Here is a 144,179-nt window from a genome sequence, read left to right on the forward strand (position 1 = left end):
TGTCTAGGCGCAAAAATCCTACCGCGGACCAGATTTAGCTCAGTCCAGGTGGTTATATGACTTGTATACCCAGGGAATGCAATATGTTTGCGCCACTGATGATGTCTGGGGAGAAGACTGCCGTTATTGGGGATCAGTGGGATGGAACACAGGAACAGACTGGTCCTATAAACCGCGAAGTGCCCTAACCCCTTGAGTGGCGGGTTTCCTAGCACCCTGTCGTGCCCACCAGGGCAGGTTTTTTAAAATGGTCTAATCATTGAATTTCAACAAATTTTGCAGTTGCGTCTCAAGAGCCATAACATTTTCATTTTTCCATTGACATGGCCATATAAGGGCTTGTTTTTTGTGGGACAAGTTGTGATTTTTTTAAACAGGAGGGAAGAAAAAAAGAAATGGGGAAAAAAGAAAAAAAGGGGCCATGTCATTAAGGGGTTAAATAATGTATTAACTTCCTTCTCTGGGTCATTACGACGCACGGATACCACATGTGTGATTGTATTTTTGATTTTTTACAAAGTAAAGGGAGACAAGTGTTTTTATAATTTTTTTTTTAATAATTTTTTAACTTTTTTTTTTTAAACTTTTTTTTTTTTTGTCCCTTTAGGGGACTTCCACAGGGACCCATCAGGACCCCCTGATCACATTCCGGGGGTCTGATGGTGACAGCCCTTTACATGCTGCAGTCACATAGACTGCAGCATGTAAAGGGTTAACACAGCAGAGATCGGAGGTTTTCTCTGATCTCTGCTGTAAGAGCTAGTACCTAGCTGTCCTCTGACAGCTAACAACCAGCTCTCCCTGTCACAGAGACCATCGGCTTGCTTCTGACAAGCCGATGGTCTCTATGGCAACCTGTAAACAAAGCAGGACATTGCCGATATGCCGGCAATATCTTCTGCTGGTTTTTCAAAGCCCTTGCTTTGTTCTCTGTGGGTTTGTGCAGGCAGAGCACACTGTCACAGCTTGTGGCATTGTGCTCTGCAGCTCCCATAGTGATACATAGCCCGGAAATCTTCCGGGCAGTATCGCTATAGGCAGTGGAGCTCATCCCGGAAAATTTCCGGGCGTGCCACTCAAGGGGTTAAATAAGAAAGATAAGAGCGGGAAATCCGTAATTAGCCGTATAACCCTCCTTGAGAATAAGGACAGCAGGTATTGGAAGGCTGAACTTAGTATGTTGCTTGGTTTTAATATGGTTCTTATACTAACCATGGAAAATCCAAGCCCAGGGGACAAGGGGACTTACTGTTTGGGGACATACCGGTACGGGAGGACAGATCCCTTAGAGAAGTTTAAAATAAGGGATATGGTAGATGCTCCTGAATGGAGGCCTTCACTTAGTCCCGTGCCCATAATTAACCCCCTCCACCGTAAGATTAAAACCTTAAAGAACATGATGATCATAGCCGACCCTACCTTCGAGGACACCTTGACAGTAGAGACTGGCTACTCTGACCAGAATTCCTGGTTGGAGTTGATGAGGTACAATGCTAACAAGAGCAACAAGTCTAACTGTTGCGTGTGTGGTAGTGCACGACCACACTCGGGGATCGTCCCCCTTAATCTCCCTGTAGATGCTGAAGAGTGGTTCCTTAGTCTCTTCATGAACATTTCCACTAATTACACTGCTTGTGAGAATTGGAAAAAGGAATACTCTATAACTACTTAAGTGTTTTGCACCGGAGAGAGTATTACTGACTACCCTGGAAACTACACCTGCCATGTAAACTGGCAGGGTGGAGGGAGATTTTTGGGGAACTCACTAACGGGTATTGCTCCTCCTACGGTACGATAGGAGGGGAATGGATGCAGAATCAGGTCTAGTCCTTAGGAGACGTTTACTGGCTTTGTGAGAACATGAGGCGGAGGACCCGCCTGGAAGGTAATTGGACAGGGGCGTGTGCCTTAGTAAAGCCCTTATGCTCCTCCACATCCTGTCAGACAGCATTGAGGATAATGAGGTTACACCCAATAGTTACTTTATCTCGATCCAACTCTGTCTGTGTTTTGTGGTTTTCTTGTCATGTTGGTCTATCCTTGTTTTCTGCATAGGTACGGCGGTTCCTTCCAGTCTTGTCACTAGGCAGTGTAGGGTCAGTGTTACATAGTAACATAATTCGTAAGGCTGAATGAAGACAATGTCCATCTTGTCCAGTCTGTCTAGCCTCCTGTTTTGTTGATCCAGAGGAAGGCAAAAAACCCCAAGAGCAGAAGCCAATAGCCCTTTTGGGGAAAAAATTCCTTCCCGACTCCCTAATGGCAATCAGACTGTTCCCTGGACCTGTCCACCTTCAGGGCTATCTCCAGGAAGGGACATTGGTGTGGGTGAAGGTCAGGGAGTCCCGTGCGTACCTGTGCACACTACTAGTATTGTAACATTACACCAGAGCGAGAAGAGAGACTCCTGGTGGTAGTTGTGATCTACACGTGTACATTGACGTCATAGGACAGCCAAGGGGGGTACCTGACGAGTTTTTTTAAAAACTAGAGACCAAGTTAAAGCTGGATTCGAGTCCATTTTTCTGATCATTATGGTAACTAAAATGTTGACTGGATTAATTATGTTTATTATAGTTAGCAGTGGATTATAAATTACACTAGAGATGCCTTATAGGGACTAGTCGACCAATAGGGCCTACCTCGACTATGACTTTTCAAAATAGAATGGCCTTAGATATGATTTTAGCTGAAAAAGGGGGGTGTCTGTAAGATGATAGGGGAGACTTGTTGTACCTACATCCCAGACAACACGTGACCCGCGGGTAAAGACGCAGTTGCCATTAAGAAGCTGACCGCACTAACTGAAAGAGCTAACCTGTGGGATCAGTACTTTGCCACCTGCTAATCCATGGAAAGGATCCTGGCTCAGATGGGCGTCGCTGTTGTATGTGAACTGATTATCTTTTCCGTTCTAGTCTGCTGTGTTATCCTGTGTCAGTGAAACCTGTGAAACTGCCGCTGGAAAAAAAGCCGCTCCCACAATGAGTTTGCTGGATGTATCTCCAGAAGGAGTGGACAAGTCCTACACCCCCTTAAAGACCCTAAATCGAACCTTCAACGCGCTCCAGTTATAGGCTCCCGCGCAGAGAACTGTATAAATTTGACAGGGAGAGTTAGAGAATAGACATTTTAACCCTTTCCAATCCATTTATTTTTTTTCACCCATTCTCCATGGAAAATGGGTGAGAAAAAATACATTTTCCCTGCACCCTCCTGAACTGACAGAGTTCAGGAGGGTGCAGGTGCTCACTGCACCATGGAGGGACCTGCTTACCTGTCAGGCGTCTTCCACATTCTCCTTCTGCCTCCCGACTCGGCGATCATGTGACCGCTGGGGTCAGGTGGCACATGGCGGTCACATGATCGCCGGGCCGGGAGACAGAAGGAGAATGCGCAAGACGCCGGTCAGGTAAGCAGGTCCTCCCACAGTGCAGGCTCCCGGCTCGGAGTTCATGTGACCGCCGGGGGTCAGGTAACACCGGCGGTCACATGATCGCCGGCCGGCCGGAATCTCTATGCATTGCATAGCGCTAATTGAGCGCTATGTAATGTGTAAAGGAGAAGGCAGAAAGGGTTAAAAACCCTTTCTGCCTTCTCCTCGGGGGTCCTCGATGAGGACCAGTGCAGGAGTGTATCTGCACCCGATGTGTCTGCCGATCGGGTGCAGATGCACTCTTGCACTGCAGTGTCGGGCCTGCCCCGACATTGGAGCTGTGGAGGGAAATTATGATGTCGGGGCAGGCCCGACATTGGATTGGAAAGGGTTAAGGGGGAATTGTTGTAGACATGATAATTAGTTAGCATAAAATGTCTATTGATTTGTAATAAACTAGATGTATTACGCAGCTGTAGTGACTTTAACTCTATAGAGGCTAATGGCTGCATAATTTCATTATGCTAATTGCTGGACAATGGCATGGTGAAAGATGTGTGTTTTATAACTTCAGCCTAATATAAAGCTCTACTGCATAAGGAAAGAGTTAAATCACATTCCAATACTAAAGAAGTGTATCCAGCCCCTCCTCCACTCTCCAACTTCTCCAACAAAGAACTAGTTTAACTGACCACATGTTGATAGAACAAAGACTGGTTTATAAACTGGACTTGAGAGAGAGGTGTGGGAAGAGGGCTAGGAATTCTATATGGCCCAGCGAATAAGAATATGTATACGTTACTGATGTAATCTGTTGCACGCCCATAAAGGGCAGGTAAATGTGTTTCAATAAAACCTGGGGCTCTGGAATTGTAACTCCAGAGAGCTGGTTGAGATTCAAGGCTGATGACTTGTGTCCGATTGGATTCTTTCATTATGTGTGCACACTATACAATTAGGAAGCTACAGAATACCCTGAAACCTGCTGGAGAAAAATATGATCCAGTTCACCATGACAGCCCTGGGGCCTTTCAGAAGGCCTCCAGCTGCCATGACACCCACACGGCTCCCCCGATCTCACTGCGGGGTGGCCGTACGGGACCCCCGAACATTGTTCGGGGGATTTAAATGACGCTGTCAGATTTGACAGCGCCATTTAAAGGGTTAACTGTCCTGATCCGCCGTGCGATGTATGGGGGGATGATAGCAGCGCTATCTCCCTCCATACACGACCTGCAACGGTAGGACGTAAAAACACAATAGGGTGGTCACTAAGGGGATAAACTATGTCTGAAGAAAGATTGCCATTTGCCATCACAATGTATGAACAAGTGAAGACTCTTACTTTTTATGGTCAGAACATAGTAAAAAAACAAGTTGCAATACTGTGGTTTCACTAATGAAACAGAAGGTAACATTTACTGTTAAAACCACATATGCCAAGATAAGATCAGTGAAGCATGAAGTTAAAAGAAAATACTTGCAGGAAAGCTGTGCAAGTCTAAACAACTTATACGCCGACCAGCCAGAACATTAAAGCCTAATATTGTAGACTATAGTGCCAGCTTGGATGTGCTTTGTGTCCCGACACCTTTCACTCATAGCCAGCATTAAAGGGAGTCAGTTTATCATACCAAACTTAAAGGGGTATTCCAACAAATTATCCTCTGTCCACGGGATAGGGGATAACTAGCTGATTCTTGGGGTTCTGACCGATGGGCCCCCATTGGTCACATATATGGGAGCCTGGTAGGTCCTTAAATAAAGTACAGATTGGACAGTGGAAGCAGCACAGGTCAGGCAGGCGCACTGCGCTCCTTTCATTTCCATGGGAGTGTCGAATATTCCCGAGTCAAGCACTGAATAGAGGGCAGTGTACCTGCCAGGCCTGTGCCTCCTTCATTTGGGAGACTGACTGAGTCCCTGTTCTCGTGATCAGTGGGTGATCCCAGCAGTTGGACCCCCACCAATTAATTAGTGGTCCCTTATCCCGTGTGTGACAACGTAGGAGTGATAGTCTGTGGGATGGCTGTCGGGCGCCGTCATCCCATGTAAAGGTACCTTTATCCTATCATGTGATATGGGATTAAAAGATAAATTTAATCTTACCTTTTTTCATCCTCAGTAACACCAACCCAAAAATATCCACTTTCCTGCAATCTGCATGCAGTATAGTTTTAAGTTGTCCAATGGGTGGTTCAAGTGCAAAACTTGTCTGGAGTCTCTCCCTTCTATTTGTGCAACCACACCCATCATGCTGATGATTGACTTCTACAACTCATGGAAGCTGGAGACACTGTGTGTTAGGCTTGTGTCACACGAATGTACTTCCATAGCATTTTGCGTGCACAATAGAACTGTTAGGACCGGAGCTCTCGGGGTCTCCGCGTCCGCACACCGGTCCTATCACCCAAGCTGATCAGGTGCGGCGCAGGGAAGCTCCGGTTTTGGTGACCTCCCCGGGTCGTAGGGGGCCCGGACACTGGCTCCGGGCGCGTGCTCCTGGGCTCAGGGCACGGCGCCTGGGTGGTCAGTTGCTGGAGATGCAGCGATGCAGTCCACATTGCCAGGACATCCTGACTAGCAGCATCTGCACTTGCTGCTCGATGTCTGGGATCTGCACTCGCTGCCTTTAGCCTGGGTCTGGCTGCTGGCAGGCTCCCCGCCCCAATCAGCTGCTAGGGGGGGGGAGTTCTGACAGCATTTAAACGTGCCTGTTTCTCTCCAGCATTGCCAGTGTGTTTGTCTCCAGGCTACACCTGCGTTATTCTTATCTGATTCCCCGTTCTGACCCTCTGCTTTTGGACCTGACTCTGACTTTGCCTGATCCCTGATACCACGTATTCTCCTGTTGCTGACCCGGACTTCCTGACTTGCCTCTGTGTCTGTTTGTCTCGGTATTTGTTTGTAAGTCTGACCCCCTGCCCCCGCTTCCCTAGTGAGTATAGGGACTGTCGTCCAGTTGTTGCCCTGGGGCCTGGGTAGGTAGGGACAGGGGTTGCAGGTAGCTTTTAGTGACTTCCAGTACCCGAACCCCTGTACCCTGACAAGAACCCATTGATTTCAATGCATATTTTGTGCGCAGATTTAGTTTGCGCAAAGAAATACCCATCATGCTCTATTGCGCACAAAAATAGCACATATTGAACCAATTATGCTAATTGCGCATTTCAATGAATGGGAACATGCTTGCGTGGTTTTTTTTTTGCACACGTAAGGGCTTATTCACACGTCAGTATTTTGTCAGCAAAAAAACAGGAGTAGAATGTACATAGAGAAAGTATAATGCAAAGCTTTGCATCTCTTCCATTTTTTCGACCAGCACCTTGGCTTTGGCTTACAAAATACTGATGAAAAATACTTATATGTGAATGAGCCCTGAAACATGCAAATGCACACGTAAATGTGCTTACGCCTGTGTGACACTGATCTTAAAAAAGACATTTGTAAATTCTAGTAGTGCAATGCAGTGAAATTATCAGCATAGCGGGTGTGATGGTTGCACAAATGGTAGGGAAGAGAGTCTGAAGAAGTTCCGCAGTTCAACTGCCCATCGGACGGTTTAACCCCTTCGTGACCCGCCTATTTTCTGCCATAGGATTTATTTACACTAGCATATATCAGCCACCATTTTTACGGCAGGCCGCTATACGCTACTATCTAATACATTGGATTCCAATGTATCAGATCAGACGGGTGTATTCTTGTGGCGTAAAAGCGCCCAGCTATCTTCCTGTCTGGAATACGTTGGCGGCTGCATAGACTCCTAGGGTAGCCTATGACAGCTGCAATGAGAGGGGGCGGGAACTTAGCAACTAGCCCCTTGCTGGCTGTTTGCAATGGGAGGGGCGGAGCTAGTTGCTAAGCTCCGCCCCCTCATTGCTTGCTGTTGACAAAGGGCAGAGAGGGGGTGGGAGCTTAGCACACTAGCTCCGCTCCGTCCTGCCTTCCTCCCTTACCAAGAACCAGGAGGGGGAGGGAAGGAGGAGACAGCTTAGCAGAGCTAAACTCTCCCCCCCCCACCCAACGGTATTGCGGGCTCAGTGTACATGTGCGGGGCTCAGGCCGTCTGAAAGGGTGCAAAAACGTTAGCCTTGTGCGCCCATTCACGCGTTTTAATGGTGTCAGCGGGCGAACGTAAAAATGCTGACACTTGTGTGAAAGAGCCTTTAAGGACCAAGGGATTTTCATAGTAGCATCGCAAGAGCTATTACTTCATGGCATAGCTGTATGAGGGGATTGTTTTTTTGCCATGAGTAGTACTTTTTAATGGCAGCACTCTGGGGTAGATATAATGTGTTGTAGAACTTTTATTACATTTTTTTGGAGGTGGATTGGATTGAAAAACGTCCAGAAAGTTCGCCTTTCTTTCTGGGTTTTGTTTTCACAGTGTTCACTAATTGGTAAAAATAACATGATGATTTATCTGGATCAGCATGATTACTGCAATGCCAAGTTTATATAGACTTTTTAATTTTTTTTACTACTTTTGCACAATAAAAATGTTTGAATCAAATCTGCATTACTTCATTCTAAGGCTGGATTCAGACTAACGTATATCGGCTGGGTTTTCACGCCCAGCCGATATACGTTGTCTCTCTCTGCAGGGGGGGAGGCTGGAAGAGCCAGGAGCAGTGCTCTGAGCTCCTGCCCCCTCTCTGCCTCCTCTCTGCCCCTCTGCACTATTTGCAATGAGGAGAGGCAGGACATGGGTGGGGCTAAATACCAGCACTTAGCCCCGCCCCTGTCCCACCTCCTTTCATTGCAAATAGTACAGAGGGGCAGAGAGCAGGCGGAGAGGGGGCGGGAGCTCAGTTCCTGCTCCTGGCTCTTACATCCTCCCCTCCCCCCTCCGCAGATGAGGACACCGTATATCGGCTCAGAGTGAAAACCGAGCCAATATACGGTCATCTGAATCCACCCTAAAACTCATAGCATTTTTATTTTTCTAACAGAGCGCTGTGAGGTCTTGTTTTTTTGTTATAGTTGGAGTTGCAATTTTTATTGGTACCATTTTAAGGTACCATGTGATTTCTGGATTGCTTTTTATTTTGTTATTTGGAAGACAAACAAAAGAAAAATAGCAATTCTGGCATTACATTTTAAAATTATTTTTATATTATGGTATTTTATCCATAATTTTTTTTTCTGTGGGAAAATTGCGTATTTTTTCCAACTGGATTTTGTTTCTTATGTTTTTTGTTTCCATTAAACCTTTTTGACACAGTTTTTTTCTCCTTGTAGGGGACTTAACATGCGATCGATAGAATAGCACACTGCATTGCTTCTGTAGTGCGTTCTACTGAGCCTATTATACTCTGTGGGAAGTGCCTTTACACAGCGATAAAATCGAGTTGTAAGATGTATAAATGTGAACCACATTCTTTTGAATGTGGACATACACATGAACGATATTCCCAGCTTCCTGATTAACTAAGGGCAAGATTCTCCATCTAAGATTGCTTTGCAACTGGGGTCAGCTGCCAGCCACACCAGGTCTGATCCAAAAGCCAGGCTAGTTGGTTAGCACAGTGAGACCACTTTTACTATCCGTAACACTTTAACTTGATAAAGCTCACCCATTATGTATAGGATGGTTCAAAGGTATGAAGGCACCTGAATAAATGGAAAACAATGGTTGGGAATGCCATTCTGTGTAGAGCATGTTGCTAAGGGGAAGGGAGCAAATCTGTGAGGTGCCGTGTCCAACATGGCATCCATAACAGAACTCCCACAGGCAAAGTAACAACAATGGCTGTCTTGGCATCCTTCTGCAAGAGTCCACATCACAGGAGAGCGGGGCGAGTCGAGCCACCATCGGGCTGATACTAGCTACGCAGACATGGCACCCATACAAGATCCAGTTGCTGCATAATCTCAGTGAGGATGATCCAGATCCAGTGATGTTGAATTTGCAGAATTGGTGTCACAGCAATTGTAACAGGACCCACATTTCACAAAAACGCACTGGACATATGGTAACTGGAACCGCTGACGGCGGGAAGCCTTCGGAGGAGGTGAGGGGGAGCGCTGCATAGTATGAAATCCGTTGCAGATACACTGCTAATTTCCAGTCTAAATCCACACCAATGGTACGGATTTTTACTGTTTACTCTTTATAACGACAGAGGTAAAAATCATATGTCATGATAAGTCCCGCCTCCTGACCACATCCCTTTGTCCTGCTTTGACCCTGGGAAAACTGATAAATCAGTTGATAGCCAGCAGAGGGGACTCTAAACACTTCTTCTTCCCTACCCAACATGCTGTTGTGCTGAGTCCTCCTGTATGCATTCTGACTGGACAGCTGGAGAATGTCCCATTCTAGAACACTCAGGAAGAAGACAGTGAGGGATGCCTTTATATAATGCAAGTGATGCTGTGCATCCTTCTCTTTTTTTAACTCATTGTCCTCCAGGTCTGGCAACCAGGCCCCCTAACACCATGGGCCCCATAGCTGCCACTATGCCTGCTATAGTGATACGAAACAAAGGCAGGGGAATAACTAAGTTACTACAGTAAAGCTGCTATTAAATGACAGCATTTCTTCCCTGCAAAATGTAGGCAGATGGCTGTTCTTCGAGCGCTGCCTTGATTGGTTCTTTGAGCGCTGTTCAGCCAATCACAGCCATCACTTTGAGGAGGCGGGATTTATGAATTGCCTAAGCCTCCGCAAAGTCAATTTATAAATACCGCCTCCATGACGTGATTGCTGTGATTGGCTGAGCAGTGGCGCTCAAAAAAACAATCAATGCAGTGCTAGAAGAACCAATCACAGCCATCGCTTTGTGGAGGAAGGATTTATAAATCCTGTAATAAGGAAGTGATTCTGTGTGGAACTGCGTCGGGCTCTGGAAAGCAGCGGGAAGGACCTAGACGGAGCCTGCTGAATATATATAATAAGACATTCCCTGAAAATAAGCCCTAGTGCCTCTTTTGGGGCAATAATTAATATAAAGACACTGTCTTGTTTTTTTGGGAAACGTGGTATTGGGTTTAGTGTTCACTGTGAAAAAGTAAGAGTTTAGGATTTTTTTAAATATAGATCATGACATAAAAAAACTAAAGAAAGAAGAATTTTTAAATGTTTAACATAAAAAATTGACTTATACAGTAGTTTATTTACTGATGACAGTCTCCATTTAGCCATTTTATAACGTTACTGAGACAAAGGGTGAGTCCAAGCCCAAATCATTTCTAGAAAGGAAAGAGTATTATTTTAATAGGAGAGTGAAGCTAAAGGAGATCCCATGCTGTAACAATCAGTATTAGTCTTGGCTTTTTGATCCCACCAATAGAATCTTCTGATATGTTTAAAGGCGCATATACCTCTGAAGACCTATTTGTGGCGTCCACTATTATGTTATAGCTACACAAATAATGGTACCCATGTATCACACAATAAGTAACAAAGCGTTCCCAGACACAGGAGTTCTCTAGGTTTATTCGACAATAAAAGTTCTGCAAAACATATATTGCATTTGAAGTAATGTTTCAATATAATGGACATATCTTTACTAGTAAGTGCTCTATCAGTTATTTCAGAGAATAAAAAAATATATGTTGATCCCTTAAATTGGAACTAAACTTATAAGAAAAGAATTGAAGAGGGAAGGGTTGTGAACACAGCTGGCATGTCGGTCATTAACTATAGGAAAAGCTCACGTCTACAGCTGCCCATGCAATACATCACAAGAATTTCCATTCAGTATTCCTATGCAGTACTTGCGTCCTGTTGACGGCGATATATGCTCTAAAATTAGCCTCTTTCATAGCTTTATACAGAAGGTCTTTGCTGTCCATAAGGGGTAAAGTCATGTTTTGTTCGGTTGGGTTTAGTTCCATTTTAAAGGGGTTGTCCCGCGCCGAAACGGGTTTTTTTTTTTTTTCAACCCCCCCCCCGTTCGGCGCGAGACAACCCCGATGCAGGGAGGTAAAGAAAGCTCACCGGAGCGCTTACCTGAATCCCCGCGCTCCGGTGACTTCTCTACTCACCGCTGAAGATGGCCTCTTCCTCCGTGGACCGCAGCTCTTCTGTGCGGTCCACTGCCGATTCCAGCCTCCTGATTGGCTGGAATCGGCACGTGACGGGGCGGAGCTACACGGAGCTACACGGAGCCCCATAGAAGACTGCAGAAGACCCGGACTGCGCAAGCGCGGCTAATTTGGCCATCGGAGGCCGAAAATTAGTCGGCACCATGGAGACGAGGACGCCAGCAACGGAACAGGTAAGTATAAAACTTTTTATAACTTCTGCATGGCTCATAATTAATGCACAATGTACATTACAAAGTGCATTATTATGGCCATGCAGAAGTGTACAGACCCACTTGCTGCCTCGGGACAACCCCTTTAAGTTCAATGGATAGGTGTGTACATGTACAACAAATATCTACCCAGGTCTAGTCAGTACAATGTAGTGGTATATCTAGGTCATTGATTGACATATGACTCCACCTGAGGGTTTCTCACCATATTTTACTCCACAGCAGCACCAGGAAATGTAAAAGCTGTTTTGTCAGAGTTTCTTAATAGCTGCTATTGAAAGACATTAGATGTGATACTGGAAATATGGCTTCTTGTTGATGTAAGGTTTCCAGATTTCTTGCGGTGGTATTAATGATATTCATTCGTTAAGCTGCTTTGTCTATGAAGCAATCATATTTTTAAAAAGAGCCCTATGCATAAACAGCATTAATATTTCCAGACATAAGTATGTATTCATAATGTTTAATATTGAAAACAAGATTGACACTTCTAAGTATGACACTATGCAAAGTCAAATGCTTCTTTGCAGATAATATTAAGAAGGCAGTTTGTTGTATACACGTCTGTGATCACAGTTTATGTGTAACAGTTTTTTTTAATATCAAGGTGATTATTAAAGAACATGCATACCAAATTGCATAATTGCATTTTAATATAAGAATTCCACATGTCAGTCCAGTCTTAAATGGGTTGTCCCGCGCCGAAACGGCTTTTTTTTTTCAACCCTCCCCCCCCCCCCCCCCCCCGTTTGGCACGAGACAACCCCGATGCAGGGACTTAAAAAAAAAAACAGCGCTTACCTGAATCCCCGCGCTCCGGTGACTTCTTACTTACCGGTTGAAGATGGCCGCCGGGATCTTCTCCCTCCGTGGACCGCAGCTCTTCTGTGCGGTCCATTGCCCATTCCAGCCTCCTGATTGGCTGGAATCGGCACGTGACGGGGCGGAGCTACACGGAGCCCCATTGAGAAGATAAGAAGACCCGGACTGCGCAAGCGCGTCTAATTTGGCCATTAGACGGCGAAAATTAGACGGCAACCATGGAGACGAGGACGCTAGCAACGGAGCAGGTAAGGGAAAAACTTTTTATAACTTCTGTATGGCTCATAATTAATGCACAATGTACATTACAAAGTGCATTATTATGGCCATACAGAAGTGTATAGACCCACTTGCTGCCGCGGGACAACCCCTTTAAGCTAGGCATCTGGCTATTCTAAAATTCTGACCATAAAACTACAAACTTAGGGCTCTTTCACACGAGCATATATCGGCCGCGTTTTCACGGCCGGCCGTTATATGCTACCCGTCTGATGCATTGGTTTCCAATGCATCAGTTTAGATGGGCATATTCCCAATACGTAAAAACGTCCGGCCAGCAAAGATAGAGCATTTGGTGTGCATTCTGGACAGACATTTTTATGCCGGTCAGCAAAGATAGTTCTGGAAGTACCTTCAGCTGGAATACGGTGGATGCTGCCATAGACTCCTATGGGAGCTTATGACAGCTGCGTGACTGCTAAACTCCCTCCCCCTTCTCTTCCCCTCTCCGCCCCTTGACGGCCATCTGTAATGGGAGGGGGCAGGAGCTAGTGTGCTAAGCTCCCGCCCCGTCCCGCTCTCTCCCACTGCAAACAGCCAGCAAGGGGCGGAAGTTTAGAAAACTAGCTCTCGCCCCCTCCCATTGCAGAAAACCGGCAAGGGGCAGAGAGGAGGAGGGAAAGGGGTGAGAGTTTAGCAGTGACGCTGCTAAACGCCCACCCACCTCCCTTCTCAGGCAGCTCTTATAGGCTCCCATAGGAGTCTATGGCAGCGGTGGTATCCGGCCTGACACAATCCCAGGCCGTCTGAACGGGCGTATAAACGGGAGATACAGCCGTGACCTGGTCAGCTCGTTCACACGATTTTCAGCCGTGCTGTGGCCGTGACATGGCCAACTGAAGATCGTTGCGCTGGTGTAAATGAAGCCTTAGGTGGACTGCCTGGTCAATGACTATGTTTATGTTGTCAGCATCATTATCCAAAAATGATATATATCAGCTGCCATGATTGATATCTGATATCAGCAGTTGATATAAATAGTTATCCTCACAACTAGTCTATAACAAACTGGATAATCTCTTTGGCCAATTTCACACAGCGGTATTTTGAATCAGTATTTGTGAGCCAAAGGCAGGAGTTAACCCCTTCACATCACACATGCGGCTGTATACATCCTAACAGCATATACCCCATGCAGTTAATATGTATATAGCCATCCACAGACTATGCTGGATATGGAGTGGACTTGGAAGCCGAACTTGCTCTATACACAGCAGGTATCGACTGTCTCTGAAAAGCCGACAATAGTTGTGATCAGAAAGAACTCTGATCGCAGCTGTTATCCGTTTAAATGCTACTGTCACTTCTGACAGTGTCATTTAAATGTCCTGATTGAGATGTAAATGTCCCGAAAAGCACTACCATGATAAGACTGTCTGGCTGTCATGGCAGCCTGGGGACTTCTTAAAATTATGGCAGGCTGTTAATGCAATACTATGGTATTGCATTATACTGTAGTATAATGCAATACCATAGTATTGGATTATACTGTATAAGCAATCAAATGATCGCAAATTCAAGTCCCATATGGGAACTAATAAAAATAAGTAAAATGAAGATTTAAAAAAAAAAAAATCTAATAATTAAAAATTAAAAACTCTCTTCCAAGTTGTGTCATCCAAAAATTTAAAAATATACATAAAATCTAAGAATTAATATCACTTCATCCGTAATGGTCCAATTTATTGAAATATCAAATTACTATTAGTGGTTTTTTTGCACTTTACCCCACTTAGAAAGTCTTCCAATACATTATAAGGTACATCAAATAGTATCATTGAAAAATACAACTCATCCCGCAAAAAACAAGTCCATGTACAAATATGTCACCTCAAAAATAATAAAAGTTATGATTTTTTGAATCGGGAAATAAATGCAGAATGTGACCTAGACACAGGCACAGCAATAACCCTTGGTCATGAAAGGGTGAAACATTTGCATGTGTTCCTTGTTTTGGAACCATTCCTGGTATTGACTTAATGCAAAATACTGCAGTGTGAAAGAGGCCTTACTTTGTATCTCTTGCTTTACTGATACTGTGGATGCTCTAGTGATATACACATTCAGAAGTAGTATCTCAGCTTCAGTCTAAGGCCCCCTGTCCACAGTAGTTTATTCGCCGGCAGTAAACCTCCGGTGAATCACGCCTGCCGACGCTTCCCATAGCATTGCTATGGAAAGCGCCGGCACCTGTCCACGAGCGAAGAATCATCGCAATTCTCCGCTTGCGGCGGGCAATTCGCACCATGCTGCGAATTGCCCTGATTCTCCATGGTCAGCCTATCTATTAGATAGGGCTGACCGGCGGAGATTCGCCGCCAGCTCCTGCTCCCGGGCGGCGGCTCCTGCGGCAGAGCTTCGCCGCAGAATACCGCATCGCCTGTGGACAGCCGGCCTTAGTATCTAGTAGAGTCCAAGCCTCTTGGTACTGAAGAATTCTTTCTCATTATGTTTTAAATAAAGAGCATAGAAATAATAATCAGAAGTAGAGATACGTCTATGCTCCAGCCTGGTCTTTCAAGTCCTTTAAGTGTTTGAGTACTTGTTTAGCTTTACAGTTAATGGGTCTTAGTGTATCTTGACGCCACCAGGAATTCCTGTTGGAGTCAAGATTGACAGGGGGTTGACGCCCCCTGTACCTGATTGGCTGCACTGCAGCCTGCCACATAGGTCCTGGAAGGGCACTACAAGTTGCTGGCAAATAGATGCAGCGGGGCCTCCTGAAACGCAGAGTAAGAGCTCCCACGATCTTCCTGGCCACTGAGGCACAAGGCGCAACCTGGCTTGAGGTAAAACCGTCCTGAACCCGATGTTCCTGCGCCGCTGGTGGCACTCCACTACAGGCACCCCCACCCCCAACTTCCACATACCGCCGGCTGCAGCGAGGCGGCAGGGTCGGGGGGAGAGACAGTGCTATCCGGCGGCTGGCAACAGCAGGAGCACATGCCGCGGGACTACCCTCAACCCCCCCAAGCTAATGCGGCTTTACTGGTGGCGGAGCTGAAGTGCAGGGAGCGGCAGCTGTCAGTAGGGGAGCAGGGGCACGGATGTAACAGTCCCGGCAGCTTAGAAGAAGCGGTGAGGGCGCTATGTGTCAGCAGGGGCACAGCGTCCACGGAGATGACAGTCCCGGCTTCAGAGCACACACGATGAGCGCGGCAGCTGTGAGTGAGGGAACGGGCGACACTGAGCTGGAGGCCGGCAGTTGTGAGCGGGGGACCTTAGGGTGAGGGTAATTTATCTTCTTAGGCTTACATTATTACATGTTAATACTGCAACGTTACAACGCTAACATGGCAGCATTTACAGCTAATAATGTAAGCCTAAGAACAATTTGGCACATCACGCACACATCTATCTACAGTCTCCTAGTAGGACCTGCGAGCCTTGGCCCTATCGGGAGCAGGGGGTGTGAGAGGGGAGTGCCTCCTGTCAAACCCCTAGCTTCCAGTGGCATTGAGGTACACTAATACCCAGTTAATGGCTATAAGCCTGTTTCTGTAAGTTAACTAGAGTAGTGTTCAGACATGCATATAGAAGCCCTTGATAGTATAGTCCATATATTGGCCTAACTTGTTGGTTTCTTTCACATGTTGCGGCAGATTTCGTTTCCTGGCACTGTCTGGGGTCAACAGTTTTCATCTACACTCATTGTCAAAAAAATCAAGCACTCAGAAAGAGTTGTCATTTTGTTGCGAAACTCAGCATGAAGTTCCATCTCAGGCAGATATGCAAATGATTAGAGTTGTGGTGTCATTATATGAACGGTCTTGTCACCTGAGGCCCTAAAAGTTGTTCCACCCTTGGCCTATAAAAAGGCTCTAAGAGGCTACTTGTGTGTAGCGGACCTCTTGTTCTGCTTATGTAGAGCATGTTGACCATTAGACATGACTCTACAATGCAGTTAACAGAGTTTGAGAGGGGGTGCATTATTAGAAGGCGAGAAGCTGGATAGTTGGTTGTATTGACAAATTGCCGCAACCTGGACCATTCTGACAGGACAGTTAAGAGATGTTAGGAACAGTGGATGCATGAGAGGAAACACATAAGGAGACCTTGTTCAGGACCTCCTGGACAGACCACCAATAAAGAGTATCGTCTGATAAGTATGAGCAGTTTCAACTGTTTTGTTGTCCACTATCCAGAGACATGTGGTACCATTGTTATAGGCCCCTGTGTCTGTCTGAACCATTTCCAGGCACTTGGCTGGAGGACATTTGGTCTCACGGCAGCCATTACATGTACTGCCTTTGACACCCACTGTCACCTCCGTTTGCAGTAGTGTTACGAAACTGGAGTGCTATGGATTGAAACCGGTTTGTCTGCATTGATGAATACAGGTTTAGTTTGGGCGCGGACAACGGCCATGTTTGTGTCTGGAGACCTAGGGTAGAGTGCCTTAATCCTGCCTTTGCTGTGGAGTGGCACACTACCCCACTGCTGGTATGATGGTTTTGGGGGTCCATTACATATGACAGTCGGTCACCTCTACTAGTGGTATGAGGGACAATAACAGCTCAGCAATGCTCAATACATCCTGCAGTCACATGTGTTCCTCTCATGGCGGCTTCCAAGAGGCATTTTCCACCAGGATAATGTTTGGCCGCACACACAAGGATGTCACAGGAATGCCTCCACAACATTGTCACACTTCCTTGGCCTGCCGGTCGCCAGATCACCAACAGAACATGAATAGGACAATCTGGGACACCAGTTTCTACAGCCTATGCCTCCATGCCCGCTCGTAGTGTGATAGACATGATGATTGCTATTATAAAATGTCTATCGATTAATATAACCCAAATGTATTTTGTTGTTGTAATGACTTTTAGCTCAAGAGTTTAAAGGACACACACACAATCTAATCATGGTATTTGCTAGCCAATGGATGGGTGATGTATTTGCTCTAAGTACATAGGGATTGCACAAGAGACCTCTAAGAGTTAAGGGCCATAGTGTCGTGTATATCCTGTGTTTAATACTGAGTGTTTACCTAGGCCCCCTTCCACTCTCATCCTGAAGCTAGGTAAACAATGATTCATCACTACACGGAGATGACTTCAGCTAGAGGACGAAGTCCATGCTGCCTCAACACTTGGAAGGGGGTGGGCAGAGAGGTGGGGGATTCTATATGATCCGACAAATGAGAATCTTATATGTTACTGATGTAATCTGTTGCACGCCCATTGAAGGGCGGTTGTCATGTGTTATAATAAAAAGCCTGAGCCTCTACACATTGTAGAGACTCTCCCGGTTTTAGACCAGCATTTGTGTCTGATTCTGGTCGATGTGTGCACACGATACTCAATTCGGAAAGCGACAAAATACCCCAAAGCCTGCTGGAGAAATCATAATCCAGATCAGTGGAGTCCCTGGGTGAGCGAGTGGATCTGTGAGGTCACAGCCTGGAACGTACAGAGATCGGCAGATGGCACGCAGAACTCAGGGGCCCGAAAATCTACAGAACACGGTAAGATTGCTTTATGTAAATCTACCGATGTGAGCTGGGTTCTGACTGCTTTTCTGCCTGTTCCTGATTCAGACTGGACCTTCACTGAAAGACAGGTCTGTCCACTCGGAAAAACCACCGTTTTTACCTGTCTAGGGGTATTTTGTACGCTGTGTATGCTGTTGTGTCTGAGACGGTTAAAAATTGTTTATGCAAGACCAAGAGATAAATTCTGTGAGGGTTAATGTGTCGGGAGGGCGGACTCGGCTGTTTAAGTCTGAGGGAACACGCCAGTGACACGTGCTCCTAGGTAAAACTAGTGTGAGGTTAGGAAGATTTATGATACGTATATTTACCTTTTATGATTGAGCGTGTTATGTTCTCATATGTGAAAAGGTATATATGCGGGGAATATAGCCGTGGTGTGACGGCTGATTTCTCCAGAATATTATTGAGGTTTTGGTCATTGAAAATAATCGTCAGTCTCTGTGTATAGCTAAATGTCCTGTCTAGATCGTGTACAAGGAGTGCTCTTGGGGATTACTAGTAGAGGTTGGTTGATATAAAGGTGGATGAGATATATATATACCTTGAGCCGTTGTGGGTAATCTCCAGTAATCCCGTCTGTCTGGTATTATAGAAAGAATGTGCAGTGTTTATTGTTGGGGGGAGGGCTGCTGGTAAGAGAGTGAACTGAAAGCTTTTTCAATTAACTCTTTCTGTTTCCTTTGTCTTTTCTGAGTGGGAAAGAGAGATTATATGGGAAGAATTTTAAGAAAGCAGATTTCACAAGAGAAACACTACTGTGTCTTCGAATAGAATAGAGTTGAGCAAAGTGAGCAAGGACAAAGGTCATAGAGCTTGTGATTTGGTTACTGAACAATGGGAAAGGACCAGGAAAAGTTGCAGAAAGAAATGCCAGGTTATAGACAGATAAGATAGACTGTAGAAAGTTTTCAGAAGATGAGCAGGAAGCCTAGCAGGAAGAAAGGTGTTTTTAGATTGCTAGGAGGAAGTATAATGTAGTTAAGAGATTGAAGAGGGGAAAGCATGTAGTGGGGTATGTGTATTGCTAATGAACAATGTAATGTCTTTGTGTTGACTACAGTCCCTCCCTGTAATGGCGGCCGTGCTTGCAATGTTTACAATCCAACATAGTGTGACTCTGCAGTAAATGTAGTGAGGCCTGCCCCCACCCTGAAGTTACTTCCCCCCATGTGCTCACTTTCAGGGTGTGTGATGTTACTTCCGGTCCCTCCCCATCCGGGACAGGACCTGGCCCCGCCCCTTCCTCCTCCAGCGGCCATCTTGCCTCACCTGGAAGTGCTGATGCCCCTGGCCCGCCCGGTCCTCCAGCGGCCATTTTGCCTCACCTGGGAGATTTGTAGCCCCGCCCCTTTCTGCCTCTGGCAGCCATTTTGCTGCACTTGGGAGGCCTATATTTCCCAATGCCACTGTATCCAGTGTTAACATCATGATTGTCTGAAGTAAGGTTTTGTTTGACCAGACTTTGTTACGCTCCAAGATGTGGCCACTTTGGATGTGTGATAAGTTCAGGGAAACAAACCTTTGTGGAGATGCAGCTTGGGACATAGTAGATGACTAAGCTGGTTTATAGTGCATGGAAGAATGGAGTTGATGCATGGGGGGCAGAGACCAGGAATACATGACAGGGGACGCTCTCTCATGTTCCCAGGGGCTCTGTTTTCCACTGCCCGCTTCTCCAATGGATACTCAGACCGATGATGTTATGGAAGGCTCCTACAGATGGAATAATTTCCCTATAGTCACCCAGCAAACTTTTTCATGCAATTTGGTGAAGTAATTTTACTTTTTATGTGAAGAGGGACTAAATTGCCCAGAGTAGGATGTTAATTCATCCGTATTCTTTAGTTTTTCTTTAAGTCTTTTGTATATTCTAGTGTCAGTCTACACTGAAGCTATAATTATATTCCGACAGGAGAGTAAAAGCTAAACGCTGGCCATACCCTGAAATACTATTACACTGGGTGACGTAAAATTTGAATTGTGTGGCGCCCCCTTGTGTTAAAAAATACTAACTGCGACCTGAAAGGAAAAAAAAACAAAAAAAAAAACATTTTTTTTGTAAGGAGATTTTCGCTCAGACTTCGCTGCATACAATGTCACCTTGACCTACAAAGTGTTTGTTTTTGTGCCTCTTGGTTTACTAGTTTGAACGCAATGACTCTTTTTCCATTGAGTATTCCGCTTCAAAAGGGGGGAGGCATAGGTGATCTGGGTCATAGATGATCTAGGTGTTGTAGATCAGCTATTGGGTTTGAAAAAAAAAATAAAATAAATAAATGGAATAAGATAACAAGATTCCGAGCCATGTGAAATAAAACATCAGCACGATTATTTAGTACTAATTCAGTAAGAAACTGCAGGTATGCAAACAGTTATCAGAACCTCTGTTGATAATGCATATGTTGAGCTTTTTGCAGATGGTACCAGGGTGAGGATTGATGACTCCACATCGGATATGCAGTGGTCACACAACAAGATGTCCTAGAAGCAGGAGTTCTGCCTCCGCATGTCACAGTACAAGAAGCGGAATTGAAGGCCATCACTGAGGCGTGTAGAGTGGCGAGAGGTAAGACGGCAACCCTTTACACTGACTCCTGGTATGCATTTGGCACAGCTCATGATTACGGCCCAATATGGAAGGCCAGACAGTTTTTTTACCTTAGCAGGACAACCAATTGAGAATGGTGCAGCGGTACAGAGTCGCATGGAGGCCCTACTTCTACCTGACAAAGTTGAGAGTTCGCACCGAGTCCTACACTGGAGAGGCGAGAGACAACACCCTCGCTGACAGCGCAGCAAAGGCAGCGGCCCTCAAGCCGTGGAAGAAAGAAGAAAGATACTGACAGCATGAGTCAGTGGTAAAAAACTTTGGACATTGACAAAAATTTGGACTTTGATATGCTAAAAGACTTTTACAGTTACAAGCCAGCAAGGAAGAAAAGAATAAATGGACTAATATGGGAGCAGCAGAAACAGGACAGCGTGTGGTGAAGGTCAACAGCACTTGCCCACCACAGTTCCTGTATCCCATGATGGCCCAGCTGATGGACGGAAAGACCCACCTAGTAAACCAGCAATGACGACGACGCTTGAAAGAGGTTGGGCGACTTCTAGGTTCTCTGTAGCTGCTGCATCATTTGTCCGGTTTAGCATGATCTATGCCATAGGTGAGTCAGGGCAGAAGTAAATTTGCCACATCCCACTTGCCGGGACCACTCTACCCATTTCAGGGATTGCAAATTGACTACGTTCAGCTCCCCACTTGTTGGGAAGTATGACTACGTGCTTGTTGTTGTTGATGTCTTTGCAGGTTGGAGGTCGACCCTGTTACCAAGGCAAACAAGTAGGTAACCGCAAAGAAGCTCATGAACGAGGTAAACTGTGAATATGGGGTACCAGAAGTGATTCAGAGTCAGACAGAGGTATAAACTTCACAGGTGAATGTAACATGTCATGTCTGCTCTGGGTGTATCCCAGGCCTTTTACATACTGTACCACCTTTAGTGTAGTGGAAAGGTGGAGAGACGTAGTGGCACGCTAAAAAGTAAGATACTTAAAAATGCCGCCACTTTGGAAAGACTGTCATCCAATAGCCTTATACAGTGTTAGATATGAACCTAGGGGGGATTATACATTATCTCCCTACGAGATTGTTTGGGCTAGCCCCAAGGCTAGGTTGTTACTATCCTCAGTGGTTACAATTACAATCTGATGTGTTGACTAAGTATGTGATTTCCGTTGTTAAAGAACTAACCAAAGCCTATGCACAGGTGTTCTCTTCCAGACTCAGAGGCAGACACTGGGACACATATCTTGCAGCCTGGGGATTGGGTGTGCGTCAAGAGGTTCCCCAGGAAGCACCCTCTTGAGCCCCGATTTGATGGCCCCTACCAGGTGCTTCTGACTACTGCCACAGCTGTGAAACTAGCCGAAAGACTTACATGGATCCATGCTTCATACTGTAAGAAAGCTTCAGATCCGGGAGACCAGTCTTAGTTGTGCCAAAGACGTTACTCTGGTTAGGGCTAGTGAGAGAGGAGGGTGGCAACTGGAATCCTTAGTCGGAAGAATATGAGGGTATGGTTACCTTCTAGTATAACTCGTCCAATGCTCAAGTAGCCGCATATTCCTTCGACTATTGTACTGTGGTCCCGTGTCTAGGCGCAAGATCCCACCGCAGGCCAGATTTAGCCCAGTCCGGCTGGTTATATGACTTATATACCCGGGGAATACAATATGTTTGCGCCACTGATAACGTCTGGGGAGAAGACTGCCGTTATTGGGGATTAGTGGGATGTAACGCAGGAACAGACTAGTCCTATAAACCGCGAAGTGCCTTAAATAAGAAAAATAAGAGCGGGAAATCTCTAATTAGTCGTATAACCCTCCTTGAGAATAATAAGGACAGCAGGTATTGGAAGGCTGAACTTAGTATGCTGCTTGGTTTTAATACGGTTTTTACATTAACCATGGGAGATCCAAGCCCGGGGGACGGGGAGACTTATAGTCTGGGGACATACCGGTACGGGAGGACAGATCCCTTAGGGAAGTTTAAAATAAGGGATATGGTAGATGCAGCCGAATGGAAGCCTTCACTTAGTCCCGTGCCCATAATTAACCCCCTCCGCCGTAAGATAAAGACCTTGACGAACATGATGATCATAGCCGACCCTACTTTTTGAGGACACCTTGACAGTAGCGACTGGCTACTCTGACCAGAATCTCTGGTTGGAGTTGATGAGGTACAATGCTAACAGGAGCAACAAGTCTAACTGTTGCGTGTGCGGTAGTGCCCGACTACACTCGGGGATGGTCCCCCTAAATCTCCCTGTAGATGCTGAAGAGTGGTTTATTAGTCTCTTCACGAACATTTCCGCTAATTACACTGTCCGTGAGAAATGGAAGAAGGAATACTCTATAACTACTTAAGTGTTTTGCACCGGAGAGAGTATTACTGACTACCCTGGAAACTACACCTGCCAGGCAAATAGGCAGGGTGGAGGGAGATTTTTGGGGAACTCACCAACGGGTATTGCTCCTCCTACAGTATGATAGGAGGGGAATAGATGCAGAATCAGGTCCAGTCCTTAGGAGACGTTTACTGGCTTTGTGGAGACATGAGGTAGAGGACCCGCCTGGAGGGTAATTGGACAGGGGAGTGTGCCTTAGTAAAGCCCTTATGCTCCTCCACATCCTGTCAGACACCAACGTTTCCCTTGTTTGAAAAAGATGAAGAGCCAGTTCCGATAATGCCAACCACATACGCTACCAAAGAAAAGGAGAAATGTACTAGTACTGTGCCTGCCCCGATCTCCTAAGATGGATTGTCAGTGGAATTCCCATTTGCCTAGGGATAGTGCAGAAGACCTTAGGTTCCGGCGAGGGCACACCCTGTGGGGTGTTAACTTGTACAGATAGAGGGTATGGATGCCCGGAAATGAGCCCAGGGAATCCATGGCCTCCCTCTGAGGTGAGGTAGGGATCCCCCCCTCCTAGTAGTAGGGACTTATGGGCAGTGGGAAAACCCTGACGCAAGGGTGAGGCGACTTGGACGTGTTCACCATTAGGACTATCTCCAGGAGGGACTTTGGTGTGGGTGAAGATTAGGGAGTCCCACGCCGTGCGTACCTGTTCACGCTACTAGTATTGTAACATTATGCTAGAGCGAGAAGAGAGACCCCTGGTGGTAGTTTTGATCTACACGTATAAATTGACGTCATAGGATAGCCAAGGGGGGTACCTGACAAGTTTTAAAAATTAGAGATCAAGTTAAAACTAGATTCGAGTCCATTTTCCTGATCATTAGAGTAAATAAATGTTGACTGGATTAATTATGTTTATTATAATTAGCAGTGGTTTATAAATTATACTAGAGACGCCTTATAGGGACTAGTCGACCAATAGGACCTACCTCGACTATGACTTTTTTTTTAAAATAGAGTGACCTTAGATATGACTTTAGCTAAAAAGGGGAGTGTCTGTAAGATGATAGGGGAGACTTGTTGTACCTACATCCTAGACGACACATGACCCGCGGGTAAAGACGCAGTTGTCATTAAGAAGCTGACCGCACTAACTAAAAAGAGCTAACTTTTGGGACCAGCACTCGCCATGGATGAGCGGGTGGTAAAGGATCCTGGCACAGACGGGCGTCGCTGTTGTATGTGAACTGATGGTTACCTTTTCTGTTCTAGTCTGCTGTGTTATCCCCTGTGTCAGAGAGACCTGTGAAACTGATGCTGGAAAAGCCGCTCCCACCATGAGTTTGCTGGATGCATCCCCAGAAGGAGTGGACAAGTCCTACACCCCCTTGAAGACTCTAAAACGAACCTTCAACGCGCTCCAGTTATAGGCTCACGCGCAGGGAACTGTGAAAATTAGATAGATAATTAGAAGATAGACATTTTAAGGGGGGATTGTGATAGACATGATGATTGCTATTATAAAATGTCTATCGAGGGAGCGGCAGCTGTCAGTAGGGGAGCAGGGGCACGGATGTAACAGTCCCGGCAGCTTAGAAGAAGCGGTGAGGGCGCTATGTGTCAGCAGGGGCACAGCGTCCACGGAGATGACAGTCCCGGCTTCAGAGCACACACGATGAGCGCGGCAGCTGTGAGTGAGGGAACGGGCGACACTGAGCTGGAGGCTGGCAGTTGTGAGCGGGGGACCTTAGGGTGAGGGTAATTTATCTTCTTAGGCTTACATTATTACATGTTAATACTGCAACGTTACAACGCTAACATGGCAGCATTTACAGCTAATAATGTAAGCCTAAGAACAATTTGGCACATCACGCACACATCTATCTACAGTCTCCTAGTAGGACCTGCGAGCCTTGGCCCTATCGGGAGCAGGGGGTGTGAGAGGGGAGTGCCTCCTGTCAAACCCCTAGCTTCCAGTGGCATTGAGGTACACTAATACCCAGTTAATGGCTATAAGCCTGTTTCTGTAAGTTAACTAGAGTAGTGTTCAGACATGCATATAGAAGCCCTTGATAGTATAGTCCATATATTGGCCTAACTTGTTGGTTTCTTTCACATGTTGCGGCAGATTTCGTTTCCTGGCACTGTCTGGGGTCAACAGTTTTCATCTACACTCATTGTCAAAAAAATCAAGCACTCAGAAAGAGTTGTCATTTTGTTGCGAAACTCAGCATGAAGTTCCATCTCAGGCAGATATGCAAATGATTAGAGTTGTGGTGTCATTATATGAACGGTCTTGTCACCTGAGGCCCTAAAAGTTGTTCCACCCTTGGCCTATAAAAAGGCTCTAAGAGGCTACTTGTGTGTAGCGGACCTCTTGTTCTGCTTATGTAGAGCATGTTGACCATTAGACATGACTCTACAATGCAGTTAACAGAGTTTGAGAGGGGGTGCATTATTAGAATGCGAGAAGCTGGATAGTTGGTTGTATTGACAAATTGCCGCAACCTGGACCATTCTGACAGGACAGTTAAGAGATGTTAGGAACAGTGGATGCATGAGAGGAAACACATAAGGAGACCTTGTTCAGGACCTCCTGGACAGACCACCAATAAAGAGTATCGTCTGATAAGTATGAGCAGTTTCAACTGTTTTGTTGTCCACTATCCAGAGACATGTGGTACCATTGTTATAGGCCCCTGTGTCTGTCTGAACCATTTCCAGGCACTTGGCTGGAGGACATTTGGTCTCACGGCAGCCATTACATGTACTGCCTTTGACACCCACTGTCACCTCCGTTTGCAGTAGTGTTACGAAACTGGAGTGCTATGGATTGAAACCGGTTTGTCTGCATTGATGAATACAGGTTTAGTTTGGGCGCGGACAACGGCCATGTTTGTGTCTGGAGACCTAGGGTAGAGTGCCTTAATCCTGCCTTTGCTGTGGAGTGGCACACTACCCCACTGCTGGTATGATGGTTTTGGGGGTCCATTACATATGACAGTCGGTCACCTCTACTAGTGGTATGAGGGACAATAACAGCTCAGCAATGCTCAATACATCCTGCAGTCACATGTGTTCCTCTCATGGCGGCTTCCAAGAGGCATTTTCCACCAGGATAATGTTTGGCCGCACACACAAGGATGTCACAGGAATGCCTCCACAACATTGTCACACTTCCTTGGCCTGCCGGTCGCCAGATCACCAACAGAACATGAATAGGACAATCTGGGACACCAGTTTCTACAGCCTATGCCTCCATGCCCGCTCGTAGTGTGATAGACATGATGATTGCTATTATAAAATGTCTATCGATTAATATAACCCAAATGTATTTTGTTGTTGTAATGACTTTTAGCTCAAGAGTTTAAAGGACACACACACAATCTAATCATGGTATTTGCTAGCCAATGGATGGGTGATGTATTTGCTCTAAGTACATAGGGATTGCACAAGAGACCTCTAAGAGTTAAGGGCCATAGTGTCGTGTATATCCTGTGTTTAATACTGAGTGTTTACCTAGGCCCCCTTCCACTCTCATCCTGAAGCTAGGTAAACAATGATTCATCACTACACGGAGATGACTTCAGCTAGAGGACGAAGTCCATGCTGCCTCAACACTTGGAAGGGGGTGGGCAGAGAGGTGGGGGATTCTATATGATCCGACAAATGAGAATCTTATATGTTACTGATGTAATCTGTTGCACGCCCATTGAAGGGCGGTTGTCATGTGTTATAATAAAAAGCCTGAGCCTCTACACATTGTAGAGACTCTCCCGGTTTTAGACCAGCATTTGTGTCTGATTCTGGTCGATGTGTGCACACGATACTCAATTCGGAAAGCGACAAAATACCCCAAAGCCTGCTGGAGAAATCATAATCCAGATCAGTAGTACATCTTCTATTCATCTAGAGGTGGCCCAACAGGGTACTGGAGCCTTCCTCCACGGGGTCAATTTCCTGCAATAAATTACCCTTGTGCTCTGATATTGTAATCACTTCTATCAATGTTACAATCACACAGAATAAGTTTCATTCGATTCTGACAACTCCTACGTACTTGAATTTTTTGGACAATGAGTGCATTTTTAATCCACATTCATTAGCCTAAAGTTTTCCAAATAGTGCTATACACATTAAAATATTTCTTCTATGTGCACTATCACCATGTATTACATTCCTTTTACTGGTTACCTGCATCTCGTGACCAAGCCAGACCACAAGAGAAATGTAGGATTTTATATTTCAAAATTCTCAACTCTCTCATGTTAGGTGTATGAACTGCATTAGATTAAGGCATACATTATTGAATCCTGTGCAAGCATCAAAATTGATGTGAAAATGCTGCCTTAGGTCTGAATTGTACATACATTAATATCGTTGACTGCAAATCAGAAACTAAATAGATAAAATTTCAACTTTTATGCTGTTTCTCATCTTTAAAAGAGTCTATTTCAGACACATACAGAACATGAAAATGTGTTTGCAGTGTCTGATTTACACTGATACCATATTTATGGGCAAAACATACGTCCTATACGTTAGATCTCATGTTTGGCTGCTTATTACACAAGCTAGGGTATCGGCAAGCATTCATGTAATGTACAATATCTTTAGTGGTTGAGTAGAAATTGAGGCATATTTAAATTAGGCACATTATACATATCAACCTCATCAGTGCAGTAAAGGGTGTGCAAAGTATAGTACAGCAGATTTCTTCTCCTCCGAAACTGCTTATGTAAAATACAATCAACTTGAATCACTAGAAGGCAAGAAAATAGATACATCACATTCCCTCTGTAAGCACACACGCAAAAACCAAAAATAAAATAGGTTTTGGCTGTTATAAATGGAACCGAAATGATATAACAAAGCTTTGCTTGAATGAAAGGAATGTGTGCACTTGTGACTTGGATCTTATCTGTCCTTGGATGTTAGCTTTTCAATTAGTTCCTGCAGAGGAGCTTGTTCTCTTCGGTCAATTAAATTGAACTCCTGTAAATTGTCAATGAAATTTACCATTAGAGCATCGCATTGTTTTGCAAGATATTTGCTATGGCAGGTAGTCAACTGTATTTGTGAAAGCCAATTGTGATGTATATTTAGGCTAGGTTCACACTGGGCGGATTTGCCACGGAAATTCCGTCTGGAATTTCGCCACGGAAAATCAGCCTGTGGACGCTAATCCCGGGATTGGCTAGCCATGTGGACGAAATTTCTCAGAAATCTCGTCCACATGGAACAGCGAATTCGTAACCGCAAAGCCGACCGCAGCATGTCCATTTTCACTGCAGCCAAACCGCGAGATTTCCGCTGGGAATCCGGCGTGTGAAAACCCAGCCTTAGAGGCCTAAATGTTTGCATAAGGTAACATGCTAACATAGTTTGCAGGGCTGAAAAAGACACACCGTATATACTCGAGTATTAGACAGACAGGAGATAGACAGATCGATATGAGATAGATAGATAGGCTGCCTGTCCACGGGCGTTGTGATATCGCGCGGCAGAGAGCAGGAGCCTGATGTTGGATCTCCTCGGTGAGCCTATCTGACAGATAGGCTTGCTGCGGCAATTCGCAGCATGCTGCAATTTGCCGTCCGCGAGCGGAGAATCACTATGATTCTCTGCTCGTGGACAGGGGGGCTGCGCTTTTCATAGCACTGCGTTCCCTGTGGCCGGATTATCGCCGCGGGGAACGCAATGCAAAAACGCCCGTGGACAGGCAGCCTTAGATAGATAATCATTAGAGAAATTAATTAAAATAACTAGGCCGGTCTTATGAACTGACAGCACACATACATAAACAAAATCACACCTAGGTAAACTGGGTAAGGATGCATAGGCCAGCCAGGTTATATGAAATATGTGACCTTTAGATATACCAGGTCAATAAAAAGATAGATCATACGGTAGTAATCACCATGCATATAGTGCAGTGGTGCTGATTAGTCACTATAAGAAATAGCCCAAAAAGAAAGACACCCAGTTCAGAAATTCCAAAACATAAACGATATAGGGTGTGGTCAATGGGTCTGGCGGCAGCAGCGGCGGCTCACTTGAGAACATACAGTGAAGAACACGATCCTCTGGCACAGGAGCAGGATGTTCTCCCATTGCTTTCAATGAGGCTGGTGCTTCTGCAGCCCCATTGAAAGCAATGGGCTGCCGGCAAGCCCTGTAGCGACTGGGATTGGAAAGCGCACCTCAGAACCCTCCCCACCAAAACTGAAATCAACGCATCTTTTTCCCATCTCGAGCAATCTCACAGAGAAGCGGTAACGCTGATACAGAGAGATATACAACAGATCGGACACAGAGTGCAGGCGATAGAAGAGGCCCAAGAACAAACTAATTCAGTACTAGAAGCCCATAGACAAGTCATCATGTCTCACTCAACACAGATTTCCAACATTCTTGCGCATATTGACAATCTAGAAAATAGACACAGAAGAAATAACATCCGCGTGAGGGGCCTCTCAGAAAACATCACCAATGCACAGCTGGAGCAGTGGGCTCAGGACTTCTTTGGTTCCCTTATTCAAAGGCCACGAGATAAACCAATAGAAATCGACCGCATACATAGATCTCTCGACCCCAAGAATCTCAACTCAAGACGCCCTCGTGACGTTATTTGTCGTATCCACTTTTATAAGGACAAGGAGGACATACTAAAACAAGCTAGAGGAGCGGGAAATCTATCCTACCAAGAGGAACCTGTTCTTCTATTGCCTGACCTAGCCAGGAGAACTCTACAATTACGCAAAGCATTAAAACCATTATTGGAGGCCCTTAAAGGAAAGGATATTCCATATAGATGGGGCTACCCGTTTCAGCTGGTGGCTTGGAAGAACGGCAAATCTGCCACCTTCCGCTCTCTGGGGGATCTCCCTAACTTTCTGGGGACTTTCAAACTCCTGATGCTTTCTCTGCCAGACTGGCCGGCCCTGCCATCCCTACCGGCTCAACCAACGTCAGAGTATTGGCAGACCGTCGGATCAACATGCAAGCGGAGCGACCGCAAACCTAGACCTCCACCGACATGAAGACTTCACGCCACCTTCACATATAGGTTCTTAAAGACCCGGGCGGATCGGACTTGAGGGGGGAGCCTACTGCGTCCTGTATTTGATACCACGCACGGGGCTCCCAACATGGACAGGCCTGTGGTGCGGGGAGCCCCCCCCCTCTGTTTCTCTCGCCTCCTGTCCCAGGTCTCACTGGCTTCTTCATGCACCTAACTAACACCTGCTAGCTGTATACCTCTACACCTATATATAAAGCACCTATCTTATATCTGCTTAATCTCAATTTGCCTGCTTCTCGCAAAATCTTTTCTTCTATTATTAAGTTACCTGGTTCACACCACTGAGCCCCTCTCTGGGGTAATTGAGCTATACCAGTAACGGTCGGGAGCACCTTGCCCCGCAGTTGTCAACCATTGCCTCCACCAGGCTGGACAACACCTTGTGTGGTCTGATACCCGACGACGATTGGGGAATGGCCTGTTTAGTTCCGGATCTTTCCGGATGTATAGTTTGTTCGTATGTTTTTGTCTCTCCCTCCTCTCCTACCCCGCTCTCCCCTAGGTTGCCAGTGACCGTCTCTCTCCTCCCGAAAAGCGACAATGGATAGCCTAACGTTCTGTACCTACAACATCAGATGCCTGAACAAACCGCCCAAAAGAGGCCAGATACTCAGACATCTTCACAAGAATAAAGTCATGATCGCGCTCCTACAAAAAACTCACTTCTCGCTGAATAATACTCCTAACTGTAAGTCTAAATACTATGCAACTTGGTTTCACAGCCCCCACCCGGAAACAAAAATGTGGCACATCGATAGCAATCCACAGAAATCTCCCCCACGAGGTCATCTCCTCTGAGATTGACCCAGATGGGCGATATGTGTTCCTCAAAATCTCCGTCGGCACCAAGGTCTTAACCATAGCAAATGTCTACTTTCCCAACCAAGCACAAATACTCTTCGGCCTTCGGATTATTGACACTCTCTTGACCTTTGCTGCGGGGTCGCACATAATCCTGGGAGGAGATTTTAATTTATGCCTTAACCCCATCTTCGGGGTAGGTCCGGTGTAACCTTTTCTGAATTACGTAAATTTAAAAGAGCCCTAAGGTTAGTGGACCTATGGAGGCTCCTGCATCCTAAAACTAAAGATTTAAGCTATCATTCACTAGCCCACAACAGCTACAATCGTTTAGATTACTTGTTCATATCACACGACCTTTTGGATCTGTCTCCCTCTAGCACTATTGGGATTTTTCTTTTGTCCGACCATGCTCCGGTCCTGGGGGCCCTACAAGGTTTCAATGAGAAGAGAGGGAACCATTCGTGGGGCCTCAACGACAACCTTCTTAAAGACCCGCTATGCATAGACGAGGTAAAACAAACGATCCAGAATTTCATGTCAGACCATCTACACCATCCCATGCCTCGTCCCACCCAGAGGGAAGCCTTAAAATGTGTGATCAGAGGGGTCTTCATCTCCCATGGCGCACGGATGAAGCGAGAGCGGCAAAAAGGGCTAAAGAACTTAATGGCTACGTTGGGCGACTTAGAGTCAACTAATAAGAGATCCCCCTCTGAGGCACTCAGAGCAGAAATTTCAGATACTAGGAGTAAGATTCTTTCTATTCTAGATCAGCAATCGCTATGCGCTAGAGACAGATGGCGTTACAGCTTTTATGAGCAGGGGAATGTGGTCGAATGCTGGCTAGGGCTATCCATCCCAGGACATCCACCCCATACATACCCTCACTAAACTCCCCCTCTAAGGGAATAATCCACTCCAACAGAGACATCTTGGAATGCTTTAAGTAATACCACCAGAATCTATATGATTTGCGGGAAGGGGGGGCGGACGTATAGACCCAGGCAATTGACAATCACTTGAATAGGTTTGCCCCTGGAACACTTAAAGAGGAGGTAGCGACTGGCTTAGAGAACAATATCACAGAGGAGGAGATAAAAGAGGCAATCCAAAACCTAAAGCTGGGAAAGAGCCCTGGCCCGGACGGGTTTATCCCCCGCTTTTATAAGGCATTTGGGGATCTTATAACCTCCCCACTAGCTGCTACCTTCAATTCCGTCTCTGGCTCATGCTCTTTCCCACTTCAGGCCTTACAGGCAATAATTACAATCATTCCGAAACAGGGGAAGGAACATACGCTCTGCTCCAACTATCGCCCCATTTCCCTATTAAACATTTATACTAAATTGTTCTCAAAAATTCTAGCTTCTCGATTGAGGCCTCTCATCCCTCCCTTAATCAATCGCGAACAGTCAGGCTTTGTCTTGGGCCGTGAGGCAAGGGACAATACTATCAGAACGATCTCCCTGATCTCGTGGGCACGCCTCTCGGGGGGGGGGGGGGGGGCCTGTGCTTAATGTCAGTGGACGCCAAAAAAGCCTTTGACGGGGTACACTGGGGGTTCCTGGAGGCGACCCTGAAGAAGATTGGACTGGGTCCCAGATTTATCGACTGGGTCATGGCCTTATACTGCGATCCCTCAGTCAGAGTTAGAGTGAACGGCGCCCTATCCCCACCATTTAAAATGAAGAATGGGAGGAGACAGGGGTGCCCTCTTTCCCCCTTCCTGTATGTCCTGGTGATGGAGTCCCTGGCCAACGCCCTAAGAAGCAACCCCGACATACGAGGGGTACACACAGCCTCCTCCGAACATAAACGCTCTCTTTTCGCGGATGATCTCTTAAAGACAAACCCTCGGGTAGCTCTCCCAATAGCCCTGAAGGAATTTGAGAGGTTTGGCAATGTCAGCAATTTCAAAATCAACATTAGTAAATCAGAGATCCTCAATGTCACGATCCCTCCAGAAGTAGCATCCGCTGTTAGCAAATCCTCCGCCATGAAGTGGAGGAGCGATCACATTTAAATACCTAGGTATTAACACCACCAGTCATCCTAAAGCCCTCTTTGAAGCAAATTTTAAGCCAATGCTCGACAGCCCTCTTTGAAGCAAATTTTAAGCCAATGCTCGACAGCTTTGGAAAAGATTTTAAGAAATGGAAAGCCCTTACCCTATCTTGGCTTGGGAGAATAAACGCCTTAAAAATGGATGCCTTGCCTAGGCTCTTATATCTTTTCCACACCTTACCAATAAAAATCCCCAAACCGTATTTGACTAGGCTCCGCAAGAACTTCTTGGAGTTCGTATGGGGAGGAACCAAACCAAGGGTCAAATACAAGACCCTTATTAGAAGAAAGGGTGATGGAGGAGTAAGTATGCCCAGCTTTTCTACTTACTATAAGGCGTCCATCTGCAGATGTGTCCTCGACATCATCCATAATAACCCGGCCAAACTTTGGGTAGATTTAGAACGGGAGGAACTCCCTGCCCTCATAACAGGCGCATTTTGGCTCCCGCCATCACTGGCAGGGGGGGCACCCTTGCTCTCGCCCCTATTGAAACAGATCCTTGAGACATGGAATGGCTTTGCCTCACACCTGGGTCTGGTTTCTCGCCCCGGCCCTCTTACGCCGGTGACGGGCAATCCGGAACTACCGACTCTCATGAGGAGCTCTACGCTTCTGTCATAAGGTACCCCTACTGTGCTGAGGGTTAGGGACGTTGTATCAAACCTCGGGGTTCGACCAATGAGCGAGTTCCTGGATGGGTGGGGGGGCCCCGGACCGGAGCTTGGTTTCAGTATCTGCAAATTAGACACTTTGTCCTGTCCCTGGGTCCTCTGGTCTCACTCCAGGCTCCTCACTCCCGGTTTGAACAGCTATGCACATCCCCTGCATCTGGCCCGTTTAAAGTCCCGGTTCTCTATAGCCTCCTGCTGGACACAGAAATGTGAGAAGATCCACCAGGATTTATGGCAAGCTGGGAGAGAGAGCTTGGGGAAACCTTTCAAAAAGACATGTGGAGAAACGCCTTTATATTAACCCACTCCATGGCCATCTCCTCTAAATTTCAGGAAACCAATTATAAGATCTTGTCCAGGTGGTACAGGACCCTGGTGCAGTTAGCTAAGATGTTCCCCCAAACCCCAGATGTCTGCTGGAGATGCCAGGGTGGCAGAGGCGACCTCACACATATTTGGTGGTCTTGTCCTCTGGTCCTACCATTGTGGCAAGAAATCACCAATCTTTACAACACAATTCATAGAGATAGTGTGGTTTTGACACCAGAAGCAGCCCTGCTGTCTATGGTCCAGGGACCTCTTTCCAAATAAAAAAAAAGCATCCTCAGATTCTTTCTCATGGCTAGGAGACAGACAATACCGAGGCTGTGGAGGTCGCCCTCGCCCCCTACGAGAACTCTCTGGCTGGAAATCATGGACAACATAAGTCACATGGAGGACCTTGGTGCGGCAGATAGAGGAAACTCCCCGAAGTACTATGCCACCTGGACGACCTGGATTCTATTCAGGAGTATCCCGGAACTAAAGGCCTGGCTCCAAACACGTACATTACAATCTTAACCCAAACGGTTCTACCGTTGTTAGGCATCATCTGGAATCTAATACTGAGTCATCCGGCCGCTGGCAACCGACCCATCCTTCCCTCCTCCTCCCCCTCCCTTTCATCTCCCCTTCTACCGACTGTTACCCAACAGGGAAATGCCCCATATATGGATGTAAACTGTTGTTAGGGCGCAGGGCTCAGAAGGGAAGGACTTGGCATGTGGTTTATGTACAAGTTGTGCGAAGTACATCAGGGTAAAACGTCAGGGCAATAATAAAATTAAAATTTCAGGGACGTGTGGTAGATCTTAAAACAATTTTTTATACACAGGCCGGGTTGTGTGGGGCACGTTTCACAGTGGTATACAGTGTCTTTTCTTATCCCCTGTTTATAGCCGACTCTGCACCTCTTTTGGGTCCTTCTCTTTGTCGCAGTTGAGGGAATTGGGAAAATGCTGCCCTGGTACAATCCTCGTGGCCTCACTTCCAGAAGTACTGGGCCTCTCCCCCACCTCCTGGTCCCCAAATATTAGGTCCTTGATTACTTCTTCCTGAAATTCAAGGAATGTAAGGCTTGAGGGACAGTTAGGAGAGAAAGCCTCATGGGATCTGGGAGCTTTATGTACATGATGGATGGATGATATGTCACCTTCTATGGAGAAGGTTTTCTGGTTAACCATGATATGTTACAAAGGTCATTACTGGGTCAGATGAGATGGAAGAGAGTGAGTTCTGCCCAGTGATGGACTGGTTGGCAGCAGCAGATGATTGGCTGAAGAAAAATGGTGGGAAATGCCTGTGGTTGTCAGGCAGAATCTGGTGGCCTGACAGTGGCTGGTGATTGGTCCAGAGGAACAAGCTGAGAGGAGCAGCAGTGAGATATGGAGGTGCAGAGATGTGGGCCATCATCATCTGGAAGGGAAGCAGCATGGCAGCATCCAGGTGACAGCTCCCTGTTCCTGTCAGCTCCCCTCACAATTCCTGTCTCAGCTTCAGACCCTCTGTGAAGATGGAGGACTTTCTCCAGCGGCTGATTGTCAGCGAGGATGAAGTGGTCAGTGAGGAACAGTTTCACAGATTTCTGGAATCCCCTGTGCTTCAGCTTAGGACTTGTCAGCAGCGCCGGCCAGGAGGAGCTGCAGAGGACATTGTGTGAACACTTGTATCTGAGGAGGACTTGTCAACAGAAAATTACCAGCGAAGCAAACGCAGAGGCTGCCTTTACCTTCATCCGTTCGGAGGTGACTGAAACCTGGCAGCGGGAACAGTGCCCAGCAGATGCCAACACCAGCAGGAACAGTGCCTAGCAGATGCCAACACCAGCAGGAACAGTGCCACCAGATGCCAATACCAGCAGGAACAGTGCCACCAGATGCCAACACCAAGTCCTGTACTGCTGCAGGTTCAGGGTACGGATGAAGCTCTACAAGATGGCGACGGCCCCTCTGCCAAGTCCTGTGCTGCTGTAATGGTAGCGTACAGGTGAAGCTCTACAAGTGGTGAGACCCCCGGTAACCAGGTGGTACCCCTGGTCACTGGCACCTGTGTATAGAAGGATTTAGCTTGTGTACCAGTTGGGGGCGATCTCACACGGCGGTTTTTGTGCTCGGATTTGGTGGGCCGGAGCCAGGAGCGGGTCCATTATGGGGAACACATGTGAATCTTTCCATTGTACTTTCTGCTCCTGGCTTTGGCTCACAGGGTGCTGGGCATGGGGGCCGTCGTGTGAGCGCCCCCTAAGGTAGATTTGTCAGTTTAAATGTGTTAGTGTTAACCCTTACTAGGCTGTAAAGAGAGGGCTAGTCAGGGGATGAGGGGGAAAAAAAGGTATGTCTGCTTAACAGTTGTGTTTTATTAATGGGGTCTACCTGAGCTGAGGTGACTGAGCTCTGAGGTAACTGAGCGCTGCAGGAGACCACTGTATAGACTGTCAGCTCTAACCACTGCTTGGTATCTGTCAGCTGTGAGATAACTGGTCACCTATCAGCTGTGAGGTAATTGCTGCATGCAGTCTGTGGTTGAGGCGGCTGCTGCTGTTAATCAGATTTGGTTTATTATTACTTGTTATTTTATAACTGTTACTTTCATATAAAGAATCAGAATCTAATGATGACCGGAGGAACAGAGATTATTAACCCCTTCATGACATGGCCTATTTTGGGTTTAAGGACGCAACAATTTTTGGCGGATTTTCTTCTCTGTTTATCAAAAGTCATAACTTTTTTATTTTTCCGTCGACGTGGCCGTATGAGGGTTTGTTTTTTGCGTGGCGAACTGTAGTTTTTATCGGTGCCACTTTTGGGTACATAGACTATATTGTAAAACTTCTTTTTTTTTTTGATGATAGCAGGGAGAGAAAACGCATCAATTCTGCCATAGATTTTTTTTTTTTACAGCATTAATCATGCAGCATAAATGAGACATTCCATTTTTTCTGCGTGTCGGTACGGTTACAACGATACCAAAATTCTTACATTTTTTTTTAGGTTTTCCCACTTTTCTGCAATAAAAACCCTTTTTTTTGGAAATCTTTTTTCTATTCTAAATTGCTGCATTCAAAGTCCTGTAACTTTTTTATTTTTTGATGTACGGAGCTCTGTGAGGGCTTATTTTTTGTGAGACAAGCTGTAGTTTTTACTGGTACCATTTTGGGGTACATACGGCTTTTTTGATCACTTTTATTGCGTTTTAAGTGAGGCAAAATGCTAAAAATTAGCATTTTGCCTCAGTTTTTTAGCGTTTTTTTTAGCGTTTTTTTCCGTGCACAATCAAAAGCATGTGCATCTTATTGTACGTGTCGTTACGGATGCGACAATACCCAATATGTGGGGTTTTACTTTTTCTTTACCTTTTTTTATGCTAATCTGAGAAAAAGCATAAAAAATGTTTTTTTTACTCTTTTTTACATTTTTTTTATTCATTTTTTTAATCTTTGTTTTTTTTACACTGTTTGTGTCCCTCTGAGGGACTTTGACCACTGCCCTGATGATCGCTGTCATAAGGCATGGCAGAGCTACTGCTCTCCATGCCTTATCGCTTATACAGCGATCATAGGCATAGGCAATACAGGACGCCAGTGTCTGGCGTCCTGTTGCCATGGTGACAGCCCGGGCTCTCGCGATGACATCGCGAGTTCCGTCCGGAGACACAGAGGGAGTCTGCTCCCTCTGTGAACTCTTTCCCTGCCGCGATCTAAGTAGAGGTTAACAGGGGGGGGCGCATCTCCGATGCCCCCCCGCTGTTGCAGCGGGACGCCGGCCGTGACTGACAGCCGTCTCCCGCTGCGGGATAGAGCAGGATCACATGTGATCCCGTGCTATCTCCAGGACGTAAGTTTACGTCCTGTTGCGGGAAGTACCAGGCTGCCAGGACGTAAACTTACGCCCTGCAGCGGGAACGGGTTAATAATGGTTACCGGGGTGTTGGTGTTTCCTCGGTGTAACTAGTTAGGTGGTTTATAGACATTCTTGGGGCGCCTCACTACCTCGGTGTGTGGTTACAGTTATGGGATTGAGGTAATGGAGCGGTGTGGGTACTGAGGTAAGAGCTGTGGGTACTGCCATGAGAGCTCATATTGTGCCGATCTCATCCATTTATGGTGGTTTTAGTCAGAAATCAGTACAAATTCCTTGCATCCAGGAAATAGAGAATTTCCTACAATAGGGCAAGACTCCAGTGAGGCTCTCATATTGGAAGTAGGCCCGGCTCATTAAAGAAGGATCCCGGTACGGCTTACATGTGCATGAGTGAAAGGGACTCAGCTGTGAAGGGGTTAATAAGTTAATTTCAGTTATTTATGATCCTGATCTAGTTAAATTACTAAATCACATAGATGAGGGCAGGGTTGCCGGTCATTTTGATCCCCCCCTTTGAGGTTGTCCCCTTTAAGGGTGATGCCACAGAAGTAGTCTATCTCCTCCTGGTTATTTATCATCTATCTTACCCCAAGCAGTTTTTTCTGAATGTTGAGGCGCTCTTCTGCTGCTGGCATTAAGATATGCATCATGTGACTACATTGGCTTTATTATGGCACTTCGGTCATGTGATGCAGTATCCGGATAACTTCTTAATGGTTAGGGTGTTAATCCTTTGGTTTCCGGTTCGGCGTTACCGATGGGATCTAAGGCATCTTATTATTTAGGACTATCCTCATTTTTAGAGTAGGTGGGAGGAAGGAATCTCCTGATGTTGGTGTAATACACTACTTAGATGATTGTTGTTTATGGGGCATCAGGGTAATGAGGGTATGCACAAGTTTTAGAGGGCATGTGGTCAGGATGGAGGATTTTGGGGGTGCCGCTGGCGAACGGAAAAAATGGTATGGCTGTGTACTCGGTTGGAGTTTTAGGTATTTAATTGATAGCATTGTGATGGTTTTATAATTGCCAATGTCAGGGGTGTATAGTTTATGGGTTTAATTAGTCAGACATTATGTATGAAGGACGATTACATGGAGGGAGTTGCAGCGGTTAGCAGGTCTGTCCTGTTCGGCTTTACAGGTGATTATTATTGGTCGCAGGTATTCCCACAGGTTATGTGTGGTGATGTGCGGTTGGAAGGCCCATACATCGCATGCACAGATGTCAAGGGAGCTAAAGCAGGATCTAGTGGTATGGTTGGTATCTGTGACTTTAATGGTCAGTCAGCTTGGTGATGGGAGTTTGTGGAAGCAGAGGAGTTATCATGAGGTGCTGACATCAGTGGATAATGATTATGGAGTGATTGTGGGTAAGAGCCGGTCAGCACCAGTTAGTTCGTATACCAATCAGATTATGTCTAACATATAACCTCTTATTGGGGGTTAGAGATGGTCGGTGTGAGATTAATGCTGCTATCTTATAGTCTTGTTTGCTGATGCAGCAATTCAGGGAAGAAGAGTCCAACATTTAGGATGCAGCGCTCGTATAGCTCAGTTTGGAAGGTAATGTTGGGTATGGCTTTCTTTCAAAGATGGCATAATCTGGTACCTATTAATTGTTTTTCAGGTAGAGAGATTGATCAGGGGCTGTAAGGCAGTAGCTGATGCCGCTGATCAATGCTCTGCTATCACATTGAGCTTACAAGGGAAGTTGGTGAAAGTATTGCCTGAAGTGTGTAGATCAGCAGATGAGGTACGGCTGTTTAGATGTGACTTTGGGGCCTTAAGGATTTGTCCAACCATGGGAGCTTTATAATAATAATAATAATAATAATAAATAAATAAATAAATAAATAAATAAATAAAAAATAAGACACAATGGGTAAAGGGGTGTGAATTCGCTTGTTTGCTCATTTTCATGAGAATATATGCTTGCTTTGGAATTTGCAGGCGTTTATGTGGCTATGCCTGCAAGCACCAGGTTCTTTGTTGATCCATGTACCCTGTTTCTCCAGTGATAAAACCTACCCGGAAATAAACCCTAGCAGGATTTTCCAGGATGCTTAAACTTTAAGCCCTATTCCAAAATTAAGCCCTAGTTGCAGTTAATTTAACAAAAAAAAGAAAGGGAAATAGTGTCCAGGCAGTTATACATGGCAAAAGTAAGATCTTGTGGAGCAAAATTAGTAGAAGACCCTGTCTTGTTTTCAGGGAGACAGGGATGATGGACAGTCATTATCTTGCTTTTAATATATAATGGTGCTTAATTGTTTACAGGTGTGGTTTTATTGAAGAAAAAGTAGACAGATAGGGTTCATCTCAGTTTAAGTTGTACATACGCCTGAATAATATGGTGTACTAATTCTTTTTTCATTTTAGGAATTAAGAAAAGTATTGTGTGGATTGTTGGACCGTCCTTTGTGTACTGGGCTTGGAGAACGGCAGCGGATCACTGTTGTTCTGAAAATTTAGGTTTGTACAGATCACAGTTTGAAATTTTTTGGTGCGGTTGCAGATGTAGGAGGTGGAGTGGATTAATGGCGGAACTGATGTATAAAGTCATGTGGGCTTGGAGAGTCACGTGGGTTTGGAGAATCACGTGGGCCCTGTCCAGATGTTTTGATTTTAAACTTAGGGGTTAATGACATAGAAGAGAACACATTCATATGTCGTGGGACATTGAAAGGGAGATGTGGAGCATTAGAACAAGGTTCCAGATACAGTGATAGTTTTTTTTCAGATATTGTTCCTCGATTATTAGGGTCATGGCCGAGGTCTGTATATAGCGAGAGAATTCGAAGAAGGGTTAACCCGGTGGTAGAGCTCACGCCAGGAGTGGATGTTTTCTTTTTAGTCATGCTGATATGGAAGGTTTGGTTCCAGGATTCTATAGGAGTGTTATAGTATACTTGACAGAGATTGTGTTGGATATTTTTATTATGGAGTTGTGTAGATGATTGAGGAGGCTGCGGGTGTTGGGGGGGCCATGTCATTAGTGGATGCCATGGCCTGGTGGGGGATTGTTGCCCGCATTAGGCAGGTGGGCAGGTAAACTTGGGGAGAGTTTGGTGGTGGTAAACTCGTGTCTGTAAGACAGAGTTTACATGAACTGTTATGGTTATTGATTGGTTAATAAACTTGGGTCTGTAACAGAGTTTACAGGAAGTGTTATGGTTATTATTGGTTATATTTCTCCCCAAATGTTTGTAACCCCGTTAATAAACACCGCGGCCTTATTTATCCAATATTGGTGTCTGTGTCGGTTATTTATAAGAGTTTGGTAAGGTTTTAATAAAGCGTAAGATCCCATGTAAGGCTTGAGGGACAGTTAGGAGAGAAAGCCTCATGGGATCTGGGAGCTTTATGTACATGATGGATGGATGATATGTCACCTTCTATGGAGAAGGTTTTCTGGTTAACCATGATATGTTACAAAGGTCATTACTGGGTCAGATGAGATGGAAGAGAGTGAGTTCTGCCCAGTGATGGACTGGTTGGCAGCAGCAGATGATTGGCTGAAGAAAAATGGTGGGAAATGCCTGTGGTTGTCAGGCAGAATCTGGTGGCCTGACAGTGGCTGGTGATTGGTCCAGAGGAACAAGCTGAGAGGAGCAGCAGTGAGATATGGAGGTGCAGAGATGTGTGCCATCATCATCTGGAAAGGAAGCAGCATCCCGCCCTCCCTCCCGTAGATTTGTCGCGGTGTATTTAATGGGGGATTGTCGCCCGCATTAGGCGGGTGGGCAGGTAAACTTGGGGAGAGTTTGGTGGTGGTAAACTCGTGTCTGTAAGACAGAGTTTACATGAACTGTTATGGTTATTGATTGGTTAATAAACTTGGGTCTGTAACAGAGTTTACAGGAAGTGTTATGGTTATTATTGGTTATATTTCTCCCCAAATGTTTGTAACCCCGTTAATAAACACCGCGGGCTTATTTATCCAATATTGGTGTCTGTGTCGGTTATTTATAAGAGTTTGGTAAGGTTTTAATAAAGAGTAAGATCCCATGTTCCCCTGTGGCCTGCACCTCGGAACAGCACGTAGGCATTATATAGTGCCATCTGTACGAGGTGCATGGCCAGGTTTTGTACCACACCCGTGTTTTCCGCATGGCTTTATACAGCTCCAGTACCTGGTCTGATAGATCTACCCCTTCCATGTACTTATTATAGTCGAGGACGCAGTCTGGTTTGGGGGTCTCTGCACTGGTACCTCGTACTGGGCAGGGGGTACTGCTGTGGCTGTGTATTGTCGTCAACATAAGGACATCCCTCTTGTCCTCATATTTGACGCACAATACATTGTCGCTGCATTGGGCCCGGCTCTCACCCCTTCTGAGCAGTTGCCCAAGCAGCGTCTTAGGGAGGCTTTTTTGATTTTTCCAAACAGTGCCACATGCCACTGTTCCTCTGGAAGCGAGGCACTGAAACAGGGGGACACTGGTATAAAAGTTATCCAGGTACAGATGGTAACCCTGGTCTAATAGTGGGTGCACCAGTTCCCACACTATTTTTCCTGCTACTCCCAGCACAGGGGGGGGGGGGGAGGGGGCATTCTGGGGGCTCAATTTTAGTGTCCTTCCGCTCATAAATGTGGAACTTGTGGGTGTACCCTGATGTACTTTCGCACAGCTTGTACTACTTCACGCCATACCGTGCCCACTTACTGGGCAGGTACTGGCAGAATTTTAGCCTCCCCTTGAAGTGTACCAGGGACTCATCTACTATAATATTTATCTCTGGGGTATACGCCTGGGCAAACTTGGAGTTAAAATGGTCTATTACGGGCCTCATTTTATACAACTGATTGAGGTGATCGCTGGGGGGGCACTGCTGGTTATCATTATAGTGCAGGAATTTAAAATACTTTCAAAGGGCGTCCTCGACATCGCAATGCGAAACATTGTTGTATGATACAAAATATTGGTACTCCAGTATGCCCTGATCGTTGGCTTCTCTACTAGCCCCATATTTAGTATAAGCCCCCCAAATTTTTTTATCTCTAGTGCATCCACTGGAGTGCATCTATCGGGTCTGGCATAGCTGGAATTGAGATTTTCTTCTATAAAATTCTGGGCATACAAGTTAAAAAAAAAACCCAAAAAAACTTGAAGTCCTTCCCTCTGAGCTCTTCCGTATTAAATTGAATCCCTGGGTTCTCAATAAAGTCAGGGATCTGGGGTATGAAATGTTCAGGGGTACTCCAGTGAGCATCAGATTCATTGGGGTCAGTTGCAGTCCTTGGACGCCTTCTTGGGGGTGCAGGGATCTCTGACTTGCTTGATAATGATGATGATGATGAGTTGGAAAATGCCAAAAAAGTGGGGTCATCACCACTATCTGAGTCTGATTCTGACGCAATGATTGCATACGCTTCCTCTGCAGTGAACCTTCTGCGGGCCATAGTAATATAGAATTGGGCACACAGGGAAAAAGTTTTATTGGATAGGACACTGCGGGATGGTGTGACCGCGGGACGGGGTCAGAATGACAGCGGAAACTTATGTGGTGTATTCACACTGAACAATACTGCAATGAGCACACGCTGTTTTTTTTTTTTTTTTACACTGACAGACTAAACGTTACACTGAGTAACTACACACAACACGCTACACTGACTAACTACACGCAACACGCTACACTGACTAACTACACGCTACACACTAGACGGACTAACTACACGCTACACTGATTAATGACGGATGACGGGATAGGTAACGAAATGGGAACAGCAAGAACTTTTTTGGGGGGTTTTTTGGTATTTTTTTTTACACAGACGAATACACTGACACTACATGGACTAACTACACGCTACACACTAGACGAACTAACTACACGCTACACTGACTAATGACGGGTGATGGGGTAGGTAATGAAATGGGAACAGGAACTTTTTTTGGTTTTTCGTATTTTTTTTTACACAGACGAATACACTGACACTACACGGACTAACTACACGCTACACACTAGATGGACTAACTACACGCTACACTGACCAATGACAGGTGACTGGATAGGTAACGAAATGGGAACAAACAGAACTTTTTTTGTATTTTTTTTTTACACAGACGAATACACAACACGGACTAGCTACACTGACTAATGACGGGTGACGGGATAGGTAACGAAATGGGAACAAACTGAACTTTTTTTTTTTTTTTTACACCAAGAGATACACTAACACTACACTACACTGCTGATTGCACACTACAGGTCACTCACTGCACTACACTTCTGATCCCTCACTCACTACACATCTGATCACACACTACAGCACACTACAGGTCACAGCTACACTACACTTCTGATCACACACTAAACTACACTACAGATCACAGCTATACTACACTTCTGATCACACACTACAGGTCACTCACTACACTACACTTCTGATCACACACTACAGGTCACTCACTACACTACACTACACTACACTTCTGATCACACACTACAGGTCACTCACTACACTACGCTTCTGATCACACACTCACTACACTGCTGATCACTACACTACACTACACTACACTTCTGATCACTACACTACACTACACTACACTACTAATCACTCACTCCCTGCCTAATCTACACTCTAATTGCTCGTTTTTTTCACACACTATACAGTATGTGCTCTGTCTACAAGCACCAGAAACACACTGAGGTGCTTGCAGACAGTGCCCCTACTGTAAACAGCGCGAACTCCGCTGCCGCGCTGTGATTGGACAGGGAGTTTTTCACTGACCAATCACAGCTATCGTGGGGGAGGGACCAATGTGATTGGTCCCCAGCCCGCACGCAGCGCTTGTCTGCTGACTATGTCAGCAGACATCACTGCTGTGTCACCGCGGCGACACTTTAATGACATGACGTACCGATACGTCATGTTGCGGGAAGTACCCTGCTCCCATAACGTAACGGTACGTCATGGGGAGGGAAGGGGTTAAATATAAGCCCTTCCCTGAAAATCATCCCTAGAATGTGTAAAAAATATATACTCACCTCTCCGCCAGTGTCGGGGCATAGGCACATCCAGCCGAGTCTTCTCCTGAACTGCTGAAAGCACTTCAAAGCAGTTCAGGAGAAGATGCGACTGGATACGCCTGAGCCCCAGCAGCGGCGGAGAGGGGAGTACATACTTTTTAAAATTTTTTACACATTTTAGGGATGATTTTCAGGAAAGGGTTTATATTTAAAGCCCTTACCCGAAAATTACTGCGAGGGCTGCCAGCATCTCACTGCTTTCAATGGAGCTGGATGTAGCGCTGGCTACATTGAATTCAATGGGATAGCATTGTGGTCCTCTGGTACAGCTGTGACAGCTGTGGCCAAGGACTTCTTCATCTCCGTGAGGAGTCCCCTAGTCACTGGACACTGTGACAATGCTGTCACAGTGTTCACTGATAAGGGGACTCCCTGCGGAGATGAAGAAGTCCTTGGCCACAGCTGTCACAGCTCTGGCAGAGGATCACGATCTTCTCCATACGTCAACGGGGCTGCGCTGTTGCTGCCGGCCCATTGACCACAAGGTGAAATCCCTGAATGTGACAGCATCCAGGGGTTGTACGTCCAAGGAATCCCCTACTGCAGCTGTCACAGCCGCAGCAGGGAATAGCGGGCAGCATACTTTATGTGCCCATAAACGCAGCCAAGTGCGTTTTTTTTTCAGTGTGACGCCCGCTTCGGTCATGCGAATATTTGGTGCTCATGCGTTTCATGCAAAAACAAGCCTAAAGGTTTTAGGCAGGTGTTTACAAAATGCTGTAGAGTAAGAATTTTTTTCAAAAATAGAAGGTGTCTGATTGACTCTAATTTTTTTTCCGCAGCAAGACAACGACCCCAAACATCCAGCCAATATCACTAAGAACTATATTAGCAACTATCTTCAGTGTAAAAAAAGAACAAGGAGCCTGATCTCAGCATCATCTAGTCTGTCTGCGATTACATGAAGAGACAGAAGGATATGAGCAACATTAATTGTACAGAAGATTTATGGTTAGTTCTTCAAGATGTTTTAAAAAAAGCTCAGTTCCTTCAAAAACTGTGTGCAAGTGTACCTAGAAGAATTGATGCTGTTTTTTTAAGACAAAGGATGGTCACACCAAATATTGATTTTATTTAGATTTCTCTAATTCTCTTTGCATTTTGCTAATTAACAAAAAAAACTATTAATACTTCTATTTTTGAAAGCATTCTTACTTCGCAACATTTTCTCCACACTTGCCTAAAACTTTTGCACAATATACTAATTGTATATTAGAACATTTTGTATACATAAATAGCACTGGCGGCCAGAACAAACAAATTGTCCTTCAGAAAAACAGGCAACTGAAATATGTTATACTGCATAAGTCGTCATTACCTGGACAAAAAATATAAAGTGCTTAAATGATGTGTTGAGATGTGCCTCTTCCTGCAACTGGATCACTGAGTCGAAGTGCTGGTGATAGATATGGGCATAGACTCGGAAAAGTCGCTTTAATATAATTTTAGCTACTGACATAAAGTTCTTCGGAAATGGAACGCCTAAAATATGAGAAAATGATGCAATGTTACTAAAGCCAGACAACAGACAGTTAACATTAGTGTAGATTATTTCAATAAATGGCACAGTTGCGGAGACTGTGGTCTCTGATTGTCTGTTACATACACATAACTTCATCATGTAGGAATGTACAGCAAGACTTAAGGCCCATTTACACGGAGCGATGATCGCTCAAAGACTGCGCAAACAACAGTTTGAGTGACAGCTTTGAGCGATCATTTTGCATAAACTATTAAGTAGCTACTCAGCTACGTAATAGCTATTTAGTGTGCAAATGAAGCCTTTAGCTGAATGCAGTTAATAGCCGAAGGGCTCTTATCTGCTTTCAGCTCCTTTGTTCTCTGACGGGAAACAATTCAATCAGTACTACCCGCGGAGAACTCCTGATAAGACCGCAGGAAGATTTTTAGGTTGGTCTGAATTTAACGATCAGCCAGCAGTACATGAAAAGTGAATGATGGCTGCGCTTTTAGATGCAACGATAATCGCTCAAACAATCATTTTTTAGGGATTTTTTTTTTTAAAGCGATCATCGCTCCGTGTAAATGGGCCTTAAGCAATGTACATGTTTATAAACAGCAGCAGACACCTCAGCATTAGTTCCAGCACAATTGTGTGTATTTTCCTCCCCCTCCTCTCTGCATACAGTTCAATGAGCAGGATGGCTCATTCCCACAGTTCTGCTGTCCTAACATTCCCTGTCAATCATGTGAGAGCAGACAGTGGACAACAGGGTAGTGGGAAGGGAGACAACACTTTAGAGTGATTTTGTTTTTGCAGCACATAAATGTTATTTTAGGTAAATAGTAGCTTTGCTAATCATACCGTTGCCCCTATCGGAATAGCAATTGTAGCAATTGTGACATATGGACACAGGGCATTGTTGTCACAATTGGACATGAATACAATAATATTTTTTTGTGAAATGGATTGCTGAGTATCAGCACCCCTTACTTAATACTGTGGAGTGGCAATATATCCTGGTGTGAACGAGGCCCTCTAACATAACGCGCACGTTTCCATCAGTGGATAATAACCATAAGCTAATTATTTAGTGACCACCTTTCTGGCCCCCTTTCACAGGAAACGGCCACCGCTTTCACTAATTCATTTTACGCCCTCACAGTATTACCTACCTCTAAAACCAATGAGGTCGGTATGAATTGATGTATCTAAGCCAATTGCTTAAATTCCTATAGGTTTTTTGTGTGTTTGTCTCTTTGTGTCTGTTTCGGGTCTCAATTACCCCCGGAATCTAGAGGGGTTTTTTATCCTTTAAATTAATAAAGATTATATTTTATTTTCGGGCCTTTTTCAGTGAGAAATAGTCTAACAGCTTACAAGAGCCTTGGTTGTCGCAGTGAATGAAAATAAAAACACATTAGAAAAATGTAAAAAGTTAAATTATCTGATTTTAATTAGATATAAAATATGTGAAGGAGCAGCCATTTTTCATCCCTTTGTTGAAAGAGGTATAACTTTTTTATTTCAACATCGACAGAGCCATACAAGGCATTGTTTTCTTTTAGGATCACTTATATTTTTTAATGGTATCCTTAGTGTACCATAAATTCTATTGAAAAGCTTTCAAAATTTCTAAATGGAGTGGAATGCAAAAGAAAATATGCAATTAAACCATGGGGGGGGGGGGATATCTTGCTTCTATGGTGTTCACTGTGTGGTAAAAATGGCATGCTAATTCAGGCCTTAGTCACACGGGCGGTTTTTCACGCGATTTGCGCATCGCATGACGGATGCGCATGCGCAAATCGCGTGACCGGCGCCCAAAAATCGGCCCAAAAATCGCCCGAAAATCTGCTCCTAGCCGCGTTTCATTAGAAACGGGCCGGAGCTGTCCAGCGCATTGCATTCAATGGAGACGGCAATACAGCGGCTCCATTGAATGCAAGCGCTGCGGGCGAGTGTGGGATGAATTGTCGGGAAGGGGTTAAATATATAACCCCTTTCCTGCAATGCATCCTGAAAAGTGAAAAAATAAAAAAAATGTATGTACTTACCTGCTCCCTGCAGCTGGAGATCCCGGCGGCCGGCCTGCAGTGGGTGTGAAGGGGGTGTGACTCAGGCTTGCCCCTGATTGGCTCAGCGCTGAGCCAATCAGAAGCAAGTCTCAGTCACACCCATTCATGAATTCATGAATGGGTGTGACTGAGATCAGCCTCTGATTGGCTCAGGCTGAGCCAATCAGGGGCAAGCCTGAGTCACACCCCCTTCACACCCACTGCAGGCCGGCCGCCGGGATCTCCAGCTGCCGGGAGCAGGTAAGTACATACATTTTTTTTTATTTTTTCACTTTTCAGGATGCATTGCAGGAAAGGGGTTATATATTTAACCCCTTCCCGACAATTAACCCCGCGCACGCCGGCAGCCCATTGCTTTCAATGGAGCGGCTGTATTGCCGCTCCATTGAATTCAATGGGCAAACATCGTTCTTCTCTGCCACAGCTGTTCCAGCTGTGGCAGAGAAGAATAATTTATCTTCTATATGTTCTCATTGGGGTCGGCGCTGCTGCCGCCGGCCCCATTGAGCGCATATAGAGAAGAGAACAGGAATCGCAGATCGCAGATAGGTGCGATCTGCGATTTCTGTTCTCTAATTTATCGGACGAGCGCATAAAAAGCGCTCATGTGTCCGATACCATTGCAAAGCAATGGTTTTAAAAAATCGCCGGACGCATGCGCATGCGCAAATCGCGGCAATAAACGCCCGAGTGACTAAGCCCTCATTCTACAGTTCAGTACAATTACAAATTTACATAGTGTTTTATATGTTTTAGTACTTTTAAAAAATATAAAATTAAAAAAGAAAATGTTTTTGTCACCGTATTCTGTCTCCTACAACTTTTTTGTCACTGGAGCCATAGCTTTTATTAGTCCATTTGATAATGGCGAACACGTGACCAGGAACCGCTCACCGTGGCCTCCCGTGAAATCTCCAGGCTCCTGGCTCAGTTTTGTAGCCAGGAGCAGGGGGAATTTAAATTATCTTGGCAATCCACAGCTTTTGCGCATGTGTCCGACGGGTCATTTTGGCGATGGGCGTGTGCGCAGAAGCTGGGGTAAGGTCCGCAGATAAATCCAGGGGCCTTATGTACGTACTTTTATCCTCCCTCACGGATATGATCCGTGAGGGGAGCTGAAACATAAGCTTTTTAAACTTTTTAAAAACTTTTAAAAACTTTTTTTACTTTAAATGATCACTGTTATCCATTGGAGATGTTTAAATGTAGATTTAATAGAGGAGAATTGTGACTGCGGATGGAAGGTTTTATCCGAAAATACGGAGTTGGCCTCCGAAAGCCATGAATTTGTGTCAATACTTGTTGACAAGAAGCCTGCCATAAATAGCAAAAAATGTGAAACTCGCAGAGGCAGAGGAATACCGATAAAGACAAGTCTTTTATTAGAAATATTCACTGAATGTATTCCTAAAACGTAGCTTTTAATAAACAATATTTTAAAACCTCAAGGTGCCTCACTGACACAACGTGACATAGACAAACATACATGTACAAGAACAGCTCTATGTTGAGCTAGTAATAAAAGATGCTAGGAGAAAAAAAGCCCCATATGAGTGAATGGCTCATATAGCGAGAGGAAGGCACCTATACACGAAATTAGTATATGTTGGTGCCAACCAACAATGGTACAAGGCTAATGACCAAAACTGCGGTCAAGCAACTCATGGGTATAACGAGTCTCTCAAAAGAGAATCCTGGACCAATGCCAGAAGTGGATGATTCACAAATTAAATTTAATTCGTATTTGGTTCTTGGTTCGACGCGTTTCTGTCAGAGTACTGACTTCATCAGGAACCTATTATTGTAGAAGAGTTGTACTAAGAATGGGTACGATAACCCTAGCTGATATGGGAAAACAAGGCTGCCGTAGCTTGGCATAGAACGAGTGCAACGATACCGCAAGGCCTGATGATGGTAGTATGCGGGCCCTTGGACCGTGCACCCCTCTCAAAAACTCCTAAAGGGTGGACAATTACCACCAGTAGCCTACAAGCACAACCAGTGCAGACAGACGGTCGCCCAAAAATAGTGGTTAGCTAGCGAGCCTTAAATAAAGCCAAAAAGTAGATACTTGTAACCAATCTATTCTAAAGCCACGAGATTCAATGCTGTTACTAGTAGGGCAAAATACCCAGTAAAGATAGATCAAGTAGGAGCGAGAGAGCTATGCAGCAGCACCTCCAGTCTGGATGGTAGACTGGAGGATAATGAGGTCTATGAGAGAATGTGTCTCCTTATAAAGCAGCTGAGAGGTTGACGCCCCAAGAGGGGTGTGATCCCATTAGCCAATAGATGCGCGAGGGTAGAGTTAGGGTACGCCCCCTTGGGAGGATAATCGACACCTGTATTAAACAAAAAAAAAAAAAAAGAGAAAGAGAAAGAAACAGTACTGAAGCCACCTTTCGGTGGTGATACATAAGTTTGCTCCAGTATGTGGATGAGCGGTGTATGCCTTTATTCAGCACAAAGTCCGATCGGTAATGATGCCATATTCCGGAGCCGATGATGGCCAGTGGTGACGTAATCACGTATGTGCGTGGTCACGTGACCGAGGATCACGTGTGGAGGAGGAGTCGGTCGCGAGTATATTCCCCGCTCTGTATGAACTGCAGGGACGGAAGGCAATGATGCAGGCACGCACGGTGAAGTCACATGACGGAGTGTCATAGATAGGGAGAGGAGCCCATATCGGAAACCTGCCCCGATGTGTGGGGTATGAATGCCGGCTTGCTATGGCAACGGGGACACTTACAGGGTCTCATGGAAGGGGCTGGGGACTGACCTGAACTACCCTTTTATCATATAGATTGATGGATAATAGAAATATTGGCGATCTGTATGTATCCATAATGGAAGGGATGTGTAAACCAGCTATTGTAGATGCAGTAAATGGTAAAAACGTGCGCTCTGCAACGATTGCGTCATATATCAGAAGATAGTGATAAGAAAGATCAACATATATGATTATAAAAAATATTCCATGATGCTGGACCCATTTTGGGGAATGCAGAGTCTCACAACACTACCCTTGTCAGTATTAGTAATAAATATACTATTGCCAATAGGCCCTTAGCGGAATTATTCATATTAGCTGGTGAGACCGACCTACCAAAAATGTTAAACAGATGATAGCCTAGGTAATGGGATAGGTATAGAAGATAGGATAAAACCAAATTGTGAAATGCTCACTCCCATGATGGAGTTAATGGTAACACAAGCAGTCATAAGAAACAGCCAAACGGAAGGGTTTCATTAAGGCCATTTGGGGAAACTGAGTCCAGACGGAAGATCCACTGAGGTTCCTTTTGTAATACTTTTCGGTTGGTGTCGCCTCTCCTTCCGAAACTGCGGATGCATTCGACGCCCTGAAATTTGATGTTAAACATATCGTCAGCGTGGATTTGGCGCATGTGGTTAGCCAGCGGGGTACTTTCCCCCCTCCTGATGTTGCCTATGTGCCCCAAGATACGTCTACGGAATTCCTGTATGGTCTTGCCGATGTAGTTCTTGGGGCACGGGCAGGTAGCAACGTAGACCAGATGTGATGATCTACAGTTGACGAAGTCTCTTGTCTCGTATGAGGCACCAGTCGTGGCACAACAGAATTTCTTCCCTTTCTGAATGAAGGGACATGCTTCACAATCATTACATGGGAAGGTACCGTTGGGTCGAGCTGACCCCAGCCATGTGCGTCTACTCTGGTCTGTGTCAAGATGACTTTTGATGATGTGATCTCTAAGGTTCCTACCCCTTCGGAATGTGAAGAGTGGAACATCCGGGATAGCATCTTTAATATCAGGGTCATCTTTCAAGATATGCCAATATTTCTGCAATAATTCTTGCATGAAGGGTACTCCATCGTCATAGGTGCCGATCACCCTTGCCGTCTTGGTAGATGTTTTTGCCCGTGGTTTCAATAAGGTTATTCGATCTTGTTTTTTTGCAAAATCAAAGGCTTGATCGATAATTTTAGAGGGGTATCCCCTCTGGAGAAATCTCTCCTTTAATTTGATGCCCTCATTCAAAAATGTGGTCTCTGATGAGCAATTCCTCTTTAGCCTTAAAAATTGCCCTTTAGGGATCCCACGGCGTAGGGGGTAGGGGTGACAGCTCTGCCAGGACAGCAAGCTATTAGTGGCTGTCTTTTTCCTATATAGTGTGGTGGATAGGTACCCTTGAGCGGTTTTTGAAATACAGATGTCCAAGAAGGCCAAGGATTGTTCCTGTATTTCAGAAGTGATCTTAAGATTGATGTCGTTGACATTTAAATGTAGGATAAAAGATTGGAACTCTGCCATTGTCCCCGACCAGAGGAGGAAGACGTCGTCGATGTAGCGGTGCCAGGTTAGAATTTTCTCCGTCCACATACTGTTACCCTCGGAAAAGACAAGATGCTCCTCCCACCAGCCCAGGAACAGATTTGCGTAAGATGGGGCAGCTGGGCTCCCCATCGCGGAGCCCCTGAGCTGGTGGAGGATCCTGCCGTTAAATAAGAAATAATTGTGGGTGAGTATGAATTCAAGGAGGTCAAGTACAAACTGGTTGTGTCTAATATAGTCGCAACCGCGCTGCTTGAGGAAATGATGTACCGCTCTTATGCCGATGTGATGCAGTATAGAGCTATATAGAGCCTCAATATCAAGGGAGGCTAGGTACACCCCCTTTTCCACATGTATACCCTCCAGATGTCGTAAGATATCCGGAGTGTCCTGGATGAAGGATGGAAGCGATTGTACGAATGGCCGTAAAATTTTGTCAATATAGATCCCGCTGTTTTGAGAAAGGCTATCAACCCCCGAAACTATGGGCCTCCCTTTAAGGGGATGGAGTCCCTTATGCACCTTACGAAGGGAGTAAAATGTGGCCACTTGTGGGTGCGTGGGGAGGAGAAAGTCATATTCCATTTTATCAATGCAGGAGTCCTGAAGAGCTTGGTCTAGGAGAACTTTAAGGGAACCCCTGAAGGTATCCGTGGGATCCTGGGACAAGGTCCTATATGTAATTGTGTCATTGAGAATTCTGTTGCACATGGCGACATAGTCGATGCGTGAGAGGATGACTATGTTGCCACCCTTGTCCGCGGCCTTGATTATTATGTCGCGGTTATTCTCAAGACTCTTAAGGGCCTCTAGTTCTTTTGAGGACAAGTTCTTCTTTCTGTTAGGGGGGACTGGACAGTTCTTAATTTCATTTTGAATGATTTTTTCAAAAATGTCCACATATGGAGACTGCCCCTGAGGAGGAAATTTGGTGCTGTTAAGTTTGAGATCTGTAAATGGTCCTTCTCCCCTCCCTCTAGAGTTGTCCTGTTCTAGAGTTTCCAGTTCCCTTAATGCGAACATATCGCTAGGTTCTAAAGCAAATTCCAAAGCCCTTTTACGATCATTGATGGCAAAATGTTTGATCCATCTCAGCTTCCTCAAGAAGAGGGCCATGTCCTTCGTCCAGACAAACCTGTTGAACTGGCACGTCGGGACGAAGGACAGGCCCCTCTCCAAGAGTGCGAGTTCGCCTTCGGACAAGACATATGACGATAAATTGATAATCTGTAACTTGTCTGAGGTGACCAACATGGGATCAGTGGTGGCACCCATATTCCGTGTCGGTAGAGCGGGGGTATTGACATTTGTGTGTGTACTACTCAGATTCATAGAGGGTTCCGGCGTTCCCTCATGAAATAGTGGCCGATAGGCTGCGCCAGAAAGCCTGTTCCCCGATTTTGGGGACGGCCCCTTCCTCTGGCTCTGGTAGATTGTCGCCCCCTGCCCTTTCCTAAAAAAACTCCCTGTTGAGATCTTTTATTGAACTCGCCTTCCGATACTTCACTCTCAGAGGAGCTAATTTCTGTATCCGATCTAGTATGTGGGATCTTATACGCTCTGCTCTCTCTGAAATCTTGTATGTCACGTGTAAATTGGGCGTGTTTTCTCTCTTTGATAAAGAGAGTATGTTTTTCTATATTCTCCTGCAAGGCTCTTTCTTTAGCAGGGAATTCAGGGTCTGTTGCAAATATCTTAGCTTTATCTATTGCCTCCGTCAGGAGTCTAGAGTTTTTTTCGAAGGTGATTTTTTCTTCCTGTAAGAGGAAGCCAATCAGACGTAGGGAGCTCTCCGTAATTTCCTTCTCCCACTTAGAGAGAAAGTCAGGGGTCAGGCAACAGGGGGGAGGGAGCAGTGGGGATCGAAGGCCTCTTGGAACAATGCCGTGCTCCAAATATTTTTGGAGGCCTTGGATCTCCCACCAGCTCCTCATATATTCCCTGTATATTGATGTGAGATGTTTAAATGTAGATTTAATAGAGGAGAATTGTGACTGCGGATGGAAGGTTTTATCCGAAAATACGGAGTTGGCCTCCGAAAGCCATGAATTTGTGTCAATACTTGTTGACAAGAAGCCTGCCATAAATAGCAAAAAATGTGAAACTCGCAGAGGCAGAGGAATACCGATAAAGACAAGTCTTTTATTAGAAATATTCACTGAATGTATTCCTAAAACGTAGCTTTTAATAAACAATATTTTAAAACCTCAAGGTGCCTCACTGACACAACGTGACATAGACAAACATACATGTACAAGAACAGCTCTATGTTGAGCTAGTAATAAAAGATGCTAGGAGAAAAAAAGCCCCATATGAGTGAATGGCTCATATAGCGAGAGGAAGGCACCTATACACGAAATTAGTATATGTTGGTGCCAACCAACAATGGTACAAGGCTAATGACCAAAACTGTGGTCAAGCAACTCATGGGTATAACGAGTCTCTCAAAAGAGAATCCTGGACCAATGCCAGAAGTGGATGAGTTGATTCACGAATGAAATTTAATTCGTATTTGGTTCTTGGTTCGACACGTTTCCGTCAGAGTACTGACTTCATCAGGAACCTATTATTGTAGAAGAGTTGTACTAAGAATGGGTACGATAACCCTAGCTGATATGGGAAAACAAGGCTGCCGTAGCTTGGCATAGAACGAGTGCAACGATACCGCAAGGCCTGATGATGGTAGTATGCAGGCCCTTGGACCGTGCACCCCTCTCAAAAACTCCTAAAGGGTGGACAATTACCACCAGTAGCCTACAAGCACAACCAGTGCAGACAGACGGTCGCCCAAAAATAGTGGTTAGCCAGCGAGCCTTAAATAAAGCCAAAAAGTAGATACTTGTAACCAATCTATTCTAAAGCCACGAGATTCAATGCTGTTACTAGTAGGGCAAAATACCCAGTAAAGATAGATCAAGTAGGAGCGAGAGAGCTATGCAGCAGCACCTCCAGTCTGGATGGTAGACTGGAGGATAATGAGGTCTATGAGAGAATGTGTCTCCTTATAAAGCAGCTGAGAGGTTGACGCCCCAAGAGGGGTGTGATCCCATTAGCCAATAGATGAGCGAGGGTAGAGTTAGGGTACGCCCATTAGTACACATATACTAATTTCGTGTATAGGTGCCTTCCTCTCGCTATATGAGCCATTCACTCATATGGGGCTTTTTTTCTCCTAGCATCTTTTATTACTAGCTCAACATAGAGCTGTTCTTGTACATGTATGTTTGTCTATGTCACGTTGTGTCAGTGAGGCACCTTGAGGTTTTAAAACATTGTTTATTAAAAGCTACGTTTTAGAAATACATCCATTGGATAACAGTGATCATGTGCCCAGTGACATCTCTCTGCTCCTGGCTTCACATGGTAGCCAGGAGCAGAGCGATTTTCAATTTCCCGGGACCTGAGCCCCTCTGTGCACGCGCCCGATGATTGACGTCGGGCGCGCATGCGCAGAAGGGGAATTCAGGAGCCAGGAGACTTCGAATTTGCCGGGGGCTCTGGGCTTCAGCGCATGTGCGTGACATCATCCGTCTGGCGCGCATGCGCAGAAGAGCGGCAGCAGGTCCGGGAGGACCAGATCTATGGGGGACAATGCGGAGGACGTGGGTGAGTTAAAACGTTTTTGTACTTTAATGCGATCAGCGCTATTCATTTGATAGCGCCGATCGCATTGCGGGGGGGACTGCCCGCAGCCCAGGATGACAGCTCCATGCTGTCGGCTACTTGCGGGCACCAACAGCATGGAGCTGTCACGTCCAGAGCCAACGTGGCTTTATTCCCTGCAGGACACATGTTTTTACGTCCTCAGGAAATAAAGCCCACTCGGGCAGGACATAAAAACACTATGGGCTGGTCACTAAGGGGTTAAGGACCAAGTTGTTTTGTACCTTAAGGCCTCATGTCCACAGGGAAAATCAGGCCCGCTACGGATTCTACATGGAGAATCTGCAGCGGGTCCCTCCTGCCCCGCGGACATGAGCGCTGAAAATAGGAATTTAAAAGAATTTACCCATCCGGAGCGGTTCGGGAAAGTCTTCTCTTCCTCACGGCCGGATCTTCTTTTTCGGCCGGCGGATGAACTTGTCACGGCTGCGGCACGTCGCCGACGTGCCGCGCGCATGCGCCGGGCACATCCGCCGAGCCAAAGCAAGAAAGATACGGCCGTGAGGAAGAGAAGACCTTCCCGGTCCGCTCCGGATGGGTAAATTCTTTTAAATTCCTATTTCAGGTCTCCCGCGGATCCGGACGGCTTCCATAGGCTTCAATAGAAGCCCGCGGGAGCCGTCCCCGCGGGAGACCCGCATGAAAATGGAGCATGGTCCAGATTTTTTCATGCTCCATTTTTTTTTAAATCCCTTTTATTGACCATCCGCGGGTATTTATCTACCCCGCGGGTGGTCAATGCATCCCTATCGGGTGTGGATCCGCGGGCAGGAGAAGAGTTAAAATCTGCTGCGGATTTTAATTCTTATTTTGCCCGTGGACATGGGCCCTAAGGACCAGACGCTTTTTAGGGATTTTACCCATGTGGCGGTTTTACTGCTCTATTTTTTTTCCTTTAGCTATCAAAATTATTTTTGCTGGGTTTTTTTTCCGTGACATATAGGACTATTTTTTTTATATCTTTTTCACTGACTGTTTTTTCCGTTTTTTAGTTTTATTGGGGGTAAAAAGCTAAAAAAAAGATTTTTTTTAACATTTATAGTTTTTTAAAATTATTTTTATATTTAAACTAAAATAAAGTATGGGAATGGGTTCCTCTATTTGTTTCGGATGTTTTGATATATAATATGTATGGTTTTGGTTTACAGGGCGCTTATAATGACGTTTTTGGTTGGTGTCGGTTTGGGGTTATTTTCTTTCTTATGTATATATTATTGTTTTATTCTGGAATTTTATTTTACTTATTTATGTAATTGTGTTTTTTTATTATCTATGTCTCCCATGACGTTATGTAAGACATCTGCAGGACATTAACATTTTTTTTTCTTTATTTGACACTTTGCCACTGTAGCTGGGGCATCCATAGGAGCCCCAGTTACAGGAAAAAAGCAACCCCTGTAGTGACATTAGTCACTTGCAGAGCTGACAGGGTTAGTTTGACCCTTTAGCTCTGCAGTAGTAGGGAATCCCAGGAGGTCACATAATCCCCCAGGCTCCCGTAGTGAAAATGCATTTTACTTTCACTTTCCCCACAGAGTGCTCATTGAGCACTGGGTATCGGGGAAGCAGAAGGCAGAAAGGGTTAAAAACCCCTCCTGCCTTCTGCTTCGGGTTATCAGCTGTCACTAACAGATGATAACCTGTTCCTGCCTCTGATTGATTGCAGAGCCAGGAGACTTAAAGCGCCGCCGTAATCGGCTGTGCTTTAAAGGGGTTGTCCTGCAAAATGAAGTAAAGGTAAACACTTCTGTATGGCCATATACATGCACTTTGTAATATACATCGTGCATTAAATTTTGGCCATACAGAAGTTATATACTTACCCCCCTGTGTTGGCGTCCCCGTCTCCATGGCGCCGACCGAAGCCTTCTTCTGCCTCGGTTAGACGCGCTTGCGCAGTCTGCCTCTTCTGTCCCGTTGAAGGGGCCGCTCCAGCGTGCTCGTGCCGCACAACTGCTCTGCGCATGTATATTACAAAGTACATGTATATGGCCATACAGAAGTGTTTACCTTTACTTTATTTTGCGGTACAACCCCTTTAAGCCCAGGACCAGCCGCCGTAAATTTACGGTGGCTGGTCCTAAACGGGTTAAAGGGGTTGTCCCGCGAAAGCAAGTGGGGTTATACACTTCTGTATGGCCATATTAATGCACTTTGTAATATACGTCGTGCATTAAATATGAGCCATACAGAAGTTATTCACTTACCTGCTCCGTTGCTAGCGTCCTCGTCTCCATGGAGCCGTCTAATTTCAGCGTCTAATCGCCCGATTAGACGCGCTTGCGCAGTCCGGTCTTCTCCCTTCTGAATGGGGCCGCTCGTGCTGGAGAGCTGCTCCTCGTAGCTCCGCCCCGTCACGTGTGCCGATTCCAGCCAATCAGGAGGCTGGTATCGGCAATGGAACGCACAGAGCCCACGGTGCACCATGGGTGAAGACCTGCGGTCCACCGTGGGTGAAGATCTCGGCGGCCATCTTAGCAAGGTAAGTAAGAAGTCACCGGAGCGCGGGGATTCGGGTAAGTACTATCCGTTTTTTTTTTAACACATGCATCGGGTTTGTCTCGCGCCGAACGGGGGGCCTATTGAAAAAAAAAAACCCGTTTCGGCGCGGGACAACCCCTTTAAGTAACGAGGGAATTAAAAACAGATTCTATTCTTTTCTTTGTGATGATCTTCTTACCTATTTTTGAGGGGAAAAGTGTTTCATCATCAAGCTGGTCTTGTACCCAGGTCATTAGGTAATCAATATATTTGGGAGCAGAGCATTTGATTGGCTTCTTTATATTTGTTCCATCTGCCCAGTGGTATTCATACCTAGAATAAAAATAGTGTTTTTTAATAATTAGTTCCTATTTTAAAGTTACACTTCAGCATGTGAGTATGACATGATATTACAGAATTGAATGTATAGATTACCAATCAAAGCAAACATTTAAAGAGACCTATCAAAATTAATTTATACAAGGCCATTTAATGTACATTAAAAATGTCGTAAAAATTTTAATACCCTATATCTATTCTAACGTATGATCTCTTGAAGTAACAGGCCAGAAGCCTGAAAGATTCTGATGACAAGATTTCTGCCTTTATTTTCTGCCAAGTGATTCCGCTGAGACTTGCTACTGAAAAAGGGGGACATGTTCGATCAGAATCTCTTAGTAGTGCCTCCTCAGACTTTTGGTGTGAAATATAAGTGATCATAAGTAATTAAAATAACATATTTCATATATATCAAGGGCATTTATTCTTGGCAACAAATTTTTGATAGAACCAACAAAATTCCTCTTTAGCAAAATAAAGGAGACGTTCTACAAGGTTCTAATAAGTTTGACTTGCAAAGTACATCCCCTCCTGCTTGAGCTCCAATATTCCGAAACTTCGGAGAAGAGGGCACCTCTATTGATATATGGTCTTGTCCTATTGCCTACTCCCACTGGAAAAGAGTGGAGCCGCTTTTTCAACTCCAGGCTACAGACAAACATCTTTTTATCCTCATAATCTGCCCCACTTAAAGGGACCTTGTCATCAACTATATGGACTGTAAACTAAGTTATGAGGCTTATAATTTAGGTGATGTAGAGTTTGGGAAGCCTCTTTTCATACTCTCCTGGTGTCCCATTCCTATGGTTGTCCCTGACGAAGTCAGCACATGCACACCAGCTTGACTCTCTTCAGAAGGCAACGTACACGCATTCCTATTCCTCTCCATGGGGGTGCACACACACGGCCTTTTGAAAAGAGTCAAACTAGCTGTGCATGTGCTGACTTTGCCAGACACCGCAAGAGCAGAGGATATGGTAGATATGGTAACAGAAACAAGCTTATTACATACATACAGTGCCAGAATCAGGTTTACTATATAGATACGATTCTAGATCCAAGCGTACTACACAGATACAGTACAAGATCCAAGCTCACTATACAGATACAGTAACAGAAACTAGTTTACTAAATAGACATGTTACTAGAAATTAGCTTACCACATAGAAACGGTACCAGAACCAAGATTGTGTTTGTCTCTAACAGAATAATACAATATATCCACTACTGGTGTAAAAAAAAAAAAAGATCAATGGATAACAGTATTTAGGTAACATACTGTTGTTTCCCCATTTTCCCTCTTTTTTTGTAATATACCTGAAAACATAGTGCAAATCTATCCTACATTACCAATATAAAAATATGTCTACAACATTTGCATATATTTTTGTACACTTACCTAGATGTATATGCACAGCATTATATTTTACATGAACATATAGCGGCACAGCTTACAAACACACAAGCGCGCATCTACACAACGACATATTTTTACACATAGATATACACATGCACATAGACAGGCACCTTTATATATAAAATTGTATGTAAAAACATACATAGGTGTACTTTTACATTCATATATACATTTCATATACGTAGAGGCATCGCTGAGGTGGTCGTAAGGGGCATCTTGCCCGGGTGCAGTGAAGAGGACGGCACCAGACCAGTATACAGTCGAAGGAAGCATCAACTGCTTGCTGCAGGAAAGCACAGGCAAGGCTACCTTTAGAGCTAAAGGGATCTATCACACGTATAAGTGGACTGCTGCAGAATTTGAAGGACCTTTGATGATGGCATGGCTCCAGGCTCAGATGTCTGAAGAGTTTCTTGCAGTTTTTTCTACAGTGCAGGAAGTGAAGTTTCTGTTGAGCAGGCTAGAGCGATCTAACACTGTCTGGGGTATAAAACCCTAGCAACAACCCTGACTGCTAGTGCTGCACTGATGGGTTACTTAAAGGGAATCTGTCAGTTCGAACATGCAGTCCATTCTGCAGGCAACATGTTATAGAGCAGGAGAAGCCGAGCAGATTGATATATAGTTTTATGGGGAAAGATTCAGTCTAGCTTTTATTCATTTAAACCTTTGCTCATTTTGAGCTGAACAGTCCAATGGGAGGAGCTATCAGTGATTGACAACAGTCTGTGTATGACTGTACATACAGCAGGGCTAAAGAACCTTTGCCAATCACTGATAGTACCGCCCATTGGACTGTTCAGATCACTCAAAAAAAATGCAGAGGTTAAAATGAATAAAATGTTATACTGAATCTTTTCCCCAGAAGACGATATAACAATCTGCTCAGCTCCTCCTGCTCTATAACATCATGCCTGCCAATTAGACAGTATTTTCGAGCTGACAGATTCCCGCTTAGGACCATGTTCACATGCCATTTTGCACTGTAGATCTGAAGTGGAAATTGCTCCAATTCCACATCAAATCTGCAGCAAAATCTGTATCTGTATTTTTTCAGTTTTTACGAGAATCTGCATTGTAGTCTACACGCCGTGCAGCGCTCAGCCAATCACAATCAGAGCTACCAGCAGGCGGGGATTTTAAATCCGTGCCTGCTGATAGCTCAGAACTACAAAGCCGGGGACAGCTGCAGGAGGCGCTGCTGAGCCCTAGCAGGTGAGTATAATTTTTTTTTAACACTTTTTTAAATGGCTTTTCAGGGAGGGGCTTAAGAAGCCCTTTCCTGAAAAGCTATTGACGGCTGCTGGGGCTCAGCAGCGACTTCTGCCACTGTCAGCGGCTCTATAGTTCTCAGCTATCAGCAGCCGGGGACTGAAGTGCTCAGCCAAACAAAATCAGAGCTACAAGGAGGCAGGGATTTTAAATCCCCGGCTGCCGATAGCTGAGAACTACAGAGCCAGGAACAGCGCCAGAAGCCGCCGCTGAGCCCCGGCAGCTGAAGGGAGGTGAGTATGCTTTTTTTTTTTCTTTTACACTACTTTTCTGGGATTTTTATGTTTAAAGCCCTTCCCAAAAATCCAATGACGAGGATGCCGGCAGCAGGATTCTCTACCGCAGCTGTCATATGTGACAGCTGCGGTTGAGAATTGAAGAATTTCTCTGCTGCATCTGCAGATGTAGCAGCAGGAAATTCTTTTAACTAGCTGCGGTGAAGGAAACATCTGCCACATGTGGCATATGTGTTCTTCATGCCCACGGGGGTCATGGCAGCGACGGAGAGGTAAGTTGTTTTTTTTTGTTTGTTTGTTTTTTATACACTAAAATGTTTCTTTTTCAGGGAAGGGATTATTTGGACAACCACTTTACATTTTATTGTGGTATTGAAAGTAGAGCAATCTGACATGTGGCCATCGGAGCAGAAACAGTTGTGAATAGAGATGAGCGAGCACCAAAATGCTCGAGGGTTCGTTTCGAGTAATGAACCCCATTGAAGTCAATGGGCGACCCTAGCATTTTTGTATATCGCCGATGCTCGCTAAGGTTTTCGTTTGTGAAAATCTGGGCAATTCAAGAAAGTGATGGGAACGACACAGCAACGGATAGGGCAGGCGAGGGGCTACATGTTGGGCTGCATCTCAAGTTCACAGGTCCCACTATTAAGCCACAATAGCGGCAAGAGTGGGCCACCCCCCAACAACTTTAACATCTGAAAAGCCCTCATTAGCAATGCATACCTTAACTAAGCACCACACTACCTCCAACAAAGCACAATCACTGCCTGCATGACACTCCGCTGCCACTTCTCCTGGGTTACATGCTGCCAAATCCCCCCCCCCCCACGACCCAGTGTCCACAGCGCACACCAAACTGTCCCTGCCCAGCCTTCAGCTGCCCTCATGCCACGCCACCCTCATGTCTATTTATAAGTGCGTCTGCCACAGGAAAAGCAGGCACACACTGCAGAGGGTTGGCACGGCTAGGCAGCAACCTTCTTTAAAAGGGGCGGGGCGATAGCCCACAATGTTGTACAGAAGCAATGAGAAATCCAATCCTGTGCCACCTCCATCTGGAGCTGCACACGTGGGCATAGCAATGGGGAACCTATGTGCCACACACTATTCATTCTGTCAAGGTGTCTGCATGCCCCAGTCAGACCGTGGTTTTTTATATATAGTCACAGGCAGGTACAACTCCGCAATGGGAATTCCCTGTGCACCCACAGCATGGGTGGCTCCCTGGAACCCACCGGCGGTACATAAAAATATCCCATTGCATTGCCCAACACAGCTGAGGTAGTAATGTCATGTTTAATGCAGGTGGGCTTCGGCCCACACTGCATGCCCCAGGCAGACTGGGGTTCTTTAAAAGTGGACACATGTAGTTACAACTCCCTGTGCACCCACAGCATGGGTGGCTCCCTGGAACCCACCGGCGGTACATAAAAATATCCCATTGCATTGCCCAACACAGCTGAGGTAGTAATGTCATGTTTAATGCAGGTGGGCTTCGGCCCACACTGCATGCCCCAGTCAGACTGGGGTTCTTTAGAAGTGGACACATGTAGTTACAACTCCCTGTGCACCCACAGCATGGATGGCTCCCTGGAACCCACCGGCGGTACATAAAAATATCCCATTGCATTGCCCAACACAGCGGATGTAAAGTCAGCTGTAATGCAGGTGGGCTAAAAATTCCTTTGATTACACTGTACGCGAGGGCCCACAAAAATTGCTGTATCAACAGTACTAATGTACATCAGAAAAATTGGCTATGGCCAACCAAGAGGGCAGGTGAAACCCATTAATCGCTTTGGTTAATGTGGCTTAATTTCTAACTAGGCCTGGAGGCAGCCCAGTTAAAATAAAAATTGGTGGAGGTGAAAGTTTCAACGCTTTAATGAGCATTGAAACGTATAAAAATTGTTTAGAAAAATTATACGACTGAGCCTTGTGGGCCTAAGAAAAATTGCCCGTTTGGCGTGATTATGTGAGGTTTCAGGAGGAGGAGCAGGAGGAGGAGGAGGAATATTATACACAGATTGATGAAGCGAAAAGGTCCCCGTTTTTGATGGGGATACAGAACGATGCTTCCATCCGCGGGTGCAGCCTACCTATTGCTTAGGTATCGCTGCTGTCCGCTGGTGAAGAAGAGAAGTCTGGGGAAATCCAGGCTTTGTTTATCTTGATGAGTGTTAGCCTGTTGGCACTGTCGGTTGACAGGCGGGTACGCTTATCTGTGATGATTCCCCCAGCCGCACTAAACACCCTCTCTGACAAGACGCTAGCCGCAGGACAAGCAAGCACCTCCAGGGCATACAGCGCGAGTTCAGGCCACGTGTCCAGCTTCGACACCCAGTAGTTGTAGGGGGCAGAGGCGTCACGGAGGACGGTCGTGCGATCGGCTACGTACTCCCTCACCATCCTTTTACAGTGCTCCCGCCGACTCAGCCGTGACTGGGGAGCGGTGACACAGTCTTGCTGGGGAGCCATAAAGCTGTCAAGGGCCTTAAAGAGTGTTGGCCTGCCTGTGCTGTACATGCTGCCTGATCTCCGCGCCTCCCCTGCTACCTGGCCCTCGGAACTGCGCCTTCGGCCACTAGCGCTGTCGGATGGGAATTTTACCATCAGTTTGTCCGCCAGGGTCCTGTGGTATAGCAACACTCTCGAACCCCTTTCCTCTTCAGGTATGAGAGTGGAAAGGTTCTCCTTATACCGTGGGTCGAGCAGTGTGTACACCCAGTAATCCGTAGTGGCCAGAATGCGTGTAACGCGAGAGTCACGAGAAAGGCATCCTAACATGAAGTCAGCCATGTGTGCCAGGGTACCTGTACGGAACACATGGCTGTCCTCACTAGGAAGATCACTTTCAGGATCCTCCTCCTCCTCCTCAGGTCATACACGCTGAAAGGATGACAGCCCAGCAGCATGTGTACCCTCACCAGTGGGCCAAGCTGTGTCTTACCCCTCCTCCTCATCTTCCTCCTCCTCCTCCTCCTCCTCACCGCGCTGAGATATAGACAGGACGGTGCTCTGACTATCCAGCGACATACTGTCTTCCCCCGCCTCTGTTTCCGAGTGCAAAGCATCTGCCTTTATGCTTTGCAGGGAACTTCTCAAGAGACATAAAAGAGGAATGGTGACGCTAATGATTGCAGCATCGCCGCTCACCACCTGGGTAGACTCCTCAAAGTTTCGAAGGACCTGGCAGATGTCTGCCAACCAGGCCCACTCTTCTGAAAATAATTGAGGAGGCTGACTCCCACTGCGCCGCCCATGTTGGAGTTGGTATTCCACTATAGCTCTACGCTGCTCATAGAGCCTAGCCAACATGTGGAGCGTAGAGTTCCACCGTGTGGGCACGTCGCACAGCAGTCGGTGCACTGGCAGATTAAACCGATGTTGCAGGGTGCGCAGCGTGGCAGCGTCCGTGTGGGACTTGCGGAAATGTGCGCAGAGCCGGCGCACCTTTCCCAGCAGGTCTGACAAGCGTGGGTAGCTTTTCAGAAAGCGCTGAACCACCAAATTAAAGACGTGGGCCAGGCATGGCACGTGCGTGAGGCTGCCGAGCTGCAGAGCCGCCACCAGCTTACGGCCGTTGTCACACACGACCATGCCCGGTCGGAGGCTCAGCGGCGCAAGCCAGCGGTCGGTCTGCTCTGTCAGACCCTGCAGCAGTTCGTGGGCCGTGTACCTCCTATCTCCTAAGCTGAGTAGTTTCAGCACGGCCTGCTGACGCTTGCCCACCGCTGTGCTGCCACGACGCGCGACACCGACTGCTGCCGACGTGCTGCTGCTGCTGACACATCTTGATTGCGAGACAGAGGTTGCATTGGAGGAGGAGGAGGAGGAGGAGTGTGGTTTAGTGGAGGAAGCATACACCGCCGCAGATACCACCACCGAGCTGTGGCCCGCAATTCTGAGGGTGGGTAGGACGTGAGCGGTCCCAGGCTCTGACTCTGTCCCAGCCTCCACTAAATTCAATGTGCCGTCAGGGAGATATAGTGGCCCTGCCCGCCTGTGCTTGTCCACGTGTCCGTTGTTAAGTGGACCTTGGCAGTAACCGCGTTGGTGAGGGCACGTACAATGTTGCGGGAGACGTGGTCGTGCAGGGCTGGGACGGCACATCGGGAAAAGTAGTGGCGACTGGGAACTGAGTAGCGCAGGGCCGCCGCCGCCATCATACTTTTGAAGGACTCCGTTTCCACAACCCTATACGGCAGCATCTCCAGGCTGATAAATTTGGCTATGTGCACGTTTAACGCTTGAGCGTGCGGGTGCGTGGCGGCGTACTTGCGCTTGCGCTCAAACACTTGCGCCAGCAACAGCTGGACGCTGCGCTGACAGACATTGCTGGATGGGGCCGAGGACAGCGGAGGTGAGGGTGTGGGTGCAGGCCAGGAGACGGTAGTGCCTGTGTCCTCAGAGCGGGGTTGGATCTCAGTGGCAGGTTGGGGCACAGGGGGAGAGGCAGCGGTGCAAACCGGAGGCGGTGAACGGCCTTCTTCCCACCTTGTGGGGTGCTTGGCCATCATATGCCTGCGCATGCTGGTGGTGGTGAGGCTGCTGGTGGTGGCTCCCCGGCTGATCTTGGCGCGACAAAGGTTGCACACCACTGTTCGTCGGTCGTCTGCACTCTCAGTGAAAAACTGCCAGACCTTTGAGCACCTCGGCCTCTGCAGGGTGGCATGGCGCGAGGGGGAGCTTTGGGAAACAGTTGGTGGATTATTCGGTCTGGCCCTGCCTCTACCCCTGGCCACCGCACTGCCTCTTGCAACCTGCCCTGCTGCTGCCCTTGCCTCCCCCTCTGAAGACCTATCCTCAGTAGGCGTAGCAAACCAGGTGGGGTCAGTCACCTCATCGTCCTCCTGCTGCTCTTCCTCAGAATCCTCGGTGCGCTCCTCCCTCGGACTTAATGCCCTTACTACTACCTCACTGATAGACAACTGTGTCTCATCGTCATCGGCCTCCTCACCCACTGAAAGGTCTTGAGACAGTTGCCGGAAGTCCCCATCCTCATCCCCCAGACCCCGGGAACTTTCCAATGGTTGGGCATCAGTGACGATAAACTCCTCTGGTGGGAGAGGAACCACTGCTGCCCAATCTGAGCAGGGGCCCGAGAACAGTTCCTGGGAGTCTGCCCGCTCCTCAGAATGTCTCATTTTCATGGAGTGAGGAGGCTGGGAGGAAGGAGGAGCAGCAGCCAGAGGATTCTGAGTTGCAGCAGTGGACAGCGCAGAACTCTGGCTGGACGATAGGTTGCTGGAAGCACTTTCTGCCATCCACGACAGGACCTGCTCACACTACTCATTTTGTAATAGAGGTCTACCGCGTGGACCCATTAATTGTGAGATGAATTTGGGGACGCCAGAAACGTGCCTCTCTCCTAATCCCGCAGCAGTCGGCTGCGATACACCTGCATCAGAAGCTCGGCCTGTGCCCACACCCGGACTAGGGCCTCCGCGTCCTCGGCCGCGCCCACGTCCTCTAGGCCTACCCCTACCCCTCAGCATGCTGTATTACCAGGAATGCAGAAACACAACACTGTAATTAAATATGCCGCTTATTGGCCTGTGGTTTGAGGCTGAGTTCGCTTACGGAACGCCAGGAAATAATTTGGCGCAAGCCTGCTGTAACACTTAGTTGGCTGCGTATTTATTTGGAGCAATTTTACCCTCAGCAGACACGGACCCACAACACTGAGCAGAGTGACAGGCAGGCCAAATAGATTTTTTTCAAATCTTTTTTTGCAAAAGGAAGGACCACTGCGTATATTCAATCTATAATATATGTCTTCTGGCCCTGCCTACACAATTCTGTCCCTGTAGTATTACTGCAGGGCGCAATGCTCTGCACGGCCGATATACCAACAAAAAAAAAAAAAAGTGCAACACTGCTAACAGCAGCCTCCACAGTACTGCACACGGTTAGATGTGGCCCTAAGAAGGACCGTTGGGGTTCTTGAAGCCTACACTAACTCCTAACACTCTCCCTGCCTAACCACCACTTCTGTCCCTGTAGTATTACTGCAGGGCGCAATGCTCTGCACGGCCGATATACCAAAAAAAAAAAAAAGTGCAACACTGCTAACAGCAGCCTCCACACTACTGCACACTGTTAGATGTGGCCCTAAGAAGGACCGTTGGGGTTCTTGAAGCCTACACTAACTCCTAACACTCTCCCTACAGCAGCTCCAGCACGATAGCACTTTCCCTCAGCTAAGTCACAACCCATCTGAGGCGAGCCGCGGGAGTGGCCGATTTTTATACTCGGGTGACACCTGATCTCCCCAGCCACTCACTGCAGGGGGGTGGTATAGGACTTAAACGTCGCAGGGGGAAGTTGTAATGCCTTCCCTGTCTTTCAATTGGCCAGAAAAGCGCGCTAACGTCTCAGAGAGGAAAGTGAAAGTAACTCGAACATCGCGTGGTGCTCGTTACGAGTAACGAGCATCTCGAACACGCTAATACTCAAACGAGTATCAAGCTCGGACGAGTACGTTCGCTCATCTCTAGTTGTGAACCATTGAACCATTAGACTTTGTTGTGCAATTGTTATGCTCTGGAGGAAACAGGTGGTATGACAGGTTTTCACACCAGACAAACTATTTTCAGTGCATTTAATCATAAATAGTGAATTTGATTTATTGAGTTATTTTATCTGAGACTAGTAGGGACTCCATGATGGTGATAATTGTAGCATACTTCCTTTGTTGACATAAATAGACTAACATTTATTACGAACAGCTGCAGCAACTTTGTATCAGGGCTCCTTCACACTGTCGATCGCTATAGCGCCGGGAGAAAATCGCGGCAAAGTCGTGATTTTTTTCAGCAATTTTTGAGCATCAGTGCTGCTTTTTATTGCAAAACAGTGCAGTTTTCTTGTAAGTTTTTTTCATGCAATTTTGCCGAGATTTTTTAGCACAAAAGTCAATAGGACTTTATGTTAAAAGCGCATCACACGAAAATCGCAAGTTCGTGCTTTGCAATGCAATAAAAAAGAGGCTCCAAAGGAAAACATGGGAGATTTAAAAAAAAATTGCACATCTCAGAAAGAAAAAACATGCCGCGATTTTTTTCTCTCGCAACATCCCATGAGCGAAGCCATCACAAATGTGAAGGAAAGCATTGAAAATCATTGCGTACGTAATTCTGCGTTTTTACTCACTCTCGCATCGCACAATTTTCTCAGCAGTGTGAAGGAGCCCCAAGAACCATATTATGATTTGTACACATATAATGGAGTCCGTTGAACACTGTTCAATCCCATCATAAGATGGAGCGGTTCGGCCAGGGGATTCCCCTATTCTGCTACCTGAATGGAGCAGGAAACCCTTGAGTGCAGGTGTGAAACCACCCTAAGGGTGACTACCCTCTACAGTTCTTTTTCACTGCGACATTCGCAGCATTATTTTCTCCAAGGGTCTATAGGACTTGTTAATGTTAAAATCCCGATCGCGCAAAATAGAAATTCACCGCGAAATCGCGATTTTAACATTAACAAGTCTCATAGACCCCTGGAGAAAAAAAACCGCTGCGAATTTCGCAGTGAAAAAGAACTGTAGTGGGTAGTCACCCTTAGGGCTCCACGACGTGTTTTCATCGCATGTTAAGCATGCAATGCACGGCCGTGTGAAACACGGTGAATGGAGTCAATGAAAGTACATGGATTTTCATTGATCTTTTCACATGAGCATGTAAACACTGTGTGTACAAACGTGTGAGAAATAGATCGCAGGAAGCTCAATTTCTCGGCGTACCACACAGAGCTAGCCCTATTCTTTTATATGGGCAGCAAATGAAATGCTATCAATGCACAATACATTAAGATATGGGTGCAATGGGCACAATGGAATTTAAAAGAAAAATTCACCCTGTGCATGACCACATGCGTGAGATACGCGTCATACACAGTACACTCATTGCCCATACACAGTCTCTGCCGGCATCACACAGAAGGGTAAAATGCTGCGGGAGAGTTGCAGCAATTTATCCATACGCCTGTGGACATGAGCCCTTACTGTATTCAGTTGCTACTACCGAAGAAGAGACCTTCAAAGTGACGGCCACCTGAGAACTTTAATTAGGTTAATAAGTTCTAGGGACTCCGCTACACCATCAATTGAAATGAATGCTCAGCTTTGAGCTCCTCCATTCTCATAATATGATGAAGATATGACAAAGTTCTGCAATCATCAACATAGAGTAGGCACAACAGTGGACCACCAGTGCCGTGGAATCACCATATGCCTCTTTTAGCCTAAACACAAGAACTAGGAACCAAGGAAAGACGGGGGAAACAATGGTGGAGGTATATAAACAATTGATATCCCCTTCGTTATCACTATAACAAAGAGCTTCCTTGCATCAATGACCCCTCCAGTATAGATGTGAAAGGCAGTGGAATGAATATTGTTGAGCTCTGCTTGGCAGGAAATACACTTAACCATCTCCCTAGAGCCTCAAGTTTCCCCAGAAAGGTGGCAGATTGACAGAAAAAATGGGTAGCAATTTACTAATATAATTTTATCACAATCACTCTCAGAAAAAGTAATATTTAGGTCCTGCTCCCAATTAGTGAAAAACTGAGTCCTATCTTGATTGTAAAGCCTTAACCCCTCCATGACCGCCGATACGACCTCTATCGGCGGTCTATGTATGAACAGAGATCGCGGGGTGGTCTCTCTTCATACAGCGTGGGCACCGGCTGTTTCTTACAGCTGGCAACAGCCCCGATAAGCCACCTGGCTTTAAGTGACGCTGTTGTTTCTGACAGCGGCATTAAAATCCCCCAACGGGCCGCCCGTGATGAGATTGCAGTGAGCCATGCGGGTGTCATGGCAGCCGGGGTCATAGACTTATAGACTGGTAGAGTTGGAAGGGACCTCCAGGGTCATCGAGTCTAACCCTCTGCTCCGTGCAGGATTCACTAAATCATCCCAGACAGATGTCTGTCCAGCCTTTGTTTGAACACTTCCATTGAAGGAGAACTCACCACCTCCCGTGGTAACCTGTTCCACTCACTGATCACCCTCACTATCAGAAAGTCTTTTCTAATATCTAATTTGTGTCTCCTCCCCTTCAGTTTCAAACATTGCTTTTAGTCTTTCGTTGTGCAAATGAGAAGAGGGCTGATCCCACTGCACTGTGACAGCCCTTCAGATATTTGCAGACAGCTATTAAGTCTCCTCTCAGCCTTCTTTTTTGCAAGCAAAACATTTTTTAAAGTGGGGTGCCCAGAACTGGACACAGTATTCCAGATGAGGTCTGACTAAGGAAGAGTAGAGGGGGATAATTACCGCACGTGATCTACACTCTATGCTTCTCTTAATACATCCCAGAATTGTGTTTGCCTTTTTGGCTGCTGCATCACATTGTTGACTCATGTTCAGTCTATGATCTATTAGTATACCTTAGTATACCCAAGTCTTTTTTACATGTGCTGCTGCTTAGCTCAATTCATCCCATTCTGTATGTGCTTTCTTCATTTTTCTTGCCCAGATGTAGGACTTTGCATTTCTCCTTGTTAAATACCATTCTGTTAGTCGCTGCCCACTATGCAAGCTTTTCTAGATCTTTTTGAATACTCTCTCTCTTCCCTAGTGTTAGCTACCCCTTCTAGCTTTGTGTCGTCTGCAAATTTGATCAGTTTCAATTCCCTCCTTCAGATCATTTATAAAAATAGTGAACAACACTGGGCCTAGGACAGAACTTTGTGGTACCCCACTTGATACATTCTTCGACTTAGAGGTGCAGCCATTTATGACCACTCTTTGAGTACGATCCACCTAAGAGTTGCCTTGTCAATCCCATATTTGGTCATTTTTTCAATAAGTATAGTATGAGATACTTTGTCAAATACTTTACTAAGGTCAAGATATACTATATCCACCCCATTTCCCTGAGCAACCTAGTCGGTGATTCTGTCATAGAAGGAAATTTGATTCATCTGGCATGATTTGTTTGTTACAAACCCAAGCTGGCTCTGGTTAATTACTCAATTTTCATCCATGTACTTGCACACATGCTGTTTAATAATTTGAATTATTTAAAAAATTGATTATGAAGATCTTTCCCGGTACAGAAATCAGGCTCACAGGCCAGTAGTTTCCTGGATCCACCTTCTTCCCTTTTTTGTAAATAGGGAGAACTTTGCCTTTTTCCAATCTTCTACGACTTCTCCTGTTCTCCAAGAATTTTCAAATATTATGGAAAGTGGTTCAGCAATTACCTCCGCTGCTTCCTTTAGTATCCTCCTTTCGCAATATTTCCCAACCTTCTTGGACATCTCTGTCTTTAAGAACATCTAGTTATTGGATTCTTCCTACCCTGTTTCTGAGTTCATTGAAATCTGCCTTTCTGAAATCCAACCTTGCGTCTGATTTTTCTCAAGTCTTCCTCCCCTTTTTATCAAAAATTCAAGGATAGCATGATCACTGTCTCCTAAGGTCCCAGCCACCCTTACTTCCTCAACCATTTCCTCCCCGTTGATAAGAATTATGTCCAAGATAGCAGATACCCTTGTTTTCTCTTCGCCTTTTGGAAGATAAAGTTGTCAGCAAGAGCGGATAAGAATTTGTTGGATTCCTTACTTTCACCTGAGAGAGATTCCCAACAAATGTCTGGATAGTTAAAATCTCCCATGATCTAACTATGTTGTGCTTTTTTGACAGCTTGGCCATCTGACGTAGAAAGAGTTCATCAATATCTTCTGTTTGTCCAGGCGGCCTATAGTAAATGCCTACAATAGTGTCCTTTCTGTTTTTCTCTCCTTGTTTTTTTACCCAAACAGTTTCTACAGAACTACCATGCTCTGAAGCTTGAATCTCTGTGGAGATGAATGTTTTCCTAACATACAATGCAATACTTCCTCCCCTTTTTTTTGGTCTGTTTCTTAGAAATAAGTTGTATCCTTCAAGCCCTGTATTCCAATCATGTGTATGATTCCACCAAGTTTCCGTGATGCCTACGACATCATATTTCTCTTCCTGTGTTAGGAGCTCCAATTCTCCTTGTTTGTTTCCCATGCCTTCTGAAAAGCCCCAGGGCAGTCATGGCAGAAAAAACCTTTTGGCAGATTTTGAATAAAAGAATCTAAATCCTAAAACAAAAATAAATATTTGGTATCACTGTGTCAGTAAAAGTCCGATCTATCAAAGTAATGCATTATTTACCCCGTACAATGGGCGCTGTCCGAAAAACAAAAAAGGACCCCAGAATTGCGCTTTTTTTGGGTCACCGTCTCTACGAAAAAAAGCAATAAAAAGCGATTAAAAAGTTTAATGTATTCTAAAATGGCACCAACGCAAACTACGGGACGTCCCTCAAAAAATGAACCCTCGCTCAACTATATCGACGAAAAATAAAAAAAGTTATTGAGGTGCAGAAGATGGCGGCAGAAAATAAATTAAAAAAAATGTAATTTAAAAAATAAAAAAATAAAAGTAGTACAGCAAAAAAAAACAAAAACTATAAAAGTTTGGCATCGTAGTAATCGTAGTGACCCATAGAATAAAGTTATAAAGTCATTTTTGTTGCGGTTAATTAGTACCTGTGAGACGGTGACCGGCAAGGTGCTGGAGGGCAGGTATGTGTCGCCTAGGATGCTCTCCTATGCTGCCTTGGGGAGCGCTTGGGCAGATGCGTGCCACCGAGCAGCCTGGGCTCGGTGGAGGAAGCCGGCAGTATAGTGTTAGTGGCATTAAGCCACTAACATGTTGTAGTGAGTAAGTGGCTCCAAGCCGCATAATCCGGGCCGGCTTTTCCTGGAGTGACCAAAGCGAAGGGTGGGATGGTCACTCCCACATACCAGGTGGGGCTGGTACCAGGCCATATAAAGCCTGGGCCTACAGGGCCAGAAGGAGAGCTGAGACCTCTGCAGGTCTGAGAGTCCTGGCTGGCTGTGTGCAGGAGCCATTTTGATTACCAGTGTGTAGACAGGAACGCTACATGTTTAGTAAGTGCTCAGACGAGCAGGATTTCCTTTATGTTTGCCTGATGTTAAGGCCTGTCTTTTGCTTTTGTTTGCTTGGAAATAAACCCAGGCCAAGCCTGGACTAAAGACTTTATCGCAAGTGTCACTGTCTCTGACTGCTTATGCCCAGGTTGCTACCGATCCTAAACGCTAATCCCTCACATATGGTGTTTGGATGCGGGCAGCGGTCTTAAAGAGACATACACCAATTAATGGACATTTTGCTGCAGCAGCTGGAGAACCGTTGCTAAGGGCAACCGCCCAAGAGAGATTGACTGGAGAGTGCGGTAACCCCCCATGTCCTGGGTGAAAGCTGCAACGGCACAGCCAGCAGATACAGCCAAGATGGAGGAACTGATAAAGCAGCTGGTACAGATGAGCGTGCAGCAACAGCAAGCGTTGGCCCAGCAGCAACAAGTGGCGGCGACCCAGCAAAAGATCCATGAGGAGGCCATGAGAGCTCAGGCCGAGACTAATGCTCTCCTGGTGCAAAGTGTGCAGAGGTCGTCTGGTTCGCTCCCCACCACCCGTACCGAGGTACAGGCGGCCTTACAAAAGATGACAGCCACCGATGACATCGAGGCCTGTCTCACGGTCTTTGAGAGAGTGGCCGAGAGGGAGAAATTACCAGCGCCTCAGTGGGCAGAGGTAGTAGCGCCTTTCCTGACAGGAGAACCCCAAAAGGCCTACTTTGACCTCGGGGAGCAGGAGGCCAAGGACTATAATAAGCTCAAAGGTGAGATCCTGGCACGCTTGGGCGTGGACACCCATGTGCGGGCCCGACGCGTACACGCCTGGACTTTCACAGGCGACCTACCAGCTCGCTCCCAGATGTGCGACCTGTTCCACCTGGTGAGAAAGTGGCTGCAGCCGGAGGAGTCGTCCCCGGCAGAGATCGTACAGAAAGTGGTTCTGGATAAGTTTATACGCTCATTGCCCCCCGCAATCCAGCGCTGGGTGGGACAAGGAGGTCCCCAGGACGTGGACCAACTCGTGAGCCTCGTCGAGAGGTATAAAGCCACGGAGGACTTACTGCAAGCCGTGCCTCCCCGACGTTCCAACCCCGGGAACAGCAAGTCGGCTGGAGCCCCTGGTAAGACTGTTCCATATGTAAGGGGTGTCAAAAGTGTCCCAAGGGGAGGCGGCTCAGAGGGGGATCGTTTGGGGCAGAGGAGGAGCCCCAAATGGACACTCGGGTCCCGGGTAGAACCCCAAGGAGACCGGGCCCCCATACGATGTTGGCGCTGTCGTGAGCCCGGGCATCTTGCTGCCAACTGTCCACTTATCGTGGAACCCATGGACTGTGACTCTGCCCGGCGGAGGTCGATGTTCGCACAGCCAGTGTGTTCAGCAGAGACTGCGTCAGAGACTGATCAACCATTATGTCACCTAAAGGTGAATGACTTTGCGGTGACAGCTCTACTGGACTCAGGGAGCTTGGTTACGCTGGTGCACTCCAGCCTGGTCGATCCCACAACCTTCACCAGCCGTCGCATGGGGGTTGTCTGTGTGCATGGGGACACCAAGGAGTACCCTATTGCCCTTGGAAGACTTGATACTCCGTGTGGACTTGCCACCCATGAGGTGGGCGTCGTAAAATCCCTAATGCACACCGTGATCCTCGGGGGAGACTTTCCCCTATTTTGGGACTTGTGGCGACACCGAGGGTCGTCTGCAAATAAGGCTCATGATAATGCAAATGTGTATGATGTGTGTCCAGAACCGTTTGACCCCGAGGGTACGGTTCCAGCAGTAGGGGTGACCCAAGAGAATGGGGATAACTTTCCCTTAACGGTATTGGCGGGTGAGACGGAGGTACAGGATGAAGTAGTTGCTATGCCTGACTTAGAGGTCTCACGTGCCAATTTCGGGACTGAGCAGCTCCGAGACCCCACCTTAGTAAAAGCTAGGGAAAATGTTAAAGTGATAAATGGGGAGCCTCAATTCCCAGGGGCTGATACTGTGTTTCCACACCTTGCAGTCAACCAAGAATTGTTGTATCAGGTTGACAAGGTCCGTGGGGAGGTTGTGGAACAGCTGGTGGTACCTCAGGCCTATCGTGGGATGGTCTTAGACCTGGCGCACAAGCATGTGCTGGGAGGTCATCTCGGGAGCGAAAAGACTAAGGAACGCATCCTTCAGCGGTTTTTCTGGCCGGGGGTACATGGTGATGTAAAACGTTACTGTGAGTCGTGCCCGGAGTGTCAGATAACAGTTCCTATGCCCCATTACCGGAGCCCCTTAGTGCCCTTGCCCATCATAGAGGTGCCGTTTGAGCGGATCGCTATGGACCTAGTTGGGCCCTTGGTAAAGTCCGCCCGGGGTCACCAACATATATTAGTGGTTGTAGACTATGCCACCCGTTACCCCGAAGCCGTTCCTTTACGCAATACGTCATCCAAGGGTATCACAAACGAACTACTTCACATGTTCTCCCGCACGGGCATACCAAAAGAGATCCTGACGGACCAAGGAACCCCCTTTATGTCAAAGGTCATGAAGGAATTGCGTAAGCTGCTGAATATTAAGCACTTACGGACGTCGGTGTACCACCCACAGACGGATGGTCTGGTTGAGAGATTTAATAAGACCCTGAAAAGCATGCTAAAAAAGGTAGTCAATAAGGATGGGAAGGACTGGGACTGTCTGTTGCCATATTTAATGTTCTCAATCCGTAAAGTCCCACAATCCTCCACTGGGTTCTCTCCCTTTGAATTAGTGTATGGTAGACATCCCCGAGGGCTCCTTGATGTAGCTAAGGAGACCTGGGAGCACGAGTCCACCCCCTACAGGAGTGTTATTGAACACATCTCCCTCATGCAGGATCGAATTGCAGCGGTCATGCCCATTGTTAAAGAACATTTACAGCAGGCTCAAGAAGCCCAAAGCCAGGTATATAACCGGTCCGCCAAGGTGAGAACCTTCAACCCTGGGGATCGGGTACTAGTGTTGGTGCCCACCCTAGAAAGTAAATTCCTAGCAAAATGGCAAGGGCCCTATGACATAATTGAGAAAGTCGGAGAGGTAAATTATAAGGTATACCAGCCAGGTAGGCAGAAACCAGAACAATTGTACCATGTAAACCTAATTAAGCCATGGAAGGACAGAGAAGCCCTGACTGCAGTGAGCACCCCCCGTGGTACGGTCCCAGAGGTGTGTGTATCAGGGTCCCTGTCCAAATCCCAACAACAAGAGTCGAGGGAATTTATACAGCGTAATTCAGATGTGTTCTCTGATATACCAGGGCGTACGGGTGTCATAAAACACAACATTATAACTGAACCAGGTGTAAAGGTTCAGTTGAAACCGTACAGGGTTCCAGAAGCCCGCAGACGAGCCATCTCAGAGGAGGTCAAGAAAATGCTAGACCTCGGAGTAATTGAAGAGTCGAAAAGCGAATGGTCCAGCCCTATCGTGCTGATACCAAAACCTGATAGCTCTCTGCGCTTCTGTAACGACTTCCGGAAGCTAAACGACGTGTCAAAATTTGACGCATACCCAATGCCGAGAGTGGACGAGTTGATTGAGAGACTGGGTCATGCCAGGTACTTTTCCACTCTCGACCTTACTAAAGGCTACTGGCAGGTTCCCCTTACAGAGAGCGCGAAAGAAAAGACTGCGTTTGCCACACCAGAAGGGTTGTTTCAGTACATCTGCCTACCCTTCGGTTTGCATGGAGCCCCAGCAACCTTCCAAAGATTGATGGATATCATACTCAAACCCCATCGGCAATATGCGTCAGCATATTTAGATGATATCATCATCTTTAGCGAAGACTGGGACAGCCATCTACCCAAGGTACAGGCAGTACTGAACTCCCTTAGGAAAGCAGGGCTCACAGCAAACCCAAAGAAGTGCGCCATAGGCCTCGAAGAAGCACGATACCTGGGGTATATAATAGGTAGGGGTATTATAAAACCCCAGGTCAATAAAGTTGAAGCCGTTCAGAACTGGCCACAACCCACAACTAAAAAGCAGGTGAGAGCCTTTTTAGGCATTGTAGGGTACTATAGGCGGTTCGTACAAAACATTGCTAGCATAGCAGCGCCCCTAATAGACTTGACCAAGAACAGTAAGTCAGTCATGGTCAAGTGGAACCCTGACGCAGAAAAAGCGTTCCAAGAATTAAAACGGGCCCTCTGTAGACGTCCAGTGTTAGTCACACCCAATTTTAAAAAGGAATTTATTGTCCAAACAGACGTGTCCGATGTGGGACTGGGAGCAGTTCTGTCCCAAGAAGTAGAGGGAGAGGAACATCCCATAATTTATCTGAGCAGGAAGCTCACGCCACCGGAAAAAAATTACAGTATCGTTGAACGGGAGTGCCTAGCCATCAAATGGGCCCTTGAATCCCTAAAATACTACCTTCTAGGTCGGCACTTCAGGCTAGTCACAGACCACTCTCCCTTAACCTGGATGTCACAGGCAAAAGAGAGAAACGCCAGAGTCACTAGATGGTTCCTGACCCTTCAAAACTTTAGTTTTTCGGTAGAGCACAGGGCCGGAAAGCTACAGGGCAATGCCGATGCCTTGTCAAGGACGCATTGCATGGCGGCTAAAGGTGTCCGACCCCACAGGCTCGAACAGAGGGGGAGGGTATGTGAGACGGTGATCGGCAAGGTGCTGGAGGGCAGGTATGTGTCGCCTAGGATGCTCTCCTATGCTGCCTTGGGGAGCGCTTGGGCAGATGCGTGCCACCGAGCAGCCTGGGCTCGGTGGAGGAAGCCGGCAGTATAGTGTTAGTGGCATTAAGCCACTAACACGTTGTAGTGAGTAAGTGGCTCCAAGCCGCATAATCCGGGCCGGCTTTTCCTAGAGTGACCAAAGCGAAGGGTGGGATGGTCACTCCCACGTACCAGGTGGGGCTGGTACCAGGCCATATAAAGCCTGGGCCTACAGGGCCAGAAGGAGAGCTGAGACCTCTGCAGGTCTGAGAGTACTGGCTGGCTGTGTGCAGGAGCCATTTTGATTACCAGTGTGTAGACAGGAACGCTACATGTTTAGTAAGTGCTCAGACGAGCAGGATTTCCCTTATGTTTGCCTGATGTTAAGGCCTGTCTTTTGCTTTTGTTTGCTTGGAAATAAACCCAGGCCAAGCCTGGACTAAAGACTTTATCGCAAGTGTCACTGTCTCTGACTGCTTATGCCCAGGTTGCTACCGATCTTAAACGCTAATCCCTCACATACCGTTGAAAAATACAACTCGTCCCGCAAAAAACAAGCTTTCATACAGCTACGTTGATGGATAAATAAAGGAGTTACGATTTTTTAAAAAGGGGGGAGAAAAAAAACAAAATGGAAAAACGGAAAAAAGCTTGGTCACTTAGGGGTTAATAAAATTTCATATATACATGAAAAAGGTCTATGTAAGAAGGAACAGGCGCTTTGTATTATTAGTGAATCCTACCACTTTATCTACTTCTAGAGTCAAGTCAGCCATACATACAGTGTAAAATACATAGTGGGAGGAGGACACCTATCTTAGCGTTTGTCTCCCAAGTGAACCAAGAATCACTTAAAATCCACTGTTTGGCTGCCCCTGTTCACATAAAATTACCAACCGATCTCACTAAAATCATATGACCTACTTTACCACGACAGTAGTGTTAGAAAATCCCAAAAAGTTAAATGAAATATTCAACTCTACTACAAGTGTATCCCATCTAAACAGTAAGTTATTTGCCTCTACTGAAGCTTATTCGGGTGCCTTCATATGGGGTGTCATTTTACGCTACAAGCAAATCCACCACCAAATCTGCATGTCTTACATGTGGATTCTGATGCGGATAATCTGCAGCAATTCCTTGGCAAATCCAGATGTAAGAAATGAGGATTTTGCGTCAAATTTGTTTGTGGTACAGAATTATGCTTCTTGTAAAGACATCTTAACAGTAATTATTGTGAAAACTACCAGCAGAGAAAAAGAAGTGGTCTTACTTTGGACCAGCAGACATTACTGGGCAACTTTCCTCTGTACAGAAATCTGTTATAGTCCCATATAACATGTTGATCTGGTTGAAAAAATCCACTGCTGTAAAATAAAAAAGAAAATCCTGTTAGAATTCAAAATATAGGCATTTGTCACAAAAGTATACAGAACATTTGAGTCATGGCCAGGAGCAATCACCGAGTATGAACGACGCTGTTCAATAACCAATTAGAACTAATCAAAATCATTTTAGTATTTTCATAGGGACTATTGTATTTACTCCTTTGGAGGAATTAATTTTTTTTTGTAAACCTAGCTTTACATTTAACCCCTTGAGTGGCACGCCCGGAAAAGTTCCGTGACGAGCTCCACTGCTCATAGCAACATAGCCCGGAAGATTTCCGGGCTATGTATCACTATGGGAGCTGCAGAGCACAATGCCACAAGCTGTGACATTGTGCTCTGCCTGCACAGACCCTCAGAGATCAAAGCAAGGGCTTTGAAAAACCAGCAGAAGATATTGCCGACATGTCGGCAATGTCCTGCTTTGTTTACAGGTTGCCATAGAGACCATCGGCTTGTCAGAAGCAAGCCGATGGTCTCTGTGGCAGGGAGAGCTGGTTGTTAGCTGTCAGAGGACAGCTAGGTACTAGCTCTTACAGCAGAGATCAGAGAAAACCTCCGATCTCTGCTGTGTTAACCCTTTACATGCTGCAGTCTATGTGACTGCAGCATGTAAAGGGCTGTCACTGCAGCATGTAAAGGGCTGTCACCATCGGACCCCTGGAATGTGATCAGGGGTCCTGATGGGTCCCTGTGGAAGTCCCCTAAAGGGACAAAAAAAAATAAAAATTTTTAAAAAAATTAAAAAAAAAAAAAGTAAAAAAATTATTAAAAAAATTAAAAAAACACTTGTCTCCCTTTACTTTGTAAAAAATCAAAAATACAATCACACATGTGGTATCCATGTGCGTCGTAATGACCCAGAGAAGGAAGTTAATACATTATTTAACCCCTTAATGACATGGCCCCTTTTTTCTTTTTTCCCCATTTCTTTTTTTCCTCCCCCCTGTTTAAAAAATCACAACTTGTCCCGCAAAAAGCAAGCCCTTATATGGCCATGTCAATGGAAAAATGAAAAAGTTATGGCTCTTGAGACGCAACTGCAAAACTAGTTGAAATTCAATGATTAGACCATTTTAAAAAACCTGCCCTGGTGGGCACGACAGGGTGGTAGGAAACCTGCCACTCAAGGGGTTAAAGGGCCACTCTAAAAACACATTTCCATCCCTGCACCCATCCCCTTATTGTCTGCGACACTTTGGACATTTCCTATGTACAGATAGTCCCCTACCTGTGAACGTTCGAGTTACGAACTCCACAAGATACGAACTGCTATGCAGAGACCGGACAGGCTTCTATTAAGCTGTGCGGTTGCTAGGCAGCCAGAAGCCTTCTAAAGGGCCCTAGGGCTGCCTATGCAGAGTGCCTATCAAGTGCTAACAGTTCCGGAGAGTGGCGCAGCTTGTCGGAACTGCTGCCGCCGGGTGTCCGCTGTAAGAAACAGCGGGCACCCGACGCTATATGGAGCGGAATCCCCTCCATACAACCATTTGTTCGGACATATGAACATACATACTTGCGAACAGGCTCCTGGAACGGAACCTGTTCGCAAGTAGGGGGCTATCGGTATTTTACTCGCTTCAATGAAGTGCAGACTATATATATTCTTGATTTCTAGAATTACCCCTGCTTTCTCTTCCTCTATGTTTTGCTAGTAATCCCATGATGCATCAGCACAGCAATGCATGACCATTACCATCTCTGCCTGCTGGGAGGATGCTAATTATCATCACCCTCTATTATCAGCTAAAGGCCATAAGTATACAGTCAGGGAGGTTGAATGATCATCTTCATTATAACTGTGTGAGAGGAACTTTTCATCATTCATAATAAGTGTGATAGAAAACAAGAGTAAACAAGAATGTCCTGATTCACTGACAGTAAACTATGTATTGAAATTTGATGAAATGAAACAAAGTATGGCCCCCTGCACACGGGTGGATTTGTATTGCGGAATCAGGAGCGGGCATCTACTTCCATATTCAGCAGCAAATACTGCCCATAACATGCTTTCGCTTTTTCCTTTACACCAGAGAAAATCAATTGTTATGTTCTGCTCGCAGAGGAAAAGTCGCAGCATGTTCTATTTTCGCGCTGACGGCTTCCATAGATATTAATGGAAGCCGTCCGATTTGCGGACCATCCGCAGGAAAGAGAAGTTTAAAAAAAGGCAAGTACGCTCGGATGCTGGCTGGGCACAGGGTAGGATTGCACTGCAGGATTCTACATGCGGAATCCGACCTGCCCGTGTGCAGCCGGCCTATCTTTGAAAGTTGAAAAACTTTTTATTTATGCAGCGATTACGTTTTATTTATATAAAACTAGGGGGGAAAAAACTTCTAAATTTAGAGGCCAATATTATAACTCAGCTCTGATCACTATAAAGTTATATTCACATGTAGAAGATTTGGTGCAGAAATTTCTGCAACTGAAAATCAATTTCATTCATCTGATTGGGGTTGTTTCTGCAGCACGTCCATGGATTTCTACAAAACTCCCAAATCTGCAGCATGTGGCTATACCCCTATAGCCTAAGCTGCTGTTGCTGAGCAACTCTCCGTTCTGGGGTATAGAGGGGCAGGGCATATTTAACGCAACCCCTTTAACAACTAGGTTTTCAGACATGCCTCAGCTATTCAGGTCATACACGTGGCTAGACCCGCACTGTGCCAACACAGATTGAGAAGAGCAGCAGTCGCAGCATGGCATCTCAACCTGTACTATTAATTAGATGTTTCTAAAACAGATTTAGGTGGGTAACTTCTTTTGCCAAATCTACCATTTAGTACAATTTCTAAGCACTTACTGTTCACAGCTACCCACTCATTGAGATCTTCTCCCTCTGGCAGCATGACAGCCATACGCAGGTTTCCACTACCCAGAGTGGCTTCTGCATGTTTTAGCAACTCGTACTGATGGGAGCCCTCAGGGATACTCTTTTTTGGCTTAAAGGTTTTCGAAGATCGATTGCCACTGTAAAAAACAAGGAGAAACGAGCATTATTATTCCATGCTTTATGTTGCACTATTTGTCTCACTGTGACAACTTATTTACATACAGTGGATATAAAAGGTCTACACACCCCTGTTTAAAATGCTGTGTTTTTGTCAGGTTAGGAAATCCTACAAAGATTTATTTCCACCTTCAATGTGACCCGTTACCTGTACAATGTCATTAGAAAACAAAATGAAATCTCTTAGGGTGGCAAAATAAAAAAATAAAATAATGAAGTTGCATAAATATGCACACCCTAAAACTAACACTTTGTTGATGTACTCTTTAACTTTATGACAGCATTTAGTCTTTTTGGGTAGGTGTCTATCAGCATGGCACATCTTGATTTGGCAGTCTTTGCCTACTCTTCCTAGCAAAAGTGCTCCAAATCTGTCAGATTGCGAGGGCATTTTGTGAGTAGCGCCCTCTCCAGGTCAACCCACAGATCTTCAATGGGATTCAGGTCTTGGCTCTGCTGGGCCTTTCCAAAACCTTGATATTGAAGTCATTCTTTTGGTGATTTGAAGGTCTGCTTTGGGTCTTTGTTACGCAGAAAGATGAAATTCCTCTTCATCGTCATAGCAGATGCCTGAAGGTTTTCTGCCAAAATGGACTGATATTTGGACTGTTCATAATTCTGTCCTTGACTAAAGCCTCAGTTCCAGCAGAAGAAAAACAGCCCCAACGCATAATGCTGAATCCACCATCTTCACTGCGGGCTGGTGGTCTCTTGTTGATGTGCAGTGTTGGTTTTGCACCGAATATACCTTTTAGAATTATGGCCAAAAAGTTCCCCCTCGGTCTCATCAGACATAACACGTTCTTCTACGGAGTTCTGGCAGGCATGTTGTAGGCTATGGCAAAACATAGCCAAGCTTGGATGCTTTTCTTTGTTAGAAAAGGCTTCCATCTTGCACCCCTACCCCACAGCCCAGACGTATTCTATGAAGAATACGGAAGATGGTTGTCACATGCACTACCCAATCAGTACTTGCCAGAAGTTCCTGCAGCTCCTTTAATGTTGCTATCAGCCTCTTGGGCCAATTTTCTCCTTCCTGGTCTTTTCAACTATTTTTGAGGAATGTCCAGTTCTTGGTAATGTCACTGTTGTGGCAAATTAATCCACTTCTTCATGATCGTCTTCACTGTGTTCCATGGTATATATAATAACTTCGAGATGTTCTGGTTCTCTTCTCCTGACTGATACCTTCCAACAATCAGATCCCTTTGATGTGCTGTAAGATCTTTACGGCTTTTGCTTAAAAATGCAACTCAGAAAAATCCTACTCGGGCAGTAAATCAGGATCCCTGTAAATAATGGCAGTGGACTACTGACTACTATTTATCATGAGTTTGAATGTGATTGGCTAATTCCAAACACAACTACATCCCCAAATATAAGAGGATGTTCACACTTATGGAACCACATTATTTTAGTTTTATTAATTTTTCACCCTAAAAGATTTCAGTTTGTTTTTCAATGGAATTGTACAGATAATGGGTCAGACTGAAGGTGGAAATAAATCTGAAATGATTCATCTTTGTAGGATTTTTTAACCTAACAAAAACTGGCATTTTAACAGGGGTGTGAAGACTTTTTATATCCACTCTATGTCCTATTCAGGCGTATGGATGTGATACAAGGAAGTCCCTTACTTGCAACCCCTCCTCTAATAAGGGACAGTGCAGTGACTATCCATACAGTACAAGGTCGTCCATTCATTTAAATGACCAGAATGTAATACTACACTTCCCTAGCTGTGGCTGGATCCGTCCCCAGCTACAGGGTTTCAGAAGCCTTGGTGATTAATACACAAATTCATGATCAGAGTATAATTTCATGAAGGTCTTTATCTCATGGATAAGTTCTTCTGGTGGCATATGAAACAAAACCAAAGATCAAAATGAACCGTAAGGTATTGGTGAGATATGTACAGACATTACCAAAATGCCACAAGCAAAAAATATCTACTTTCCATTAACAGTGTAAACTATTAACTACTTATTTTTATTACTATCAAATTTATTTATTGAACTACACTACCAACGAAAAGATTAATAGTTTGTAGGTTGTTCATAAATCAATTATTGCTCATTGTATTGATTGCCCGGTTAAATAGCCAGAAATGAACAAACATAATTATCAGTATTTAGTAAGTTACATCGGTAGAAGAAAGTGGATATTTTCCGCCTGTGGCGTTTTGATTCTGGCAGCATATGAGTGCTTAAAGGGGTTGTCCCGAGGCAGCAAGTGGGTCTATACACTTCTGTATGGCCATATTAATGCACTTTGTAATGTACATTGTGCATTAATTATGAGCCATACAGAAGTTATAAAAAGTTTTATACTTACCTGCTCCGTTGCTGGCGTCCTCGTCTCCATGGTGCCGACTAATTTTCGCCCTCCGATGGCCAAATTAGCCGCGCTTGCGCAGTCCGGGTCTTCTTCTTTTCTGAATGGGGCTCCGTGTAGCTCCGTGTAGCTCCGCCCCGTCACGTGCCGATTCCAGCCAATCAGGAGGCTGGAATCGGCAATGGACCGCACAGAAGCCCTGCGGTCCATGAAGACAGAGGATCCCGGCGGCCATCTTCAGCAGGTGAGTATGAAGACGCCGGACCGCCGGGATTCAGGTAAGCGCTGTGCGGGTGGTTTTTTTAACCCCTGCATCGGGGTTGTCTCGCGCCGAACGGGGGGGGGGTTTAAAAAAAAAAAAACCCGTTTCGGCGCGGGACAACCCCTTTAAAGGTTGGGACTCATGGATATAATGTTTAGCTTCTAGTAGTGATGAACAGTTTCACTTGATTCACCGTCCCAGAGAATAGATTTACCTGAAACTTTCTAGAATATTTCAAAGCCGAATATGAAAGCTGCCAAGAATCTGTTTTTAACCCCTTAATGACATGGCCTATTTTGGGTTTAAGGACGCAACGATTTTTGGAGGATTTTCTTCTCCATTTTTCAAAAGTCATAACTCTTTTTTTTTCCCGTCGATATGGCCGTATAAGGGCTTGTTTTGTTGTGTGGCGAACTGTAGTTTTTATCGGTGCCACTTTTGGGTACATTGACTATATTGTAAAACTTTTATTATTTTTTTTATGATAGCAGGGAGAGAAAACGCATCAATTCTGCCATAGATTATTTTTTAAATTTTTTTACAGCATTAATCATGCAGCATAAATGACACAATTTTTTCTGCGGGTCGGTACGGTTACAACGATATCAAAATTCTTATATTTTTTTTTTAGATTTTTCCATTTTCTGCAATAAAAACCCTTTTTTTTTCTAAATCACTGCATTCAAAGTCCTGTAACTTTTTAAATTTTTTTTATGGATGGAGCTCTATGAGGGCTTATTTTTTGCGAGACGAGCTGTAGTTTTTATTGGTACCATTTTGGGGTACATACGGCTTTTTTGATCACTTTTATTGCGTTTTTAGGGAGGCAGTTTTTCAGCGTTTTTTTAATGCTTTTTTTCCGTGCACAGTCAAAAGCATGTGCAACTTATTGTATGCGTCGTTACGGACGTGACAATACCAAATATGTGGGGGTTTAATTTTTTTTAACCTTTTTTTATGCTAATACGAGAAAAAGCATAAGAAAAAGGTTTTTTTTTACATTTTTCTATTTTTATTCATTTTTTTTAAATCTTTTTTTTACACAATTTGTGTCCCCCTGCAGGAATTACAACACTGCACTGCCCTGCCATGCCTTATCGCTTATACAGCGATCACAGGCTATGGCATTACAGGACGCCAGCGTATGGCGTCCTGTTGACATGGCAACAGGCTGGGCTCTCTGCGATTATATCGCGAGAGCCCGGCAACTACACAGAGGGAGTGCGCTCCCTCTGTGAACCCTTCCCATGCCACGATCTACATAGATCGTGACAAGGTAGGGGTTAGCAGCGGGGGGCGCATCTCCGATGCTCCCCCGCTGTTGCAACAGGAGGCCGGCTATGACTGACAGCCGGCTCCCGCTGAGGGATAGCGCGAGATCATAAGTGGTCTTGCGCTATCCCCAGAACGTAAGTTTACGCCCTGTTGCAGGAAGTACCCTGCTGCCAGGACGTAAACCTACGCCCTGGAGCAGGAAGGGGTTAAACATTGTTGAACTTTGATGGACCTATTCAAGTCCTAATAGGATTTAGTATGTTAGTTTTCTGCTACTTTTGATGGCAAAAATAATGTTGCAAATTGCAAAATTCTTGCTGCAAAAAAAAAGCAGGGAAATCCCAACAGGCTGGCAACAATGTCAAATAATGTCAATATGTGTGTAGAGTTTTCAAAACATGTTGAATCAGGTTCAGTACTTACAAAAATTCATTAACTAGGCCGAATGCCCATGGATGGATTATCTCTGCGGAATTCGCGACCAGATGCCTGCCGCGAATTCTGCAGCAATGTCCGTCCATGGATATGCTATGATAAAAGATTCTCCCCTGCCCACAAGTGGAAATCAGCAGCTTTTTTTCCACTCACAGGGCAGAATCTCAGCATGTTCTAATCTGTGCGGAAAATAACATAGACGGTTTCCATTGCAGGTAAATGGAAGTCGTCTGTCCCGCAATTCTTCTGAAGGAAATCACGTCACAGCCCAGTCCCGGCGCTACATGCGCTGCACTGCACATGTGCGAATATGAACTCCATTCTTTTGAATTGAGTTATTCACATGAGTGATTCTTTTAACCCCCTCGTAGCGATGCTTTGAGCTTAAAGGGGTTGTCCCGCGCCGAAACGGGTTTTTTTTTTTTTTTTAACCCCCCCCCCCCCCGTTCGGCGCGAGACAACCCCGATGCAGGGGTTAAAAAAACAACCCGCACAGCGCTTACCTGAATCCCGGCGGTCCGGCGTCTTCATACTCACCTGCTGAAGATGGCCGCCGGGATCCTCTGTCTCCGTGGACCGCAGGGCTTCTGTGCGGTCCATTGCCGATTCCAGCCTCCTGATTGGCTGGAATCGGCACGTGACGGGGCGGAGCTACACGGAGCCGGCATTCTGCACGAGCGGCCCCATAGAAGACTGCAGAAGACCCGGACTGCGCAAGCGCGGCTAATTTGGCCATCGGAGGCCGAAAATTAGTCGGCTCCATGGGAACGAGGACGCTAGCAACGGAGCAGGTAAGTATAAAAATTTTAAAACTTCTGTATGGCTCATAATTAATGCACAATGTACATTACAAAGTGCATTAATATGGCCATACAGAAGTGTATAGACCCACTTGCTGCCACGGGACAACCCCTTTAAGATAATCACTACACGGCCTATCTTTTGGTGTTCCCTCGCAACGCCTCGCCCATTGTTTTCAGTGGGATCTTTAAAGACATTACATGGCACTCGCTGGCTGTGGGATGTGCTTGCAAGTGCGATGTGGATCACAATTTCAAAGAAGTGATGCGGGGTGTTCTCAGCACAATATCACGCTTGCCCATGTGAATGTAGCCTAAGGGTGGTTTCACACCTGTGCTGGGGATTCCGCTTCCCTGCTCTGTTCTGGAAGCAGTAAAGGGGAATTCCGCGGACGAACGGGGGTCTGCCTGCTTTCCGCCTATCTTTTGGATGGAAAAAAAGGGCTCCACGCGGCGCTTTTTCTTCCGGTATTTTCAGCTGGATCTACGATAAAATGTCCAACTGGAGGTTCTGATCTAGATGTGAAATCATCTACATCAGTTTACTTTTTTAAACGGTGACTAGTGTGTATACATGCAGCAGTATTTCAGAGAATGTACCATATTTTTCGCTCTATAAGACGCACTAGATGAGAGGAGGCATCCCCGTTTTAAAGGGTGGAAAATAGGGAAAAAATATTTTGAACTTGCCCAGGGACAGTGAAATAACCGCTGCAGAGGACCAGTATATACTTTGACTACTATCACAGACTGTAATCCTAGTTTTATTTCTATTTTTATAAAACTTAACTTTTAATTAAATATTATATCCTAAAATCCTAAACGGAAGGGAAGGCTTTCATAAAAGAACTTTTTATTACATATACAGGTGATGCATTTTATTAATCTCTGTATATCTCGTAAGGCATCTACAAGACAATCTGCTATGGACTGTATGCATTCTTTATTAGATCTCTAGATGATTTCACACCAGCTTGTGTAAAAAAGGCGCACTCGATGAAGATTATACGTCTGTTTTTATGCTGGTTGTGTGGATATACAGGGATATGTTATATTGCTTCCTGTATATCTCATGAGGCGTCTTTAGAGATCATCTGCTATGAAGTATTTGCAGATTCTTTGTTGGATCTCTGGGTAATTTCTCACCAGCTTTTGTGGAGAAGACACTAAATGATGTTTGTGCGTCTTTTTCACGCTGGTTTATGGATATACAGAGATGTAATATCAAGAGGTATGGTCCTTTGAGAAAATATTAAAATTTTGAACAAAAGAAAGACATATAATCTCCTTTTTTGGTTCTGTTCTATATAAATGCAGTGCTCAAATGCCGTGCTCTGCTCAACGCGTTTCTTCGCTCTCGCGAATCATCAGGAGCAATGTTACAACACGCATGGAACCAAGTGATGCAGCCAAAATCCGCAATTCTCGGTTTATAAGTACTATAATCCCCTAGTTTCTTTGATGACCATTGGGATTAATTGTACGGAATGCATCAGATCAATAGATTGGCTAGCGTCTGCACACTCAATAGTGAATTACGATTTCGTGACGCTATGTAACCAGATGAACATCATCTAAATTGGTTACAATTGTGCTGCACAAACGCTACTGTTTGTTTCTAAGCTATCACAAGTACTGCCAGAGATCAATCTAGGGCTTTTTTAGAATTCTGACAACGATCTGTCGTGATGCCACGTAATTTCTAACCTGGCTAGCTCAAAATTGCCCCTAGATTACTATGGTTGCTAAACCCCCAATCTGTAAGGGTACCGGTGTCCTACCTAAAGTCCCTTCCTATGCTCAGGCACTAGTGCTAATAACCAGTAACCTGGCTTTTCAAAGAGGTTAGCAACACAAAGAAAATAACAAACGAGGAAGATCTGGCAGCAGCTCCAGCCTTAGTGGTAGGCTGGAGGCATCCAGGGACAGTGCAGGGGATAGTCCCAGGCAACGGAGTAAAACGAGCAGCAGAAGTCAGAAACACCAGAGTTCTGTGTCAAAGCGGCGCTTGTGTATGGCAGGAGGAAGGAAGAAGCTGATTGATAGAGGTGGGGGAGCAGCAGCAGTTCCCGCTGGCGCTCAACACTAATCAGCGGTACGTACAGGCAGCAGTGCAAAGGAGAGAGAAGTGCTCTCCTAATTGATTGCGAGTTTCTTCGCCTGATTGTTCGCACAATGGCGCATTTAACTCGCGACCGTACGAACAAACGGCACGTTTGCTCTATAAGACGCACTGACTTTCCCCCCACTTTTGGGGGAAGAAAAGTGCGTCTAGGGCTTTATTCAAATGAGCGTATATTGGGTGCCGTTTTCACAGCTGGTCGATATATGCCACCATCAGATCAGACGGGCGTATTCCCGCAGTGTAAAAGCACTCGGCCAATCAATATAGCACTGGGCGGTTTTACTCCGGCCAGGAAAGATAGTCCTGGAACTTGCTTTCTGGCCGGAATACATCAGCGGCTACATAGACTCCTATGGGATTTGCCAGAGAAGGGAGGTGGGAGGAAGTTTAGCAGCGTGACTGCTAAACTCCCTCCTCCTTCTCTCCTCCTCTCCACCCCTTGCCGGCTGTTTGCAATGGGAGGGGGCGGGACAGAGCTAGTTGCTTAGCATACTAGCTCCCACCCTGTCTCCTCCTCTTGCCAAGAGCCAGCGAGGGGTAGGAAAGGGGGAGACAGCTTAGCAGAGCTAAATTGTCTCTCCCCGACCAACGGCATTGCAGGCTCGGCGAATATGCACCGGGCCATCTAAACGGACTCACAAACGTTAGCTTTGTGTGCCTGTTCACTCTTTTTTACGGCGACGGTGTGCAAATGTAACAATACCTAAGCCAGAGTGAAAGAACCCTTATGGAGCGAAAAATACGGTAGTTAGAAAATAAGATTGTTAAATGCCCTATTTCTGACCCTTTTCTTAAAAAGCAAGTGATGTTAACAAGGCTGACTGTAATTATTTTAAGCACTAATATAAGTAGCCGTAAAAATTGACCTTGTTCCAGCAGTTGTTGCTTGGCTCAGCTGCTGCATAGAAACCAGTAAGGAGTCTTCTTTGATACTTGAGAAACCCCCTCTATACATTCTCCTACCTCAGTTACAGCAGCTGCCCTGTAATCAGCACGCAGACTTGGATCTAACGCAGAAGACCAAGAAGAAAGCAACTTATATATTCTGCACTTTATGAGTGGTCCTCCCATCATTACATATTACATTTTTCTGTTAGTTCATGCAAAACAGAACAATTTCTCAGTTGGAGTAATTTTAAAAGGAAAATTGCTGTTACATAATTATCTCTCAAACATCCACATTTAGTGGAGAAGCCCTAAATACAGGTGAGAATAAGGAAAAACTGCTTTTAGGGCTCCTTCACACAGGTGTATTTGCACGCATATTTGCGCGTGCAATATGCATAGAATATAACCAATTGATTTCAATGGGTTCATTCACATTTTCATCATTTTGCATGCACAAGAAAATAGCATCTGCTCTAATTTTGTGCATTTTCTGCACCAAAGGTCCCCATAGAAAGTGTGCAAATGCGCAATACTCTGCGAAATTGCGTGGAAAAAAAAGAACACATCTAGAACTCATTAGGCCGGGCTTACACGGGCGTATGATTACTGCGTTATAAGCAGACAATGAACACCCGTGTGATACGCGGTAACTCGCAGGCAATCAATTACATTGCCTTACGTAGTTTAGAGCACATTGGTGTGTCAATTACAACTATGAAGAGAAGACTTCTATCTGCAGGTTTGGCAGGTAGAGTATCAGTAAGGGCTCCTGCACACTGCGAGGGCGATATCAGGCTGTGTTTCACGTCCCAATATCGTCCTCGCAATCCTTCTGAAGCTCTGGGTGCGAGGCGTTTTCACAGAGAAACAGCCGCACATCCCTGCAGGGCTGAAGGAATCCCCTGCTGCAGCTGTCACTGCCATGGCAGGAGATAGTGATCTTCTCCCATTGATTTCAATGCAGCCGGCGCTGCTGACGCCGGCCCCATTGAAAACATGTGTAAACTCCTGGCTGCGAGGTGCTTTCATGTGAAAACAACCTTACATCCCTGCGGGGGTTTCCTTTATCCCCACCGCGGTGGTCGCAGTTGCAGCAGGAGATCACTATGTTTTGCCATTGTTTTCAATGGGACCGGCGGCAGCAGTGCCAGCCACATTGAAATCAATGTGAGAAGATTACTGGAGGAATCCCCTGCTGCAGCTGTCAGCAGGGGATCGTAATGTTCTCTCATTAAAAACAATGAGGATATCGCCAAAAGAAAAAAACATGCTGCTATGTAGGAAAACATTGCAAATGTGAATGAACCCATTCAGTGTGAAGGAGCCCTAATATACTTGCAGGGATGCAAATAAGTGAGATTGATTGCACCTGTCCTGTAGGCAATACCAGCAAGGTACAATAGTCATTTATGAACACACAGGTTGACATGATGATATTGATGATTTATGACTAATATTCTTGTAGGGCAGCAGCTTACTTTTCGAATTGCTCTTGTTTGAACGCATCTTACTGCAGTGCACTTTCTATTAAGACAGGCGTAGGAAACATGTTTCAATAAATTTTGGCCATTGTACAAAAATTATGTAAATGCTCCTGAGCTTTTTCTAGTGCGTCCGTAATGAGACAATGAAGGGATTTTTGTTCTGTAATTATTATTTCCATGCAATTTTCAGAGCGCTTATTATCTAAGCGAAACAGTTTTAGAAAATGGGAAATGTTCCTAGAACTGTTTCTATAGAAACATCATCTACCTAACACCGTATAGTACTGCAAAAACAAGGTATTTTTCATGTTATTCTGCATTTTCCCCTCAAAGAGATTTTCTTTGTGATTTACCATGGATAGCATTTCCCTGGCATATACAATCATTGAGTATATGCTGTTTTGAGTTATCAGCAGCTGGGGATTTAAAATCCCCGCCTGCTGGTAGCTCTGATTGTGATTGGCTGAAGCGCTCAGCCAATTACAATTAGAGCTATCAGCAGGCGGAGATTTTAAATCCCCGGCTGTTGATAGCTGAGAGCTGCAGAGGTGGGGACAGCTGCAGGAGCCGCTGCTAGGCCCCGGCAGGTGAGTATTATTATTATTATTTTTCACACTATTTTTAAAGGCTTTTCAGGGAAGGGCTTATGAAGCCCTTCCCTGAAAAGCCATTGACAGCTGCCGAGGCTCAGCGGCGACTTCTGCCTCTGTCCCCGGCTCTGTAGCGCTGCTGAGCTATCAGCAGCCAGGGATTTAAAATCCCCGGCTGCTGATAGCTCAGTACTACAGAGTCGGTGACAGCGGCAGAAGTCGCAGCTAAGCCCCGGCAGGAAAGAATAGATTTTTTTCACTCTATATTAAAAGGCTTTTCAGGGAAGGACTTATGAAACCCAGCAGCAGCCGCGACTCCATTGACAACAAGCACGCAGCTGTGTTCAAGCGTGTTTTTGCTCGTGCCTAGGTGCGGACGTATGTACGCACCTAAGTACGCACAAAAACACACTCGTGTGAACGCATCCTAAGGGTGAAAAGCATGGTGTTTGGAAGGGACCAGGTCCTTTGTTGTGCGTAATATCCTTTAAGACTACACACCTAGAAAACTTTGGGGCCAGGTAAGCCCAAGTATGGGAGCGACATTACTGCAAAACATTCCGCCTCACACATGTCATACACATATATGGCCAGTAGAGCTGTAGGATTGTAGTTCACATATTGGAAAAGGCCAGTTCTAAAACAAACTTTCCTATAGGATTTAAAGTAGTCCAGTTATTTAAGGTGTGTTAATGGAGAAGTAGGGGAAGGGGGGAGGGTAGCGATGATAGAGAATTGCGTTTGCCTTGTTGGGTAGTGGTTGAAGGCTTGAGCAACCACTCAGTGTTCCAAATACCATGTTGTGTTGCAGAGGCAGCTGTGTGCAGATGGACAGATTTTTTAGATGCTTTCTTCTTAAATATTTTTACTTTATCTGCACAATTTTGCTTAACTAAGCACAAATGACGCAATGCAGCTATAGTCCCACCACCCACAAGAGGTCATTATTATTGCCACGCTTGATCCCCACCTGCGGGACAGCACAACACTTGGGCGCTTTGGAACAGTGACACAATATATTTCTCCGTTTGTTTCCTTTGAAGAAAGATCACTCTTATCCAAAATCTCTTGGCATCTGTATGTGGGCATGATGCAGTGAAAGACCGAAATAGCTATAATTTAGCAGCTGTTCCTCCTTTGACAATATAATATTAAGCTCCCGAGTATCATTTTGGCTCCCTTGCTGGTGAATATTTTCAGAACTGAGTCGCACCATAGTCTGTTATTAGTTGGAGACCTGGCACTGTGGGCTCCTTCCTTAGACACATCTAAAAAAAAGCAAGAAAACAAAGCAAAAAGCTAGTCCAGTGGTTTACCTAGTCTACACCAAGAAGTAACAGGAATATTTCCATCTTTGAATGCATTCGCTTTAATTATCCTGTGTTGATCTTGTTGCACAGTCTGTGTCCAGATTGAATCATAGAATGGTAGAGTTGGAAGAAAGCTCCAGGATCATCAGGTCCAACCCCCTGCTTAATGCAGGATTTACTAAATCATCCCAGACAGATGTCTGTCCAGCCTTTGTTTGAAGACTTCCATTGAAGGAGAACTCACCACCTCCCGTGGTAACCTGCACCACTCATTGATCACCCTCACTGTCAGAACGTTTTTTTAAATATCTAATTTGTGTCTCCTCCCTTTCAGTTTCATCCCATTGCTTCTGGTCTTTTCTTGTGTAAATAAGAATAGGGCTGATCCCCCTGCACTATGACAGCCCTTCAGATATTTGCAGACAGCTAGACGTCTCCTCTCAGCCTTCTTTTTTGCAAGCTAAACATTCCCAGGTCTTTTAACCGTTCTTCATAGGACATGATTTGCAGATTGCTCACCATCTTGGTAACTCTTCTCTGAGTTTGTCTATGTCTTTTTTTTTGGGGGGGGGGGGGGGATTGGTGCCCAAAACTGGACACAGGACTTCAGATGAGGTCTGACTAAGGAAGAGTAGAGGAGGATAAGTACCTCACGTGATCTAGACTCTATGCTTCTCTTAATAAATCCCAGAATTGTATTTGCCTTTTTGGCTGCTGCATCACATTGTTGACTCATGTTCAATCTATGATCTATTAGTATACCCAAGTCTTTTTCACATGTGCTGCTGCCAATTGGCTGTTGCTGAGCCCATTGGCGGAATCGCTCATCTTTGCTTGGCCAATTTGACCTTTTGGCGCTGCTCCCCACCACCTTTGTGGACCCCAGAGCAGTGTCTTAGTGATAGGTATACCACTATTGGCAGGTGCATAGGAAATATAGTATAGAAGTGTCCATCTATCTTGAGTGATCTTACATCAGATGTGGATAGATGCAGGTAGAAAACTGGACAGTGTGATGGGCGAGCCAACTGTATGGCACTCGAGAAATCTTGTGCACAGGTCCTATTGAGAGACTAAGTCCTGTGCATGAGACCTCTCTGTGTTGTACAGTTTACTTGGCAAGTGTTCCGGCCGGCATGCTATCCGTGCCAGATGTAAGATCAGAGAGGACAGCGAATGAGCAGTAACATAATAATATGGTCTCTAACAAACTACTTTAAGATATTTGTGGGGCCACAATCCGGCTAAGTTTGGAAAACTTTTTACTCATGTCTATGGCAAATTTAATCATCAATAGCTATACACTGTCTTTATTTTAATGTTATGGCGTAAGTTAAAATGGAATTTATCTTAGTCATCTCCAATATTTAAACACGAAAAGGTAAAAAAATTTTGCTTGCTTACTAGATGCCCCCCTCCGCTTCTCTTATGTCATTGCTGACAGCCCTTGTGATTAACTTTTCTCTGCTGTGAAATTCTAAGGGCTCCTTCACACTGGCGAGAAAATCTCGCAATTTTCTCGCAATGCTAGAGTGAGTGAAAACGCATGATTATGAAACCAATGATTTTCAATGGTTTCATTCTCATTTGCGATGTTTTCACTCCTGCGATGCTGCGTGAATTGCAGCATCTCCTTTCTTTTTGCGATATTCCCCCTTCTCTTCAATAGGGCCAGAGGCTGCAGCGCTGGCCCCATTGAAATCAATGGGAGAAGATCGTGATCAGGATAGATGTAGTAGAGCTGTGTGTGTGATGTGTGTGTGGGGGGGGGGGGGGCAGGATGGATGTAGTGGAGCTGTGTGTGTGATGTGTGTGAGGGTCAGGATGGATGTAGCGGAGCTGTGTGTGTGAGGGTCAGGATGGATAGAGTAGAGGTGTGTGTGATGTGTGAGGGGTCAGGAAAGATGGAGTAGAGATGTGTGTGATGGGTGTGGGGGTCAGGATTGATGTAGTGGAGCTGTGTGTATGATGTGTGTGAGGGTCAGGATGGATGTAGTGGAGCTGTGTGTGTGATGTGTGTGGGGGTCAAAATGGATATAGTGGAGCTGTGTGTGTGATGTCTGGGGATCAGGATGGATGTAGCAGAGCTGTATGTGTGATGTCTGGGGATCAGGATGGATGTAGCAGAGCTGTGTGTGTGATGTCTGGGGATCAGGATGGATGTAGCAGAGCTGTGTGTGTGATGTCTAGGGATCAGGATGGATGTAGCAGGGCTGTGTGTGTGTGTGATGTCTGGGGATCAGGATGGATGTAGCGGAGCTGTATGTGTGATGTCTGGGGATCAGGATGGACGGAGTAGAGCTGTGAATGTGATGTGTTGAGGTTAGGATGGATGTCCGGCCGGCATTGCAGTAACAGTGTCGGGACCCGAGGAGGAGAGCGGAGGAGCAGTACATGCGGTACGAGGTATGCACCATGTACTGCATGTAATCTTGTATGTTTAGGTGGTATACGTTAAAAAATTACATATAGGACATATCTACCTTACATCAGCATCACTATATACAGTGGAAGTATATCTTCTGTATATAGTGATATGGACCATGCTGGGGTAACCTGGATATCTCATGTATATATTTATATATATGCAGATTGTATGCGATGCGAGCGTTTGCAGTGTGCACTCGCAATTAGATGACTAAATGTCATCTTGCGAGAACAGGCCGGACGGAATCCCGCACATGCGCACAAACGCTAGACGGGATCCAGGAGATAAAGTAGGAAAAAAATGCTGTGATAAGCCACGCCCCCGACACCCCCTTTTTTTCCATGGCTGGTATTTTTTCATGACAAAGGTGGCAACCCTTGCGATAGCCTACAATGCTGATTAGAATTGCTGATAAATTAACGTATTATCATAATTCCAATCCCATGCCACCTCTGTCACAAAATTTCATGAGCTACAAACGTGGGCATAAAGGGGACTCAGATGCCAGTACTTCTACAGATCTCCATAATTCAACAACCGATTCTAAAACAAAATATTTTTTTACCCAGAGTGCAGGTGAACCCTTGAAAGATTTGTTTACCAAGAGTATAGGTGCACCCTTGAAAGTTTTGTTTACCAAAAGTGCAGGTAAAAACCTGAAAGACTTTTTTGAGCGACAGCTCCTACTTGCTTAATGGGATTCAGGTGGTGGTCCACCGACAGGCTAGCTGCCGCCTGTCCCAGCTCTTGCTTCTCCCCGAGGGGCTTGTTAACCAATGTTCCAGGAAAAGACAGCATGAACTGTAAAGAAATTAGTGGCCAAAGATGGAACTGCGCTAGGATACGTTTCTGTGTGACCCGTTCAAAATTGTGCTTCATAGCTGACAAATCGCAGACAAACTAATGTATGATTGTAAGTGCCATCCTATGCCACCTCCCTCGCAGCATTTTATTAGCCACAAACGCCAGCATAGGGGGGACTCAGAGGCCAGTACTTCTACATTTTTAATGAAGAAAACAACCCATTTAAAAAAAAAAGAATTTTTTTTTAACCAAGATTGCAGGTGAGAACCTGAAACATTTTTTGAGTGAGAGTGCAGGCTATTTGTTTACCAAGAGTATAGGCGAACCCCTGAAAAATTTGTGTACCAAGAGTATAGGTGAACCCCTGAAAGATTTCTGTACCAAGAGTATAGGTGTATCCCTGAAAAAATGTGTTTACCCAGAGCGCAGGTGAACCCCTGAAATATTTTTTTAACATAGAGCTCGTACTTGCTTAATGTGAAAGTCTCAGTTTCTACCAGACTATATGCCAGCATCTCCAGGCCCAGCAGTTTGGAGATATGCACGTTTAGCGACCGTGCATGCAGGTGGGTGGCTGCATAATTGTGCTGGCGCTCTAATGTTTGTGTTATGGGCAGCTGAACGCTGCACTGGGACACATTGGTGGAGGCAGTAGAGGACCATGCAGGTGAAGGGGTGGGTGCAGGCTGGGAGACACTCGTGCCTGCGTCCTGGGAGGGGGATTGCATCTTGGTGCCAGCATGTGACACAGGGGAAGAGGCAGTGGTGTGACCCGCAGGCAGTGAATGGCCTTTGTTCCACCTCGTCGGGTGCTTAGCCATCATATGCCTGCGCATGCTGGTGGTGGTCAGGCTGGTAGTGGTAGCTCCCCTGCTGATCTTGGTGCAGCACAGGTTGCACACCACTGTTCGTCGGTCGTCCCCGCTCGCATTAAAAAACTTCCAGACCTTTGAACACCTAGCCATCTGCGTGGGAGCTTGCCACGAGGAGATGCTGTGGGGAGCAGTTGAGGGATTACTTGCTCTGGCCCTGCCTCTCCCTCTGGCCACCCCACTGCCTCTTCCAACCTGTTCTGGTGCTGCACTTGCCTCCCCCTCTGAAGCGCTGTCTTCAGTAGGCTTACCAACCCAGGTGGGGTCAGTCACCTCATCGCCCACCAGCTCTTCCTCTGAATCCTCTGTCTGCTCCTCCCTTAGACTTACTGCCCTAACAACAACCTCACTGACACACAACTGTGTGTCATCATGATCATCATCATCAACAAATACCTCTTGAGACACTACTTGGAAGTCCCCACTGTCATCAACTTGAGACTGTAAAGGTCCAAATTTTGAGCATCAGTCATGACAAACTCAGGTGGCTCATGAACCATTGTTTGCGACTCAGGGAAGGGACCTGGGAACAGTTCCTGTGAGTATGCCTGTTCTGATTCTCTCCTTTTCCTGGAGTGACCAGGCTGGGAGGAAGGAGGATCAGCGTGAGGATTCACAAGTCCAGTCCCTTGGCTAGCGTGAGTGGACTGCGTGGTGGATAAATTACTGGACGCGTTATCCGCTATCCATGTCATCACCTGATCGCACTGTTGTGGTTTTAATAATGGTGTACCATGCGGACCTGCAAACTGTGAGCTGAAGCTATGGAGCGTAGATACGCGGCGTTCTACTTCTCATTCAGCAGCAGGCACAGTTTCACCCCGCCCAGGACCTCGGCCTCTGCCCACACCCTCATTCGGACGCCCACGTCCTCGTCCCTTACCCCTAGTGGTGATCATGTTGTATAATGCACTGCGTCAAAATGCTACGCAAGGTATTTTGCATGTGCTTTAAGCCAAACATAGACAGTGTAAATTGAGTACAGTCTTGTTATATAGTGCGGATTGACAAGACACACACTAAGGGTATTTTACGAATGCTTTAAGCCAAAAATAGACAGTGTAAAATGAGTACAGTCTTGTTATATAGTGCGGGTGGACAGGACACACACTAAGGGTATTTTGCATACACTTTAGCAAAAAATAGACAGTGTAAAATGAGTACAGTCTTGTTATATAGTGTGAATCAACAGGACATACACTTGGGCCTATTATGCAAATTCTTTCAACCAAAAACAAATAAAAAAATGAGTTTTGTTAGTTCCTATATAGTTTGTGTACAGCAGTAGCAGTATACTGTATAGGACTAGTAACAGTATACAGTATACAGGCGGGATGCTGGTGAATGCTTTGTGCGCACCATTAGTCCCAGGCAGTCTAATTGATGATGCACAAAAGTAGAGTTGTAGTCCTAAAAAGCACTGGTGGGTTCTTTGAAGATGGATCCCTGCCTAAACGCTCCTTCTAACCTACACTAACGCTCTCTCTCTCATTCACAACAGCTCTGTCCCTCAGCTAATCTAGTGTGAGGTGAGCATCAGGTGACCTGAGTTTTTTAAGATCTTAGGTCACCTGATCTGGCCACCCAATCACTGCTATAGACATGCACAGGGTTGGCACGTCATAGCAGGAGGTGCCAAAGGCTTCCCTGCATGTCCATTGGCTAAAAAAAAGCCGCTAAACATGTGGGGAGGAGAGGGTGAAATTTTCTCGAACATCGCTAGTGCTCGTTCCAGTAACGAGTACTTTAGAGTATGCTAATGCTCGGACGAGCATGCTCGCTCATCTCTAGTATTGTTGTAATTGTACTAACCAGCTGAAAAAAATATATAATGTAATTTATACTGTATGATTAAGGCCTCATGTCCACAGGCGAGTCGGATTCCGTATGTGAGAGCCTGCAATGTAAACCGACCCTGGCGGCAGCGGCGTCTGCTCGTACCTGCCATTCTGTTTTTTCATCAGTACTGTGGTTGGTCCGCATGGCTTGCTTTTCATCTGTACTGTGGATGGTCCGCACGGCTCGCTTTTCCCACGGGTGGGCCGGCTTCCATTGACTTCAATGGAAGCTGTCCATTCTGGAACAGCACTAAAATGGAGCATGCTGCGACTTTTCATCTGCAAGCACAAACCGCAATTGGTTTCTGCTAGTGTGCATGAAGAATCATTTTATCAGCATGCTATGGAGGGTTATTGCTGCGAAATTCAGAGGATGCCCACTCCAGATTCCGGGTCAAAAATACGCCCGTGGACATGAGGCCTACTGCTGTAAGAAAAAAAAACATGGCGTACTTGATGTGGTTTTTCTCCCTGCCCGCTAAAATTTTTTTACAAAAGTTATGCAATACATTTTATGTAGCCTTAAAATGGTAGCAATAAAAACTACAGTTTGTCAAGTAACAAAACAAGCCTTCATATGGCTATGTCAACGGAGAATAAGAAAGTTATGGCTTTTGAAGAGTGGAGAAAAAAATTCCCCCAAAAATTGTTGTGTACTTAGGTCCAAAATAGGCCTATCAGGGGTTAATAGTGTCACATTAAGTCCCACATTTAAAAAATAAAATAAAATAAAATCAGGTCAAAAGTCTTCATACTGAAAGTTTTACAAACTATTTTCTGAACAATTGCAACATAGTTTCTTTTGTTTAATTGTAGTTTACTCAAAAGGAGGAGAACAGTCTCAGGGATCAATTATCATCTTAAAGGGGTTGTCCCGCGCCGAAACGTTTTTGTTTTTTTTTCAATAGGCCCCCCGTTCGGCACGAGACAAACCCGATGCAGGGGTAAAAAAGAAAAACGGATAGTACTTACCCGAATCCCCGCGCTGCGGCGACTTCTTACTTACCTTGCTAAGATGGCCGCCGGGATCTTCACCCACGGTGGACCGCAGGTCTTCTCCCATGGTGCACCGTGGGCTCTGTGCGTTCCATTGCCGATTCCAGCCTCCTGATTGGCTGGAATCGGCACACGTGACGGGGCGGAGCTACGAGAAGCAGCTCTCCGGCACGAGCGGCCCCATTCAGAAGGGAGAAGACCGGACTGCGCAAGCGCGTCTAATCGGGAGATTAGACGCTGAAATTAGACGGCACCATGGAGACGAGGACGCTAGCAACGGAACAGGTAAGTGAATAACTTCTGTATGGCTCATATTAAATGCACGATGTATATTACAAAGTGCATTAATATTGCCATACAGAAGTGTATACCCCCACTTGCTTTCGCGGGACAACCCCTTTAATTCAGGTCTCCCGATATAATCTCTCTGATTGTTCTCTATTAATGAAGCAGTACAGTACATAGATACGGGATTTTAGGTTACAGCTGCACCTTTTAAAGGGAAACAACTTTTTTAGGCTCTTGGGAGTCTTTTCACTCTCACTGACTGTAATTAAATACTTGAACTTCTCTGTGATAATAAGAATCTATTGCGGCCATGACTTGAGGTTGTAAGCACTTGTGTCATCACCAATGTCAAATCAGCAAACAATAATATCCTTCTGATTGTAGTGTCTACAGATCAGTGATGCCCAACTAGCCGTCTGACCCCAGGGCAAGCCAAATTCATACTGTGTTAGGCTAAACGCTGTACAACGCTCCCATTCATTTCAATGGGGCTGCTCACAGAAGCATCAAAACGCAGCATCTTCAATGTTTTTGGCAGCTGTCTGGGTCCCCGACGCAGTTCTCTGGAGCTCCGTGCAGGCTGCCAGGCACTTGTTAAGCCTAAAAAGCAGCTATTGCTAGTGACAGGGATTGAAATCCCCGCCTCCAGCAAGAGATTGCTCTGATTGGCTGAGGCTGCTGAATATTTATTGCATATGGGCTGCGGGTCGGACGGCCTCCATTGACTTCAATGAATTCACATGTCTTTTGCTGAGGATTCCGCAATTGGATTCCGCCCTTGTGAGCCTGGCTTTAGTTTTAAAAATTTCAAAAGCAGCTAAGGTGTTTATTGGCCATTCCTTTGCTGCTGTTTGTACTCATTTTAAGCTCTAGATGTTCAGCTTTCTATGTAGATTTTACTGTTTTACTGCTGTCCAGTTTCGATACAATGTCTGCTTTTCATACATTGCCTTTAACATATGCATGGATGCTCTTCCTAAGGATGCCCCAGTTACAGAGGAAACCTGTAAAATAAAAAAATATATATACAATGGGAATGACCCCCAAAAAGTCTTATATGACGTCATGAGGGATATAGTTTAAAAAAAAACAAAAAACTGGTTACTAAAATAAGTAAAAAAATTTACAGAATAAAATTAAAATATAGATATATATATGAAAAAGAAAATGACCTACTGCCAACACTAGCCTAAACCGCCGCCATATGCATCCTGTAATCCGAGATTAAACAATTTATATATCAATTTATCCAAAACAAAATGAGGAACCCATTCGTGTACTCTATCTATACTAATTTAAAAAAATAAACATCTATAAATTTAAAATCTTTTTTTTTTTTTTTAAAGCTTTTTACCCCTAATAAAACGGAAAAATAATTCACATAAAATTCATATAAAAAAATAGCTCTATGTGTCACGGAAAAAAAAACACAGCAAAAATAATTTTGGTAACTGAAGAAAAAAAATTAGGGCCGTAAAACAACCACGTGGGTAAAATCCATAAAAAGTGTTTGGTCCTTTTGGACTTAGTCTTCTAGGGATTAAAAGTAATGTTATGAATGAATACTGATGTTAAATAATGTTTGGCGCTTGAATATTTATAGGTTTCCAGATTTTTTCTGAACCTTTGTAAAATCCCCCCCTTTTTTTTTGTGGTAAATATGTGATGAAATAAATTTAGATGATCTTTAAATACACTTGATTGAGCCCCATAGAAGTCGAAAGCCGCTTGCTTATGTAGACTGCACGGCAATCATGAATAATGGAAACGAATGGCCTTTACGGAGCAATGACAATGCACGTGGGAAGAAAAATAAAAGAAAGCAAGAGGCCCAGCTGTTTCCTCCTGCAGCCCAGATCCGGGCCTGCCCAAGCAGCAATAAATATCAGAATGTCAGGGAGTATGCAACATTTGTAGGCTGAGCGAGAAGCCTGAGTGTATTTACTGCTGATGACATGGCCTCTGCTACCAGCAGCAGTTTTCAATGGTTCAGGGGCATGAAAAATCACAAACAATATCAACTAAATGCTGGAATGGCTAGTTACAACTCAGCAAACTGTAGGGAAAATCTCTGGACGGTTCATGCAGCTCAGCATTTGCTCACAGGCACACGAGTAAATACTAAATATTTAAGACCAGAGACTGCCGTGTTCAGCAACATAAACTATAAAGTTTCACATACAATACTGTTCCAGATGGAAAAAAAAAAATCCTTGTTAGATTAGAAAAGGCAATCCCAGGCAGACGGCCGCGAGTTGTCCGCGCAAAATGACACGCGGAAAACACTCCCTGGCTCAAAATGCACAAATCTCACACGATTTTATCGCCCCGTGGGAAGCTGGCCCTAGGGCTCCTTCACAAGGGAATATTTTTCATCAGTATTTTGTGAGCCAAAACCAGAAGTGGAACGTACAGAGAGAAAGTATAATGTAAAGATTTGCATTTCTTCCGTATTTCGGACCAACTCCTGGTTTTGGCTCACAAAATACTAATGAAAAATACGCCATGTGAAAAAGTCTTTAGAGTGCATTTACCCGGGCGGGTGCAACAGGAAATTCAGATTAATACCGCATTTCTATACCCAAATGCAAGTCTGATGCGATTTGGAGAGAAAAACGTAATGCATCGCTGCACTGGAGTTTCTGGATTACTCAATGGAGATTTAAACAGATCAGCAAGTAAATATTTTTTCTCTTTACACCTCCTTCACATAGGCATTTGCAAAAACGCTGCTTTTACTGCAGTTTCAGCAGCGTTGACATCGTTTTCAGCACAGCTGAAAACGCAACCAAGGAAGCTGAATGCTAGAACTGAGCCAACTGGCATACCATGTTTCCCCAAAAACAAGACCCTGTCATATTAATTTTTGCCCCAAAAGAGGCACAGGGTTTTATTTTCAGGGGGTGGCTTATACTCCCTTTTAGGCACCGTCTGGGTCCCTACTGCTGTTCTCCGGCATTCCTGCAGGCTTCCGTGCAGTTGCCTAAAACGAAAGACCATCTCTTGCTGGTAACTGGTTTGAAAACCCCACCTCCAGCAAGAGATTGCTCTGATTGATCCTTGAGTGCCGTAGCTTAGCCAATGAGAGCCAGCGCTTGATGCACCAACCACAGCCATTCATATCTACAAGGTTACTTGGTTTCTCTTACTGAGAACAATCACATTTTGCTCCACGCGCTAACACGGTACCAAACCTTTTTTTATCGGTTCTTCCAAATATATATATATATATATATATATATATATATAAGGCCGAATTCACATGTGCATCAGAACCTTCGTCCCATTAAATGCAGAAAGCAGATGGACCCCATTATAGTTAAAGGGGTTGTCCCGCGAAAGCAAGTGGGGGTATACACTTCTGTATGGCCATATTGATGCACTTTGTAATGTACATTGTGCATTAATTATGAGCCATACAGAAGTTATTCACTTACCTGTTCCGTTGCTGGCGTCCCCGTCTCCATGGTGCCGTCTAATTTTCAGTGTCTAATCGCCCAATTAGACGCGCTTGCGCAGTCCGGTCTTCTCCCTTCTCTTGGGTCTCGGCAGCAGCGGAGTTCTGGCTCCGCCCCCTTCTACGCGTCATCGCGTAGCTCCGCCCCGTCACGTGTGCCGATTCCAGCCAATCAGGAGGCTGGAATCGGCAATAGAACGCACAGAAGACCTGCGGTCCACCGTGGGTGAAGATCCCGGCGGCCATCTTCGCAAGGTAAGTAAGAAGTCACCGGAGCGCGGGGATTCGGGTAAGTACTATCTGTTTTTTTTTTTTTTATCCCTGCATCGGGTTTGTCTCGCGCCGAACCCCGTTTCGGCACGGGACAACCCCTTTAATGGGGTCTGTCCAGCACTGTTCGGTTTCGTCCAGAGACGATGTAATTTGGCTGTGGGGATTCCCCTTTTCTGCTCCCTGAACGGAGGAAAGTATCCCCAAAGCATTCTTGTTTTCTTTGATGAGATACTGGGTTCACACAGGGCGGATTTGCCGTGGTTTTGCCGCAGCAGATCTGCCCGCGGCAAAATCGCCCGCGGCCGCTAATCTCGGGATTAGCCAGCCATGTGGACGAGATTTCTCAGAAACCTCGTCCACACGGGACGGCTAATCCGCTGCGGTAAATCCGGCTTAAACCGCGGCTGCGGCCGCCACGGTTTCAAAAAAAGCATCATGTCTGTTAATCTTTTCTTTTTTGTTTATTTATGTCACGGCCGCGCTCTCCTCTATGGGAGCGCTGGCCGCAACAGAAAAGCAAGCGGCCAGGGCGCTTCAAAGTTGCCGCGGCTTAAACCGCGGCGGTTCTCCCGGCGGAAATCTCACGGTTTTTGCTGCGGCCAAACCACGAGATTTCCGACGGGAATACGCCCTGTGTGAACCCAGCCTATGGGAGCGCCGGCCGCAACGGAAAAGCATGCGGCCGAGCCGCTTCAAAGCCGCCGCGGTTTAAACTGCGGCGGTTCTCCCGGCGGAGATCTCGCGGTTTTTGCTGCGGCCAAACCGCGAGATTTCCGACGGGAATCCGCCCTGTGTGAACCCAGGCTATAATCATACGTAGAGCAATTTCTGGTATGGATTTTGATGCTTTTGATGAGGATTTCACCCACTCATTTAAAAAAGTGAAATCTACAGCATAAATTGACATGCTGTGGATTTTGATTTCCACAGCAGACCAATTTACATTGTAGATTTTCCTTGCAAAGTGTGGATGAGTATTTATTGAAATCTCACCCACATTGCCAGTACCACACCATTTGTCCAACGTGTGACTATAGCCTCAGTGCCTCAACCATATTAGACCAATGCAGCAGAAGCATAAGGGGACTGTCTTAACGGATATTTACATGGATAAATAGGTAGTATTGCTATTCTTTTTCAGTATTTTCTAGCCATGCTTGTACAAGATATTAAAGGGGTTGTCCCGAGGCAGCAAGTGGGTCTATACACTTCTGCATGGCCATAATAATGCACTTTGTAATGTACATTGTGCATTAATTATGAGCCATGCAGAAGTTATAAAAAGTTTTATACTTACCTGCTCCGTTGCTGGCGTCCTCGTCTCCATGGTGCCGACTAATTTTCGCCCTCCGATGGCCAAATTAGCCGCGCTTGCGCAGTCCGGGTCTTCTGCAGTCTTCTATGGGGCTCCGTGTAGCTCCGTGTAGCTCCGCCCCGTCACGTGCCGATTCCAGCCAATCAGGAGGCTGGAATCGGCAATGGACCGCACAGAAGAGCTGCGGTCCACGGAGGAAGAGGCCATCTTCAGCGGTGAGTAGAGAAGTCACCGGAGCGTGGGGATTAAGGTAAGCGCTCCGGTGAGCTTTCTTTACCTCCCTGCATCGGGGTTGTCTCGCGCCGAACGGGGGGGGGGGGTTGAAAAAAAAAAACCCCGTTTCGGCGCGGGACAACCCCTTTAACATAACAAGAGCATAGAGGAGACCGGAGCTTCACTTTAACCTGAACATGTTAAAGAAGTCTCCAATTACATCTGGAGCTACAAAAGACGTGTAAGGGTGGTTTCGCACATGTGTTTTTGTGGCAATTTTTCATGCTGTGCCCTTTCTTTAAATTTCCGTATCTTTAGAGTGTAGTCTAGCTTTGAGTAAAAAAAAGTAAAATTAAATCCAGCCCATTGTTATGAACATTTTTTGGATTTACACTTATTAAAAAAATGTTTCTATCCCCAAATATTGCAGGACTAATGTTAGAAAAGAGCCACCTGTTTCTATTGTGTTCACATCAGTAATTGTTCCACCTGCTCAGTTTTGTTTTTCTTTCTGCTCCACTTGGTATGTGGAGGGATCCCTGGTGTGGTGAGTGGCTGTCTCTGAAGTTGCTGTGCCTCCTCTGATGCCAGATGAGATGTGATCAAGTGATAAGAAAGTAAGACAGCGGTACTGCAGAGAACCAAGACTTAGTATGTGTGACCACCTTGGAACATTTACTGAAGTGGACCGGACACAAAAAGGCTTTTCAATATAAACAATAGGTGGCGCTATTCTAAAATTAGTCCTGGAATATAGAAATAACTTTGATAAGTGTCAATACTAGGGACGAGCGAGTATACTCGCTAAAGCACTACTCGTTCGAGTAATGTGCTTTAGACGAGTATCTCCCTGCTCGTCCCTGAAGATTCGGGAACCTCCTCCTGCGTTAAGTATGAGATATTTTGTGAGGAGTTCATTTTATTCCCCTGCATCTCGTGTGGCATTTCCTTTTTGTTTGTGAATACACTTGAAAAGAAACTGTTTAGTAGATTTGCTTTCCCTTCGTCATCATCAATGATTTCTCCTGCATTATTTTTTAAAGGGCCAGCGCTCTCCCTGCAAATCCTTTTGCTGTTAATATAGTTGAAAAATAGCTTCGGTTTGTTTTTGCTCTCATTGGCGATCCGTCTTTCTGCTTCCTCTTTGGCAGTTTTGATCTTATCTTTGCATATTTTGTTTTTTTTCCTGTATGATTTTAACGCTTCTTCGCTGCCTTCTTGCTTTAGTAGTTTGAACGCTTCCTTTTTTTCGTTTATTGCCCCTCTTACCGTCTTGTCGAGCCACATTGGTTTCCTTTTAGTTGAGTTTCTTTTATTTTTAAAGGGAATGAACTGCTCACATGAGGTGATTAGGATCCTTTTAAACTTTTCCTATTTGTCCTCTGTACCGTTATTTTTGAGGATGTTGTCCCAATTAATGTTACCGATAGTATTTCTAAGCTCATCAAATTTTGCTTTACTAAAGTTTAGTTTCTTTGTCGCTCCCTGATAAGGCTTCCTATTGATTGACAGCTGGAAGTTGATTATATTGTGGTCGCTGTTCCCCAAGTGCCCCTCAACCTGCACCCCCTTTATACATTCCGGTTTGTTGGTTAGTACTAGGTCCAGAATGGCCCTCCCTTTTGTTGGTTCCTGCACAAGTTGGTTCAGGTAATTGTCTTTAATTACTCTCAAGAACTTATCACCCCTGTGAGATTTGCAGGTTTCCTTCTCCCATGTTATATCTGGATAATTAAAGTCCCCCATGATAATTACTTCATTGCGCTTTGACACCTCTTCTATCTGCCTTAGTAGTAATTTTTCAGTTTCTTCTGTTGCTTTTGGTGGTCTATAGAAGACCCCTATCAGGATTTTGTTATTTTTTCCTCCCTGTATTTCTACCCACAGAGATTCCACCTGTTCGTCTCCTACCCCTATATCCTCCCGTAGCCTCGGCTTCAAGTTCGATTTGACGTACAGACATACCCCTCCCCCTTTCTGGTTCCTTCGGTCCCTTCTGAAGAGATTGTACCCCTGCAAATTCACCGCCCAATCGCACTTATCATCAAGCCATGTTTCCGTAATTCCGACTATATGATAATTTTCATCAGTCATTCTCGCTTCAAGCTCACCCACTTTACCAATCAGACTTCTTGTATTCGTGGTCATACAATTTATATCATTTTTTTGTTTTTTAAATTTGTTTTGTTGCTATTCATACTTATGGCTGATCTATCAGTTCTAACTGTACTAACCCCACCCCCTGCTCGACCCCCATTCCCTTTGCTTGGACCCGGATCGCTAGTTACACTGGCTACCCCACTATTTCTCATTTTACCCTCCCCCAGTCCCTAGTTTAAACACTCCTCCAGCCTTCTAGCCATCTTATCCCCCAGCACAGCTGCATCCTCCCCATTAAGATGCAGCCCGTCCCTACGGTAGAGCCTGTAGCCGACAGCAAAGTCAGCCCAGTTCTCCAGGAACCCAAATCCCTCCTTACACCAACTGAAGGACCCACAAAGTATTTCCTATTGATTTCAATGGTAAACATCACATTGCACTCGTGTGCGCATTGCACGGCATACAGTGTGTTTGCCTGTCCCACTGGAAACAATAGTAATGCGTTCCAAGGTACATAAAAAATAAATCGGACATGTAGCGATTTTTTTTTTTACCTTGTGGCTTCGCTGTGAAGGAAAAAAAAAAATCGTTCATGTGTATGACTCCATTCACAATAATGTAGTCCATATTCGTGCATCTCGCAATGCACAAAACTGGCCTGAGATTCATGCCCTTGTGAAAGTAGCCTAAAGGAGTGGTATAGGAGGATTAGATAAACATGATTACCTTCTTTCAAAAATACTGCCTCCCCTGTCCTTAGGTTTGGTGTGGTATTGCAGCCTTGTTCGATTCACTTCAAACGGAGCTGAGCTGCAATACCAGACACAACAGGAGTGGAGCTGTTTTATTGAAGAAAGCAGCCATGTTTTACAAATAATGGACATGCCCTTTAAATCCCCCTAAATACACTAATTTGTAAACGTCAGCAAATCTGAACTTTCCAAGATACCGTATTGAGTCTTTGAGGTCCTAGACCTGTTGTATGACACTTTCCTGACAATCTCAGACTATCGCAGGCCTATTGACTTAGAAATAGAGATGAGCGAACACGTTCGGCTCCGCCCCTTTTTCGCCCGAACACCGAACTTTGCGAACACTTCAGTGTTCGGGCGAAAAAGTTCGGGGGCCGCCGTGGCAGCGCGGGGGGGTGCGGCGGGGAGTGGGGGGGAGAGGGAGAGAGAGAGGGCTCCCCCCTGTTCCCCGCTACTGCCGCCCGCGCCGCCGCGCATCTCCCCGCCCCCCGGCGGCACCCGGACACTTACGCGTGAACACTGCAGTGTTCGGCAAAGCCGGTGTCCAGGTGCGGATGTGTCCGTAACGGACACGTTCGCTCATCCCTACTTAGAAACTGTTCAGACTTGCTCCAGATGTCCTGAAAAGTATCCGAATAGGATCGTTCTGGCCATTATGTCTATGACGTCTAGAGAGGAGACTACAAGACCACCTTGTATCATGCACAGACCTTGCAACTCCAGCAGTGGTAATGCAATGAATTCATTCCCAAGACAAAAGACGTACCCCAGCGTGACAGCCACCTAACTCAGGGTGACAATGGAAGGATCACTCTGCGACAGTAGACAGAAAATGATAGATTGTGCAGACAGGAAGACAGTGTCACAGATCACAGAACCACCAGGCAGCTGGTGACAATACAGAGGTGACAACACTCACAACAAGAAGCTCATCTCCTTGCTAAGCCGAAAGCAGCAGGGACAGCAGCAGAGCGCAGGTGACAGTCCCCTCAAAACAGCAGCTGGAATCCTTCTGCCAGAGAGACGGGGGTGTGAACCTGCACGATGCAGAACGCCTTTTTTTTTACTTCAAGAACTTTATTTAAAAAGGACAAAGATGGCAAAAAAGGAAGAAAACTTAAAGATTTACAATCTGCCATTTATTTTGTCACCTCAACACTTTTTTAATGATACGCTTCATATCATTACTATTAAGTTAATTGGCTTCTTATGACATTGGGTATGCGCTTGACATTGGGAATATAGATGCCATTGGTGAGTGATGAGAATCTCTGTGGCTGCAGAATAGGTTGGCATTACCTATGAAAATTAAAAAAATTAAAAAAAAATTTTTAAATTTGATTTTAATTAGTGCCGATTAGCTGCTCACATCTATCTGTTGGGAATTGGGTCATGTGAGTATATCCTGCTTTTATGTCTTTATGTGAGGGTATATATATATATTGCCATATGTGTTTTTTATGCTTTTATACCTATATGCAAGTTTTATTCAATTCCAAATGAGAAAAAACTTAAATGTCACCTTACATCAGATATCCCAAGGCTTTGCAAGAAGATGTTCTAGAAATTCAGAGAAGATACCGAACCAGACGCAAGGACGCATGTACTTGGCTGTTTTCCCAGAAGCCCATATCAAGATGTTCAACCATGTACATAATTTTCACTGTCTCAGTCCGCAAATCCGGACTGCCCATATATGGTTATGAGCCCATCACCCCCTAGTGGTGAGAGGGCAGAGGGTATAAGATCTCATGTAATCTGTAATAAAGTGCGCAGTTTTTTCTCCCGTATGAGAAACTATACCAGACCTCTGTGTGGTGTCTATTCTTACGGCCGGCAACGGGGCAAGTGGGGTGGGCCTGATTGGTGCTGTACTTAGAATTTTTAACCCTCATAAATGGCGCCCGAACGTGCCGCGGTAAAATCGGAGCTTACAGCGCAATTCACCCGGATCCACGCTACTGAGAAACTGTCCTGCTGCAAACCGAGCCTGATCAACTCACAAGAACTCCAGGTAAGACAAGCATATATTTATGTTGTGTTTTACACTGCGAGTCTTGCAGCAGGACTGACTATCTGTGGTTTGTGACCGGACGGGTTGGGTTAAGAGTTCTACACGGTAACTCGTGTGGGCTCCGGGTTTGCCGTCTTGGACCACTGACCGTGATATGCGCACCAATGGCTCACCCAGAAATTAGTCTGTAGTCTATTTGTTGTTGAAGTCCGTAGCGTTTTAGCGATAGTGGAGATTGTTTGATTGTTTGTTGTATCTGCAGAATTTTTTTTTCCTCTTATTTTTCATTTTGTCTCACAGACGAAGGAACCCTCCGTTTGAGTTTATTTAGTTGTTAATGGTTTAGAGGAGAGGGAAGCACTCTGTAAGACAGGTCCCATTGACGAAGGAACCCTCCGTTTTAGTGTAGTTTAGTTGTTGATGGTTTAGCTGAGGAGAGGGATGTACTCTTTGGGATTGGTTCCATAAGAAGAAGATGCCTTCGGTTGTATTGCCATATATAAGGGGCTGACAATTCGGGTCAGAAGGATTCACTCTATGGAGCGTGTTATTATTTTTATTATTGTTGATGTTCTAATATGCGTAAGATCTTATTAAAGAAGACAGAGCCCCTCAAGGGCTGCCGCCGTGTGGATGAATTTGTAGAATGTAAGAAAAATCTAATGAAAATGTGTCAGACCGACCCGCACAGCAGATTACAAAATGGTGTCTGGGAGGAGGTCTTTAGGACCGAGAGGTGCCTTGGAAGACCAAGGTTTGCTAGAAGGAGAGAGAGAGATAGTCAGAGTAAGTTACGTATATACACATTATTTGTTTAAGAAAGTATCCGTAAGTGAAATGTTGAAAAGTACAGTAAGTGATCAAGAGGGCGTCAGGAGAGTGTCTATTAAAGGTTATATTGGCAGTTAGGTAGGGGAGAGAAGTACAATGCACGTGATTTGTTGGCAAAGAAAGAAAAAAAGTGTATAATACAAGATAGATAATAGATAATATGTATAATCCATACTAGGTGGATATATGTGTGTATATATATATACTGTAGTGCAAATAGTTAACTGAGCTGGCTTGTAGGGGAGAAGAGTCTGTTGACATGTAGCTGCTAACTTGTGTTTAGTCTCCAAGGTCAGGAAGATAACAGCGAGAGAGAAAATACAATAACATCCTTGGTTAATATCTTGGCTTGCTTGCAATGAATTGAAATGAATTTAATTAGTTATACTGTCTTAGTAGGCAGGGAAATATAGTAATTTCTAATGTATATTCTTACTTATACAGGGGTTGAAAATGAATGTTGCAAGGTCCCAGCATATGTGTTAATTATGATTTCAAAATGTTTTTTCAATAGTTTAAGCTAAAACTTATTTCAGTATGTGTTTCATAGTCGCGGAGAGATAAGAGATTTGTTTTGAAAAAGTGGGGGCTTTCAGATTCACTCTGAGCTCAGGGTCACAAGGGGGGTTGAAAAATACCCAGAGATTCTAAAACACTTCAGCGTTTAATACAGCATATAATAGCTTCAGTAGATAAGAAATATAGAATATTTCAGTCACTCAGCAAACTTTTTCACATAATTTGTCAAAGATAGCGCTCATTCACAATCTCATCTCAATAGAATCATGTACTTTATGATAAGCACTCACCTCGGTGTTTTTCAGCTGATGTATGTATGTTTGTCAAACTTTTTTTTTGTCCGTGCATCTGTGTGTACTGGTACACCTTAAAGGGGGGTGACGGAGCAGACTTGAGAGCATGGATGGATGAGAGTTAGTGACCCGTGTTCGGGCTGCGTGGAATGTGTGATGTGGATAATTGACTGGGGATAAAAGTCCTCCCCCCATGCATGGGACTTTGCTTGGTTGTGATGTGGATGCTTAGACGGTTAAGCTGAAATGGAGTTGAGAAGACGGACGCAATGTGCCAATATCGAGGGGGTGGAGCTATATGATGTAATAGTACGTAATAATGTTTCATCCCTCCTCTTGCACGAGGGAGGGGGTGAGGATTTTGAGCAGCTAGTTTTTTTTGTTTTGTTTTTTTTTCTCTCCTGTCTGACATTTGATAAAGATATTGCAGGCAGGATCAGACTAATAGTGAATTCACTTAAAGGGATATCACATTTCAAATATTAGTAGGTGTTTGTAGGTTATTCTGCCCCGGTGTAACTCATGTTTCTGTTATACGTGCTAACTTCTTACAGGCCTTATCTGCTTCCATCAAATCTTTTTACAATGTTATAATAACTTAAACCCGGCTACTATTGTTCCAATTGCGTACCCTGGTTTAAGGGGGGGGGAGGAGAAGGCATAGGTGATCTAGGTATTGCAAGTCAGCCATTTTAGGTATTGCAAATCAGCCATTTTAGGTATTGCAAATCAGCCATTTTAAAATTTTTTGCAAGCCATTTTTTAAATTTTTTAAATTTTTTGCAACAAGATTCTGATCTTTTTCAAATAGAATATCAGCATGATTGTCTAGCAGTGATGCAACAAGAAAATTTAAGTTTTAAAAAGTTACTGAAAGCCCTTGTTAATAATGCATATTTTGAGTTGTTTTTTATAGATGGTACCCAGGGTGATTGATGACTCCACACTGGATATACAGTGGTCGCACAACAAGATGTCCTAAAAAGCAGAATGTCTCCGCATGTCGCAGTACAAGAAGCGGAATTAAAAGCACTCACGGAGGCGTGTTGAGTGGCCACAGGTAAGACGGCAAACATTTACACTGACTCCCGGTATGCATTTGGCATAGCTCATGATTACGGCCCAACATGGAAGGCCAGACAGTTTTTTACCTCAGCAGGACAGCCAATTAAGAATGATGCAATGGTGCAGAGTTTCATGGAGGCCCTACTTCTACCTGACAAGGTGGAAAGCTCACACCAATTCCTACACCGGAGAAGCAAGAGGCAACGCCATCACAGGCCACACAGCAAAAGCAGCGGCCCTCAAGCCGTGGAAGAAAGAAGAAAAGAAGAATTTAACAATAACTTGGACTTTGATAAAAATCTTGGACTTTGATATGAACTTGGACTTTGATTATAACATTGGACTTTGACTAAAACTACAAATGGACTAAAAAGGGACGGCGTATGGTGAACAGTCAACAGAACTTGCTTACCATAGTCCCTGTGCCTCATAATGGCCCAGCTGACGCACGGAAAGACGCACCTCTCGAAGCAGTAATGATGTCGACGCTTGAACAAGGACGGGTGGCTCCTTGGTTTTCTGTAGCTGCTGCATCATTTGTCCAATTTTGCATGATCTTTGCCGTAAGCAACAGGGCAGAAGTAAATTTGCCACATCACACTTGCCTAGACCACTCTACTCATTTCAGGGATTGCAAATTGGCTACATTCAGCTCCTACTTGTTGGGAAGCATGAAAATGTGCTTGTTGTTGTTGATTTCTTTTCAGGTTGGAGACCTACCCTGTTACCAAAGTAAATAAGCAGGTAATCGCACAGAAGCTCATGAATGAGGTAATCCGCAGATATGGGGTACCGGAAGTGATTTGAGTCAAACAAAGGTACACACTTCACAGGTGAAATAATGCAACACATCATGTCTGTTTTGGGTATATTCCAGGCTTTTCACACACCCTACCATCCGCGGAGTAGTGGGAAAGTAGATACAAAAGGCAATGAAGAAAATGGTAAAATCTTGAATTGAGTGTCTTCTATTAGTTTTTCTTTTTTCCAGGAGGATACATGCCACAGTAGCAGAGTTTGGGGAATGATTTTCTTGTTAATTTTGTCATGAGCCTCTCCAAGGAATTGTTAGTAATGCATTCTGTAGTCTCTGCTTTTCTCCCAGGTCCTACAGATGAGTGTCACAATCTAAAACCAGGTGACAGGGTCTATGTAAAAAAGTTTGAGAGAGAAACCCGGTTTGAATGTCCCTACCAGATGTTGCTCACCATCCCAACTGCAGTAAAGCTTGAAGGAAAGCCCACTTGGATCCACACTTCGCACTGAAAAAACTAATGATCCTGCATATCCTTTACATGCTATAATGTGGTACAATTCCTCTAACACACACCTTTGACTACTGTACACTAGCCCCCTGTTTTACAACAAATTAATACAATCAAATGTGCAATATGAAGCCTACACTGAGGGTGAGAATCCAACACCGCATCGTGCTAAGAGAGAAGTTGACGCTCCAGGTTGTAACTTTGATCCACATGTACACATAGATACAATAGGAGTGCCAAGGGGGGTGCGAGATGAATTTAATTCTAGAGATCAGGTTAAAGTAGGTTTTGAGTCCTTATTTGCTATTGTCACTGTTAATAATAATGTAGATTAGATGAATTATATCTTTTACAATCAGCAGAGATTTGTAAACTACACCAGAGATGCTTTGCAAGGGTTAATTGACCAGTAAGGGCCCACTGCATCCATGGCGTTCCAAAATAGAGTGGCCGTGGATATGATTTTTGCAGAAAGAGGTTGGGTATGTAATTTTCTGTATGTGTATTATCCCTTTGATCAAAGAGTATGAGTAAGGGACTGGGTAATGTGACACCAATGTTTCCCTTGTTTGAAAAAAGATGAAGAGCCAGTTCCGATAATGCCAACCAGATACGTTACCAGAAGAATGGAGAGATGGACTAGTACTGTGTCTGCCTCAGTCTCATAAGATGGACTGTCAGTGGACTTCCCATTTGCCTAGGGAAAGTGCAGAAGACCTTAGGTTCCGGCGAGGGCACACCCTGCGGGGTGTTAACTTGTACAGATAGAGGGTATGGAGGCCCGGAAATAAGCCCAGGGAATCCATGGCCTCCTTCTGAGGTGAGGTAGGGATCCCTCCCTTTTAGGAGTAGGGACTTACGGGCAGTGGAGAAACCCTGACGCAAGGGAGAGACGACCGAGGAAGAGTGCAAGGTCTGATGCTTGATCTCCATATTAAGTTTTTTAGGGGGGTTTGTGAGGGTATATATATATATTGCCATATGTGTTTTTTATGCTTTTATACCTATATGCAAGTTTTATTCAATTCCAAATGAGAAAAAACTTAAATGTCACCTTACATCAGATATCCCAAGGCTTTGCAAGAAGATGTTCTAGAAATTCAGAGAAGATACCGAACCAGACGCAAGGACGCATGTACTTGGCTGTTTTCCCAGAAGCCCATATCAAGATGTTCAACCATGTACATAATTTTCACTGTCTCAGTCCGCAAATCCGGACTGCCCATATATGGTTATGAGCCCATCACCCCCTAGTGGTGAGAGGGCAGAGGGTATAAGATCTCATGTAATCTGTAATAAAGTGCGCAGTTTTTTCTCCCGTATGAGAAACTATACCAGACCTCTGTGTGGTGTCTATTCTTACGGCCGGCAACGGGGCAAGTGGGGTGGGCCTGATTGGTGCTGTACTTAGAATTTTTAACCCTCATATTTACATGATACTAGGTGCTTTTAAAAATATTTTTCTTTCTTTGTATAACCTTTTCAACTTTTTAACCCCTTAAGGACACAGCCTATTTTGGCTTAAAGGGCACAACGATTTTTGGGGATTTTTATTTCCACTTTTCAAAAGGCATGACTTTTTTATTTTCCCACCGACATGGCTGTATGAGGGCTTGTTGTTTGCGTGGCATACTAATTTTTTGGGTACATATATTGTATTGTAAAACTTTTATTACTTTTTTTTTGGAGGGCAGGGAGAGAAAACACATCAATGCTGCCATTGTTTTACAGTGTTAATCATGAAGCACAAGAGCACAAGACCTTGTTCACACGAGTGTTTTTACGCGGCTAACTTAGCTGCGATAAAAAAAATCAGTGACCATGTGAATCATTCGATTCCAATGCATTTATTCACATGGGCGATTATTAGCTCACTCAGGATATTGATTTGCGTAAATATAGTGCCGCTACTTTGCTGGTTTTCAGGTATCGCGGGGGTCTCTGGAACGTAACCCCCACGATAGACGAGAGATCACTGTAATCTTGTAGATATGATACCTTTTAATGACTAACAAAAATACATGATGTTATAGCGAGCTTTCAGACTTAGGGCTCTTTTTACATGGGCGTATTTTTCATCAGTATTTTGTGAGCCAAATCCAGGAGCAGAACTTACAGAAAGAAAGTAGAATGGAAAGATTTCTTCTGGTTTTGGCTCACAAAATACTGATGAAAAATAAGCCCGTGTGAAAGAGCCCTGAGGCTTCTTTCACATGAGCGCATATCGGCCGGCGTTTTCATTCCAATGCATCAGATCACATGGGCGTATTTGTGGAACGTCGGACCTACGGAAGCCCATGGCAGCGGCCGTAGGTTGGTGCTACACTCCCTCCCCTGTGCAGGCTTACCTCTCTTCCTCCCCTCTTGTTCTGTGCAATGGGAGGGGGGCGGAGCTAAGCGCTGGTCCGCCCCACCTACTCCCATTGATGCTATGGACAAGGGGCAGGACGGAGGTGGGGCTAAGTGCCCGCCCTCTCCCTGTCCCTTGTTCATAGCCATCAATTGAAGGAGGCAGGGCAGACTGTCACTTTGCTCCGCCCCCACCCTCTCCTATTGCACAGAACGAGGAAGAAAGGTGAGCCTGCGATGGGCAGGGAGGGGAAGTGGGCGATGGCCTGGTGAGCTCGGCGCATTTGCGCCGGGCTCACCAGGCCATATGAACGGGCGCACAAACATTTGATTTGTGTGCCCGTTCACCAAATCTTTCACTAACAACATAGTGTATATCGGCCGGCTGTGAAAACGGCCACCCGATATGCGCTCGTGTGAAAGAAGCCTTACTCTGAGTCCTTCATCAGGTATAATGAAATAGATCAGAAGACGCATGCATACACACATACATATGACAAGGCACAGACATGGTCTGATTAATGATGGCAAAATTAGGCTTTAGGGTGCATTCAGATGACCGTATATTGGCCGGGTATTCACGCCGGCCGATATACGGCATCTCTCTCTGCAGGCAGAGGAGGCGGGGCTAAGTTCCTGGAATTAGCTCCGCCCTCATCCTGCCTCTCCTCATTGAAAATAGTGAAGGGGGTAGAGAGGGGGCGGGAGCTCAGAGCCCTGCTCCCGACTCTTCCAGCCTCCTCCCCCTGCAGAGAGAGACGCTGGCGGCCGATAGACGGTCGTCTGAATGCGCCCTTAATGACATGATGCATTTTTCTGCAGGATGATACAATTATGATACCAAATTAATATTTTTATTTTTTTATTTTTACACTATTGCACAATAAAAACTCCCTTAACCCCTTAGTGACAAAGCCTGTTTGCACCTTAATAACAGAGCAAAACTTTGGAAATCTGACATGTTTCACTTTAACGTAGAATAACTCCGTAAAGGTTCTGCATACCCAAGTGATTCTGACACTGTTTTTTTGCAACATATTGTGCTTCATTTAGGTGGTAAAAATAGACTGATAGAATTTATGTATATTTATTAAAAGCGCCAAAATTGGGAAAATTTTTAAAAAATTATAATTTTTTTCACATTTTCAACTGCAATATTTCAAATATGTGCAAACAGACTGTACACATTTTTGATAATATATATATTTCCATCTGTTTACTTTATTCTGGGCACACATTGGAAAAACTTCAGTTTTTTAAAATCATTTAGGAGACGTACAAATTTAACATTGATCATCAACATTTTGAGGAACACTTTTTTTCCTGCACTAAGCCAAGATTGTAAAGGCTTATAGGTGTCAGGGCGGACACCCACTGGCGTTTTTTTCTCCACTGCGCTGCGAGAGTAAAGAAAAAGTCTTGCAGCGCAGTGCGAGAAAAAAAACGGTATCACGCCGGGATATCACCAGTCTTTTCAATGGGGCCAGCGGCAGCAGCGCTAGCCCCATTGAAAAGAACAGGAGAACAGGACTTCTGCCACAGCTGTCACAGGAGTGACAGCTGTGGCAGAAGTGCAGCATGCTATCCCATTGCTTTCAATGGGATCGGTGCTGCTGCCGGTCCCATTGTAAGCAGTGGTTTGTAGCAAACCCTGCAGTATGGGCTTGAAATATAAGCTAAACACTATCTGTCTTTGGCTGAGCGCTCAGCCAATAGCTAAGCACTAGCTGCTATTGGCTGAGCCCTCAGCCAATCAGCACAGCCCTTTCAGGGCTGAAAGTGCTGGACAGCAGTGTCGGGGAGCCAGGCGGAGGACGCGTCTGAGCGGCGGAGAGGTGAGTAATTTAAAAATTTTTTTTTTTACCACTTATTGATGATTTTCAGGAAAGGGCTTATATTTCAAGCCCTTCCCCGATAATCATACTGCAGGGCTTGTCAGAAACCACTGCTTTCGCTGCCGATCCCATTGAAAGCAATGGGATATCATTCTGCACTTCTACCACAGCTGTGACAGCTGTGGCAGGAGTCCGTGATATTCTCCCTATGTTTTCAATAGGGCTAGCGCTGCTGCCGCTGGCCCCATTAAAAACACTGGCGATATGCCGGTTATATTTCGGCGTCTTTCTTGCGCTGCGAGGCGAGAGTTTTCACGTGCTCTTGCAGCGCAAGAAAGAAAATATCGCCAGTGGGTGTCCACCCTCAGAATGATAAATACTTCCACAAATGACTCCAATTTACAAACTACACCCCCTAATGTATTCACTGATGGGTGTCATGCGTATTTTGACCCCACAGTTTCTATTCAGGATTTAATGCAATTTAGAGGAGAAAAAATAAAATTTCATATTTTTGCAAACATGTCATTGAAAAAACATGATTTTTTTCAATACTGCACATAATAATGAGGATTTGCACCCAAAATGGATACCCCTGTTTGTCCTATGTTCAGAAACATATCCATTGTGGCTCTAATCTTATATCTGTATGCACAACGGGGCCCAAACCAAAAGGAGCTTTCAGAACAGACATTTTGCTTGAAGGTGTTTTAGGCCCCATTGCCCACTTGTACAACCCTTGAGTGGCCAAAACGATGGAAAACTCCCACAAATGACCCCACTTTGAAAACTAGATCTCTTAAAGCAGGAGTCCCCAACTCCATTCCTCAGCGCGCCCAACAGGTCATGTTTTCAGGATATCCTATGCTAAGAACACCTGTGGCAATGTCTGAGGCACTGATGATAATTACATCACCTGTACAACACTGAGGAAATCCTGAAAACATGACCTGTTGGCGGTCCCTGAGGACTGGAGATGGGGAACACTGCCTTAAAGAATTCATCTAGGGGTGTACTGTGTATTTTGACCACACATTTTTTAAATGAATCTAAGCAAAGCACAAGGGAAAAAAATTAAAGGAGATGTCCCGAGGCAGCAAGTGGGTCTATACACTTCTGTATGGCCATAATAATGCACTTTGTAATGTACATTGTGCATTAATTATGAGCCATACAGAAGTTATAAAAAGTTTTATACTTACCTGCTCCGTTGCTGGCGTCCTCGTCTCCATGGTGCCGACTAATTTTCGCCCTCCGATGGCCAAATTAGCCGCGCTTGCGCAGTCCGGGTCTTCTCCTCTTCTCTATGGGGCTCCGTGTAGCTCCGTGTAGCTCCGCCCCGTCACGTGCCGATTCCAGCCAATCAGGAGGCTGGAATCGGCAATGGACCGCACAGAAGCCCTGCGGTCCATGAAGACAGAGGATCCCGGCGGCCATCTTCAGCAGGTGAGTATGAAGACGCCGGACCGCCGGGATTCAGGTAAGCGCTGTGCGGGTGGTTTTTTTAACCCCTGCATCGGGGTTGTCTCGCGCCGAACGGGGGGGGGGGGTTAAAAAAAAAAAAAAACCCGTTTCGGCGCGGGACATCTCCTTTAACGATTTTCTTTTTTTTTTTTTACAATTATTTCATTTTAAAAACTGTTTTTTTTGCACAGCAGACATATAAATGAAGACTTTCACCCCAAAATGGATAGCCCTGTTTGTCCCGTGTTCAGAAACATACCCCTTGTGTCTGCATGCACAACAGGACCCAAACCGAAAGAAGCATTAACATTCAACTGTGTTTTAACTTTTACGTAATTGCCATTATCCATTGGATAGCGGCGATCACATGACCGGGGACCGCTCACTGTGGCCCTCAGTCACTGCTCCAGGCTCTCTGCTACCTTTAGTAGGCAGGAGCAAGGTGACTTTGAATTTCCCGGACCCTCCTCAGCTTCTGCGCCTGCGTCTGCCATTTTGCCAATGGGCACATGCGCTGAAGTTGGAAAAGGTCCACGAATCAAGATATTGCACCTGCCAATGTGCGTTTTCACAATTAGGTGTTTTTTTGTTAAAAAAGCCTCCCATCACTTCAGTAAAGTAGCGATCCTCCGGCGAGGCTTTCAGGTGTTTCCCATTGTTTTTAATGGGAAGCCTTGCATCGCATTCGCCTGCACGTAACACAGCATGAGATTTGTTTTACCGTCCCATTTCAATGGGCGTTGCATTTCGAGGAATGCCAAAAAATAGGACATGCCGCAAGTTTTTTTCCCCACACTGCATCGCGTGTAAACAAAATTTCTCATGTATAGGACTCCATTCAAAAGAATGGGGTTCATGTTCGTGTGAGATTTGTGCGTCTGGCAATGCACAAATCCCGTGCGATTTTCTTAGCCGTGCGAAAGGACTTTTATACACGTGATGAACATATACCATACAAGAAAACAAACTATAAACAATGAAAGTGTTAGACCACAACCACCTGAGCGTATCCGAAAACGTCAGCAAATCTGAACTTTCCAAGATACCGTACTGAGTCTGTGAGGTCCTAGTCCTGTTGTATGACACTTTCCTGACAATCTCAGACTATCGCAGGCCTATTGACTTAGAAACTGTTCAGACTTGCTCCAGATGTCCTAAAAAGTATCCGAATAGGATCCTTCTGGCCATTATGTCTATGACATCTAGAGAGGAGACTACAAGACCACCTTGTATCATGCACAGACCTTGCAACTCCAGCAGCGGTAATGCAATGAATTCATTGCTTGCATAGGTAGTGATTAAAACCGGTTGATTTTAATCGGTTTGTCCACATGTGCGCAATTTTTAATGCAATGTTTAAACGCGTGAAAAAATATGCGGCGTATCCTATTTTGTTGCGTGTTATGTGGCATTGAAGAGAATGGGCTGGCAGGGGTAAATACACAGGAAACTTGCGTATTCAATGTGTATCTGCACAGCAAATCACTGTGCCCTTCCGTGTACTTTTTTTGCGCAAATACCTGCGGGAGTGGGTGAAATATAGCTTATTTTACAGCGTACTTAACCATAACCCACATACACCAGCGTTCACATGGGCGTACATTTCATATTGTGCTTGCCAATGTACAATTTTCATGGTAATGCAATAATTTTTGGATTACAAAAAACGCACAGCGATCTTCGCATAGACTTCAACAGGAAAACTTGCACTGCACCCATATGCACAAAGTCCCATAGGAAACAACGGACGATTCCTTCCACGGGAACGCCAAAATATAGAACATGGACTTCATATTCTTGTGAATTTTTTGTGCATCGCATTGCACACAACATGCACGATTTTCTCATTCGTGTGAATAAGCATTATGCTGTCCTATTTTGCATTCTTTGGTCATCCCCTTGAAGTTTAGACTGCAGTGTACATACACAACCAGAGATGACAAGGTCGGGTGACTTATACGATGTCACCAGAACCCGCTTCTCCACGTGACAGCCGGCACTGTGTATTAGTTGAATATCCCGTTGCATGACGGAAAATGTAGTCCAGTCGCTGCTGTACTCAGGGATTGGTCGAACGTACGTACCGGAAGTGACTATCCACACTCACGATGGCGACGGTTTCACGGATTTGTCGACGTGGCGCGTTGCTTTCTGGGAAATGTAGTTCTAACGGCTTTTCGCTTTTCCCCATTGGGGCGAGTGAAGCGGTGGTGGATGGGAGCTGTAGTTCTTCCTGTTTCGGGCCCGTGGTGTCGTTGGCTGGTGCCTGGTGAGCTCTCCCCTGGGTTTCCGGGTGTGGTGTTTGCCCTTCCTCTGTATGGCCGGGAGCTGCAGAATCATCAGCGCCTCGATAGCTCAGCTTCTGCTGAGAGGCCGGGGTGCTGAGCTGCTGTGGAGAGGACAGTGTGAGCTGTGGAGGGCAGGGAGGCTGTGGGCTCCGGGACAGGAGAGCGGGAGGCTTCACAGGTCCTTCTGCACCAGCGGCTTTCAGGTAAGGAGCCCGTTGGCGGCCGTTACACGCAGCGATTATACTGGGTTTTTGCTTGTTCCAACGATCTTTTGTAACGATAATCGCTTCGTGTAAAAGAGCCTTAATTCTGGTGTATGTCAGCTCCTGTATGAATTTCTTGGTGGAGGTGATAGAAATTGACCCATTCTGGCTTGTAATTATATATTTCTATTATGGTATAATAGATGCATAATTTGTTGCAGTCTTCCTTTTTAAAGGGATTTTATATCCTACTAGCTTACCCGTTGCGCGTTGCTGCGAAGACAGACATACATACATACATTCGTTTTTATATATCTAGATAACAACCAATGACAGCGCAGCTCACATGTTACCTCAGAAGAAAGAGAAATAACAACCAATCACAGCGCAACTTTTATTCTGCCTCAGAAATATAAAAAATAGCAACCAATCACAGCGCAGCATTCATTTAACCTCAGTGGTATAATATATAGCAACCAATCACAGCGCAGCATTCATTTACCCTCAGCGGTATAATATATAGCAACCAATCACAGCGCAGCTTTCATGTAACCTCAGCGGTATAATATATAGCAACCAATCACAGCGCAGCTTTCATGTAACCTCAGCGGTATAATATATAGCAACCAATCACAGCGCAACTTTCATGTAACCTCAGCGGTATAATATATAGCAACCAATCACGGCGCAGCTTTCGTGTAACCTCCAGTGGTATAAGAAGCAGCAACCAATCACGGCGCAGCTTTCGTGTAACCTCCAGTGGTATAAGAAGCAGCAACCAATCACGGCGCAGCTTTCGTGTAACCTCCAGTGGTATAAGAAGCAGCAACCAATCACGGCGCAGCTTTCGTGTAACCTCCAGTGGTATAAGAAGCAGCAACCAATCACGGCGCAGCTTTCGTGTAACCTCCAGTGGTATAAGAAGCAGCAACCAATCACGGCGCAGCTTTCGTGTAACCTCCAGTGGTATAAGAAGCAGCAACCAATCACGGCGCAGCTTTCGTGTAACCTCCAGTGGTATAAGAAGCAGCAACCAATCACGGCGCAGCTTTCGTGTAACCTCCAGTGGTATAAGAAGCAGCAACCAATCACGGCGCAGCTTTCGTGTAACCTCCAGTGGTATAAGAAGCAGCAACCAATCACGGCGCAGCTTTCGTGTAACCTCCAGTGGTATAAGTAGCAGCAACCAATCACGGCGCAGCTTTCGTGTAACCTCCAGTGGTATAAGTAACAGCAACCAATCACGGCGCAGCTTTCGTGTAACCTCAGCATTCTCAATATCCAGCAATTGTCTTGCGAAACGTTCAGCGGATGCATCATTTTCTGGTTGAACACTCATCCCGTTGCTCGTAATGCCTTTTGCTTTTGTGCTTGTAATGGAAATCAAATGATCTTTGTCTGGGGGCATAACTGTTGACGATGCTCGCACGTGTGCCACCTATCGTAGGATAGATGTACTATGTCAGTAATCTTCCCAGGAGTGTACTCAACAACTTCCCAAAGTTTCAGGGCGATTGGATGAATGGTATAGTAATGCATAAAGGATAGACAGACAGACATTCATTTTCATATATATATATATATATATATATATATATATATATATATAGATGACATCAGGAAGTAAGAGAAGTAGATTCCGTACGTAAAATTTGGATGCTAATTATTTTGCGCTTAGAATTGAATAATCGAGTTGGGCCCCATTAGCTTTTCCTATTTATGACATAATCAATGCTCATGTCAAATTTCAAGTTTCTATGACATTGGGAAGTGAAAGAATTAGATTCCGTACGTAAAATTTGGACGCTAATTCTTAGGCGCTTAGAATTGAATAATCGAGTTGGGACCCAGTAACTTTTCCTATTTATGACATAATCAATGCTCGTGCCAAATTTCATGTGTCTACGACATCGGGAAGTGAGAGAATTAGTGGCAATAATGGAAATCGAACGATCTACGTGGGGGGGCGTAACTGTCGACGACGCTCGCACTCGCGCCATTTATCGTAGGATAGTTGTACTATGCCTATAATCTTCCCAGGAGTGTACTCAACAACTTCCCAAAGTTTCATGGCGATTGGATGAATGGTGTAGTAGCGCATAAAGGACAAACAGACAGACAGACATACATTCAATTTTATATATATAAATAAACTAGCTTGCCCGTTGCTGCGAAGACAGACAGACATACATTCATTCGTTTTTATATATCTAGATAACAACCAATCACAGCGCAGCTTTCATGTTACCTCTGCGGTATTATATATAGCAACCAATCACAACGCAGCTTTCATGTTACCTCAGTGGTATAATATATAACAACGAATCGCAGCACAGCTTTCATGCAACCTCAATAGTATAAGAAGTAGCCACCAATCATAGCGCAGCTTTCATGTTACCTCAGCAGTATAAGAAATAGCAACCAATCACAGCACAGCTTTCATTTTACCTCAGCATTCTCAATATGCAGCAATTGTCTTGCGAAACGTTCGGCGGATGCATCATTTTCTGGTTGAACACTCATCCCGTTGCTCGTAATGCCTTTTGCTTTCGTGCTTAAGATGGAAATCAAACGATCTTTGTCTGGGGGGCATAACTGTCGACGATGCTCGCACGTGCGCCACCTATCGTAGGATAGTTGTACTATGCCTATAATCTTCCCAGGAGTGTACTCAGCAACTTCCCAAAGTCTCATGGCAATTGGATGAATGGTGTAGTAATGCATAAAGGACAGACAGACAGACATACATTCATTTATATATATCAGGAAGTGAGAGAATTAGATTCCGTACGTAAAATTTGGACGCTAATTCTTTGGCGCTTAGAATTGAATAATTGAGTTGGGACCTATTAACTTTTCCTTTTTATGACATAATCAATGCTCCTGCCAAATTTCAAGTTTCTATGACATCGCGAAGTGAGAGAATTAGTGGCAGTGATGGAAATCGAGCGATCTACGTGGGGGGGGGGGGCGTAACTGTCGACGATGCTCACACTCGCGCCATTTATCGTAGGATAGTTTTACTATGCCTTTAATCTTCCCAGGAGTGTGCTCAACAACTTCCCAAAGTTTCATGGCGATCAGATGAATGGTGTAGTAGCGCATAAAGGACAGACAGACACGCATACATTCAATTTTATATATATAGACTAGCGTACCCGTCGTGCGTTGCCGCGAAGACAGACCTACATACATACATTCGTTTTTATATATCTAGATAACAACCAATCAAAGCGCAGCTTTCAAGTTACCTCAGCGGTATAATATATAACAACCAATCGCAGCACAGCAGCTTTCATGTTACCTCAGCAGTATAATATATAGCAACCAATCACAGCACAGCTTTCATGTTACCTCAGCGGGATAATATATAGCAACCAATCACAGCACAGCAGCTTTCATGTTACCTCAGCAGTATAAGAAATAGCAACCAATCAGAGCACAGCTTTCATTTTACCTCAGCAGTATAAGAAATTGCAACCAATCACAGCACAGCTTTCATTTTACCTCAGCATTCTCAATATCCAGCAATTGTCTTGCGATACGTTCGGCGGATGCATCATTTTGTAGTTGAACACACATCCCGTTGTTCGTAATGCCTTTTGCTTTTGTGCTTGAGATGGAAATCAAACAATCTTTGTCTGGGGGGCATAACTGTCGACGATCTATGAGATTGGGAAGTGAGAAAATTACATTCCGTACGTAAAATTTGGACGCTAATTCTTTTGCGCTTAGAATTGAATAATCGAGTTGGGACCTATTACCTGTTCCTATTTATGACATAATCAATGCTTGTGCCAAATTTCAAGTTTCTATGACATTGGGAAGTGAGAAAATTACATTCCGTATGTAAAATTTGGACGCAAATTCTTTGGCGCTTAGAATTGAATAATCGAGTTAGGAACCTTTAACTTTTCCTATTTATGACATAATCAATGCTCATGCCAAATTTCAAGTTTCTATGACATTGGGAAGAGAGAAAATTAGAATCCGTACGTAAAATTTGGACGCTAATTCTTTGGCGCTTAGAATTGAATAATCGAGTTGGGACCCATTATATTTTCCTAATTATGACATAATCAATGCTCGTTCCAAATTTCAAGTTTCTATGACATTGGAAAGGGAGAAAATTAGATTCCGTACGTAAAATTTGGACGCTAATTCTTTGGCGCTAAGAATTAAATAATCGAGCTGGGACCCTTAAACTTTTCCTATTTATGACATAATCAATGCTCATGCCAAATTTCAAGTTTCTATGACATTGGGAAGCGAGAAAATTAGAATCCGTACGTAAAATTTGGACGCTAATTCTTTGGCGCTTAGAATTGAATAATCGAGTTGGGACCCATTAGCTTTTCCTATTTATGACATAATCAGTGCTCGTGCCAAATTTCATGTGTCTACGACATCGCGAAGTGAGAGAATTAGTGGCAGTGATGGAAATCAAACGATCTACGTGGGGGGGGGGCGTAACTGTCGACGACGCTCGCACGCGCGCCATTTATCATAGCATAATTGTATTATGCCTATAATCTTCCCAGGAGTGTACTCAACAACTTCCCAAAGTTTCATGGCGATCGGATGAATGGTGTAGTAGCGCATAAAGGACGGACAGACAGACATTCAATTTTATATATATAGATTATGTTGTATTCATCTGTTTAACCCCTTAAGGACACGGCCTATTTTGGCCATAAGGCCTTTTTTTTTTCAGATTTTCCACAATTAAACTCCTGTATTATAGAATTTTTTTTCCCAATCTGCTGCGTTTAAAGTCCTATAACTTTATTTTTCCATGGACTGGGCTGTGAGGGCTTGTTCTTTGTGTAGAGAGCGGTAGTTTTTATGGGTACCATTTGGGGTACATACAAATTTTTGAGCGCTTTAATTGCGTTTTTTTTGGGGGGGGGGGAGACAAAGTGAAAAAAATAGTTTTGCTCAGCTTTTAATTTTTTATTTTTTTTAAAAAATGTTTTTGCCGTGTAGGTTAAAAAGTATTGTACAAATAGTTAGGGATATGTCGATACCAAATATGTGGGACTTAAATTTTAGGGTTGCTTTTTTTTTTCTCTCTTCTTCATAGGCCCCCTTCACATGGGTGGAGATTCCGGGGTGGCATATCCCACACAATTTCCGCCCATGCCCGCCTGCTTAGGATTGCATTACAAAACGCAATCCTAAGCAGACGGCTGCGATTTGTCCGCGTGCAAAGCAAATCGCGGCATGTTCTAATTCTGTGCGGGTCTCAGAGGCCCAGACAGAAATGTAAGTAGTGACGGTACGGCTCTGCGCATTTGCCGGTTGGCTGGCAGCAGCGCATAGCAGGAGACGGAAGACGCCGGGAGCTGGTGAGCCGCGAGTCTCTGCAGTGGCAGGGGTGCAATCCTGCTGAGAGTATTCTCGCAGCGGATCTTACCCGGACTTCTGCAGGCGGCCATAGTCATAGGAGAATAAGCACTAGAGATGAGCGAGCGTATTTGGAAAAGCACTACTCGCTCGAGTAATTTGCTTTATCCGAGTATCGCTGTGCTCGTCCCTGAAGATTCGGATGCCGCTGCGGCTGACAGGTGAGTCGCAGCGGGGAGCAGGGGAGAGTGGGCGGGAGAGAGGGAGAGAAAGATCTCCCCTCCGTTCCTCCCCGCTCTCCCCTGCAGCTAGCTCCCCGCTCCGTGCCGGCACCCGAATCTTCAGGGACGAGCACAGCGATACTCGGATAAAGCAAATTACTCGAGCGAGTAGTGCTTTTCCGAGTACGCTCGCTCATCTCTAATAAGCACTAAAGCCTTTTTTTTTCTTTACACTATTTATGTCCCTGTCGGGGTTTTGTACCATAGCTGCAATGCCTTATTGCTTGTAGCAGCAATCACATGCAAAGGGAAGCTAGGACGTCTGTAGTTGGCATCCTGTTGCCATGGCAACCCATCGGCCCTCCACAATTACATTACGGGGGTCCGATAATGTCACAAAGGGAGCGTGCTCCCTCTGTGAGCCCTTTGCATGCTGCAATCTACATAGAGTGCAGCATGTAAGAAGTTAACAGTGGGAGTCGCTGTACTTATGCACTCCTGCTGTTACAGCCGGCTCACGCTGCCAAATGCTGCAGGATCTCTTGTGATCTCGCACTATCCACAGGGCATAAGTGTACGTGCTGTTGTACCCTGCAGCCAAGACGTACGCTTACACCAAGACGTACGCTTACCGCATTAAGGGGTTAATCAAGGATATTGGTTACCACTCCTATTGATTTCAAAGGGGCTTTGCAGATCTTTTAATAAGCCTTGTAACAGTGACAGGGAATATAACTCAAAGCCAGAGTCTTCTCCAGACGGAAAAGATAAACCATTTTGGGTTATGCCCCGCATCAGTCTGCAATAGGTTTGCTGGCTAGGTGAGAGGCCTTTGACTTGGGTGAGGAAGGGTATGGTTTTCTCCTTTGACTTATATTCCAACTCATTATTACAAGGCTTGTTAAAAAGTCTGACATTGACTTGCAGGAATGCTGCCTTCCAATAGGTGGTGCTGCAAAGGTATTGTTCCATCCTTCCGTTTGCTTACACTTCCCAGAGGAGCAAGCATGGCCATATACGTCTTCTGGCTAGCTGACTGTGATGCGAGTCAGGAAACCATAACTTTCCTGACTCGCATCACAGGCCTCTCAGTAGCCAAGCCAGCAGGCTACAGCACACTGATGAGGGGCAAAAAACCGAATAGGCGGTGCTGCAGAGGCAATGTCCCATCTTGCCATTTTCCTCTTGGGTCTTCCGCAACACGCCTCCTGTGCATTGGTAGTCTAAGACACTTTATTCTGCTCTTTGATTGGCCAGCACTGTCCATGCTCAGCTTTGGTTTTAACATACGGCAGTAACAGGAGGGGTTCGTAGGAGTGGGTCAGTCCTTTAACCCTTTACATGTTGTGTCCTTAAAAGGAACCTGTGGCATCCCTACAGCACCATATCCTAATTTATAGTTTTAAATAAAAAAGTTTGCGCTCGTGAAAAATGAAAGAAGATAACCCCAAATAAGTTGTCAATCCGGTGAAAAAGAAATTAGTACGGCACTTACTCAAGAGGAGGGGGTGTATAGAACAAGAAGCCCCCTCCTTGAAGTGTCGACTCCTCAAAGTCTGCCCAGTCGCGAATATTACTGCAACAGGCGGATTAAATCTTCGTTTTTATTATTGGATTAACCCCTTAGTGACGAAGTCTGTTTGCGCCTTAGTGACGGAGCCAAATTTTGGAAATCTGACATGCGTCGTTCAACGTAGCATAACTCCGTAAAGGCTCTACATATCCAAGGGATTCTGACATTGTTTTTTCGCCACATGTTGTACTTCATTTTGGTTGTAAAAAGAGACCGATATAATTTGTGTATATTTATTAAAAGTACCAATATTGGAAAAATTTTGAAAAAATTGTCATTTTTTTCACATTTTCAACTGTAATATGTCCAAATATACTGTACAAATTAATTTTTGATAAGATATATATCTCCATCTGTTTACTTGATTCTGAATGCACACTTGAAAAACTTTTATGTTTTTTTTTTTTTAACCATTTAGATGACGTACAAATTTAACATTACTTTTCAGCCTTTTGAGGAACACTTTGTTTTCCTGCACCAAGCCAAGATGGCAAAGGCTCATGAGTGTCAGAATAATAGTCCCCAGCTCAAATGACCCAATTTTAAAAACTACACCCCTTAATGTATTCGCTGAGGGGTGTCATGAGTATTTTGACCCCACCAGTTTTTTTCAGGAATTAATTCAATTTAGAGGAGAAAAAATAAAATTTCATATTTTTGCAAATATTTCATTTTAAAGACATTTTTTTTCCTATAGTGCCCATGAAAATGAGGATTTACACCTCAAAATGGATACCCCTGTTTCTCCCGTGTTCAGAAACATACCCAATGTGGCCCTAATCTTATGTCTGGATGCATAACGGGACCCAAAATGAAAGGAGTAGTCGGTGTCTTTCAGAACATAAATTTTGCTTGAAGGCGTTTTAGGCCCCATAGCACTTTTGTAGAGCTCTTGAGCGGCCAAAACCAAAGAGAACCCCCACAAGTGACCCCATTTTGAAAACCAGACCCCTTAACGAATTTATCTAGGGGTGTACTGCCCATCTTGACCCCACAGTTTTTGAATGAATTCAAGCAAAGCAAAAGGAAAAAAATGTGATTTTTCGTTTTTTTGGCAATTCTGTCGTTTTAAAAACTGCTTTTTTTGTACAGCACACACCTGAATAAAGACTTTCACCCCAAAATGGATACCCCTGTTTGTCCCGTGTTCAGAGACATACCCATTGTGGCCCTAATCTTATGTGTGGATGCACAACGGGACCCAAAATGAAGGGAGTAGTCGGTGGCTTTCAGAACAGAAATTTAGCATGAAGGTGATTTTGGCCCCATTGCCCACTTGTAGAGCCCTTGAGCGGCCAAAACGACAGAGAACCCCCCACAAATGACCCCATTTTGAAAACCAGACCACTTAACGAATTCATCTAGGGGTGTACTGTGTATTTTTACCCTACAATTTTTGACTAAATCTAAGCAAAGCAGTAGGAAAAAATTTTCATTTTTTTGGCAGTTGTATGAATTTAAAAACTTTTTTTTTTTGTACAGCACACATAGGAATGAAGACTTTCACCCCAAAATGGATACCCCTGTTTGTCCCGTGTTCAGAACCATACCCCTTGTGGCCCTAATCTACTTAAAGGACACATGGCTAGGTCTATAATGGAAGGAGCACCCGTTGGATTTCAGGGTATAACGGAATAAATTCCAGGCCCCCTTGCCCACTTGTAGATCCATTGAGCGTCCAAAACGATACAAAACCCCCACAAATGACCCCATTTTAAAAACTAGACCCCTTAATGAATTCATCTAGGGGTGTATTGCGTATTTTCACCCTACAGTATTTGAATAAATCTAAGCAAAAAATTATGATTTTGAATTTTTTTGGCAATTTTTTTTTCCATTTAAAAACAGTTTTTTTTGTACAGCGTACATAAGGAATGAAGACATTCACCCCAAAATAGATACCCCCGTTTGTCCGGAGTTCAGAAACATACCCATTGTGGCCCTAATCTACTTAGAGGGCCCATGGCAAGGCCTGTAATGCAGGGAACACCCGTTGGATTGCAGGGCACAACTGAATAAATCCCAGGCCCCATTGTTCATTTGTACGGAATAAAAATTGACTCACTAAAAAAATATCCCCACCTCCCTGCCCTCCGCGCCCTTTTCGGCGTTCCCCAAATCTTAGATAAAAGTAATAATGTGAACTGTGTGGTATTTTCGAAGACGGGTAATTACGGAGGCTGGTTGGGATGGGTACATAGGGCAATAAAACCGTGTATCCCCCCTCCTCTCATGCTTTTTGGGGGTCATTTCTTGACCTCAGTGGCGGGTATGGGGTGTAAAAAGTGGCGCTTTGTGAGTCTCCGTAAGCTTGATGAGGTGCGGCGGTCTCGCACAGAAGATGCTCAACAAGCTGCTCCTGGAACTGCAGAAAGGTGAACGTTCCCGGGGCTTCTTGTAAATTGCGTATTACAGGTAGCGGTCTGAATAACGCCGGGCTCACGCAGCCGTAGGTGCAATCCGCTTGCGAAGGCCCGCAGCGGATCCCAGCTGTGACCTGGGGCTCCCGGGCTTCTGCGCATGCGCCTGACGTCATCGTCTGGCGCGCATGCGCAGATGGCCGGCGGTGGGTCCGGTAGGACCCGATCTTCGGGCGACACCGCGGACAAGCTGGGTGAGTATTTTCAGCTGCCCTGATGGATCCGATCCATCAGGGCAGCTGAATATCTACCTTTTTTTACAGTTTTTTTTAACTTTATTGCGATCAGCGCTATCCATTGGATAGCACCGATCGCAATGCCAGGGGTGACTGCCCGCATCCTGGGATGACAGCTCCATGCTGTTGGCTACCTGCGGGCACCGACAGCATGGAGCTGTCACGTCCTCAGGCAAGTGGGCATTAATTCTAAGAGGCTGCATAAAACTATGTACTCTAGGATTAAAGCCCACCTACTGAGGACGTAGAATCCCGATGGGGCCGTCGTTAAGGGGTTAATATTCGCGACTGGGAGGACTTTGAGGAGTCGACACTTCAAGGAGGGGGCTTCTTGTTCTATACACCCCCTCCTCTTAAGTGCTGTCCTAATTTCTTTTTCACCAGATTGACGACTTATTTGGGGTTATCTTCTTTCATTTTTCACGAGCGCAAATTTTTTTTATTTAAACTTTTCTGTTTGCTTTTCTTATTGTTGCAGCTCTCCTTTCCTGTGAAGGATTTGAAAAGTCTAAGATGGGTAATCTACCACTAATCCTCTGGCGCTATCTGAACTGCTGTGATTTATAACCTAATTTATGGTGGTGTTAGGGCAGGTGATAGGAAGCTGGTGGATATTTTCCTTATGCTTGCCCACTCTCCCAATCCTGCGTGATCTAACTCTAAAGTCTGTATGACGCATAAAAAGCTGCATTTTTTTCAGTATGGGAGAGCACGCATACATCAGTCTAAAAGCCAGATTTTCGTGCAACTCAGGGAGCGGGTGAGTATTAAAAAAAATGCATAACCCGGCTTCCCATCACGTCCCATAATGCCATTACTTAGTTTATGGTGCTGTAGGGAGGTGAAGGGTTCCCTTTAAATCTGGTATAGACAGAACATAGTTGGGTCAGAAGGGGTTTTTCTGTTCACTGCAGCTCTGTTCCTTGTGTAATATACAATAGTCACGCATTGGCTGGGAATGATGTCACGCATTGGCTGGGAATGATGTCACACATTGTGCGTTAGTTGTAAAGTTTGCACCAAAATTTCACAGATAAGTACACTACCATGCATAGTAAACACAATTCATTCACAGCAGAAGAAGTTTGCAACAGACTCCTTGAAGTGCTACAGGTTTTCAGATCTGCACTCATCTGTTGAATGAAATCTGGTGAAAATCTGCAACATTTCAGGGGTGAAAGTAGTATTCTACCTGCTGGGGAAGGAGATAAAGTGTCAAAAAATGTTTTGCACGGGGAACCTATCCTTATGATGGTGCATTAAAGGGGTTGTCCCGCGGCCAAAACGAAAAATGTTTCACACCCCAGTCCCCCATGTTAGGCAAGCATCACAAACTACCCATGTAAATCGTTTTTTTAGAGCGTTTCTACTCACCATGAAGCTGTTTCATGAAGTTATAAAAATCTTCCAAGATGGCCGCCGTCATTTCCCAAGGTGCACCGCTGGGATTCTCCCATGGTGCACTGCGGGTCTTCTCCCATGGTGCACCGTGGATGTTCTTCTCCAGTCTGAGCTCCACTGCCGATTACAGCCACCTCATTGGCTGATCGGCACCACGTGACGGGGGCGGAGCTACGCGGAGAAGAGGGAGGAGCCAGGACGCAGCTCGTGAACCCGGACCATCCAGAAGAGGAATCGTCAGTGCACACGCGCGACTGTTCGTGCATCCAGAGGAGAAGTTTGGTTGTCGCCATGGAGACGGGGACGACAGCATCGGGAGGGGGTAAGTGTATAACTTCTGTATGGCCCATATTCAATGCACGGTGTATATTACAAAGTGCATTAATATGGCCATACAGAAGTGTTTAACCCCATTTGCTGTCGCGGGACAACCCCTTTAAGGTTTTGTTTTACAACAGGTTTTTACCTGTCATGTGGAGAGTCCAACCGCGGCTCAGTGTGAAGCGTGTGCTAACTGTGGCCACGTATGTGCTCTACCACTTAATGCACTTCAATGGGAATACTGGAAATAGCTGACTCTACTTGTAAGGAGAATTTGTGTGTTTACCAGGGAGAAGACAATCAGATGTCGTGTAGGAAGCATTGGCCTCTAGGAGAAATACAAATCACACCAGCCTGTTGAGGTATCAAATGATTTCTAATTTATTCAAAGGTGCATGTGGTTTATATACCATAAATGACATCACAGGAAAAATATCTACCTCCAAGAATAATAAGACTACATGATACGCTACAACTAAAATGTTTCATATAAGTTATACCTTTTAAGATGTAACTATAATATACAATGAAACCATTATGATTTCACTGGGAAGGAATGCAAAGGAGGGGATCTGAGGGACCTTCTTAGCTTCTGCCTTATCTCATACTAGTCTCTAAAATATATAGAAATGATTTCACTTAAAGGGGTTCTGTCATTACAATCTGTATTTTTTTTTCTCCAATAAATCTGCCCTACTGGCACAGGCTGTGGTAAATAACACATACAAAACGTTTTTTTCAGTAGTAGTACTTACCTAGGCTCCATTTTCACCTCCATGCTCTGTTTACATTTTCAGCCCCTCCTGCTAGAAGGTCATCTCCCAGCACCCCTTGCTGTGCTGACCACTTCCGCCCTCACAAAGCTACTTCCGCCCATCCAGTGATCTAGTGCAGTGATTGGAGCTTGCAGTCCTGCCTGCAGTCCACCAAATCTGCTAGTGTTTCTCCCTGCCCTCTGTCCCTGAACACCCAATGCTTCCCAAGGGCCTCCACATCTTCCTTACAATCTCACAGTAGTTACTCACAATAATCACTCACAGTAGTCACTCCACATGGTAAAACAGGAAACGCATACCGGTGTCTTTTTTTTCCCCATTTGAATATTCCCCATGCAATGTATTCTATAACTGTATGTATATATAAATTTATCTATGCGTATATGTATCAAGGGGTGTGTGTATGTGTGTGTGTATATATGTATATGTGTGTATGTATATATATGTATATATATGTATATATATGTATGTGTATATATATATATATATATATATATATATATATATATATATATATATATATATATATATAAATAATATGCGCTGATATACCCAGCTTCGCCCGAGTTAATTTGGTACTGGTGTTCATCTGGTGTTCACACGGAAAAGCTTATGAAGTCGTGGTTACTTTAGAGATACTGAGGAAAAAAAATATGTTCACCATTTTGCATAGTTCTCTGCGTTACCCAGGAAATACCACGGGGAGGCAACCATGCGACGTTTCCTTTATATAAAATGACATCAGGAAGTGAGAGAATTAGATTACATACGTAAAATTTGGACACATTCTTTTGCGCTTAGAATTGAATAATGGAGTTGGGACCCATTAGCTTTTCCTATTTATGACATAATCAATGCTCGTGCCAAATTTCCCATTTCTATGACACCGGAAAGTGAAAAAATTACATTCCGCATGTAAAATTGACGCCAATTCTTTTGCGCTAGAATTGAATAATCGAGTTGTGACCCATTAGCGTTTCCTATTTCCCCCAGTCGTCTCCACGACAGCACCAATTGAGATTGCCTCCTCCTGATAGGACAGGAACAAACTGAGAGGTTAAAAGCTCCCCCCCTTCCCCACTTTCCTCAGTGTCTTCCTGTCCTGCCAGGAGGCAGGATCTCTGAGAGGAGCTGGTGGAGAAGCCAGCCAGGATTACTTACAGGCGGATCGGAAGGCAGTGGCTCACCCTGTCCTCCCTTCCCAGCCAGATGACTCCCGGGACGCCACATGGGGTGGTAACCCCCGGGCCAGGTTCCTCCCGCGGCGGCCCATGGGGGGTACAAAGCGGGAGCCTCAGTCCCCCTTGTCCTCCCTGCAGAAGTGACAGCGCGGCGCTCCAGGAAGCCCTCCGACGGCGGGGGGCGGGGCGCCGCGTCACGTGTCCAGCGCGATGACGTCATTGCATCTGCATCAGGAGCGGAGGGGGCGGGGCTTAGCGCAGGAGCGCGAAAATTTTAAAAAAATAGGAACCTGAGAGAAGCCAGAACAAACCAGCACTACAGGTCGCAGGGTGTCTGCAGCACCGGTATAGTAATGAGTGCTCCAGCCCCAGAGACAGCTGAAACCTCAGCCTCAGCGGCCGTAAGTAGCCAGTGCGGCAAAAAATACAATGCAATTATCCAGTGTATTGTGTATGGAAAATTGCATATTTACCCGCAAAAAATACTATGCAAATATCCAGTGTATTGTGTATGGAAAATTGCATATGTACCCGCAAAAATACAATGCAAATATCCAGTGTATTGTGTATGGAAAATTGCATATGTACCCGCAAAAATACAATACAATATCCAGTGTATTGTGTATGGAAAATTGCATATGTACCCGCAAAAATACAATGCAAATATCCAGTGTATTGTGTATGGAAAATTGCATATTTACCCACAAAAAATGCTTTATTTGTCAGGGGGATATAAAAAGACATCACCCCCAGAACAAAACTCAGAAAATGCGCGGATTGCGGGATAAAACTGCCAGCTACGTACCAGAGGCCTCTATGCAAGGCATGCGTAGCTAGGCTAGTTAAAGAGGAATCAGGAGGACGTTAGGAAGCTGGTGAAAGAAGAGGTAGATCAGCCCTAACGTCACAGCTGGCGCCGCCAGCGAAACGCCAGAAAAGGGCGTATGTTCCTGACGAGCCTTCTGACTCAGAGAGTTCCATCGGTCGGAGCAAGAGAAACAGGCGGCCGAGGAGTCCTCAGATTAGGAGGACTACAAAAAATACTTATTCCATCAGGACGACTTAATGGAATTGATTAAGTCAGTCAGGGCTACCCTAAAAATGGAAGAACCCAGAGAACCACGTACCCTACAAGATGAGATATTTGGGGGACTAGGGGAGAGGCGCAAGCATACCTTCCCTGTCCACAAGAATATCACCAAAATAATCCAAAAAGAGTGGAGGACGCCGCACAGTTAAAAGATCCCATGGATCGCAAAGCTGAGGGCCTTCTAAAGAAATCATGGGAGGCAGCGGCAAACAGACTTAGGCCAGGGATCGCAGCCACTTGTGTGGCGCGAACTCTGGGGGTACGGCTAGAACAGCTACAGCTACACCTAACCAATAAGACGCCGAGGGAACAGATCCTAAATTCCCTTCCGATCCTGCGTATGGCAACAAATTTCCTAGCGGACGCCGTGGCCGAAACTGTCAAACTCTCGGCGACAGCTACAGCCCGGTCTAACTCAGCCAGAAGAGTGTTATGGCTGAAATCGTGGTCAAAAATAAGCTATGCGCCCCAAAAAACCCTGGAAGAAAAGCCACAGAGAGGGAAGACCTTCTTCCGGGCCCCAAGGCAACAGCCAGAGACCTACCGAGGCAGGGGCAAGACAGGCCGCTGGAGTTACCCCAAGGGGGGCAGAGGAAGGAATATCCTCTTTTACCCCCACCAGGGGGAGCCAAATCAGAGACCCTGACGCCATCCCCGTAGGGGCAAGGCTGGAGGGCTTTGTGGATCAAGGGGCCGAAGGCCCATGGATCCCAAAGATCTTACAGCAGGAATACCGGATAGAACTGGTGTCCCTCCCCAGAAGAAAATTCATTATCACGGGAGGCTCCAAACAGTTACACCTACTAAGGCAAACCGTTGGGGACCTGCAACAACTAAATGCAATATCCCCCGTACCGCAAAACGAGGAGACCCAGGGCCATTATTCCAGGCTCTTCCTAGCAAGGAAACCCTGTGGGAAACAGCGGATGATAGTGAACCTGAAACCTCTGAACACCTGCATCAGATACAGAAAATTCAAGATGGAGTCCATCTCCTCAACGATAAAGTTGATTCCCAAAGGAGCCTACAGGGCATCCATCGATTTAAAGGATGCTTATTTCCACGTACCGATCCACGAGGGGTCCCGGAAATACCTAAGGCTCACAGTGGATATGGGCAAAGGAATAGAGCACCATCAATTCAGATGCCTGCCCTTCGGGATCTCCTCAGCACACAGAATCTTCACCAAAATTATGGCGGAGGTAGCCGCCTACCTGAGGAAGAAGTCGGTCCAAATAATAGCAGAGTCCAGAGAACTCCTAACGAAAACACCTGAGGATAGTGCTAGAACTTCTCCAATCCTTGGGACGGATCATAAACTGGGAAAAATCCAGCCTAGATCCCGACAAACAGAAAACGTTTCTGGGTATAACGCTCGACTCAGAATCGCAATGCTCCTGCCTAACCGAGGAGAGAATACAAAAAATCCGACTGCTAGTCAAAACCTTTTTACGGAGACAATTATGCACAATTCGGGAAGCCAGGTCTCTCCTGGGAAGCTTGACTTCAGGCATTCCAGGAGTGGCATGGGCCCAGGCTCACACCAGAGCCCTGTAAGCCTCAGTCCTATCCACGTGGGACAAAAAGCGGTCCTCTCTAGGGACAATAATGTACATTCCAAGCACGGCGAAAACATGCCTGTGTTGGTGGGCATCCCCAGAGAACCTGCGGAGAGGGGTTCATTGGCTACAAAACCCAGCCGGGTCATTCCATGCCAAGTGGACCAGTGGTCCCCACTCGGCCATCTCCGATTTTGCTGAAAATTTATAAGGATGTACATGTATGTTTGAAACGAGGTTCTGTAAAGTTCTAGGGCCAGATATCAAATACCTGGGACACTGTTGCCCTTTCACTGGAGGTCCCAATGAGCGCGCGGCTTCAGCTACGAGGATTTTGCAAACTTAAGCCATACTTTGGTTAAATATATCTCAAAACCAAAAACCATTGGTAATTTGTGCTTTGACCAGTACACCAAACAGCTATATGGCTTTGCACTGCTGCAATATCACGGTCAAAGCATATGTATTTGTGAAGATATTCACACCCACATATGATGAAAAATGTTAAATGATCAAATCTGACCTATTTTTAAGGTCAAATATCTAAAAAAGGGTACCCCTCAAATCTATTTATTTTGATATCAGTCGAAAGAGCAAATTTTTCTCTACAAGGATCATCATTTTATTTTTTGGAGTCTTTCAGTTTAAGAAAAGAAAAATGCCACTGAACATGGCGTTTTTAAACATACGCAATGAATGATAAATGCACTATTCAAACCCTTGCGTTGGTCCATGGTGGTTATACCACTACCAATTCCCTAAGAATTGGTATTATAATCCTATTAAAGGAGATGTCCCGCGCCGAAACGGGTTTTTTTTTTTTTCAACCCCCCCCCCCCCCGTTCGGCGCGAGACAACCCCGATGCAGGGAAGTAAAGGAAGCTTACCGGAGCGCTTACCTTAATCCCCGCGCTCCGGTGACTTCAATACTTACCGCTGAAGATGGCCGCCGGGATCCTCTGTCTTCGTGGACCGCAGCTCTTCTGTGCGGTCCACTGCCGATTCAAGCCTCCTGATTGGCTGGAATCGGCACGTGACGGGGCGGAGCTACACGGAGCCGCTCTCTGGCATGAGCGGCTCCATAGAAGACTACAGAAGACCCGGACTGCGCAAGCGCGGCTAATTTGGCCATCGGAGGCCGAAAATTAGTCGGCACCATGGAGACGAGGACGCCAGCAACGGAGCAGGTAAGTATAAAACTTTTTATAACTTCTGTATGGCTCATAATTAATGCACAATGTATATTACAAAGTGCATTATTATGGCCATACAGAAGTGTATAGACCCACTTGCTGCCTCGGGACAACCCCTTTAAGAATTGTAATAATGCCAAATCTTTTGAGAATTGGCAGCCCCATCGCCTAGGGGCCACGCCCGATAGCCGTGCAAGGCCAGCCACGGGCGGTCTCTTTATCACAGGTTCCGAAGCCTGAGGGTGGGTGTCTTAGCCTAGGATCCCAAGCCTAATATTGGGTCTCTTTTGTTGGTTCCCAAGCCATAATGTTCAGTCTAAGTGGTCTGGAACTGTTGCTGAATTTGCAACATAATTGGCTCCAAGAAGCTGTATTGTCGTCCCATTGCTGTTGCAGCTGGTGCTGGCAGTATTGCAATGATTGACTGCTCAGGAATCCAGCAGGTATCATTTCTCACAGGCCAGTGAAAGAAGCTAGCTGGTCCATGAGGATGCATGAAATTTATTAATGCATCATGGTCGTCGACTGAAATTTCAAAAATATTTCCAATCCACCAGTTCTTTTCGACATGATGCACACATCTTCTGGCCAGGCTTCACATCATTCTTTGTAAATTCTTTCAACTGGTCAGCTGCTAACAAATTGATAGCTCGCAAATTCTTTTTTGTGTTATGAGCTTTCTTTCCAAAAGGATTGCAACACGATTTTTGCAAATGCTCATATTTGGTCAAGAATGAAGCTTCATGGTGTAAACAGATTTGTGAATGTTCGTCAAAATTTATTCCCACTCGTCGACGCAGCAATGTCTGTTCATCCAATCCAAAGCTTGTAAACAATTTCAACTCGTCCTTGCTATGGGTGAATGTCTTAAGGTGGCACATCGAATTGTTCGCAAGGCCAATAGAGCACTGGACCGATTCTTCATCAATTTCATTCTCCATCGCTAAGAAATCAATAATATATGCAATAAAAATGCAACAATAGTCAATAAGTTTTCCTAAATAAAAAGGTTTATATTGATTATAATAGACATTATTAGCAACAATATGACTCTGTAATCAAGCTAAGAATGTGATAAGAATCTGAAAATCAAATGCAAAAACAATGCATTACGCGCGTAAATAGCACCATGTTTAAAGTCATTTTTCTTACCTTAGCCTAAAAGACTCCAAAAAATAAAATGATGATCCTTGTAGAGAAAAATTTGCTCTTTCGACTGATATCAAAATAAATAGATTTCAGGGGTACCCTTTTTTAGATATTTGACCTTAAAAATAGGTCAGATTTGATCATTTAACATTTTTCATCATATGTGGGTGTGAATATCTTCACAAATACATATGCTTTGACCGTGATATTGCAGCAGTGCAAAGCCATATAGCTGTTTGGTGTACAGAGCAAAGCACCGGTTACAAGTGGTTTTTGGTCTTGAGCTATACTTGGCCAAAGTTTGGTGTAAATGTCATGCGGCGTGATTTTCAAGCTACTTTGACACAAAATTGTGGCCGATATATTCTTTTGTGATAGCCGGTACTAATTTTTTTGTGTTCACCAGCAAAAGTTGAGCTAGTATGTCCAATTTCAGCATCATAGCCAGTATATTTCTATAATGCCTATGTGCCAAAGTTTGCAAAATCCTTGTAGCTGAAGCCGCGAGCTCAGTGGGACCTCCAGTGTAAAGGCGACAGTGCCACAGGTATTTAAGATCTGGAGCTAAAACTTCACAGAACCTCGTTTCAAACATATACATATATCTGAGTAAATTTTCAGCAAAATCGGAGACGGTCGAGTGGGGACGATTTTGAAAATTGGTCCAATTGATGTGGAATGACCCAGCCACTCGCATCACAACGGATGCAAGCACCTGGGGATGGGGAGCACACGTGGGGAACCAGTTCTTTCAGGGCCCATGACCTCAAAGAACAAAAGAACAGTCCTCAAATCACAGGGAACTACAGGCCGTATGGGAAAAATTTCCACTGGGCAGAGGGCGGGATCCTCTCGATCACGGCAACCCATTTGAAGGGGACGCTAAACCAAAAGCGGCCTTTCTCAGCAGGAGGCAAATAGACCCAGGAGAATCTCTCTCCCTGAAAGCATTCAGAATCCTGATCAATCAGTGGGGGACCCCACAATTGGACCTGTTCGCAACCAGGGAAAAATGCCAAAGTAAGCAATTTCTTCTCCCTCTGGCCAGGAGATCGTCCGACAGCAGTAGACGCCCTAGGCCAAGACTGGGGAGAGGGGCTGGTGTACGCCTTCCCCCCTATACCGTTGATCCCCAGAGTCTTACAATATTTCAGAACCCAGGTATGCACACTAATCCTGGTGACCCCCTTCTGGGCCAAAAGAAGCTGGTTCGGTCTTGTAGCAACTGAGCGTCCAGGACCTAGTCATCTTCCCTACCTGGACAGGTCTTCTATCGCAGGGCCCACTGAGCCATCTGAGCCTAGACAGGCTCCACTTAACAGCATGGCTCTTGAGGAATCCTCACCAAAAGAGAAGGGATTCTCAGAGAGAGGAGTAGAAACATTAATGTCCAGCAGAAAAAAGACTACCCACCTTATCTACCAGAAAGTTGGAGAAGGGTCTCC

At 45.2% G+C, this 144,179-nt stretch overlaps 2 protein-coding genes across 6 annotated transcripts in view; one reads left to right on the forward strand and one right to left on the reverse strand.

Moving 5' to 3' along the window:
- Positions 1–27,220: 27,220 nt before the first annotated feature.
- Positions 27,221–111,167, reverse strand: LOC136573017 (MOB kinase activator 1B). Its single transcript, XM_066574111.1, has 6 exons — positions 111,062–111,167; positions 83,097–83,263; positions 80,176–80,269; positions 59,210–59,343; positions 46,326–46,489; positions 27,221–28,158 (listed from the first exon to the last, which is right to left on the reverse strand). The coding sequence occupies exons 1-6, from the start codon at positions 111,073–111,075 to the stop codon at positions 28,081–28,083; spliced, it is 651 nt and encodes a 216-aa protein (XP_066430208.1). The 5' UTR covers positions 111,076–111,167; the 3' UTR covers positions 27,221–28,080.
- A 12,811-nt stretch (positions 111,168–123,978) lies between these two features.
- The window catches only part of LOC136573018 (G-rich sequence factor 1-like), a 65,779-nt gene continuing 45,578 nt past the window's right edge, over positions 123,979–144,179 (forward strand). For 2 of the 5 annotated variants that reach the window (XM_066574113.1, XM_066574112.1), the window contains exon 1: positions 123,992–124,268. In XM_066574113.1, the coding sequence (XP_066430210.1) occupies positions 124,095–124,268 (174 nt within the window). In that variant the 5' untranslated portion in view covers positions 123,992–124,094. Of the gene's footprint in view, positions 124,269–144,179 lie in introns of all 5 variants that reach the window. The other 3 variants (XM_066574116.1, XM_066574114.1, XM_066574115.1) reach the window with 3 other exon arrangements.

The sequence above is a fragment of the Eleutherodactylus coqui genome, chromosome 7, assembly GCF_035609145.1.
Source record: "Eleutherodactylus coqui strain aEleCoq1 chromosome 7, aEleCoq1.hap1, whole genome shotgun sequence".
Lineage (NCBI taxonomy): Eukaryota > Metazoa > Chordata > Amphibia > Anura > Eleutherodactylidae > Eleutherodactylus > Eleutherodactylus coqui.

Excerpts from the sequence above, each read along its gene's own strand:
- LOC136573017 (XM_066574111.1), bottom strand. Across the intron at positions 59,344-80,175 it reads GTAATGTCTGCTGGTCCAAA|GTATGAATACCACTGGGCAG; the intron begins GTAAGACCACTT and ends TTTTTATTCTAG. Across the intron at positions 46,490-59,209 it reads ACTTTTCCCCTCAAAAATAG|GCGTTCCATTTCCGAAGAAC; the intron begins GTAAGAAGATCA and ends CTCATATTTTAG.